Below are 129,824 nucleotides of genomic sequence, written 5' to 3'. Positions count from 1 at the left end.
CCACAGCGCTTGCTGCGCCAGGGAGGTTGCCAAATTCTGAGAATAGCAACCTCGCACCAGAAAGCGCAACATTGGAAGACCCTCCACACGGTGGATAGACGATATCAATCGAGTTACAAGGAGCCACTGGATCAGTCAGGCGGTGCAAGGCTGTGGCATGTGGTTCCTAGATTTCTTTTAGAGTTCCTAGATACCTATGTCGAGTAGTGGACGTCTATCGGTTAATAATGATGATAATGAAGTAGGTTTAGACTTTAGAGGCATGCGCTTGACTGCAAGTACACTAAATTTTAATTAGTATCATTCAACTTAATCTGGACCTTACCAGAATGTGGCTACTCGCTGTTCTTTTGAAGGTACCACCACTTTTGGTACACCACCTACAATATAAAGACTCAAATCGGAACGGCATTTCATTCTTCGTCTAGAAGCTTAAAGATTATGCTTGCCCTTATGAATCACTAGTTGACTTGATGCGAGATATATGGTTGTATGAGAATGTTTTCTGGATCTAAATCAATAAAAAACAATCTGTTCAGCAGTTTTTGAGATTATCGCTTTTTTTGAACGAGTCAACCATAATACCAGGTGATTGAAATGGGATTTACGTTTAAATTTTAACTATTGACAAAAATTAACATTACAGAAATATCAACTGAACGGCCAAAACAACATAGTTCCAGAAGTAAAAAATCCCTTGGGAAAGGGCACAAAAAGAAACACTCTAAATTAAAAAAGTGTCTTATTAAACTACTAAAAAAGAAGAAGAGGAAAAGCAAGCACATACATACTATGATGAAGAAGTATCTAGTTCCTCTAGTAATAGGTTTGATAGCAGCCAAGAGTATATTAATACCGGTCGCTTTCAAGACACTAGCACTCATTTCAGTTAAAGGTATGCCTCATGTGCCTTTACACATAACGAGTTTAACCGTCTATGTTGTAAGAAATAGTAGTTTAAATGTGTGTGATTCATTCACTTATAAATAAATGATAATTTCACGTGCAGTCAATGCCTCAACAGCGGTGAAAAATAGAATTTAGGAACTTAACCAGAAGAAATATGGAAAATTTCGTCTTATCTTAATCAAATTTAGTACTATTATAAATTGTTAATACTCTGTTTACGCGTTCATTTTACAACACTTTGAATTTAAAACTCACATTTCTATTTACAAACACTTACTGTTTTCTTTTGGTTCAAATTAATTTCTTACTAATGTTTCTCTTCTTTTTCAGCTCTTATATTTTTAAGTATACTCAAATTATTCAAATAATCATCAAGTTTGATAATGGGATTATTTTCAAATATGACGACGTCAGTATTATCTCAAGATCAAAACCATATCACCTATTACGGATATCAAAATTAAAACTGGAAATTATTCATATCCCAGCAATGAATAAAGATCATGAGAAGAATGAAGGAAATTTTGTTGATTAATTATAAATGTGATATATAGTGCAAATAAAAAAAAATATGATGACTTACTATCATGTTACTTATTATGTGTGTGTCTAAAAAACTGGTCGGAAAAAGCATTGTCAAGAGGCATAGTATTCTCTGCTAACTTATCTTTGACTTTGTCCGACATTGTGTAGATCCCGCCAACTACTTTGATAATTAATTAAAATTCTTTCCATTTCATCCATCCACACTAGTATCCTTATCCATACTAGTATTATAAATGAAAAGTTAGTACATAGCACTATCCGATATCATATGCTACCCATGCAGTCGTTTGTAGGCATCTTTGTAGGTAATATATTATGTAATCTTTCATCAAGAACAGCGCATAGGTAGCATATGCAAAAACGGAGGATTTAAAATTCTTTCCATTTCATCCATCCACACTAGCATCCCTATCCATACTAGTATTATAAATGGAAAGTGTGTCTGTCAGTCTTGCGGTCTGTTACCTTTTCATGGCCCATCCGCTTAACTAATTTTGATCAAAGGTACAGCGACATCTTGCATCCTGGAGAGTCTTTAGCTACGCCCATTCAAAAATCAGGTCGATCCATTGCTCCATTGTAAGTTGCGACGTGATTGAAGGACAAACCAATAAACCAACAAACAAACACACTATCGCATTTAAAATATGGGTAGTGATGGGTACTAATGGAATCCTACTTATATAAGCATATTTATCTAAGGTTTCATATATACGCTGTCCGGTATAAATAGAAAGTAAGGCATCGGCAGGTTCATTGTCACGACCTTGAATGTTGCTTCATCGTCATAGCGACAGGCTCAGTTCACATTAAACATATAATAACCGGTCAGGTGCGAGTCGGACTGGCAAATTGTAAAAGGTTCGCCAACAAATAAAAACCGGCCAAGTGCGAGTCAGACTCGCGCATTGTGGGTTCCGTACTCGGGTATTTTTTCCGACATTTTGCACAATACTCGTAAATCAAAAACTACATATTATTCGTAAAAATAAATTTCTTTCATATGATACCCCACTTGGTATAGTTATCTTACTTTGAAAATTGAATCACGTTTTAATTTTTTTCTGTGATGTCCTACCTAATCACAAATTCAAGGTTTTCGGATTTATTCCTTTACTTGTGCTATTAGACCTACCTACCTGCCTTTCATGATTCTAGGTCTGCCAAATTTCATGATCCTAGGTCAGCGGGAAGTACCCTATAGGTTTTCTTGACAGACATGACGGACGGACGGACAGACAGACAGACAAAAAGGGTTCCGTTTTTCCTTGTTTACGGAACCCTAAAAATGTTTATCTATCCATCTTTGTTGTTATAGCCGGTTGAAACATTCACATTGAAATTTCAATTTTCACTTTCTGTAAAAATTTCAAACAGAAGAATGTATGTGCACGGACGGACAGCGGAGGCTGTAATAGGGTCCCGTACTGCATACTACACATACATACATACATACATACATACTAAATACTGCATACTGCATACATTATAAGTATATTTTTCAAATATTACCTGAAAAGTATTTTTGAAAAACTCCTTGTCGTCATATTGTTGCGCCATGTAATCGTCGCTTAACATTATTGGAGAAAGTTTGTTTGTCCTTGGCCTATCTACGCAACAAAAGACAAGTAGTAGTTTAGTTTGGGAATATTTCTGATGCTACTTTCTCTATATTACAATAAACTATATGATGCCCGCGGCTTCAACCGTGTTTCAACAATGTAGTTTTAAAATTACAGGGGCTCAAAGATTTGTATGTGAATTTTTAAGACCGCGTAACTTTGAAACCGAATATTTTAACGGAAATCTGGAAAACCCCAGGCATAGATATTAGTTCCTGGAACGTTTCTACAAAATTCCATTGAGTATGATTGGTTAGTATTCCAATGAGAGACGAACTACGTTTGTATGGAGCGAGTGACGGAGAGACCCCTCTTTCCGGAATAAAAATAGCCTATGTCGGTCCCCGGGATGATTGACATGATTTTTGTTTTACTTCCATCATTATCGTCATCATAATCAACGCATCACCGCGACCGGCCCACTACTGACCAGGATCTCGTCTTAGAAGAGAAGAGGTTAGCAATAGTCCACACGCTGGCCTAGTGCGGATTGGTAGACTTAAGAATAAGAATAAGAAGTGTTTATTTGCTAGAATATGGTATAATATACAAGTACATTGGTCTTAAATATTATGTGGAACCGCATATTCTGCCAAGCATGGCGTGCAAAATTAACACACACACCTTTGCGAATATTATGAAAAACTATCAGGCATGCAGGTTTGCTCACAATGTTTTCTTTCACTGTCCGAAAAGATAGAGGTGCGTGCCCGGGATCGAACAGTTAGGCCACCGTTTTAACCACTAGGCTATCACTCCTATTGGATAGAAAAATTGTATTCATTTCATAACAATACAAAACAGAAACTTGAACAAGATAGAGTTGAAAGCAAAAACCCAACTGCGATCGTCTTAATAAACGCTGAAATATTATGGTAAAATTGTTTTTCTGTCGCTTGGTATATTTTAATGTTGTAGTACATTTATATTTATAAACTTACAATTTTCTCCTCTTTCATTTGAAACCCCACTCGATACAATAGCAAAAAAAATTTTGGAGACCCCACATTTTTCATGTAACATCCGTTAGGTCAATTTTTTCGTATAAAATGTAGCCTATGTCACCCAGACATAGGCTATATTTTATATGACTCATTCATCAAAATCGGCCCAGTAGTTTAGGCGCTACGGTGGAACACACAGAATCTGAACATACACACATCCATACATACACACCTTCCTTTAGGCTTCGCCGCAGTCGAGTAAAACGTACAAGAATGTAGTATGTAATAGCGTGAAATGTTATGAAAGATATACTGATTCTGTTTTGCATTGACAATAATCGAAGGAGCACGCAAAGTTCAGTCTACACTTAATGTATACTTAATGTATATACAGTTAAGGTTCAAAATATAAAATATCAAACGCAATATAAGATTGTTAGAGCTGCAGTTGTCACGCCTTGCATTGTAGTCATTGTACGATGCTCGTACGCATCTCATGTATGAATGAACGTTTAACCTCTATACTGCGATTGCACAGTTTTGATATTCAAAATCATTTAAGGATATAATTTTGCTCATCCTACCTACCAACTGCAAATTATTTTAGCTTACAGTTAAAAATCCTTAGTGGCATATTGATATTTTTTCCAATTATTTGATAATAATACCTAATAAATAAATAAATATACTTACTTTTATAAATAATCAATTATTAATAATCATTAATTTACGAATGAGTATACTTACGCCGTCTACCGATCTGTACTTAGCCAGCGTTGTGGACTATGCCTTAAGTCGTTCTCAATCTGGAAGGAGAGCCCGGTTCAGCAGTGGACCGACGATGGATGTTGATGATACTTAAGCTAGTAAAATTATTCTACGAATTATCAAATCTATAAAAAATCTGGTAATTGAGAATTTTAGAACAGTTGATTTGAAGTAAAGTTGGCAATAACTGTTCAAATATAATTCATAATTTGTTTTTAGTCATCTTAAAACCATTTCTTGCATCATGAGAAATGCAAGTTTCACTGAAATAAAATATTTCAACTTTTACCGTACACTATTATGAAAATATCAAAAACTTAATTTCCTAAAACCAATTAAAAGTTTTTAATCAATATAATTTATAACTTTGCTCATTTATATTATTTTATTGGAATCACCTACAGAATTACACATAATCATATGATGATTTACACTATATACCTAAGTCACAGGCGCTAAATACATATAATAATACTCTATTTATATCATTTACCACCTCAATACATAAATCCTTGAGCCTCACAAATCATCTCCAACCGTCAAGTATCAAGACGTTTTATAGCACTCATCTTCAGACGTTACAAAATACCACCTATATAAAAGCGTTCTATCCCGAACGCATCTTACTTGATCCCAAACCACCGATCTGAAAGGATCTAATTTTAAATTTCGAACTATCTTTTTTTTCGAAAATGAAAGTGCTTTGTGCGTTCCTGGTTATCGCGGTGGTGGTTTGCATAGCAGCCGCTGGACCTCTCGATGATAACAAAATCGAGATCTTCTCTGGGGTTGCTATTGAAAAGTGAGTCTGTTTTCTTTCTAAGTTATAAGTCGGTTCATTTTTCTCAGACATATCTAAGGTAGGTAATTGCGAATATTATTATGATTAGTTTACAAGTGTAAATTAAAAATTTATAACACCCCCGACGATCCAAAGTATTTGAGTTTTCCAAAACATCATTTTCAAATAAATAATTATGTATTTAGGCAACGTCCATCTTGACAGCTTGACATTTGTCTATTGACATAATATTATGAACCTAACGGTTATCTAACCTTCTTTTCTACAAGAAAACTAGAAAAGAGCTGATAACTCTTAAACGGCTGAACCGATTTTTTTAGATTATAGCTAAGAACACTCTCGATCAAGCCACATTTCAAACAAAAAAAACTAAATTAAAATTGGTTCATTCGTTTAGGCGCTACAATGCCACAGACAGATACACAGATACACAGATACACACGTCAAACTTATAACACCCCTCTTTTTGGGTCGGGGGTTAAAAATGTTTCAGAGGTAATAGGTGTATTAATTTATTACTGTATTCTATGTATTAATACTGTATGTATTATCTGTATCAAAATGAGTTAAAGATTTACCCACCTTAGTCTTTACTTTTGGTATACTATTACTAACAATAATTACTTCTTTAATTATTATAATAATAACTACTTACAAAGCTAACCATGTAATACCTTATGTTTTTTTAGATTAAAACGTTTTTCAGTACAAATACTGATAATTCTAGCTCTACTAATCTCTACTTCTAACAAAAAAAAAAACTAAATTAAAATCGGTTCATTAGTTTAGGCGCTACGATGCCACAGACAGATACACACATACAGTTAATAAGCTATTATACACTAAAGAGATTATTTTCTGCTTGACCTATCAACCTCTTGCTTGAAACACTGGCACTAAACTAGATTGATGGAGCTCTCGGTTTGATCCTCAATACCTGGGGGTGACGTGAAATCAAAGATTTAATATCAATATAATATTTTTTTATTGAAAATATTACAATAAAACTTAAAGCTAGCCTTATCTAATGACTATACAAATCATGCCCGCGTGGTGCCAAGAATAATGGCTGCATTTTCCGCATTGTCCGCGCTGGACAGCCAGGCTGATCCGTTGCGCAAAAAATGAGCCAGCCCTTCTGTCACCCGATGAGGCTATTAAACGCGGTGAAATGTCTCGTAAATTTTGGCCCATGACCCCAGGGTCTCCACGGCAAACGGAACAAAAATGTAACTCTCGATAAGAGAGGCATACTCGCGCCGCTGGCCGTTTTCAGCCATTTCTGCTGCGGCTCCCGGTCTTGATGCTGTCTCCCTGATATGACAAAGTGTCAACGCACGTTGCGTACCACATCAGCACCCGTCCCCGTTTCCAGGGAACCAGCGTCAATCCATCAGGTCTCTTGCCATCCCAACCAGCTTTATGGGTGCAGGAACGTCTATGGTAGCAAGAGCCCTTTTGATCGTATCGTTAAGAGAGCCATGCCTAAAAAGCCTACCAGCGCTCCTTTGGTATATAATATTTAACAAGTGTAAATTAAAAATTTATAACACCCCCGACAAGTGAAGGTTACAGTAACTAGAAAAAAGCTGATAACTTTCAAACGGCTGAACCAATTTTCTTGGATGATAGCTAAGAACACTCTCGATCAAGCCACCTTTCAAACAAAAAAAAACTAAATTAAAATCGGTTCATTCGTTTAGGCGCTACGATGCCACAGACAGATACACAGATACACAGATACACACGTCAAACTTATTACACCCCTCTTTTTGGGTCGGGGGTTAAAAATATGGCCGGCAACACATCGGCGGTTCCTCTGTTACAGCAAGTGTTCATGGGTGGCGGTAATCACTTAACATCAGGTGACCAGTTCAATAGCTATCGTGCATTGTGACACTGGGACTAGAAACTTGACATTTTGTATGTGGCTTTGCTCTATAAGGTAACCCATAGTAAGACACCTACGGGACATGTAAGACTTTCATGCTCTGACGCGTTTTGGAGAAAACTACACAACAATGGTCCCGTCACACTGGATTGCTCTAAAGGGTGACAGTAATTGTACTTAGAGCATTCCTACAAACATGCCTTTGTGCTGTGGAATTCCACTGACATTATCCATACTTAATATTATAAATGCGAAAGTGTGTCCGTCTGTATGTATCTATGCTACCTTTTCACGGCCCAACAGTTTAACCGATTCTGACGAAATTCGGTACAGGGTTAGCTTACATCCCGGGGACGGATATAGGTTTCATACCGGAAAGTTCCCACGGGATTCCCAAAAACCCATCCGCTTAACCGATTTGTATAAAAATTTAGTACCGAGGTAGCTTGTGTCTCTGTAATTGACATAGGCAACTTTTTATCTCTGGTCTGGTATAACTGGTCAATCCTCTACTTGTCAGTGAAAATCCTGTCAAAATCGGTTTAGCCGTTCCGAAGATAAGCTCGTTCAAACAGACAGGCAGACAGACAGACAGACAGGTGTGATTCAGTTATGGTATCGTTCAAATATCCATATGAGCTTAATATGAGGTAGTTATTTCGAAATTTCAGACGGACACTCCAATTTTATTTATTAGTATACATTTTAAAAAGAAAAGTCATGGTTCTCCATTTGAAAAATATGTTTCGTTACAATATTTACCGAGGTTTTTTTTTATTTTTTGTTACAGAGATGCGTCAGGGGAAGAAAAACTAAAAGTGAACTTTGAACCTGGCGAACTGAAAGAAGCTGCAAGGACGTTTGAAGAAGGTAACTAATTCTTGTTCTAGTGCCATCTGTTATCGGAAGTTGGTAATCAATTTTGTTCACCGCTGCCCTAGACAGTGACCTTATACTCATATTGGACCACTGGCGAAGTTTGATTTAGGGGGTAATCTCTGGAATTACTGAACCGATTTTGAAAATTCTTTCACCAGTAGAAAGCTACATTATTCTTCAGTAACAGAGGCTATTTTATTTTCAAAAATTTAAGTGACCCTTACAAAAATTGTAATAAGCTACCAGTGTAAAGCCGGGCGCGTCGCTAGTATTATATAAAACACAAAAAATGTTTTTGTTTCCGTCATAGACTTTGAAACCATCCAATCGAGGTGCCCTAAACCGGTTTCATTAGAAAGGCAATAATGCGAAGATGGTTTTAGAGGTTTTTCGAGTTTTTTTAGCGTAGTAGCACAGTAGTGATATTAGTGATTATTATGAGAATACAATAATTTCGAATTTTCAAGCCACTAACGTGTGGTAGCCACGCGAGATGCATTGAACGTAGAATGAAAGCGCATAAAGTTCGATGTCCTCTTACATTGCGTTGCATCATACATGACACTGTTATCACTGCTGTTACGTAGCGCGCAATGGGTCAAGGCTACCCACGTGTTTCGAGTTATTATAGTTCTTTCTTTTAGCACTCTTTGCCTTGAAAATTAACTATGGTGCGGCTATGATTATTATTTTATCTTTTACTAGGGGATGCCCGCGGCTTCGCGCGCGTGGATTTCGATTTATTTAAACCCTGTAGGAACTTTATGATTTTCCGGGATAAAAAGTAGCCTATGTCCTGGATGTATCCCAAGTCTGAAATATTAAAATTGGTTTAGCGGTTGGGCTGTGATAACGTAGCAGACAGACAGATAGACACACTTTCGCATTTATAATATTAAGTATGGATTTTGATTTCCAACAGATTACATCCAAATATAAAAATCAAAAGGTGACTTGATTAACTGACCGACTGAACTTTTAACGCACAGCTCAAATTAACATAGAGCAATTTGGCCAGCAGATAGATATCATGACATCCGCTAAGTTTGAAAAATCACATAACGTATAGAACGGTATAACTAACTTCTCACCGTGGATAAAGTAGATACAGACTGAGATCAGAGTGAACTAAAATGATACAATTACAACTGTCATTAACCCATTACGTGAGATAAGTAAGACAAAACGAAACAATGCAACAAATTAGATAATTAATTAGAATCGTTTCACATGTTGCGTGGTGAAAAAGAAACTATAAATAATTATTCTAAATATGATATCTTTGGTGACTATGTTCGATTAATTCATACACGAATACAATTGTATATTACTTGGAAATTGTAGTTACTTATTTGGTTTTAGAAAGCAGAATCGTTCAATTACACGACATATTACAAATGTCAGCTATTTTGTATAGATGACTGATTTCTGGCCATGATAAATTCATTGAGGCGCGTTTAGCCGTAAAACATTAGGTATTTAATTATATTTAGGGTCTTCCTTTAAAATGTAAGCTGTCAGGAATTTGAGAAAACGCCGCCACATAATTTTGACTAGGTACCTACTTATTGACTTTAGAGTTTTAGAGGTCATGACAAAATTAAAATTCTCATAAATAATCTAATTATGACTATCAAAATGGAAACAAAAAAAAAATCGTATAGTTTTCAGAATGCCTTTCCCACCTAAAAGAACCATCAACAAACTCGGCGGTTACTCTTTATTTATTACTAAGATATTCTAGTGTGATAGAATTGTGCCTGTATCTGTGTTTAAGATTTCAGGAGGTTCACTCTTTGGCCATGAGTTCCATTTACAAGACCACATCACTACTGTAAAAATTGTTAAAAGATACTAGATAGTCTGTCAAATTTCAGCACGGGGTAAAATCAAGAAATACGCACCGCTCCTTGCTGGTATCGGAGTGAAGGTGGTGGCAGTGGTCGGTCTGCTGTTCGGTGCTCTCACACTCCTGGTCACCAAGGCTCTGGTGGTGGCCAAGCTCGCATTCCTCGCGGCAACCGCTTTGGGAGTGCACAAGTACTTCAGTGGAGAAGGTTTCAACAGTATAAGCAAGGTATGATAATCATCATCATCATCAGTTTGCATCCACTGCTGGACATAGGTATTTCCGAGAACGGGCCACTATCTCATACTCTCTCTGCCTTCCTCATCCAGCATCTGACCGTCATCTTCTAGAAATCGTCCCACTATATTAACAAGGTGAAGGTTTCAACAGCAAGGTGTGATGTGAATGCTCATCATCATCATCATTTTGCATCTACTGCTGGACATAAGTCTATTCGAGAACAGACCGCAGTAGATATGTATGTAGGTTTGCATTTATGTGTGTTCCACCGTAGCGCCTAAACTACTGGGTCGATTTTGATGAATGAGGTGTCAATCGATTCGTTTATGCTCCAGGTGATGTAGCCTACATTTTATACGAAAAAAAATTGATCCAAAAAATGGGGTCTCTAAACATTTTTTTTTTGCTATTGAGTGATATTAAATGAAACAGGAAAAAATTCTGGGTTCATAGCACAATATTAAGATACGCTGAGCGACAGAATATCCATTTTACTATATTTATCGCTATCTATCGACAGTTCGCGGGTAGTAGTCGGGTGTTAGGGCTGTTTAATTTTATCTTGTATTTTGACAAAATGTAAAGAGATAGACTTGCTACTTTTTGAGTTCCCACGGGATTTTTGCCAACCTAAATTAACTATTGTAGTATAAACTTATTGTAGTATTAACATCGTGAGGAAACCTGCATGCCTGAGAGTTTTCCATGTTCAAAGGTGTGTGAAGTCTGCCAATCCGCATTGGGCCAGCGTGGCAGACTATGACCTAAACCCTTCACATTCTGAGAGGAGACCCGTACTCAGTAGTGGGGCGGAAATGGGTTGATCATAATGATAAACCTATGTTTTCTTTTCGCCAGAATTCCGCATTCCCAACGGCACCCCAGCAGTGGACATCCCCGTCCGCACAAGCAGCTTCCTACCCCTACGCGAGATCAGTAAATGCACAGGATGCGAACGATCTAGCCTATAAAGCACAAATACCTTCGTAAATGCTAGTGTCAGTGTTTTTAGGTTACTCTAACATGTAGGCGAATTGAACCGACTTCAAAGCTACAGAAGGAACGTGGCTTGCGAAATGTCTTTCGGACGTCCGAACGCTCAAGGTTACATTTGCAACTTACGTCCGAAAGTTTGCACAGTTCATTGTACTATGTATTATCCAGATACTAATAAATAAATAAAAGTTAATTCAGCTCAACAAAATCACAAAAAAAATACAATTCATACAATTTATCAACTAAACATAAAACTAGAAAATACTAAGTTCAATATTGTGTCTGTGAGCTATACAGCCGCGTCCATCAGCCGCGTACGTCAGCCGCGTCCTATTTGTTTCCGACTTCGATGACTGTGCCTATCAGCCGCGGCTTACGGACGCGTCCCATAATTCTGTGAATATTTTAACTCACTACCTATTACGGTTTATGAGTTACAGCCCGCAGATAAACAGACGGGCAGATGGACGGACAGACAGACGGATGGACAGATGGACGGATAGCGGTTGCTTAGTAATAGGGTTCCGTAGGCAAGCGTTGGGAACCTTACAAAATGATGAATATCAACTTGGGCGCTTCTGATTTTCCTCTGGCAGAAGCTTTAATTTATATTTTTAAAGAAAATCGCAATAATCCTAAAGAGACAAAATATAAAAAAGTCGAACTCATTATCTTGCACAAAATATAAAGATAATTTTGAATGTAGTCAAATTTTGAAGTCGGTTTTATTTTAACAATTTTAAGCGAGGTTTGTGCAGAACAACTATGAGATTTTTGTAGTGTGTAGAATTAGAAGTTTTGATGTAGGCCATAATAAAATTACGATAACTGTCGATTTTGAAACGAGCAATGCTTGATAATGTGAATACTTTTATTTTACAAGCATTAAGCGAAAATAATGCAAGAAACATACTTTGGTCGGTGTGAAAATGGCACAAGAATTTCCAGTGATCTTTGATACTAGATATTTTTAATATATTCGTAGTTTAATATATCAAAAATATCTATAATTTAGATTTAGTATAATATTATTTATAAAATAATATTAAGTGCATTTTAAGCTTTAATTCTTTTTAATTAAGTAAAAAGAAAGCTGAATTTTATGGTGCAAATATTAATAAATAAAAATCACGTTTTCCTTAACTTATACACTAGTGTTTTTTTAATAATCATTCTGTTGCTTTTGTATATAAATTAATTATTTATTTAACATCAAAAGGTGTTTTAACGACGACAATATATTTTGTTTTTATTCTTAAGAAAATATAATATTAAAAGGGCAATTTGGAAATAACAGGGTATAAATAAGGAAAAATGAGTAAACTAAATGAGAGTTTATTTTTTAAGGAATTTTTTAGAGGATTTTTAAGAAATTGTTCTTAATTGTTAGGTTCCTTTGTTCAATAATATTTCGGGTATTAGGTTTTTCAAGACGATTTCGTATGTATTTTTAACGATTTAAAAAAATGGAGGAGGTTCTCGATATGATTTTTAAAGTAATATATTTTGTAAATGGTGCATGCTTTTTGATGTTTTTTTTAGCTTTATATCTAGATTCTAAGATTTATTTGACTTTTTACTCTTAACACTTACGGGTTTATTCGTGTCATTTTATAAACCATTGTGAGGTTATTTATTAAATGAAGAAAAAAGACTGTATTTCTAGTTTAAGAATAACAGTAAAGAAATTTAAGCGAAAAAATGTGTTTTTTATTTTGCAAAATCCGTAGCAATTTGATATTTATTCAAAAACTAGAGGATGCCCGCGACTTCATCCGCGTGGATTTAGATTTTTATAGATCCCGTGGGAACTGTTTGATTTTCCGGGATATATGTATAGTTGCCTATTTCGATTACAGGGACGCAAGATACTTTCCATAAGCTAACCCTGTATCAAATTTTGTCAGAATCGGTTACACTGTTGGGCCGTGAAAAGGTAGCAGACAGACAGACAGACAGACAGATAGATAGACAGATAGACAGACATACAGACACACTTTATAATATTTTATGGATTGCATTATTATAATATTAGTATGGATTATTTTCTTCCAAAACGGAAAAGCTCGATATTTGGAAGTGCGCGATTGTTAATAGTAATAAAGTTTTAAAAATAATCACATTTACAAACAAAATTAAGATAAACAAGCATGCAAACAAGGCTAAGCATGGCGACGAGCTATTGGAAATATCTTCCATTCGTATTGAAAATTTTCAGTAACGCCATCTATTGGCAACTTTTCTTAAACCAAGTTTCAATGAGTAGCTGTTCGGGTTAGTACTAAGTACATACTACTTAGTGTTCGGGGAGGTTTTCCATAATAAATAGTCTATGCTTAGTTGATAGTAAAGTAATACACGCACAAAAATATTGGTTATCGACTGAACTATTAACATCATTTTATTATTTTTTAAACACCTTAATACCTACTAAGTCTTTAACTTAACCAGTTTACTGGAAAGCTTCGAGTACGTAAAAAAATAAATTAAGGGCGACATAATTATTTGATAAATATCATAGTAATATCATATACTTAATAATATTTTTTATGATCCAGAGGAGTGGAAATTATGCATGTTCATTTGACTTTTCAATTTTTTCGTCTACCATTAAACCTAGTTACCCTCACTTTTATTAAAAGTTCTTGAATCTTGAGATTTTTCTCTTCATAAAAGTCTATCATGAACAAGAAAATCTTATTCCTGCACAGGATAACATAGGGTATGTTAATATTATTAATATTATACCTACTAAACTGACAACGACATAAATAAAATCTTATTATTGATACCACAATCTCTATAGTATGTACATATCTACCTATGAATTTACCTGCTTTCATATTAATTCATTTAAAATATTTAAATTTTTCAATACCTATCTGTGATAATAAAATTAAAGATGTACCGTACCTAGTTAAAGTATGAAAATAGCTGTTATTTCCCTTTTTTTTATAATATTACTATTAATATGATAATAAATAATTAACAGATAGAGACTACTTAAATTAGGTATTCTCATCCCTCTCATTTATTAATATAAATCAAATAAGTTAAGTTCTAATAATAAGATTGAATATCTAAAATAGAATAATGTAAGAAATGGGGAATAATATAAGAGATAGATACATAGAAATAATATTATTAACATCAATTAATATTGATATCAATTAAAATAATTTCATCCTGAAAAACATGTCATGATAGTTCTGTAACAATTTAGAAACTAAGCACCATTGACGCACAAACCCACTTTTATACTGGTTTTCAATGTAATGTATTTTGTAGTAAAAAGGAGCGGCACGCCATCTTCACTCACACATTCTTACTTTGTATGGATACGATCGTGTATGTATACGCCTTTCACTTACCCACACTACTGGAAAGTAAGTTAGCACAATAAAACTGTAGAGCTTCCTTATCCTACATAAATTTTTCATAATAGTTAGTAAGCAATACACATTTAAGATTCTAATAAGAACTAAACAAGTGCCTAGACATTATATTTTGTGTAAATATGCCTTAAAGAAATAATAATAGTATTAAAATATCAATTATCTCGATCATAATGATACGCAATTTTTGTATTATCAAAAGATTCAATCTGAATACGATTAACTCACATCTTTCAAATTATATCTTATACTAGCTGACGCCCGCGACTTCGTCCACGTGGATTTAGGTTTTTCGAAATCCCGTGGGAACTCTTTGGTTTTCCGGGATAAAAAGTAGCCTATGTGCTAATCCAGGATATTATCTATCTCCATTCTGAATTTCAGCCAAATCCGTCCAGTAGTTTTCGCGTGAAGGAGTAACAAACATACACACACACACACACACACACACACACACATACAAACTTTCGCCTTTATAATATTAGTGTGATTTAAAAAAAAGTAGTAGGTAAATAATTAAGAATCTCTATTACATTATTATACAAATTCAAGAATTAATAAACAAAAAGTTTACAATGGTGCCTTTTTTGAATTTGAGTTCGAGTAGTAACTGAACCCAGATATAGCAAGCCTAGGCTTGTAAATACTTATAATATTTGTATTTTATGGAAAAACATACCGATAAAATCTAAAATAGCTCTACCTACGTCATGACGTGGAGCTGTAAAAAGCCATTTTTAACCCCCGACCCAAAAAGAGGGGTGTTATAAGTTAAGATCTGTATATCTGTGTATCTGTCTGTGACATCGTAGCTCCTAAACTAATGAACCGATTTTAATTTGGTTTTTTGTTTGAAAGGTGGCTTGATCGAGAGCTATAATCCAAGAAAATCGGTTCAGCCGTTTGAAAGTTATCAGCTCTTTCCTAGTTACTGTAACCTTTACTTGGCGGGGGTGTTATAAATTTTTAATTTACACTTGTTAACTAATAAAGATTTGAAACCCACATAACTGAAAATTTTTAATTTCCACATATTATCATAGCAGATTTAACTGTACTAACGAGCTAATATTAACAATTTTTTGGATTTTTCACGAACATAATATGTTGAATACCTCCACAAACATATTTTTTTCCTTTAAAAATCTACTCGTTTTAAATAAGCATCTATTTAATACCATTTCAATTTATAACTATTCGACTCCACAGTTTTTCTAAGCCGCATTCCAAAGCCACCAACTTTCTCTACCACTACACTCACAAAGTCTCTGTGTGAGTGACACTTTCACTCCTTAGCATTTTATAGTTTTATTTTACCACTTACTATGTATTTTTATTACTTGTTTTTGTTGTATGATTTTACTACCTTCTATTTGTGTTCCAAAATCAAATATTATTATGTACATACTTAAAAGTCTTAAGAGGGGTCTTTCCGTCAGTCGCTTCATACAAACGTTGTCCCAATTTCATTTGAATATTAAGCAACCAAAGTCCATTAAATTTTACAGACATATTCTAAAAACTAATATCTATGCCTGTGGTTTTCCAGATTTCTGTTAAAATATTCGGTTTCAAAGTTACGCGGTGTTAAAAATTCACATACAAATCTTTGAGCCCCTGTAGTTAAATCTAAAACACCACAGGCACAGATATTAGTTTCTAGAATATGTCTGCAAAATTTCATCGATTTTGGTTGCTTAATATTCAAATGAAATTGGAACTACGATTGTATTGAGTAAGTGACGGAGAGAACCCTGTTAAAACTTCTTATCTGTAATTTTAGAAATCAAGTTCTTAAACGGAAAATACAAGAATTATGAAATACCTCTCATTGTTATTATTCATTTTAACTTTAGAAAACTTAAATCCATGGTGCTATCTTAATTTTGAATTTTGCCAGTTTAAGTTAATATAATAGGATCTAGAAACCTTCGTCTTTTAATATTTATCCTAATAACCTATTTTTCTAACCAAACAAAACATTAAAGTAATAACTATTTTTATTTTAGGCTTCTAAATGATGTTGTATGAGTTCTGGAACTTTACCAGCTAAACTCGACTGCTCCATATACCGATAAAAAGATCCCTAATAATATCTAATAAAAATCCTAATAAAAAAGAAAAACAATCAGTTGTCCTGAAAAATTAAGAGTTTTTCACCAAAGTCAGCAAATCCATAGCTGTTTTTTTTATCGGTAAATTTTTAATGCACTGCATGTTGCTTTTTCATGCATAGGCATGCGATTGAGTGCAATAATGCCCAGTGGAAGAAATTATGAAGTATTAGGCCCGGTATCCACCAAAATGGAAATGCACTGAAATGTGGTTTAACACACCAACCAGATTATTTCATAGATAGCGTTAAAAATGCTTGCTATGCTATACACTTTTAGGCCCATCACCACTTGGGTGGACAACGGACCTAAGTTGAAACATTACCTTAGACGTACAAAAAGTACCCTCCACATTCAAGTAAGGTCGAACTTGAGGAGGTATCACTATACGTAACTTCTTCTTCTTCTTCTTCTTCTCTCTGGGCTGGTTTCCGCACTTAAACGTTTCCGTCTGTTGTGCGTGCGTTGCCCCTCCCCGCCGAAGTCTTCACTCCAGCCATCCAAGCTCGCTCCAGAAGCCAAGTAGACCGCCCAGGTTGCCGAGGACTTCATGGAGTGAGGTTGGGGAACCCAAATGGCGTTCTCGTTGTTCTGCCACGACCATGCACTCCAGGAGCACGTGTGTCGGCGTCTCATCGACCTCCATGCAGGCCCTGCACAGAGGACTGTCGGTAACACCTATAACGAAAAGGTGTTTGTTTAGTGGGCTATGCCCTGTTATGAGTCCCACCACCTTCCTAAGTTTACCTTTGTCCAGGCGGAGTAGTTTGTTAGTTTGTCGTATATCTATGTTAGGGAAAGCCTCTTTGGCTTGCCTGCAGTCAGTTGCGTTTGCCCATAATTGGGAATGCTCCTTAAGTGTTAGTTCATGCAACCAAGTTTTATACTCACTGAAGGGTATGGGTACAATAGGCTGAGGCCCTGTCACCTTCAGCGTCGTGGCCTTGCGTGCTAATGCGTCCGCTGCCTCGTTTCCCTGGTCCCCATCATGTCCTTTGACCCACCGTAGGGTGATATCATTCGACATGGCGAGTGTTTCCAGAGCCTTATGGCAGTCTTGTATGAGTTCGGAGGTTGTCCAGAATTTAGCCAAAGCTTTGAGAACAGCTTGGCTATCTGAGTTAATGTTAATCTTAAAGTTTTTTACCTGTCGATTTGCCATTGCTATGGCTGCGGTTGTAATGCCTACACACTCTGCTTGGAAGACAGAGTTGTCCTTACCGAGTGCGTGACTTATTTTCATGTTTAGTTCTTGGCAGTAGGCCCCTGCTCCTGTGCCAGTTTTTGTTTTGGATCCATCGGTGTACACTTCTATTGCATCCCGTGTTGACTTCGTATCTATGTTTATCTCTGGATATATTTTGTATGGTTTGTCCAGTATGTGTTGTTTCCTGGTTCTGTCACATTTCCACTCCAGGCGTGGTTCTTTGGTTATGCTTTGCACTAGAATTTTAGTGTGCCTTGTGTTCTGTTCTTTCCATAGACCTGAGGTTTTCAGTCTCAAGGCTGCGAGCGTTGCTTCTTCTCTGATTTGTAAGTGTAGGGGCGGGATCCCCAGTATGATTTCAAGTGCTGTTGTTGGTGTGGTACTCATGCAGCCTGTAATGGCGAGGCATGCTTGTCGTTGAAATTTCTGTAGTTCTTGCTGGGCGGTCGTAAGAAGAGTTCTCGGCCACCATATCAAAGCGGCGTATGTTAATGAGCTTCTTACTACCGCTAGGTATAACCACTTTATTATCTTTGGTTTAAGCCCCCATTTTTTCCCCAGCATGCGTTTACATTGGTTTAGTATCGTAAGCGATTTATTAATTTTATCTTCTGTATGCCTTTTCCAGCTGAGCTTGCTGTCCAGAGTCACACCAAGGTATTTTACCTCAGTTGACAGTTTGAGGCTTGTGTTGAACAGAGTTGGTGGTTTGGTTAGCTCTATTTTCCTTTTGTTGGTAAACAGAATCATCTCTGTTTTCTTTGGATTTACGGTGAGTTCATTTTCATTGCACCATCTTTCGATTACGCGCAATGCCCGTTGCATGACTTCATATAATGTGTTCTCTAGTTTTCCACTGATTAAGATGGTGAGATCATCAGCATAACCAATGGTGTAAAATCCGCTTGTGTTTAGTTTGTTTATCAAGTCGTCAACTACTAGGTTCCACAAGATTGGTGATAGGACACCTCCTTGAGGGCAGCCTCTCGCTACTATGCCTTTTGTGACTCCGTTGATATCTAGTTGTATGATTCTTAGTTCTAATAATGCTTTTATCCAGCTGCGTATAGTTCTTGGCGCCCCGTATCGTCCCAAGGCCCTGTCTATGCTATTAAAGGTTGTCTTGTCGAAAGCTCCTTCAATATCAATGAAGACACCCAGTGTTGATAGTTTGTTTTCTAGATCATGTTCAATTTTGCCAACAACGGAATGCAGAGCGGTTTCCGTTGACTTGCCAGTGCTGTAAGCATGTTGGTGTGAGTGTAGGGGTACATGTCTTAGGGTTCCATCCCTGAGATACCGATCAACCAGTCTCTCTAGTGTTTTTAGTAGAAATGATGTAAGGCTGATAGGCCTGAAGGACTTTGGTAAAGTGTAGTCACTCTTTCCAGGTTTTGGTAGAAAGACTACCTTTACTTCTCTCCAGGCTGTTGGGATATATTTGTATGCTATACAGGCCTTATATATTATTTCCAGCCATGGTGTCAGTTGAAGTTTTCCCCATTGTAAAAGTGCAGGGAAAATTTTGTCGGTCCCCCCTGATTTAAAAGGGTGAAAGGTGTCAATAGCCCAGCTGATTCTATCTCGCGTGACTGTGTTGTTAGCAAGATCCCAATCCTCATCTGTGGGATGGTGTCCTAGGTTGTGTTCCCAGTCTGCTGAGTCTACTATTCTACAGCCAGGGAAATGCGTTTCAATGAGCGTTTCGCTTATTTCTTTGTCATCCTTCGTGTATGTTCCGTCAGCTTTCCTCAGCGAGCCGAGTGTGCGGGTGTTGTCGTCTGCTAGAATCTTACGTATGCGGGCTGCAGTGTCGTTCGACTCTATGCTTGTACAAAACTTTTGCCACGCGGTTTTGTCTTTTTCTCTGACGCGTTTGTTGTATTTGTATTGGGCTTCCTTGTAGTTGTCCCAATCTTGTTCTTGTCTGGTGTTTTTTGCTCTGTTGAAAAGATGTCTGAGGTTTTTCCTCATTCTTTCCAGATCTGGGCCCCACCAGCTGTTTTTTGGCAGTCGATTTGTGTTGATTTTCTTCAGAGGACAAGCTTGTTCATAACTTGTCTTAATGCACTCCGTTAGTTTGTTTACGTTTTGTTCGATGTTGTCGATATCGTCGATGTCGTTAGGTTTGTTTGTACCTATCTGATGCGTTAGCAAGGTTTTGTATTTTAGTCTGTTAGTTTTCCTTGGATTTCTCTTTGGTGCGTGTTGGGTTATCATCAGATCTAGCTCATAGCATATCCGCCTGTGGTCGGAGAGCGAAGGCTCGTCGCTGACATGCCAGTTCGTTACTTGGTCTGCAGCTCTGGTTGACGCTAAGGTTAGATCGATTATGGTTTGGTACCTACTCGACACGAAAGTCGGTTCAGTGCCCTTGTTAGTAATTGTTAGGTTGGTTGTTAGTAGAAAGTCCATGAGATTCTCACCTCTTTTGTTGTTGGCTGTGCATCCCCACAGGTTGTGATGTGCGTTGCTATCGACAGAGATAATTAGATCTATGTCGTTGTCCTCACAATGTGTTGTGAGGTCCACCAGTTCTTTTGTTGGTATTCGGTCTTCTATGGGCATGTAGAGTGAGACTAGGACCACTGGTCTTGGTGGTAGTCCCACGCCCTGTTGTATTCCATTTTTTATTTTTACTGCTGTCAGATCTCTGGAACAGTATTGTGTTAGTAGTGACGCTGTAATGCAGCGCGGAATGTAAATGCATGTTCTTGGTGCTTCGTCATTGCAATGTGAAAAGATCTTACCATTGCAGCTTCCGAAACCGCATATGGTTTTACCCCTGACCCACGGCTCCTGGATCAGTGCGATGGTCTCGGGTTCAACCTCCAGCTGCCTTCGTAGCGTGGCCGTGGCGAGATGTTTGTGCTGGAGGTTGGTCTGGATGATTTTTATTTTGTCGCCCTCTGCGCCGGTGGTTGTTCGGCGGGGGCTGTTGCGTCTGGAGCGTTGTGTGTCGCCTTCCTCTCCCGTGATTTCGTATTGATCCGGGAGTCCGCCAGCACTTCCTCGATATTGTCTAGGACAGCACTCACGGAAGGCTCAGGTGTCACTGGGAGCTGGCCGGTTGGTCCATCCACATCCATGTCCCGATCCGCATCAGGCTCCTCTCGAGTTTCAGGCGCTGAGTCATGCCCGGGCGGTACATCACTCAGTCCTTCACTCGTGAAGAACCTGATGTAGATGGAGCCCGTGGAATAGGCGACCTTCCTGCCGCGCGCCAGAATCGTTGGCAGCTCTACATTGGGGATTCCTAATATTAGGAACACCCCAGGAGGGCTGCTGGTTGTTCTACGGTAGCTGAACAGGGTCCACTGTGACACTCCGTACCATGGGTTTTGGTGAGATAGGACCTGGTGTAGCTGGCCTATCTCCCCGTCGTAGTCAGGGACATAAAGTCCCGACCTAACCCTGACTGGGATTTCGGTCTGTTTTATCACAGTGAGCCCTGTTCCGCTCCTGGGTGATGTTAGTTTTGGCACCACGTTTATGAGCCAGTTACAGGCTTGGTCATCGTGGCACCACATTTTTAGTACACCCTCGCTGAGGAAGGCCTTACCCTCAAACGCCGGGGCGTATCGGGTTTGGCCTGGTGCCAGAGGCTCGATACAGGCCGCGAAAATCGCCTTCTGTATCTGGGCCTGAATGGCATTCGCCTCATCTTGGGTGAGGTCAACTCTGGGGGTGGTGGTTACAGCGACGCTCAGATGCGATTGGGCTGCTGTGGCATAGGAGCCCTTCGCATCTCGGGTGTGTCTGTCGTCAGTCCGTGCGCGTTTGTGTTCCCCCCTGGGTGAAATCGTGTCGTCAAGTCTGTCTCTTTTCTTGTTCGTCTGACTCGATGACGTCCCGGGGTCCTGTCTGTCTTTTGTCTGTCCCCTGTTCCGCTTCCTAAAGCGCGGGCGTGCCCTCGCTTTAGGTGGGTTCAAGGTCTTTGTTGCGTCTGTTTTATCTGTTGGTTTGTTGGATGTTGTTTTTGTTGTTGTTGTAGTTGGGGGTCGAGCGGTGTTGGAACCGCCAGGGCCCGTTGCGCCCCGCGCCTGGATTGGGTTCCCGTCGGGGTCAGTGTGACCACCATCGTTCCCCCTGTCCTCGACTGCGGTTTGCCCAGCCCCGACAGTGGTGGTGCTCGACTTCCCCGAGGCATTAGGGTTGCGATCGGGGGCCGATACCTGCCCGCTCGCCTGTTCGCCTGCGGAACAGCCAGGGGTTGCGCCAGTGTCCGCAGAAGGCCGGCCGCCACTTAGTGGGGGTCGTCCCTCGCTTCCACCTTTGCTTCCTCCGGCCAAGTGGCTGGCGTCCGCGCTTGGGCAGTCGGGTTCCTTTCGCTTCCCGCCTCCGTTTTCCCTACCGTCCGTCGGTCTGTTTTTCAATTTGTCCGTCTGTTCGTCTGCCTGTGTGTCCGTTTGTTTTCGTGTCCGTCTGTCTGTCCTGTTCCCCTTGTTTTTCCGTCTTTGCTTGGGGGCCACAAGCGTCCATGTGCTTGCGCTGGCAGGCACAGGGATCGCTTCGGCAAGGGAGGACATGTCCATGTTAGTAGCCGAGGTCGTTGTTTTCATCATTGTCGAACCGATGGTTTGCGGGTCTTTGCCCCCTCCTGATACGGTGGGGCAGCCTGGGCCCTGGGCGCCGTCGGTAGACGTCGCCTGGGTGCCAGGGTGGGATTTGGGCACTGAGCCGCTACCCACCAGGAGACCGAAATTAGTTTTAAGATCCGCCATTTGTTTTTTAAAAGTTTGTGTGTTATCTGAGTAGTGTTTGTGTGTGTCTCTGTGTGTAAGTGAGTGTGGAGTGTGCGGGAGTTTAGGATTAATTGAGGGACTTTTATGATAGGACATTTGGTTTAGGAGTAGGCTGGGGGAACACGGGAAAGGGTTACTTGGACACTGCTCGGTGTTGGGAGTGGTACCGTAGCAGTCCTTCTTGTCCAGGGTCCTGGAGGACGCCGGCGATCCGCAACCCCGCCGACCCGCCCGGTTGCATGAAGGGTGCCTCGTATAGCCGAACCAGCGAATGTCTAGGAGCCGCCTGGTATAGGCTACAACCCAGATCATTCGCTAGTTCAGCCACGCCGGGTATACGTAACTTGTGCAAGGTAAGTTTGGATTTTAACTTTATTTAAGAACTGAATTAAATACAGAATTTTTTTTTTAAATCAGTTCAATCTTGGAATTTCGGCAGGTAGAGTACTGCTTTGGCTTGGCGATCAAATCAATTTATGGTTTTTGGTTCTATTTGTTCTTCAATCACGCCGGTAATGGAGCGATGGAGTATTTTTATCACACTTATAATATTATAAAGGCGAAAGTTTGTATCTGTGTGTGTGTGTGTGTGTGTGTGTGTGTGTGTGTGTGTGTGTGTATGTTTGTTACTCCTTCACGCAAAAACTACTGGATGGATTTGGCTGAAATTCGGAATGGAGATAGATAATATCCTGGATTAGCACATAGGCTACTTTTTATCCCGGAAAACCAAAGAGTTCCCACGGGATTTCGAAAAACCACCACGCGGACGAAGTCGCGGGCGTCAGCTAGTATGGATATAGAAGACCTTTAAAGTAATATAGGCTACGTTTTATCCCGGAAAATCAAAGAGTTCCGACAGGATTCTAAAGATCTCACTCCACGCGTAGTAATAAAAAAAAAAGATAATGGATTGATGATGTATAATATCGTAGCTTATTCAAGTTACTGTTACTGACTCATATGGAAATCGTACATAAGTTAAGTCTAATCCAAATTCGATTTAAGCACAAAAAATGGAAACTTCTTTACCACCTGTCCAGTTTCCTTCATTTACACAACCATAAATCTTAAGTATAATCTCGTGTAATAGAAAATCGCCTCTATTTCCCATTTCATATAGATGAAAATCTCTTGAGGTGTCTATGGTGTTTATGTTATTTTAAACATAGATTATGTTGTGCTGCTATGTTTGATCATTGAGAAAGCGAAGAGAAAGGGGCCCAAATTCCAAGGCGGTGAAAGAAATTTTTTTCCAACTTAATGGGCACAGGTGTTTTCGTTTTGATTGAGTAAATAGTATAAAGTCGTCGGTTTCTAATACTTAACTGTTTTATCTTATGTGTAAATAAGCACTTACTTTAACTATTAATCATGTCTAACATACCTACATCCAAGAAGTAAATATAGACGTATGGAATTTTCATTCTGAATTTTCATTTCACGATAGCAATTTTCATCATCGTTTTTTTGAATATTCCTTTGTTTTTTTTTCTTCGAATGACCGAGTCGTCATTTTTTAATAGCTGTTTTATCAGTGTCAATAAGTATATAGGTACTTACTTTAGATATTTATTATGTGTTATGTACATCTAAAATGTAGATATAGACGTATTTATGGAATAAATGAATGAATGAAACTCAATAAAATGTAATGAGTAAATGTAATACATTTAACGACGTCAATTTTTATTGTTGTTTTTTTGGAAATCCTATTGATTTTTCTCATCGAAAATACGATATTCAGACTAACCTACGAAATAATTATTATATACGCAAGTCGCAAATGCAGAAGTTAATTTTCAGCTTCATCTTTCATCTACAATTATTATCTGATTTATCTACTAATTTCTAGGTGTATTATAGTGTTCATATTAACAGGTATTTAAATACAGTAGGTACCTACTAACTATATGATACCTGTACTTTCATTCATGTAGATTTAAATATTCTTAAATCCAATGGGAACTCTGTGATTTTCCGGCCTAAAAAGAAAATAGTCTGTGTCCTTCTCTGGAATGCAAGCTGTCTTTGTTCACATCTGTATCAAATGTGAAAAGAAAATAGACACAGACAGATAGATATACTATAATATTAATGATAATATTATAGTATAGATATGGATTGTGTTGTCAAATTACAGATAAGTAGGTACCTAAAACTTTAATGAAACCTTCAAAAAAGACCGAGCAAACTATATCAAGGTAGATACCTACTCTTACATTCAAAAAAAGCGAGTCCCAAACAAGTGAAACCCGATTGCATAACACTTGTGAATGTAGGCAGGCATTTCGTCAATGATTTCGCAACCAAGCGGATGTCCGAGTGAAAGTTGTCGAAAGCGGTGAAAGTGTGAGACGCACGGCCTTGCGGATGCAGAGGCAGTTCGATTCTATAATGATTTGCTCGTCGGACGAGGCGGTGCCACGTTGTATTGAATGTAATATATCTTTTTTCTTTGGCCAAGAAAGATATTCTACGCTCTTCTGCCCGGCTAGCATGGGCAGTAGATAAAAATTATATCCCCGATTATATCCACTGATTTCTATGACATCAGTGGATATAATCGGGAGATATAATTTTTATCTACTGCCCATGCTAGCCGGGCAGGTTGCAAGAAGGATACAAAAGACGAGAAGTTTGAATCAATGATTTGCTCATTCTGCAGGGTGTTTGGTAATTAGTATATAATGACGACACGTACCCATGCTACTTTGATCTGATAAATACAATGCTGAAGTATAGTGACGAAATAAAATTATAAAAAATTCCATACAATATTTTTTTTAATGTCAAAGTTTTCATGACCCTAACCTGCCCTAACTCACTGAGACTCGTTGGCCATCTTCAAATAGGCGGGGTAAAAAAATATGTCAAAGTTTTCATACATTGACATATTTTTTTTTAAATTTTTATGGAAATTTCATAATTTTATTTCGTCATTATACTTCAGCATTATATTTATCAGACCAAAGTAGCATGGGTACGTGTCGTCATTATATACTTTACCAAACATCCCATATAATGATTTATGATTTTTTCTTTGGGTAAAGAAAATATCGTACGCACTTCTACCTGGCTTCTAGCTGCGAGAAAAGCTTGTTCAATGTGACCTTTCTATTCTTAACATTAACAAAAATTGAAGCCTTAAGAGGGCTCTCTGCGTCACTCGTTTCATACAATAGTAGTTCCAATTTCATTTGAATACTAAGCAACCAAAGTCCATGTAATTTTGCAGACATATTCTAGAAACTAATATCTATGTCTGTGGTTTTCCAGATTTCTGTTAAAATATTCGGTTTCAAAGTTACGCGGTCTTAAAAATTTTCATACAAATCTTTGAGCCCCTGTAATTTTAAAACTACATATTTTTAGAAAAATCTAAAACACCACAGACACAGATATTAGTTTCTAGAATATGTCTGCAAAATTTCATGGACTTTGGTTGCTTAATATTCAAATGAAATTGGAACTACGATTGTATGAAACGAGGGACGGAGAGAGCCCTGTTAAGTACTGCATATTTTCTATACATGAGTTAAGTCTCAATATAACATAGAAGTTTATGTAAAACGAATCCTACGATATATGATAAGAAAGCAAACCATAGCATAGAATAGAAAGTTTTTTATTCAAATAAACTTTTATAAGTAGGTATATTTGGATCATGGATCATCTACCACTGGTTTTCATAACTTTTTTATCATCAGGTAGCCGCATTGCTTTGTTTTCTTTTTTCTTCTATTCTTCTTTCTTTCTGTTCCTTTTCGCGATTAAGCATTAGGTTTCTGGAATATCCTGTCTAAGTATATTATATCCTAGAAAAAATATCACTAGGCGCGTATATATTTACAGTAGCGGTAAAAATGTAATTTTGTACTAATTACTGTCAGAATAATGTAGTTTTTACCGTCCTAAACAAAAATGCTTAAAAATAACAGCAACAGTCAGCGCTACACAGTTACACAGTATAAGGTAAATTCAGTATAGTGAGTAAAGAAGGGATTTTATTCACGTTTACACTAATAGTTAAAGTGTGTGCCTACGACCCATGCAACTGGAACAAAATATCGATAATTCAAAATCATCTTTTAAATCGTGGTGCATATTATATCTCCCCGTTATATACATTATAATATGTATTTCGGACACCATAAGTACATATTATAACACTAAAAGCGACGATGCGTAAGTTATGTAATACCTACTGATTTTAAACAGCCGTGAACATTTTTCAGATGTAAAAACGTAAAAGACACAGCATCGCTGTAACATTGCATCACCTTCGAGTGAAAGTCGGTCCTTGCACCCGGACCAAGACCAAAATCTCTCGTATTCAAACGATACGAGAAGCTGTATTGACCGCCTAAATGTTGTATAACATTCTTCTTTGTATCACTACATCAATTCATAACCTATATTAAAAATGCAAAAGTGTGTTGATTTTTTGGTTTGTCCTTCAATCACGGAGCAACGGACCAACGTGATTTTTTGCATGAGTATAGTTAAAGACCTGAAGAATGGTGATGGCGACGATACTTGTGTTATATTGATCTGTATATCAATCACTCCATCATAACCTGTTAACCAATTCTGTTTGCTAGCCTTTCATAGCCCATCTGTTTTCCCGTTTTTGATATTTAAAAATTGGGTACAGACACATGAAAAGGTACAGGGATAACTTGCGTTCCGGGAAAGGACATTTTGTCTTAAACAAAGTGATTCTATAAGGCTCCCGTTTTTCTTTTTGAGGTCTGGAACCCTAGAAATCAAAGACATCCCATGGGATTTTTAAAATCTAAACCTCCCGAATAGAAAGCCAACGTCTTTAACCACTTTAATTGCTTGTATAGTATAGAATATTATTGTAAATTGAACAATTGAAAAGAGCAACCGCCGAGTTTCTTGCTGGTTCTTCTCGGTAGGAACGGCATTCCGAACCAGTGGTAAATTATTTGACGATTCAAAAGCACTTGTAAAAGTGATTTCTTGATTTCTTGATCAAGCCACCTTTCAAACAAAAAAAACTAAATTAAAATTGGTTCATTAGTTTAGGCGCTACGTTGCCACAGACAGATACACAGATACACACGTCAAACTTATAACACCCCTCTTTTTGGGTCTGGGGTTAAAAATAAGAAAGTCGCATGTGGCATATGGTTAATATTAGCACTAAGTAGTCGATATCGTGTAAGCATTCAAGTAAGTACCACTTCCGCGAGAGTTGCTTCGAGCTGAGTCCGGGTTCAAACACCTACTCTCACCGGCCTGAGATATTGTACCGACATCGGATGTGATGTCATTGCACTTGATATTATTACGTTTTTAGGCTCCGTAGGTACCTCAAAAGGAAAACCGACCCTCGTATGATCACTTTGTTGTCTGCATGTCAATAGCAAAACCTTTTTTAACCCCCGACCCAAAAAGAGGGGTGTACCTGTGTATCTGTCTGTGGCATCGTAGCTCCTAAACTAATGAACCGATTTTAATTTAGTTTTTTCGTTTGAATGGTGGCTTGATCGAAAGTGTTCTTAGCTATAATCCAAGAAAATCGGTTCAGTCGTTTGAAAGTTATCAGCTCTTTTCTAGTTACTGTAACCTTCACTTGTCGGGGGTGTTATAAATTTTTTATTTACACTTGTTAAGGTATCTGTATCTCCTGAGAAAAAAGAAACCTTTATAGGATCACTAATTCGTTGTCTGTCTGTCTGTCAAGACAATCAAAACCCATAGGGTAGTTCCTATTGACCTACGAGTAGAATCATGAAATTTGGCAGATAGCAATGTTTTACTTTTACTACAAGTGAAGGAAAAAATCCGAAAACTCTGATTTTGTGGTTGCATCACAAAAACAATTAAAAAGTGTCATTTACTTATCAACTTATTATACGATAGTACGGAACTTATCTTAACGTAGAAGAAATTATTCAAGGAAATATTTATTATTTATGGTTTTTTATCACTCTCCAGGTCTTTACCTACTCATATTTCCATGCAAAAAAACCACGTCGATTTGTTGCTCTGTTCGCATCCGACGTGATTGGAGGACAAATCAACAAACCAACAAACAAACACACTTTCTTATTTAAAATATGGATAGTGATATATAACAAGTATAAATTAAAAATTTATAACACCCCCGACAAGTGAAGGTTACAGTAATTAGAAAATAGCTGATAATTTTCAAACGGCTAAACCGATTTTTCTTGGATTATAGCTAAGAACACTCTCGATCAAGCCACCTTTTAAACAAAAAAAAACTACATTAAAATCGGTACATTACTTTAGGAGCTACGATGCCACAGACAGATACACAGATACACAGATACACACGTCAAACTTATAACACCCCTCTTTTTGGGTCGGGGGTTAAAAAGAAACTAGATAACTGACATAATATCAAACTACTGAGTGTAGAAACTTAAGATTTTTGCAATTTTCTCTAAGGCGTAGACTTCCATTTAGAAAGAATTTACCTACAGAACTTCTGCACGAATAAAGTCAGGGGGATCAGCAAGTTAAGTACAATATAAACATACGTACATTGTACGTATATACGTAGCTTCAAGTTACTCAATATTTATTAAACTCTTACATTGTAACGTAAGTACATAATATCGTACGTGATGTATGAAAAAACTTACAACGAAGTTAAACTTAACATTCAAGCAAACATTAGTAATGAACTTCAAAACGGAAGTCAAGAACGCACTTTCACGGCAAAACACAAATACCTTTCTATAAAAACACACACCCGTATTTCCATAGCCATACGACTCAAAATACAAGCTTTAACTTAACCCGTAAGTATGAGAAAATAAGGTTGAAAATGCTATGGCTTTTTGTCCCGATTTTCCTATGTTGGTTATGTATTTATGTATTTAGGGTGTACATTGGAATGTAAAGCCTACTGACATGGTTCGTTCGTATTGTATGAGAATATGATATCGTGCGAGAATTTTCTTTATGCATTTAGTCATAATAACGTTGTTTTTTTAACCCCCCGACCCAAAAAGGGGAGTGTTATAAGTTTGACGTGCGTATCTGTGTCATCGTAGCTCTTAAAGGAATGAACCGATTTTAATTTAGTTTTTTTTTGTTTGAAAGGTGGCTAGATTGAGAGTGTTCTTAGCTATAATCGAAGAAAATCGGTTCAGCCATTTGAAAGTTATCAGCTCTTTTCTAGTTTTCTTGACAGGTAGTCTCTTTCACATCGTTTCGTCGGCAAAAAAGGAAATTTTTATTTTTCGTAGGCATATTAGATTAGATAATATGAAATTTATCATCATTGCACTTTACTATGAATTTGTGATGAGAAGGAATAAATGATGAGATATAAATACTTAACTCAAAACGCGACAATTTCAAAATTGTATTAATAATAATCAAAAACATATTTAAAAATTCAGTAAATAAACCTCAAACAATTAATTTTTTATTATTTAAAATATTAAACCTGTTATACAACTGCCTGCATAAAGTCTGGTACATTAGACATCAACGCGCGTTCATTTATTTTTAGACAATAAAACTTGAATAAGTTAAAATGCATTTATTTCATTCATGAAAAAGAAGAAAAAAACGATTCTTTTCATAAATAAAAACCTCAAACTCGCTGAAAAAAAAAATTGCCACTTAAATCTACCATGTTTGCGGAAATCTTAAGAAAGTACTAGATTTTATTGTGATATACCTAACTAGTTACAAAATGATTTTCGAATTTTTCTTTTACATGTTGTGTTATAAGACATTGCTTCTTGCCTTTCATGATTCTAGGTCAACAGAAAGTATCTACCTGGGTATCGATTCCCTTAGGAATGTCAAAATTTGCAGCATAAACGGCCTTATCTTTTGATTGCGTTGACTTAGGAGTTTGATTTTTTCACAGCTTCAAGGGTTTTTTATAAGTTTTTAACATTATAGTGCTTAGTTTCACGAGAAACTAAAACTGTTGCTGGATAAAGAAGGCTGAGAACTGGGTGTGGTGGCACTCGTTAGAAAAGACCTATGTTTGACAAATATCTGTGTAGATACCCCTTTGTCCGGTAGGAGGCTACGGCCGTGGGTAGATACCACCCTACTGGCAAAGCCATGCCGCCAAGAGATTTAGCGTTCCAGTACGATGCCGGTGTAAACCGATAAAGGGTATAGTTATAATACAAATCTGCACCACATCGCTTCCAAGTAGCCTACTACCATCTTAGACTGCATCATCACTTACCACTAAATGAGATCGCAGTCAAGCACTAACTTATAATCGAACTAGCTTAATATGCTCGCGAATTTGCGTGGACTATGCAAGTTTCAACCCCTTATTTTACCACCTTAGGGGTTGAATTTTCGAAAATCCGTTCTTAGCGGATGTCTAAAGATATAATAGCTGTCTGCTTGCGAAATTTCAGCTCGATCCGTCCAAGTGGTTTGAGCTGTGCCTTGATGGATCAGTTAGTCAGTCAGTCATCTTTTTATTTTGTATAACTTAAATAAAAAAGGTACCTACGTTAACAAAATCATGTACCACCTAGTTAATAGAGTTAGGTAACAAATACCAAGTCGCGAATAAAAACTAGTATTCAATAATAAACACCGACAAGTCGAATTTTCGGTCAGTTACATAGTACTCTATACAGGTGCTCACTTTCACAGCTTTCATTTTTACCAAGACATTTTACTTTACACAAACATGCAATTTCAACCTTATTAATTTGGACTTAGGGTTAATTTTCAAATGAGTAAAATGTATGTCAGTATTTGAGCATTTCATTTCTATTATGTAAGAGAAGTAAGAGTACTTTTGTAATAATTATATTATAAGTACAGGTCTTTAAACACTTAGTGTAAGAAAGTTTTTTTTTTTGGAAAAATATTGATAGGCAATTGATCGATTATGTGAAAAGGCATCTTCGAGGCAAACATGGTTGCACTGGTAATATTGTAACAGGTGTACAGAGTTAAACTGGAATCAGATACATATGATAAGTATTATGATTTTTAAGTACTTTTATGGAGCCTGGGAATTTAAAGAATTCTCACGGAATTTAAAAAAAAAACGTAAATTCACTCGGACCAAGTGGTGAGGATCAACAAGTAATCCTTATCCAAACTCGATACTAATCCATATCAAAGTAAAAATAAAATAACAGTAACAACAGAAAACTAAAATGATGGAAAAAATAAACTAATATTATTGTAAATGCAAAACAGGAACATTTTCTCCAGGAAAATCAAAGAGTTCGCGAGAAAGATTTTTAAAACCTAAATACAACCTAAATATGCAATTATCCAAGATTCAATCCTCTTCTTCTAAAATATAAGATTTAAAAAAATTGTACAACCACCAAAGCTACGCAGCAAGAAAATTTTAAGTAAATAAAAATTAAAAGGATACAAATTATACAATCCATAATAAAAACACCAATATAAAAGCTTACAAGTGTAAATTAAAAATTTATAACACCCCCGACAATCCAAAGTATTTGAGTTTTCCAAAACATCATTTTGAAATAAATAATTATGTATTTAGGCAACGTCCATCTTGACAGCTTGACATTTGTCTATTGACATAATATTATGAACCTAACGGTTATCCAACCTCCTTTTCTACAAGAAAACTAGAAAAGAGCTGATAACTCTTAAACGGCTGAACCAATTTTTTTAGATTATAGCTAAGAACACTCTCGATCAAGCCACCTTTCAAACAAAAAAAACTAAATTAAAATCGGTTCATTCGTTTAGGCGCTACGATGCCACAGACAGATACACAGATACACAGATACACAGATACACAGATACACAGATACACAGATACACAGATACACACGTCAAACTTATAACACCCCTCTTTTTGGGTCGGGGGTTAATAAAAGTAGTAAAAAAACTACGTTTTCTTTACTTTTTTACAACTCAATCGGTTTCATCTTTTCATTCAAGTCTTGCAATTATTTTTTTCGTTTTGTTAAAAACGAGACTACTAACGCCATCTAGTGATGCAGTACCAATAAAGTAAAACTCATCCCGCTCAACGCCATCTGTTGACGGCATATAAAAACATCACGACAAATGGTACAAAACAACAACAGCTAACAAAATGAAATCGACGCTCGTCGCTAGAGTGTGCTGTTTTTTTTTTCTTTTTCTCGAAAGTGTGAAAAGAATAATTACTTAGATCAGAGAACTAAATCAAATCGACCAGTCATCTTCAATTTTCTTTCACTGGAAACAATGATTTTTATTATTTTTTTTAAAAGTTACGTACCGTCGTTACATTTAGTTACTACAAAAGAAAGAATGTTGTAGTAAGTATTGAGTTTTGAACATGCTTTTTATCTTTGAGTAACACGTAAAAAAAGTGGTCACGTACGAGTCGGAATTGCACACGAAGGGTTCCGTCATCCTTACCATCGTACAAGAAATATTTCTTTTTTCATGGCGGCCATTTTGAAATTTTTACTATTTATTGTTATATTAGCAACAATAGAAATAGATACTTACACATTCTGTAAAATTTCAAATCTCTACCTATTAAGGTGCCCACGCACTCGAACTGCACTGCAGCGGAACTGCGCGTCGCGGCTGGAGAGAATATCGTGCGGGGCGCTGACGCGACGCGCAGTTCCGCTGCAGTGCAGTTCAAGTGCGTGGGCACCTTTAAGATTCATGAGATGCAGTCCACTGATAGACGGACAGCGGAAGCTTAGTACCAAAATATAGGGTCCAATTGGCATCTTTCGGGTACGGAACCCTAAAAATATGATCGTTGTACTCAAATCTGTAGCTACTTCGATTGTTATGGAGACCAGTCGTGCATTAAACCCCACTTACCGAAAATAAGTAGGTATTTTTCTCTGTGGTCGAAATAATGCCATTTACTTTTACATGGCTGAAAAAACTAACTAGACGTTGCGCTCGACTTCGTCTGCGTGGATTTGGGTTGTTGTTAGGGATTTTCGCGTATATTTGGACGAGGTATATTTACTGCTTCCCTGGTAGGAGATCTTGGAGTATCCAATCCAATCCAATCCATTAGCCTGTATGCGTCCACTGCTGGACATAGGCCTTTTTAAGAGCGTGCCACCAAACACTGTCTCCGCCTTCCTCATCCACCCGCTCCCCGCCACCTTCTCCTTGGCATTACCAGGATAATTACATAATCCCTACTAATATTATAAATGCGAAAGTGTGTCTGTCTGTCTGTCTGTCTGCTACGTTTTCACGGCCCAACCGCTGGACCGATTTTAATGAAATTTGGTACAGACTTGGAATACATCCCGGGGAAGGACATAGGCTACTTTGTATCCCGGAAAATCAAAGAGTTCCTACGGGATTTAAAAATCGAAATTCACGCGGGCGAAGCCGCGGGCATCCCCTAGTATTTTAATAAAACGCTGAGGACTTTTACACACGTTCTTTTTAATCCAATTCAAACAGAGAGAGAGAGATACATTATTGTGTGAGCGAGAATGATACATTATTGACAGATTCGATTACAATACTATAGAGATTCGATTTTTAAAAATTCTTTTAAAAATCTCAATTCAATTCCACGCGTACAATGTCGCGGGCATCATTTACTATTCTTATAAGCCTTTTAAAAGCCGATTCACACGCGCGGACGTACAAGTGACACTTGCTTGTGACGCGCGTGAATCCGTAGACATAACTGCACGCCTTATGTCTACGCGAACGTTCACGCCTCGCAAGCGGTATGCCATGTCTCATACAGTTCCATACATTACAACGCAATGCTACGCGCTACGTCTACGCTTACGCGACGCATACGCGTCCTGTGTGGCCGGCGACATAACGTAATAGCAAAAGCTAGCCGTCTAGGAACTAGTCTGCATCAATTTTAATTTCTTTTAATTGAATTTTACACACGCGATAGACCGATCGATAGCAGAGCTCCAGATAGCAGATTAGGTTAGTGTGAAATTGATTTTATATCACTGACCTAGCATTCAAGCATGCTGGACTTGCGATTGCCAACCTGTTTTTGAAGCATACATTATTATTAAGTTAGACTAATGTAAGTACATAGTTTATATTAGTAAAGTATTATAATATATTAGAGTACCTAAGTATTACCTATAGATAAGCTGTCAAGGGCACGGGTAATCCTTTATGTACGCAAACTCACTAACAAACTGCTGTGCAGTTTGGCGAGTTGTAAATTATAAGTATCTAGCTGATACCCGCGACTTCGTTCGCGTGGTTGTAGATTTTTTTTAATTCCCGTGGGAAATCTTTGATTTTCCGGGATAAAAAGTAGCCTATGTGCTAATCCAGAGTATAATCTATCACCATTCTAAATTTCAGCCTAATCCGTCCAGTAGTTTTTGCGTGAAGGAGTAACACACATACACACACACACACACATACAAACTTTCTCCTTTATAGTATTAGTGTGATTCATGTTAGTGCATTATAGGTATAATTGATAATAAATAAATATTAAAAAAGTAACTTGATTTTCGCCATTTTGGCACTAATAGCATCAGTGAGCATCATATTGTGAGCGCACTCGAAACTAAATTTTATTAATGAGACATCTAGATAGGTATGTATTAACTACGAAGACTATTTGACGATGTCAATTGTTTGCAATTGCAAAAGCTCGATACATCGCTTCGAATCGCCACAAAATATAACTGTCATTTTGTATGGCTCATCTTTTCCAGCGTACTTGTATTATGTCCATATCAGCGTTTGATATAATCATATCAAATCAATTTTTACACAAACGTAACTCATCTAAATTACGTTTCCGGATGAGGCATCACGTACCTAATGTAAACCTTTGCATATTACGTCGACTTTACGCATGTGAATCGCAATCGAAGTACGACTCGGCATGTAAAGGTTGAAGCGAAAGAGTCTATAGTGATAAGGCCGCCTTTGCACCCAAGCTAACTTGTTGTAAATAATTCAAAATACAATTCAGTCTGTAAAGATTGAAGCTAAAATAGCTCTAGGGATGAAGCCGCCTTTGCACCCATGCACTATTGTTGTTCTCCCAAAAAATACGATTCAGCCTGTAAAGCTTGAAGCTAAAGAGCCTTTAGTGTTAAGGCCGCCTTTGCACCCATGCACTATTGTTGTTCTTCCAAAAAATACGATTCAGCCTGTAAAGGTTGAAGCTAAAGAGCCTTTAGTGATAAGGCTGCCTTTGCACCCATGCACTATTATTGTTCTTCCAAAAATTACGATTCAGCCTGTAAAGGTTGAAGCTAAAGAGCCTTTAGTGATAAGGCCGCCTATGCACCCAAGCAAACTTGTTGTTCTTCCAAAAAATACGATTCAGCCTGTAAAGGTTGAAGCTAAAGAGCCTTTAGTGATAAGGCCGCCTTTGCAACCATGCACTATTGTTGTTCTTCCAAAAAATACGATTCAGCCTGTAAAGGTTGAAGCTAAAGATCCTTTAGTGATAAAGCCGCCTTTGCAACCATGCACTATTGTTGTTCTTCCAAATACGATTCAGCCTGTAAAGGTTGAAGCTAAAGAGTCTTTCGTGATAAGGCCGCCTTTGCACCCATGCACTATTGTTGGTCGTCCAAAAAATACGATTCAGCCTGTAAAGGTTGAAGCTAAAGAGCTTTAGTTATAAGGCTGCCTTTGCACTCTAGCGCAATAATTGTATTGCTTCTTGTTTCTTCGTCTATGTAGGTTTCTGTTTTTGTTGCACTAAAGCTTTACACTGCTAATGTTATTGCTACTCTGCTATTCAAAATGAGAAAGGTTCAGGTCTTAGACCTCCACGCTGACGCGGATTGGTAAGACTTCACACACCTTTGAGAACATTATGGAAAACTGTCTGGAGCCAGAGTATGCCGAGTTCTACTTTCTTCACAATATTTTTCTTCACCCTTAAAGGAAAGCACCCGAAAAGTTTGAGCTCCCGGAATCGAACCCCGGCCCCCTGAAAAGTCGAGCGCCGAAATCTCTATCACCGCATGGTCTATTTAGCAATGTTTAATTAAAGAATATTTGCTGTAATGAATTAATGGGCGCACCGAAATTCTATACTAATAAATAAAATTGGAGTGTCTGTCTGTAATTTCGAAATAACTACCTCATATTAAGCTCATATGGTTATTTGAACGATACCATAACTGAATCACACGTTTTTAAAATTTTTGTCTGTCTGTCCGTCTGTCTGTCTGTCTGTCTGTCTGTCTGTTTGAAAAGGCTAATCTTTGGAACGGCTGAACCGATTTTGACGGGACTTTCACAGGCAAGTAGAGGATTGACCAGGGCGTAAAATAGGCTACTTTTTTAACCGACTTTTAAAAAGGGAGTTGTGTTTTTCTATCTATGTACACCGAAATCTCCGAGATTTCTGAACCGATTTGCGTCATTTCTTTTTTAATCGATAGAGGAACTTTGCGACATTGTTTCATAAAAAATTTGGAGTTCAACTCCTCAATCCTGATGCTGCAGGGGATCTGACCAATCCACGCAGGCGAAGCTGCGGGCATCAGCTAGTTCTAAAAATAAAAAACATGATAATTCTATGATAAAAATGTGTGATTTCCACTTGCCAGGAGAAGTTGCCACGATAATAAGTGTTTGGCAATGCATGACTTGATTTCCAATACTATTCCGAAGAAAATATAAAAAAATAGGCTTTATACAGTGGCGTAAGATTTTTTACACCTTTATTTCCTGTTATATCCCAAAGCCACCATTATCCAAACTTCATAGTCGCTGATCGTTTCTGTGTTGGGGACAATACGCAGAGAAACTTTCAGCTTTTATAAAATGAAGATGGTCTGGCACGCGCTGGCTCTTAATCCATTAATCTCCAAGTCTTTAACTATCCCTTTGAATTGTCAAATGCTATTCCAGCCAGCAGTGGTTGCATTCGGAATGCCCTTCCTACCGGAAAGAGTCAGCCAAAGTCAAAGTCAAAATCAAATTGTGTACTATTGTATACTTTCTGACTTTCAAACAATGATGTAGTGGTGATAATTAGTAATTAACTTAAAACTTAAGCTACGAGGGTTCCAAACGCGCCCAAGTCTGAGAAGAGCCCAAAACCAATTTAGCCGGGTATTCTTTTTTATCACCACCTTACAAAGTACTCTCTGCTTATAATATAGAGTTTAATGACCATTAAGTATTTAACCTTCTCGATTACAACTTCTATGAGTTGCGCTAGACATGTTTTACCTTCCGTCGCGCCTCGCTTCCGTTTTGCCATGTTTGTGTTTTAGGCTCCTAAGTATTTAACGTCACGTCGGTAAAAAGTACTTACAAGTATCCACGGCCCCGCCTTCCCATTCTTTTAATAGCAAATGAACTACAATTTCGCTTATCAAAATTGTCACATCATATAATTTGGATCCAGAAAGCGAGTCGCTTCCATGTCGCGTCTTTCTAATAGACACGTCAACCGTAACTCAGTATTTTTACCGACTTCGAAGAAAAAGCTAAGGACATAAGTTAAGAGTGCCCTCCATGGGCGCTTTAAGTTGAACGTGAAATATATGCTTTTGCAATCAACATTATTGCAAGCGGAACATACTTCTCAAAAGCGAGATGCTTTATGTGTGAAAAACGCGAATCAACATTTTGTATTAAGTTATTTTTCGCAAATTACTTAATTAATATTTTTTAACTAGCTGATGCCCGCGACTTCGTTCGCGTGAATTTAGGTTTTTCTTGACAGACACGACGGACGGACGGATAGACAGACAGACAGACAGACAGACAACAAAGTGATCCTATAAGGGTTCCGTTTTTCCTTTTGAGGTACGGTTATCGTTAAAGCTAGTTATATGTATAGAATTACATAATTAAACGCGCATCGGGTGGTTATTCTAAGGCTGAAATCTATAAAGCGCACTTTGACTTTGCTCTGACTTAAGATTGAGTTAAAACGAGACAGATTTATGTGAGAGATATAGCTCTGTCTCGTTTTAACTCTGTCTTAAGTCTAAGCAAAGGCAGAGCGCGCTCTATAGATCTCACTCTAAGAGCCCGCATAACTTCAAAAAGTTTGAAAGTGCATTACCGAGAGCGAACTTCAGACACTCCGAATAGGAAACGGATGGGAGACGGTCTTATCTACTAGGCTATCACTGCTAAAATGCATATTTTTTTTTTAATAAAAATAGCAAGCAAACGAGCAGGCGGGTCACCTGATGTTAAGTGATTACCGCTTTTGCAGTACCAGAGGAACCTCCAATGCGTTGCCGGCCTTTCAGACATTTGTTGTTCCGCCCCATAACCCCATGTTGTAATCTAATGGAAATACATAGTTGCAGCTAAAATACCATAAATCCTACCTAATGAGAACAATTGCGATTGAAGTAGGTAATTCTATAAGCTCAACTTTCAGTCTTATCGCTAAATTGTCATGAAAAAAATATCTACATGCGGTTTATTACTGAAGTAATAATTGTTTACATAATTTAAGTAGATTATACAATAAGTCAACCGATAAAAAAAACCAATCTGTTCACAATAAAAAACTTTCCGAATAGAACTTACTTTCGATAAGTAAATAAAATATTCTAACAAATAGACTTACTTTATACTACACTCAGGAAAAAGGACTAAAATAAGCGCTGAAAATATCCTGAAATCAAAAAGCAACTCTATTAATCGTATTCTTTAAGTCTATTTTAGAATGACGACAATAATATCATGGTCAGCAAAGTTTAATGCCCGTTGAAAAGTAATCAGTGTTGAAGACTTTATCACACGATAATATTAAAAGAAGGTAAGAAAGCACTTTTGAGCCCTAGAACTCAATTTTCTTTCTTATAATAATCATCACACTAATATTATAAAGGAGAAAGTTTGTATGTGTGTGTGTGTGTGTATGTTTGTAACTCCTTTACGCAAAAACTACTGGACGGATTGGGCTGAAATTTAGAATGGCAATAGATTATACCCTGGATTAGCACATAGGCTACTTTTTATCCCGGAAAATCAAAGAGTTCCCACGGGAATTTTAAAAAACCTACATCCACGCGGACGAAGGCGCGGGTATCAGCTAGTTTATAATATTAATTTTACCATAAAAGTCATAAATCAGAGGCTGTACAGTAATTTTTAATTTACTTAATTGAAGCTCAGTTAGAAAACGAATCAAAATTACAAGCAAAATTTTTCGTTTCAGAAAGGTTTGAAAATTAAAAGTATATCTGTTGCATCTCTACCAATTGCCTCTACTGACTGCCTACGATAATAAACCGAAGCACTATTCGGAAAATGTAAAACAAGCTTTAAATCAAAGCCCTGAAAGCACAAATTCGATTTACTTATCATGAAACTTTTTGCAATCAGCGTTCTATGAAAATATAATGGACGCGGCATAGTCGGTACTAATCATTAAACTATGTGAGACATATAAAAGCAGAACGAAATACAATTCTTATCAAAGTAAAACAGCAATCGTTTGTATACGGACGCGTTCGCAAAAAATATGTCATATTTTTTTTTAATTTTCGCGATAAATGCTGTATCAGCATTGTCTTTGCCGAATCCTGAAAATGTGGAATTGAATGATGTCGAACCTTCGATCGAGTCGACGGCGCGAGCTATGGGCAAGGAGTGTCCGAACGGGATTTTCAGTGCAACATGTTTGAAAATTGAAGCTATATCTATGCTTGAAAAGCTTAGTTCGAAGGACGAATTGCGCCTTTTGCCTGGGATAAGTGTTGTGAAAGAGGTCAAAGAAAATGGAAGTAAAGCTGAGGAATTTGCAGCTGAATTGGCCAGGGCGATGCCGTCTAAACCTGATGAACGGTTGGATAAATATCTGTTGTATAGACTGGGGAGTTACTTGGATAATCACTCAGTGAAGCTGAGACTCTTGGATGATGGAGCGACCGAGGAAGCTAGGGCACTTATTGGGGAGGCTCGAGGCAAAGGGGGTGGCCTCGGCGGTGGCAAGAAGGGTGGCATGGGTGGTTTGATTGCAGCAGCTCTTATGATGAAGGGTACGTTGGTTTTTTTTTAAATGATCATAAACTTATGGTTAGCTTTAAATCTAACGACTTTTGATCGACCAATTTTTTTACTTAAAATGTCTTGGTATTTTTGTCAAGAAATAAAGAAATTTTTAGTACAAGTCGTACAAAATACCACACAATAATATTATAATTGAGCGTCAATTAATCTTACAATGCCGTGTTAAGCTATACAAAGTCTCCGATAACCATGTCGGAGGGTTGCCAGCAAAACATACATTAAAAAAAAAAAAACTTACTTTTCGATCTCAATTAGCCACAATTAAGTTTTCGATTTCAATTAGTCTGTGCGCGCTTCATGCTGAAACTACGGAACGGACGGATTTAATTATTACTACCCGCGACTTCGTTCGCGTGGATGTAGGTTTTTAAAAATCCCGTGGGAACTCTTTGATTTTCTGGGATAAAAAGTAGCCTATGTGCTAATCCAGGGTATTGTCTATCTTCATTCTAAATTTCAGCCCAATCCGTCCCGTAGTTTTTGCGTGAAGGTGTAACAAACATACACACACACACACACACACACACACATACAAACTTTCGCCTTTATAATATTAGTGTGATAATATAAGTTAGCTGAATGACGCCCGCAACTTGGTTCGCGTGGATTTAGTTTTTAAAAATTCCGTAGGAACTCGTGATTTTCTGGGACAAAAAGTAGCTTATGTATTAATCCAGAGTATAGTCTATCTACATTCCGAATTTCAGCCAAATCTGTTTAGTAGTTTTTCCGTGACAGTATCAAACATACATCCATCCATACGTACAAACTTTCGCGTTTACAGTATTAGTAGGATAACTTATTTTTATACTCAGGCTCAATTTACCTATAGGATAGTTTTTATCTCGAAAAGCAAAAGGAATCCTTGGGAATAGGGAATCATATTACCTATTTATCGATGTTACTTTAAACTGTGGTTCTCTTACGGATCTCCTCATTAACTCTGTTAAATATTGACCGATTCTTACAATTTTTTTTTTACAAAGGTTGTATTATCAGGTAAATGTGATGTAAATTCAGTGACGATTTGATGAATAGATTCGGATCTAGATGACAGAACTTCTCAACGAGTAACAGCAAATCGATATCGATCGATCGAATATAATATTATATTGTATTGTACTCGTAATATAGCATATTATGCATATTTATGTGTGGAATAAAACCAACCCAGGCGAAACCGGGGTGTGTCAATTAGTGGGTAAATAATAGTGAACAGCGGTGTCATCTAGTATTTAGTGATCACTGCCGCCCATGGACATTTTCAGCACAAAATGAGCCGCCAATGCGTTGCAGGCTTTTCAGGAATTTGCTGATCCATCCCTTGAATAACCCCATGTAGAAATCTAGTGGGAACTGTTCCCACTAGATTATTAAGTAATTATTCAATTACTGAATTATTATGTACTAACGTGGAAGACCGCCGAAGGGATTCGGTTCCACAATTTGCATGTTCGTGGCAAACATTGAAGTACGCCACTCACCCAGGTGGTGGAATAAAAAGGAGGGTGAAATAAGGTTTAACCACACCTCCCCCGTTGTTATGAGAATATTCCTGTCAGAGAACTATGCATAAGTACGTTAAACAACGACGAAGGCTGCTCACTTCTTGTACATCTATGACGAGACTATACAGGTTGTTTGGTAATTACGTGTCGTCATTATACACTAATTACCAAACATCCTGTATACAGGTATCCGAGACGTAGTCGCTAACTATGGGCCTCATAAGAAAGCTCAGAGCTATGCTTGAAGTTTCTCTACGTGATCAAATCAGAAATGAGGAGATCCGTAGGAGAACCAAAGTAACCGACATAGCTCACCGGGTTGCGAAGCTGGAGTGGTAATGAGCTAGTGCAAATAGTTCGAAAAACCGGCCAAGTGCGAGTCAGGCTCTCGCACCGAGGGTTCCGTTCTCGGGTATTTTTCCGACATTTTACAAGATAAATCACGGCCCAACAGTTTAACCGATTCTGACGTTTAGTACAGAGTTAGCTTATATCCCGGGGACGGACATAGGTTACTTTTTAAGTTTTAAAGAACCAAACAGTTTCCACGGGATCTTCAAAAATCCAAATCCACGCGGACGAAATCGCGGGCATCCTCTAGTAAATTATAATGATGATTATCTATGCAAAGGAAAGAGGCGTGATATTAATTCACCATGGTATATTCACTGTCAATGGAAAACAGTAAAGCACCATGCCATTAAGAAGTGTCATTTTTGCCATTATTATTTCTATGCTCTGTTTCTGCCCTATCTAATGATCTTGTTTGATGTTATGGATGTAAACTTAAAAGCTGTTTTCGTGATATCGAAATAGGGTCCAATTTGGAATAACTGAAAACGTTTCCAGCGTTTTAATAAGTGATGGTGAAGATAGTACGGTTTTATGAGATTCTAATAAAAGTTAAGACTATGTTCTCTTTTAGTTTGTGAGAAAAAAACACGAGAAGAAAACAGTGAGATCTGTTATCTATATATTTATGTTATCTGCCAAAGCCACCATGATCCGAAATTGATAGTTGCTTATCGTTCCTCCATGTGTTGGAGATAATACGCAGAGAAACTTTCAGCTTTTATAAAATAGCGAAGGTTTGGCCCTTGCAAGCTCTTACGCCAGAAGACTTGCCTCTATCTTTTCGGAGTGATGTGCGTTTTAAGCAATTAAAGATCACTCGCTTTAACGGTGAAGGAAAACATCGTGAGTAAACCTGCATGCCTGAGAGTTAGTTCTTCACAATGTTTTAAAGGTGAAGCCTATCAATTCGTAGTTGGCCAGCGTGGTAGACCATGGCCAAAACTCCTTCTCATTCTAGAAGTAGACTGGTGCTTAATAAGCCGGCGATGGGTTGATCTGATGATGGTGAATTTTCGTTCTTCTCTCTGGGCTGGTTTCCGCACTTAAACGTCTCCGTCTGTTGTGCGTGCGTTGCCTCTCTCCGCCGAAGTCTTCACTCCAGCCATCCAAGCTCGCTCCAGAAGCCGAGTAGACCGCCCAGGTTGCCGAGGGCTTCATGAAGTGAGGTTGGGGATCCCAGATGGCGTTCTCGTTGTTCTGCCACGCTCGTGCACTCCAGAAGCTCGTGCGTCGGTGTTTCATCGACCTGCATGCAGGCCCTGCACAGAGGACTGTCGGTAACACCTATAACGAAAACGTGTTTGTTTAGTGGGCTATGCCCTGTTATGAGTCCCACCACCTTCCTAAGTTTACCTTTGTTCAGGCAGAGTAGTTTGTTAGTTTGTCGATGATCATGAATATGATAGACTAGTATATAGATTTCTAAATAATTATATCAATGATGAGCATAATGTTATTACGCTAATCTGAAGCTTTCACTGCGACTGCAATCATTTCACATATCGAGAGTAATATGTTTAGATCATTCCATATAATGTGTTTATAATTCAGTTACATTAGAACTAGATATTTTTATTACTTTGTCATCATTAAGATTATTACTAGATGATTCCCGCGACTACGTATGTGTGATAGGTTTTTAAAATCTTGCGGGAACTCTTTGATTTTTCGGGATAAAAAGTAGCCTATGCCGGTCTACAGGATTAAGGGTACAAGCTATCTCTGTATCGAATAGATGATGCCAACGATTTTGTCCGCGTGGATTTAGGTTTTTAAGAATCCCCTAGGACTTCCATTCATTCCATCAGCCTATATGCGTCCACTGCTGGACATAGGCCTTTCCAAGAGCGCGCCACCAAACACAGCAAACACAGTCCTTCGCCTGCCTCATGCACCCACCCCCCGCCATCTTCTTCAGGTAATCAGTCCAGCGACTCGGACAGGACTTCACTAGGGTAGAAATTCTGAAAATCCTTTCTTAAGGAGGTATACCGAATATGTTTCCAAATAGCCTCGATAGCTCAACGGTTGAGGAGCGGACTGAATTCCGAAAGGTCGGCGGTTCAAACCCCACCCGTTGCACTATTGTCGTTCCCAAAGGGGAGTATTTAAAAAAAAGAATATTTGCCATACTACTCATGACTAATATTCTTTAAAAAAAAGTATTTTAAGTTCCTAGCTGTTTGAGCTGAACCTACATTTATATTAGTCAATCTAAAATTAAATAAAATTACATTAAATGGATTGAAAATTTATGAATCAAAAAATGAACACTTTTTACACTTTTACATGCGAAATAAATTATTTATGGTTTTTTATGACTAATTCGTGCGTCAATTATTTTCAGGAACCCTGATGTCCATGGGTCTTGGAGCCCTCGCGTTGCTAGCAGGGAAGGCGTTGATGACAGCTCTCATGTCTCTTCTCCTCTCTGCGATCATCGGCCTGAAGTCTCTGACCAGTGGTGGCAAATCCACAACCTACGAGATCGTTTCCAAGCCTGTCTACAGTCACTCCCACTCACACTCAACAGCACATGAAGATGTTGGGGGGTATGGACATTCGGGATATGGAAGGAATTTGAAGATCAGGAGACGTTAGATATAATAAGTTGAACAGGTCATAGCGCATTATTGGCATATTGGTGATAATTCGGTTTCACACATTCCCTAAACTAAATTGGCAGGTGGAAAAGTAGGTAATGCTGTTCTTTTTCACATGAAACATTGTGAAAAGAATACCTACCGCTATTCTTAAATTTGCCAATTTAGTTTAAAGTTTGTGTACAAACTAATTAGTTGATTTTTACGACAGAAGGTTGTTTGGGTGAGATGTTTATATTATATTTTCAAAGAAAATCTATATTGAGGCCGTTTAGTAATCTTCTTTTTCAATTCTTTATCCATTCTTCTCAACTTTGCTTCCTATTGCGTCTTTATTTTAGCAACTTAATTGCTTGAATTACAGAAATCGTGTTTAAGATAGTTTCTGCTCAGTTTGAGTGATATTTTTATATATTTTCGAAGAATATCTATCTGTTTTTCTTCATTATTTTTTGGCTTTGCCTGTTCGATATCAAAAGCCTTCGCTGCTTTGCTTCCTAAGATATTTTATATTTCTATCATTTTGTTTCGTATTGTATATCTGCATTTATTCCTTTGTCTAAAAGACTGCGTCCCAGCATCCCAATTAATGTTTAATTTAAGGACCCTGATTTTTATGTTGTCATTCAATTAAATGGCATTTTGAGCTTCCATCTTCATTTCCTATCTACTGTATTTTCTCGAGTAGTGTCTCAATGCTTATGATCTTCGCTCCAAATATTTCTTGTTACTGACTTTGTTGTTTTATCAACAGTAACTTTTTCTTAAGTAGCTTCTTCTGCTATTTTGGGGCTATGCACGCCCTGTATAACTTTGACCGTCTCCGATCCATTGTGATCATTCCACTTCATATTTCCTCGTCAAAACCTTTGGCTGCCAGATACAGCGGCAGTTAAAAGGGGTCTCTCCGTCACTCGTTTCATACAATCGTAGTTCCAATTTCATTTGAATATTAAGCAACCAAAGTCCATGAAATTTTGCAGACATATTTTAGAAACTAATATCTATGTTTGTGGTTTTCCAGATTTGTGGTTAAAGAATTTTCTGTTAAAATATTCAATTTCAAAGTTACGCGGTCTTAAAAATTTACATACAAATCTTTGAGCCGCTGTATTTTTAAAACTACATATTTTTAGAAAAATCTAAAACACCACAGACACAGATATGTATTTGTTTCTAGAATATGTTTGCAAAATTTCATGGACTTTGGTTGCTTAATATTCAAATGAAATTGGAACTACGATTGTATGAAGCGAGTGACGGAGAGAGCCCTGTTAAAGTGAGTCTTCAATGAGTGATTTCTTAAATTACTATTCCTATTTTTCTATTAGTATCTAATATCTATTAATGTATTATTTACATTTATTATATCATCCATACAATGTTTCTGCTAGCGCTCAATAAAATGACTTATGGATGAATGGATACTATGAAAAATACTATAATGCATTTCATGAATATGTACAAAAGATTAATAATAATTAATCATTAATCTATAAAGTTGTGAATTTAATTTATAAAGTTGTGAATGGGTGAACGAATGATTAATTTATTTTATTTATTGACAATACAAGGTAATTTAAACACAGTTTTTTTGTTTTGCTTTAGTTATTTAACTAGTTAATTTTTTATGATTTGCGTATTATTTCATTTTTGGATTTGTTTGACTCTTTTGTTAGATTTTAATCTTTTTTCATTTTATAATGCATTTTATTTTTGTGTACTTATGATAATAAAAAATATGTAGAAACAGTATTAAATATGTGATAAATATAAACATATTAAATTATAATATTATATTATTTTTGTAATACTTTTATAAGACTGGTTTTATTATATTTAGTTATAATATATACCTATATTTGTATTTTTATATTTAATTAGGGTTATCTAATTATGTTTACTGTATGTAGCTACATTACTATTTATTCCATATATTTGTAAATTTATTTATTTAATCTATCGACATATATTTACAACAATATTTATAATAAGTATATACTTTTAACTATAAAATTTTATACAAGTACATATTAATAGTATATTTAATATTTTAGCTAAGCCAAAGTTCATTGATAAATATACCTATGTATTTATATAACATGTAATTATTTTGCATTTTTATGTACTGTATATTTTAATAAATTACCTTTTTATATTAGGTTAAAATGTCGCAAATTTTACCCTCTCCTTTTAATTTTTTTTTCGATATGCTATGATTTTGTTTGTTATTAATTTTTTGTTTTATTTTGCTGGCTTAATTTTATTTTTTTGTGAAAATTTTTGCACTGTACTAATAAATGAATATAATTTAAAAAGTGTATCTGTCATTTACCTCTCTTTCTTAAACTGCATAAATTTTTATACCATAACTAGGTTATACCTGCCGCTTCGTCCGTGTGGACTACACATATTTCAAATCCCTATTTTACGCTTTAAAGGGTTGAATTTTTAACACCCGACCCAAAAAGAGGGGTGTTATAAGTTTGACGTGTGTATCTGTGTATCTGTCTGTGGCATCGTAGCTCCTAAACTAATGAACCGATTTTAATTTAGTTTTCTTTGTTTGAAAGATGGCTTGATCGAGAGTGTTCTTAGATATAATTCAAGAAAATCGGTTCAGCCGTTTGAAAGTTATCAGCTCTTTTCTTATAAATTTTTAATTTACACTTGTCGAAAATAAGTCTGAGAAAAATCAAAATAGTAAGGTACGCTCTATTGACCTTAGCCTAATAAATCTAGCCAACAAGTCGACCTAAAAATAATTTAATTGATTAATTAATTAACTTAAAAAGGTGAAAAAATATGCCTACTCTCTCTAATAAAGCTGTATAGTACCTAAGCATATTTTTCCCCTACTCCTCCTGAGTCGGAGATTCGATCTCGAAGAATTATGCTACTTACTTCAAATTTTTCAGTGTTACAACACAAATGTAATAATAAAATATCACTTTCTTTAACGTTGACACCTGCATGCCTAAGAGTTCTCCATAATTTTCTCAAAGGTGTATGAAGTCTGCCAATCCGACTTGGCCAGTGCAGCGTGGCGGACTGTGCTCTGAATCTGAAACCTTCGCATTCTGAGAGAAATTTGGAATGGAGATAGATAATATCCTGGATTAGCACATAGGCTACTTTTTATCCCGGAAAATCAAAGAGTTCCCACGGGATTGCGAAAAACCTAAATCCACGCGGGCGAAGTCGCGGGCATCGGATAGTAAGCTAAATAAAAAAGCTTTTCTTCATTATAACATGCTCTCTTTACACAAATAAACCATAATATTTGCTATAGACGGCATCACGACCCGATTTCTTTTCTTTTTTTCCTTTCCCTCTAATGCACCGAGAAAGTACGGTTCTTTTTTCATTTTTTAAGATCGGCCTGTTTACTATTTATCAGCTAAATCCATCAATATTACTTTTACTGGCTTTTCACATAATCTCTAGCGGAGTAGTGATCACGGATTATACGGAAGGAAAGGCATTCCGAACCAGGCAGTGGTAGATGCATTTTTTTATTCATTATAGGCAAGCGCTTGACCATAATCACACCTGATGGAAAGTGATGATGTGGCCTAACACGGGACGCGTTTACCTAGAAGATGCCTACCTACTGTGTTTCCTACTAATTACAATCTTCTTGAAACAAGAATCTTTGAAACAATAGTGTTTGTTTCAAAGATACCCAGATTGTAATTGCTAGGAAATACAGTTCGTGGACGGGCCAAACCTTAGCCATGCGAGCATTTGACGATTTAATAGTACCTACCTACTTGTAAAAGTTTAATGGAATAAAAAATATTTTGATTTTGGATGCTCACTTAGGGCCAGCGCAAACACACGAAAATATGGAGTGGAGATAAGTATTTTTAACCCCCGACCCAAAAAGAGGGGTGTTATAAGTTTGACGTGTGTATCTGTGTATATCTTGTGTATGTCTGTGGAATCGTAGCTCCTAAACTAATGAACCGATTCACCGACCGAAAAAATTCTAAGTCTCTGGTTTGAAAGGTGGCTTGATCGAGAGTGTTCTTAGCTATAATCCAAGAAAATCGGTTCAGCCCTTTGAAAGTTACCAGCTCTTTTCTAGTTACTGTAACCTTCACTTGTCGGCGGTGTTATAAAATTTTAATTTACACTTGTTAAGGTGTCTACTTACCCCAATTCAACTTCATGTACTATTAAGTATGTATTTAGGTACTTAGGTACCTCTAATTTTTCGGAGTTACCTATGTTCTAGGTAGTGCCCTTGTATTAACGATGAAGGAAAAATCGTGAGGAAACCTGCATGCAAGGGTTTTCCATAATGTTCTCAGCGTAGACTACGGCCACACCTGAAAGAGGACTCGTATTCAGTAGTGAGCCAGCGCGGCGGCGATGGATCGATGGTGATGATCATCTCGAAGTAATGGCAACTCGTTTATAAAATCATTTTCCAGACGAGTTTAATCCATTCAGGATCGGACAGATATATTTATGCTAAAAATCTACTAAAAATAGTGTTTTTGTTCTTTTCATAGTGTTTGTTCACTGCAGTATTAGTATTGTTTTTAGACAGGCTAAACAACTTATTTATCATCATTATTGCATAAGTAGAAGTTTAAGCTAGAATAATATTACTTATTAGCCCATAGGCTAGACAGTAGTAGCAATAAAGCTGCCATTAAATAATCGAGCTTTATGGTAAGGAAAAAAAACCAATATTACTAGATTTTCAAAGAAAATAATGATGTAATCCCAAAATCGCTTTCTATAACATCAAAAATGACCGAAATGCTCAGAAAATTATTTCCTCTGCTAATACTGAAAGGCTTTACTATGGCTTCAAAGCATAATAGTATCTTTGTGCTCCAATCCAATCCAATGATAAAAATTATTCACGGAAATTTTCGACTTTTCCATTAAGTGTTCCACACACTGACCTTAAGTAGGTACGCTGGACTTCCGATTGAAAACCTGTTTATGAAGCCACTTGATTTTCTCCATTCAAGCGCTAAATGGAGGTCTAGACATCTTTCGACATAGTGTCAAGATGGAAACTATTGTACACAATGTCAATTTGAATTCCCGGTACGTTCGGTGGCCAGCGCGGCTTAGAATCAACACAAAAAATAACACTTATTATGTACTAGCTGACGCCCGCGACTTCGTCCGCGTGGATTTAGGTTTTTCGAAATCCCGTGGGAACTCTTTGGTTTTCCGGGATAAAAAGTAGCCAATGTGCTAATCCAGGATATTATCTATCTCCATTCCAAACAGCCAAATCCGTCCAGTGGTTTTTGCGTGAAGGAGTAACAAACATACACACACACACATACACACAAACTTTCGCCTTTATAATATTAGGGTGGTTAGGGTGATGGGATAACCTCTTCCAGTGTACTTGTATAATGTCCATTTCAGCGGCTCCACGGCAGTCGATTCGCCGGTTGAAGTTGAAAGTAGTGATTTCTATCGAACACAATACTTCGTTCGAACTTATTCCTTTTATCTTTTCAAGCTCTGTTGCTTACTTTTTATAACTATTAAAGTTGAAGGTATAAAACGAATTCCGATTGTATCAGGTCTACCAGTAGGTTGGTGTCGACCAACGAAATGATTTAGTTTTAGTTACAAATGAAAAAGCTTGGTAGAGTGTGGTGAAAAGTGATACAATGTTCAAAGGAAATGTTGCGGTGATTTTCATAGCAGTGATTGTATGTGCCCGACCCTTGTACGCTGAAGAAATTGAAACGAATAGGATAGATGAAGAACAAACTAATGCATCCAAAACTGAAAGGAGTGGACGATCGTTGCATAAAGAATGCAATAACGGTCTAAGTCCAAAATGTTTGAAAATCCACGTACTCTCTTTTCTAGAGGACCTAAGTTCTCGCGATGAACTCAATTTACTACCTGGACTTAGCATAGTAAAAGAAAATCAGATTAACGTTACAAGTCCAGAAGAAATGGCCGTGGAATTAGCACGCCAGTTCCCTGGAAAACCTGAAGAGAAGTTGAACAGATTTCTCTTATATCGATTGCAAAACTATTTGGATGGACATTCATTGAGGTATAGACTATTGGATACTGAGACATCGAAGAAAGCTTTGAATATGGCTAAAGGTGATAAGGAGTTTGATAAGGAGTCTACGGGGAGGAAGAAAGATGGCGGATTTGGTGGTGGAAAAGGTGGCGGAGGTGCCTTACTTGCAGCTGCTTTGATGATGAAAGGTAATAATAGTTGTTTTTTATTTATTTTTAGAAAATGGGTTGGGAATATTTTTACCAATATCAGATAAAATCAGTAAATTAGACAATGGGTACTATGTTTCATTGAAAAGAAAAACCTTTATGTGTTACATTATTATTTCAATAAATACAATGGTGTAATATTCATTAATTTAACATAATAAGAACAAGATTGTAGCTAAATATTAACCTAAAACGATAAAAATGTATGCCTACGACAAATCATATTGTCAATAGCATCTCAATATTCTCAGTCTTGAGCTCCGCAAAAATTCAAAACTTCATGAAAGCACGGAACCACTTTAGGGTCACTTGCTGCATCTTATTCCACATAGCTAAAAGTTGAGATCTTTTCCATAAAAAAAAAACCATAATGGTAAAAAAAAATCAAATAATAATGCGGTGGTCTTTTAGATCCTTTAATTTATCATTCTACCTTTTATGCAATGCAATGAAAGAGTCAAGTTACCTGAATTAGGCATCTTTAAAATGTTCTTAAAATAATTTATTAAACTTCTTTCCAGGTACATTAGCTGCCGCTGCATTAGGAGCCCTAGCACTCCTAGCTGGGAAGGCACTGATGACTGCACTGATGTCACTTCTGCTCTCTGCAATAGTGGGCCTCAAGGGAAGCGGAGGCCACAAATCTACCACGTACGAAATCATCACAAAACCTGAATATTCACATCAACATTCTCACAGCCATGAAGAACACCATGAGCATGAGCATGACCATGGACACCATGGCGGCTACAGACGAGCGTATGACACTAACTACAACAATAACTATAACAGTTACATGCCTTACGATACTACAAATAATTATAAGTTAGATTGATTTAGGTTATCCCATAGAATAGAATAGAACAGATTTTTGTTCAAATAGACTTTTGAATCGTCAAATAATTTACCACTGGTTCGGAATGCCGTTCCTACCGAGAAGAACTAGCAAGAAAGTCGGTGGTTTCATCACAATTTACTATCCATTTTTCATAATCCCATCAGAATCTATCATTAGAGCCTCGATAGCTCAACGGTTGAAGAGCGGACTGAATTCCGAAAGGTCGGCGGTTCAAACCCCACCCGTTGCACTATTGTCGTACCCACTCCTGGCACAAGCTTTACGCTTAATTGAAGGGGAAAAGGGGAGTATTAGTCATGATTAGCATGGCTAATATTCTTTAAAAAAAACTAGTTTACTTACCTTCTGAATTCTCAACGATATTATAAAGAGAAACTATAGGCAAAAAATAAATTTCTAGACCCAGTGGTCTGAGTTAATGACGTTAGTAATTTTCTCCTTCATACAAACTCGAATGTGTGGATGCAACGTTGAGAGTTCCTATGATCAGCTTACTTATCAAACATATTGTATGTGTTGGTAGTCGAAACTTGGCTATATGACAAGATGTATATATACCTATAGTTTTTTTTATAAACCACTCGTTAATTTAAGGTACAAATTCAATGTCACATTAACTATTATCTAGTAAGATTTACAATTAGGTTTATTTATGTGTTGTATGACTTAATTAATTTATTAATCTTGCCATTTTCTTTGTTGATGTTAATTATTTATTGCAGTTAAAATGTGGCGTGTTAAAGTTTTGAGTTTCATGTAATGGGCATTTAGCTTAGTAATTGTTATTTATGTTTTTGTTAATTGTTATTTCCTTATTTTCATTTCTTCTTCGTTTTACTCGTATAATTTTCCTTTTTCATTTTCCCACCGTTTTTTTTTTTCACTTTTACTTCTAATATTTCTATGAGCACGTTAATCCTATTAAGTACTTACTTGAACACTGTATTATTACTTCTTTATTTAATTTATTGAGAAATCGATCTTTTTCGAACGCAGTATAACTGTGATACAAAAGTATATTTTTCTGCTTCAAAATGTTATGTCCATAAGATAGGTACATAAAGATATTTACATTATAATTCTAATTGTTATATTATCTTGAGTTAATTTTCCTATATAAAACCAAATATTTATATTTAAATCGATTGTATCTAAAATATTATATTAATATTTATGTATGGTTGTTTAATTTATAAATACTTTTCTACATAAGTTCAACTTTTATTTACTTATTATTCTTAGGATAGATATTATAAAAATATACATTATTTCTTTAGTAGTTTTATTATTAAAGCTGATTGAAAATGACCTTTAAGAGGGGTCTCTCCGTCACTCGCTCCATACAAACGTAGTTCATCTCTCATTGGAATACTAACCAATCATACTCAATGGAATTTTGTAGAAACGTTCCGGAATATCTATGCCTATGGTTTTCCAGATTTCCGTTAAAATATTCGGTTTCAAAGTTACGCGGTATTAAAAATTGACATACAAATCTTTGAGCCCCTGTAATTTTCAAACGACATATTTTTAGAAAAATCTAAAACACCACAGCCACAGATATTAGTTTCTAAAATATGTCTGCAAAATATCATGGACTTTGGTTGCTTAATATTCAAATGAAATGGGAACTACGATTGTATGGAGTAAGTGACGGAGAGAGCCCTGTTAATATTCAAATGAAATTGGGACTACGATTGTATGGAGTAAGTGACGGAGAGAGCCCTGTTAAATCTCTACCTTCAATGTAAGAAGATAATTTCATTCAAGATCCGCATTTGCGGTCAAAAACTCTTTCCAGCGATTGTACAGACCTACTCGTAACTTTTTTTTGCACCAAGAGTTTTCTATAGAATAAGTGAAATTAACATTTCTTAACAATGGCGCAACAAAATTTTCTAAACGACTATCAGCTCATTTTGTTATTCTATCCAAATTATTAGCATCATGTCGAGGGAATTACTTATTAAAGCCTCAGAAACTTTTTGTTTCAAAAAAGTAACAAGAAAACTAGAAAAAAGCTGATAACTTTTAAACGGTTGAACCGATTTTCTTGGATTATAGCTAAGAACACTCTCGATTAAGCCACCTTTCAAACAAAAAAAAACTAAATTAAAATCGGTTCATAAGTTTAGGAGCTACGATGCCAAAGACAGACACAGATACACACGTCAAACTTATAACACCCCTGTATTTTGGGTCGGGGGTTAAAAAAACATTCTTCAATTACCATAATATAATCTTTTCCTAGATTTTAGAACGTGAAAATTAGCTTGTTATTTGTAGATTAGTGTAAACTATTATCGCTATAAGTCACTATACTCTTTAGCACTAACAAAGCTTTCTTTACGACACCACCCTTTGAAACCGCAAAACCATTATTTACTTACTTGTAACAACAAAATTACATGTTTTCACCTAAACACCATAGATATTCGACCTAAAATCCCATAAACATAAATAAAATAAATAACGTTAACCTAGAACTACGTATTTCATTTCAATCCAATCCTTTACCAGAAATGGATATAAGTAAAATATTCCTGATTCTTTTGAATTTCACGTTTATAAATGGTTTTGTTATCAAAGATAATAACGACAATTTTCAATATAGTGAAGAAGTAATTAGTGATAATGTACCTGATATTAAAAACGTAGAAAGTGATAATCCATCGAATGTATTCAACGGTGTTTACACTGAATGTTTTTTCCATCTATCATACACTTGTTTACAAAAAAAGACGTTGCTCTATCTGAAAGAGTTAAACAGACTCAATGAAATATCAGTGATAGGAGATTATGTAAAGTTTGGTAAGTTCACAATAATTAAGATACATCTAATTCAAGTTCCATTTAAGTTATTAAAACAACAATGATAAGGAATTGTTTACATGCAAATTTCAATATACACGTCTAACGGACTGATACAGAGAAAGAAGATGCTCCTGAGTACCTACCTGAGATTAGATGTAGTTTTCATGTAGTTTTTGGAGAGATGTTAAGTGTATAAAAATGTTTCAGTATTTCGTCATAAGATATAACATAAGCTACTGTTTATAATTAAAATTAAATCACTAAGCCTCATTTAAAAGAAAATACGATACTTTAAGCAAAAAGAGGTTCAACTCTCCCGGACTTCCCCTACCTAAGATTAGATGATCATGTAGTTTTTGGAGAGCTGTTAAGTGTACAAAAATGTTTCAGTATTTCGTCATAAGATATAACATAAGCTACTGTTTATAATTATAATTAAATCACTAAGCCTCATTTAAAAGAAAATACGATACTTTAAGCAAAAAGCGGTTCAACTCTCCCGGACTACTACTACCTAAGATTAGATGATCATGTAGTTTTTGGAGAGCTGTTAAGTGTAAAAAAATGTTTCAGTATTTCGTCATAAGATGAGATGAAAGGTTCAATTCAGGGTAAAAAAATTGTTTTGTGATGTTTTAGTGAAATTGAATACTAGTGAAATTTTAAATGAAGCCGATGGTGGAGATCCTTCCCTTGCCGTGGGGCAAAATTCTGAGGAACTAGCATACATGATAGACAAGGCTGTTGATAAGTTTTTTGATAACCACCTCATAAGGTTCAGCGCTTTGGGTAAAGACGTCTTAGTACCCAATAAAGGTAAGTATAACAAGTGTAAATTAAAAATTTATAACATCCCCGACAAGTGAAGGTTACAGTAACTAGAAAAGAGCTGATAAATTTCAAACGGCTAAACCGATTTTCTTGGATTATAGCTAAAAACACTCTTGATCAAGCCACCTTTCAAAAAAAAAACTAAATTAAAATCGGTTCATTAGTTTAGAAGCTACGACGCCACAGACAGATACACAGATACACACGTCAAACTTATTGGGTCGGGGGTTAAAAATAAGTGTAGAACAGTTTGTTAGTTAACTATACAATAAATAATAATACGACAGTCATAAAAGAGTCTATAGATAGGTTAAATAATTTAAAACAATTATTAATGAAGTGATTAGGCTTGAGCTATTGATATTAACACAGCATTGGAATTAAATTGGAGTTATAACTGTATATGATATGAATTTGGTGTGTTTCTAAACTGGAAAACTGGCTGCATATCCGAGCTAATTAGACTAGAATATTTAAATATCAAATTAAAAAAACAAAACACCCTTTGAAAAGTACAGATGAAGTGAAAAATCAATGCTCTTTTATATAACAAGTGTAAATTAAAAATTTATAACACCCCCGACAAGTGAAGGTTACGGTAACTAGAAAAGAGCTGATAACTTTCAAACGGCTGAACCGATTTTCTTGGATTATAGCTAAGAACACTTTCGATCAAGTCACCTTTCAAACAAAAAAAATTAATTAAAATCAGTTCATTAGTTGAGGAGCTACGATGCCACAGACAGATACACAGATACACACGTCAAACTTACAACACCCCTCTTTTTGGGTCGGGGTTAAAAACTAGTTCACCGAATAATGATTTTATTTCAGTAGAAGAATTTGTGGGTAGAAAGAAACGTAAGGGTGGAGGTGGCGGTGGGCATGGAGGTGGAGATGACGGAGGGAAGAAGAAGATGATGATGATGGCTATGATGTGTATGAAGATGAAATTGATGATGGTAATTTTGGATGTATTTGATCATAGATCTATCTTCTTCACCCTAGTATACCCCCGATAATTGGTTAATTATTTATTCTAAGATTAAACTAATAAACTAGTTTTTATATGGAACTACAACCTCCGTGGATAAATGTATGTAGAGAGTTCTTTTTATTCCTTTTCACCGACTTAATACTAGGTATCTCATGAGTTAGATTTCGCTATATACACACTTAGTGAGTTTCTAATTTATCTCTTAATTCTACATTTAACTTTACAGATGTTAGAGTGATAAGTTTAATGAGTAGGTAAACAGGTATTGAACACTCATGCATTCGACTGATACCTACATCTACCTTCGAATTTAGGTTTTTAAATCGAAACCCGCGGGAAACCATCGAATTTTAGGCATAAAAAGAAGCCTATGTTACTTTCCACCTTTCAACTATCTCTATGTACAAGTCGATTAGTTGCTACTTGCTTAGTTATGGCGTGAAGGAAAGACAAAAAAACACTTTGGCATTTATAATATTTAGTATAGATTGTCATTAACAGGGCTCTCTCCGTCACTCGCTTCATACAATCGTAGTTCCAATTTCATTTGAATATTAAGCAACCGAAGTCCATGAAATTTTGCAGACATTCTATAAACTAGTATCTGTGTCTGTGGTGTTTTAGATTTTTCTAAAAATATGTAGTTTTAAAATTACAGGGGCTCAAAGATTTGTATGAATTTTTTTAAGACCACGTAACTTTGAAACCGAATATTTTAACAGAAATCTGGAAAACCACAGACATAGATATTAGTTTCTAGAATATGTCTGCAAAATTTCATGGACTTTGGTTGCTTAATATTCAAATGAAATTGGAACTACGTTTGTATGAAGCGAGTGACGGAGAGACCCCTCTTAATTTTAATGGTAATTTTGAAGATGGTGCCAGCAATGATGGGGATGATGGGAATGATGTCCTTCAAAGGAATGATGTTTAGCATGATGTCGTTCATGATATCAAAGGTAAGATAAAGATCTATTACAGAAACACTAATTTCAACACATATTTCGTGAGCTCACTTACTGAATAAAAACAACTAGCAAAACCTTGACAAGGTGGATGATATTATTAATACATCAAGTAATTATTCTTAGTAAATTAGTAATTAATTAAGTCGTTGAGTAATTTCAGACTAATTGTTTGGATACTTATACACAGTTAAAAATAGAATAAATAACTAGCAAGTATACTTTGTACTTAACTATCGGAAACTTTGCACATATAAATCTAATTTTTCCATTCACAGCTGATGCTTTTAATGAAAATTTTGGAAAAGAAGGGCGGAGGCGCCGGGGGTGGAGGCGGTGATGGGGTATGATGTTGAAATTAATAATATTATTAAATAACCATTTTATGAACCAAACCAAAGAAATAATAATGTTACAGAATCATGTAGCAGATAACGCCTTAATTAAGTTCTATAGCAAATAAACGAAACAAAAGTTTAACGACCAGTAGACAAATTCAAAACAAGATTCAATAATATGTATTTATGTTATCCAAGTTTCAATATAGACATGTGTTTTAAAATTTTAAAAATATACAAGCAGATGGTGAAGATATGAAAAAAATTATATTCATAACTAAAACTAAAGCTAAAAGACTTCCGAAAAAGTCCTGGTCTGAGAAAAAAAACCAAAAGAAAAAACTTACGCCTTACAATATTTTATTAACAGGGCTCTCTGCGTCACTCGTTTCATACAATCGTAATTCCAATTTCATTTGAATATTAAGCAACCAAAGTTCATGAAATGCAGACATATTCTAGAAACTAATATCTGTGTCTGTTGTGTTTTAGATTTTTTTTTAAATATGTAAGTAGTTTTAAAATTACAGGGGCTTAAAGATTTGTATGAAATTTTTTAAGACCGCGTAACTTTGAAACCGAATATTTTAACAGAAATCTGGAAAACCACAGACATAGATATAAGTTTCTAGAATATCCCTGCAACATTTCATGGACTTTGGTTGCTTGATATTCAAATGAAATTGGAACTACGATTGTATAAAACGAGTGACGGAGAGAGCCCTCTTAAATAAAACATTTGAACATTTCCATTTTTCTCAAATCTACTGGATCGTTTCTGTGACGGTTTTTCACAGCACAACCATAACTTCAAAACAACTTTTAGACATAACTAATTTTTCACTTTTTATGTTCAGGGATGGGCTGCAGGAGGCGGCGGTGGTGGAGCCTGGATGCCTACAGGTATTATACCAATATAACCCAACACCTAACAGTTCTAAAAGAAACACTATAATAACAGAACCATTCCATCCAGGTCAAGACTACGGCGGCGGCGGCGGCGGCTACGATGCCAACGGTCAATGGCAAAGCAGATCCATCTTAGAATATGCCAAAGACATCCACAACGAGGAAACACCGATAATTTCATACGCCAAACCTATAATTAGATACAATAACGCTGTAAAACCATTATCACTAACCAACAACAATCAAATCACAAAACTTAACTACGAAAGCAAACCGAAATCGCGAAAGAAACGAGGAATTATAGATCTACTGCAAAACGCATATCTATATTGGACTAATAAAGTATTAGGTATTGGAACCAAAAGACCTAACTATCCGAAATATAAAGTTGTTAACGGAATCAAATATGTTTACTATCCAATACGGAATGTAAAAGTAAAATCACCGAAAGAGCTCCAACCTAATATGGTTAAAGAGAATGAGGTTAAAGCGGTGATTGTTGATGATTTTAATAAAGGAGAAATCGTGGAGGGACCCGTGCAGAGTAGGATGATCAGAAAGAAGATTCGTAAGGTTAAAGATAACATGAATGAAACAGTTGATGTGGTTGAGGATAACCCATGGCAGTGACTATATTATTTAGTGAAGTTTTATGTGTTGGAAAATATAATTGAACCTGACTTTAAATCGTTTATTTTTCTGTAACTAAGTATACAAATTACGAGGATTTTGTTATGATTAAAGTTATGCGGGTTTATTTCACAGAGACAATTAACTTTTTTGTAGATTATCCAAAAGTTACTTGTTAAAAGTGTTACGGTGTCATCAATGTCAAATAAGTTTATAGACCTTCGTTATTTAATGCATGATGTGATTTGTAATACGATTCCGAAGAAAATATAAAATAACAAGTGTAATTTAAAAATTTATAACACCCCCGACGATCCAAAGTATTTGAGTTTTCCAAAACATCATTTTCAAATAAATAAATATGTAGTTAGGCAACGTCCATCTTGACAGCTTGACATTTGTCTATTGACATAATATTATGAACCTAACGGTTATCTAACCTTCTTTTCTAGAAGAAAACTAGAAAAAAGCTGATAACTCTTAAACGGCTGAACCAATTTTTTTAGATTATAGCTAAGAACACTCTCGATCAAGCCACCTTTCAAACAAAAAAAACTAAATTAAAATCGGTTCATTCGTTTAGGCGCTACGATGCCACAGACAGATACACAGATACACAGACACACAGATACACACGTCAAACTTATAACACCCCTCTTTTTGGGTCGGGGGTTAAAAATAGACTTTAAACTTTGACGAAAGATTTTGTACGTCTTTGTTACCAGTGATCTGCCAAAGCCGCCGCGATCCAAGCTTCATATTCAATTTAATTCAATCAATTCAATTCAATGATTCAATTTAATTCGATGATCGTTCCTTCCTGTGTTAGGGACGATGCGCATAGAAACTTTCAGCGTTTATAAAATATAACGAAGGTCTGGCACACGCTGGCTTTCTCTATTATCTTGCTTAGAATATAAGTTATTTATTATAGTTATGTAATCAGTAGTAGCTTTAAATAGGAAATAAATAAATTATAAGTACAAAACATTTTTAATTTCCCTACATCAATGCATGTCTGTCTTTTTGAAAGCGCTAATCTCCAAAGTGCTAATTATGTAGATTTGCCTCTTCATTCCTCATACGCATAGCTAAGGTTTGGAATATTCTTCCGCGATCTGTGTTTCCTACCAATTACAATCCGGGTATCTTTAAAACAAGAGTGAATAGGCACCTTCTAGGTAAACGCATCCCATCTTAGACCACATCATCACTTTCCATCAGGTGTGATTGTGGTCAAGCGCTTACCTATAGTGAATAAAAAAAAAATGTTTTTTATTTTTTTTCTATGATTGCATATTGTATAAGTATAATATAGGATAGGTAGAAAATGATTTTTGTTTGAAATAATAGTCGTTGTTTAGTTTTGTTCAATGGTTATACCTAGTAGTAGGATTTTAGTTCCGAGTACGCTCACATGACGTTCACTGCTCCTGTCAACGCCAAAATGACGATAATCAAGTTGCTTAACAGAGCTCTCTCCGTCACTCGTTTCATACAATCGTAGTTCCAATTTCATTTGAATATTAAGCAACCAAAGTCCATGAAATTTTGCAGACATATTCTAGAAACTAATATCTGTGCCTGTGGTGTTTTAGATTTTACTAAAAATATGTAGTTTTAAAATTACAGGGGCTCAAAGTTTTGTATGTGAATTTTTAAGACCGCGTAACTTTGAAACCGAATATTTTAAAAAGAATCTGGCAAACCACAGGCATAGATATTAGTTTCTAGAATATGTCTGCAAAATTTCATGGACTTTAGTTGCTCGATATTCAAATGAAATTGGAACTACGTTTGTATGGAGCGAGTGACGGAGAGACCCCTCTTAAAAATCAGGTCGGCACATTGATTTTGGAAGAGCCTTTGGTTATTCTAGGGGTCGGCAATTATTAGCAAGTCTGCTTATATTAAGTAGAGTTCAGTGAAAAAAGTATCTGTATAATTCATTGCTCCGTCAAACATAAATAGACTGCATTTCGAGATGTGGTCTTTTTTATCTTTTGGTACCAACCTATCAAAAGGCTTTTACATTGCTGTGAGCCTGTACGTACGATTATGTAGCAATTTTAGTCACCTACTCAGTGATATACTCTTCCTCCAATATCAATGATCTGAACAAATTGAAAATTGCAAGCTCCGTCAGAGTTTGGTTTGGCTAATTGGCTGTGTAACTCCAGAAAGACACCAACTTGGTTAACTTAACTTGTAATCGATGTCATTCGTCAATCGTCCCCAACATTTTCTACTGACTGAAATATTATAAAATGCATAATCTTGAACGACGCGATGATCGATATTAGTCAAATATACGTTCCACTCAATGAAAGCATAGCAGCTATACACGGTTTACTGGGGGGACGGCGCGTACGCAGTCCCCACTACCAAAAATTACGCGTCCGAGTTATCCACATTAGGGATAATCACAGAGGTCAACCCAGCCGCAGTGCAATGGAAGGGCCTCGCTCTGGGGGAACCGCCTTCTTGATCACGGTGTCCCCTACGCCAGGTAAGTATGCTTTCGTAACTTGATCTAAAGGTAATAATTAACCGTGCGAGAATCTGCAAACCGCGATATCTTTTTACATTAGGAACGAAAAGTGACACCTAGCGGTAAACTACTAAACTAACATGTTAAAGTCGAGGGCAAGTGGCTCGCTAATTAGACGAATGCTTGAAAAGTATTACGTTTACTTTTCGTGGTAGTTTATTGAAGCTACGATAGATGGCAGCATAGACACATAAGCTAAGCTGATTCAATAGAATTCCATTCATTCTCCAACATTGCAAAATTGTGAGTATTGTGACAAATTAGGACAAGTCATCTTCTTTGGTAGAAAAATGATTTTTTTAAATTAGGTATTTAATGCTAATTTGCCATAAAGTCAGTGGATTCAGGCGTCGAGACTATGTATCCACATCATTGACCTACCATGGGGAAGCTTGGTAACTCTATGGACCAGCTGTGATCACATAGGTTTTACAGCTACAGAAGATTGACGGTTACAGATTTTAATTTTGATTTCTTCTAGATGTAGAATTGATGCCATTGATGAATGGCCTTTAGACTTCACACTTTACTTCAAAATTTTAAACCACCTTACTATAATGTCACCCGTCCTTACATTGAACTTAATTGATGTTATGCGCATGGATACTTAGGTACCTAACTACTTGGTTGGTCGGGTTATGTATTCTTACATATTATTTTGTTGTTGGTACTTAGTTAGTACTTAGTTTTGTGCAATAAGAAGATTGATAGTACATAAAATGTCAGCATTTACGATGACCGCGTGAGCGCACCTTCTCCCCTTGTCACTAGCCGGTTACATCACGAACATAAGTTAAACTATGATTAAGTAAATCTTTACTACAGATTTCACTGGAAGAAATGTTTAGAGACCAAAATCATTTAATCTTTATACCATCCTCGATATAATTACCTATCTTTATCATGGTATGCCCTCCTCGAAATTAAACCAATTAAGTACCATTGGTACTGATTCTGATGGCAACTAAATTTTAGAGGACTATAATTCATCCTTTTCTGACCAATAAGAAGAAAGTAACAGACAAACTTAATTTAATTTAACTGTTAAACCTGGAGTATTCAGATGACAGACGTCGGTACAATTTCAAACAAGTTAAAATTGAAAACTAAAACCCGACTACGATCGTCTTGATAAACGCTGAATTAATATTATCGGTGGTAAAATTGTTCTTCTGTCACTTGGTATATTTTAATGTTGTAATAGGTGGTACGTATACATATAATCATGAACTCAGAATTTTCTCCTCTTTCATTTGACATCCCACTCGATACAATAGAAAAAAAAATATTTTTTGTAGACCTCCACTTTTTTTTGATGTAACATCCTTTAGGCCAATTTTTTCGGATAAAATATAGCCTATGTCACCCGGACCCTTACAAAAAATCAACTGAAACCTCATTCATCAAAATCGATCTAATAGTTTTGATGCTACGGTGGAACACAGAGAATCTGGATACAAACATGCATACATTACAAACATACATAGACTGCTAAAATCATAACCCTTCCTTTTCAATGTCTAAAATATCAATAGATTAATCTCTAAAATAACAATAGTTTAATCTCTAGTTAAGTACAACAGTTTACCGTGATGGTGGCAGCAGCCCTCCATTTGCGGTCAAAGACCCAGATCTTCACCTTGCTCTTGAGCATGGTTTGGCAAACCGCTGCATTAGTGATGTGCCGACCAGAATTTTCAATGTCGATAAAATGTGTAATGTTAATATCGAAAAAGTGGCTGTACTCTGCGGTAAGTGCTCACAGAACCGTGCAGTCACTGTCAGAAAATTATCAGACTCGAAACGTGTATTTATGTCAATTCGTTATATTTTGTAAAATACTAGCTTTGTCGTTTATTTAATAATACTGCCCATGATTTCAACCACGAGGATTGGGGTTTTATTGTATTTATTTAAAAACTTTTATTTTCCCAGGATCTATAGGACTGGATACAAGCTATCGTTGAGATAAATTTCGTCAAAATCGGTTAAGCGCACGTTAAGAGCCATAAAAAGTTAACAGACAGGCAGAAACTTTCGATATTATAAGGATAGACTATCATTATACAATATTAACGTGGTGCAATAATTTATAGCTATTAGTAATAACTAATAGTTGCACTATTAAAATAAAAGAATTATTACCGAACACAATAATATTATTGTAAATCGTTAATTGATATCCCATCTCGTCTATTGTGACTTATCCATATATTCAAATATAATAATAACATAACCAAAAATAATCCACTAGGTGTGATAGAGATTTACTTTTGCTAGAGTTGTCAATGCTTCAAACGTAACTTAGCTATTATGAACCATCACCAAAAAATTAACAATCACCCACAAAGGTAGTAAGAGGGAACTGTAGAGTGTAGATGAATGTTCATAACCCAAAGTCTGCTAAAACAAAGTTATCACTTACAGCTGTACCTTGCAGGAAATAATGTACATCGACCTTTAGAAAGAGATAGCGTTTAGTAGAGCGTTGTCTCTGTCGTCGAGACCGAGAAAACGTCACATAGGTGTGAGTGACAGAGACAACACTCTACGAAGCCGAAATCTTGATCTAGACAATATTTCCTGCCGGCTACTGTATTAACTGTGGTAGACTAGTAGCTGTGATAGCCTAGTGGTTAAAACGTCCGCCTCCTAATCGGAGGTCGGGGATTCGATTTCCGGGCACGCACCACTAACTTCTCAGTTATGTGCGTTTTAAGCAATTAAATATCACTCGCTTTAACGGTGAAGGAAAACATCGTGAGGAAACCTGCATGCCTGCGAGTTCTCCATGTTTACAAAGGTGTGAAGTCTGCCAATCCGCATTGGGCCAGCGTGGCAGATTATGGCCTAAATCCTTCTCATTCTGAGAGGAGACCCGTACTCAGTAGTGGGGCGGAAATGGGTTGATCATGTACTGTATCAATATCGATACGTCGACTTTTTCACACCTCTACTCGATCTCAATGGTGCGAAGTCCCTCTCTCTATCTAAAGACAAACTAGTATCTCGCCGGTGTCCGTGTAAACCGCATGTAGCTACTACTGACCTGTTTACTGAACGACTTGTTTTTTTTTAATCTGTGCTCAAGTGACATTTGTGGAATTCGCGCCATTTTATTGAGGTAAGCGCCTTAGGTTTTTGTTTTGTTCTATTTTGAAATGAAAGTTGTTTTTTTAATTATTCATCTACCTACTTGCATTTTGTTGTTTTGTTTGGTAGTGATAGTGAAAGTTATTTTAATGTTACTCTAATACGATAAATCAATGATTTAATAATGAAAGTGGTTCGTGATAGCAGCTTTTATCGATATTTTTGAAATATCTACCTACCTACTTACTTATTTTTTTAAACTGACTACTAGTTTTAGTTCTATGGTTTTAGGGTCTTTCGAGCTTTTACAATAATTATCTTCATAAGGTTACCTAAGGTAGGTAGACACTAGTATAATCTTATATGTAGGTATATAAATAAAAATTAATGTTTGTCTGTCTATTCGTTATATGTGCTTTCGCGCCTGGTTCATCCGATTGAGTTGAAACTTTGTACATTGTTGTTGGCATTTGCGTGTAGGTTTTTGATATAGTACCATCAACGTACAATAGATGAAGCGCGAAACGCATTGCAACGCCCGGCATAGTTCGCGACAGGTGGAGATGGCAATCGGGGTATGAGGTGAGGGGACGCCCCGCACACCCGCGTTATGCCACACCGGGCTAGCGTGGGGCTGTGTGCAGCCCCCCCCCCCCCTCTCCATTGCCATCTCGACCTGTCGCGTACTATAGGTACATGCCGGGCATATGCTAGCCGGTAAAATATAATGGGGTAGGTATGTTACAAATACATACCTACCCCATTATATTACGAAGCTGCTTTGAATTGGTTGTAGGTACTTCAGTCTTGAAGCCTGAATAGAGCAACGGTTAGGAAGTGAAATAACTTTTAAAAGGTCATAGGTTGACCTGCTCAAAGCACCAGCTTTGAAAGCTTAGCTGAAGGTTACAGGGAACACTAGCCAAGTCCATGTCTAACGCCTAGGTAGGAGGTACGGTCGATCTACCTATTCTTTTTTTTAACTTAACCATTCCAAATTTTTTAACTACCCACAGAAATTGAAAGCAAAGAATTAAAATTGAAATGATTTCATGTAATAACTGGCTAGAAAGTAGATCCATCTATTAAGTATATTATCTTCATACCAACAATACATATAAATGCAAAAGCGTGTTTGTCTATCTGTCTGTATGCTAGATTTTCAGGGCCCATCCGCTTAACCGATTTTTATGAAATTCGGAGGACAGAGTCAGCTTAGCTACATCCCGGGACGGTCATAGATAGGTAACTTTCTATCCCGGAAAATCAAAGAGTTCCTACAGGAATTAGAAACAGCTTGCATGCTGGCGACGTGCATCTATCCTGGGAAATCAAAGAGTTCCTACGGGAACTTTAGAGGTCCATCAGTCTATTTTAAAGAAGGGTAAGTATCTACATTATAGGTTACTTGTAGTTGTATCCCAGCTAGACGGATATTAACAACTTGTTATCCCAGACTATCATAGAGTTCCCACGGGATTTTATGAAAACCTAAATCCACGCGAGCGAAGTCGCGTTCATCATCTAGTCACACTAATATTATAAAGGCGAAAATTTGTATGTATGTGTGTGTGTATGTTTGTTACTCCTTCACGCAAAAACTACTGGACGGATTTGGCAGAAATTTGGAATGGAGATAGATAATATCCTGGATTACCACATAAGCTACTTTTTATCCCGGAAAATCAAAGAGTTCCCACGGGATTTCGAAAAACCTAAATCCACGCGGGCGAAGTCGCGGGCATCGGCTAGTCAAGTATAAATAAAAGAGAATGCAGGAAAGGCATTGTCTATTTACCTACTCTATGGCATAGATCAATATAGAGCGATCAGAACAAACGTTAAAAGAAAAATGTGTGAATCTTTTTTTTTTTTGATGCGTGACTCTTCCGCTATATAAAGTCGATCTCTACACTCTATACGTGTGAAATTACTTTCTGAAATGAAATTTATGCCGATCGCACACCTACCGCGCGTCGAATTCCTTTTATAGGTACGCAAACGCATACTGATGGATTTTGAGTAGATCCGTGAGGCTAAGCGTATGCTAACACAGGATATACCTACTTAGCAGATTTTGTAATGCATGAACTGAACGTATTGAGAGCATGCATACGCTATGGTGCAGGCATGTGGGAAAATAAAGTGTTCCAACGGGTCACTTTATACTTATAATAGTAAAGACTGTAAGGACGAACCGCGTTTCTGAACGTTTCAATATTGTGGTATTTTTGATAGAAAGAAAAAAGTGTAAATACGCCAACCATAGACCACAGTTCGTCACGTTCAAATTTCAACTTTGCACGCTAGCGACCATAGTTACCACTTTCCACGCAGACTTCAAAGAGCAAAGGAATCCTTTCCGAGCGAGTGAGATGAAAAATTATTTTACCACTTGCTTTAACATTGTGAGAAAACCTGTATGCCTGAGGGTTCTCCAATGCAGTTATTGTTCTCAAAATATATGTGTGAAGTCTGCCACTCCGCACTTGGCCAGCGAACTATGGTCAAACCTTTCTAATTGTGAGAGGGGATCCGTACTCAGTAGTGAGCCGCGCGGCGTAATGAGTAGGAAAATGGCCAACGCCCACTAAGTTTTTGTTTTTGTTTTGTTTGTTTTAACAGAGAGAGTCTTATACTAACTCCTCTCCGTAAATAGAGTATAGATGTGCGTTCATCTTTAATGAAACGTTAGCTGAATAGATGTAAACAAACATTTGACCAAATCTTAGTCTTCATAGGTGTACCCAGACAGATGTATTCATAAAGTTTTCTTTTTTGTCCAAGCACAACCAAAACATCGCGGCATCGTGAGAAAGTATCATTCTCAGAACAAGTTTTAACCGAATAACTTTTAAAAGTGAAAGAGTAAATCATTCTCATCTATCTGAGTGTAAAATGAAGGAAATCCGGTACTCTAATTTCATTGCCAACCATTAAGTATATTGAACAAACAAGTCTTCGAACCAGTGACTTAGAATATTGAAGTCATTGCTTCCGCCCTAGTACCTACAGTCAAAGTTATATTGACAGCTGCTCTAATAAGCCAGTTATTGGAAGGAATAAAGAATACAACGTACCTACCTAATACGAGGGTGGGTCAATAAGTCCTTAGAATAAAGCATTAGAACAGGTTTTCTTTTGAAATTTTTTATTTATTTTTCAACATAATCTCCTTGGAGCTCAATACACTTTAACAGACGTTTCTCTAATTTCTTCAATCCATCAGAAAAATAAGATTTTGGAAGATCCTCAAAATAAGCATTTGTTTGATCAATAACTTCTTTGTTCGAAAAGAAACGTTGTCCAGCGAGCCATTTTTTCAAGTTTGGGAACAGGAAAAAGTCACTGGGGGCTAAATCTGGCGAATACGGTGGGTGATCGACCAATTCGAACTTTAATTCTTCGATTTTAGCCATTGATTTTACACATGTGTGAACGCGTGCGTTGTCCTGATGAAAGAGAATTTTTTTACGGGCCAAATGAGGCCGTTTTTCTCTTATTATGACCTTCAGCTGGTCCAATAAAGGTGCATAATACTCCCCTGTTATTGTTTTTCCTTTTTCCAAATAGTCAACAAAAATAATTCCACGTGCATCCCAAAAAACAGTAGCCATAACCTTACCAGCTGATTTCACTGTTTTCGCCTTCTTTGGACACGGTTCACCACTAACAATCCACTGCTTTGACTGCTCTTTTGTCTCGGGAGTGTAGTAGTGTATCCATGTTTCATCTACACGAACGAACCTACGAAAAAACTCATCGGGATTGCGTTTCAGGAGTGCCAAAACAGCTTCAGAGGCAATCACTCTATTCCGTTTATTTTCGATTGTGAGCAAACGCGGCACCCATCTTGCGGAGATCTTTTTCATACATAATTTTTCATGTAAAATTGAAACAACGCTACCTTTTGAAATCCTAGTAACCTCAACTATTTCACTCAACTTTAATCTTCGGTCAGCCAACACCATATCATGGATTTTATTAATCATTTCTGGCGTAGTCACCTCTAAAGGGCGTCCAGAGCGTGGTTCGTCTTTTGTTGATGTACGACCACGTTTAAATTCATTTAACCAGTTGTAAACAGTTGCAAATGAAGGAGCAGATGTGCCATGAACTAAATCTAACTCATCTTTTATTTCTTTAGCAGTTAAGCCTTTTATATAGTAATGTTTAATCACAGCTCTAAACTCATTTTTTTCCGTTTTTGAAAATGAACGATTTTTTTTTTTCAATACACGAGTAAACACACAACAACTCAACCTATCGATCTGAAACTATACAGCATACCTAGTCGATAGTGCCGCAACATAAAACCGGGCCGTCGAAGTAGTAGTGGCACCCCCTCTAGGTTTTTCTAAGGACTTGTTGACCCACCCTCGTAACTCAAAATTTAAAATTCCCCTAGACACAAAAACCTCTATAAGAAAATATAAGAAAACTAGAAAAGAGCTGATAATTTTTAAACGGCTGAACCGATTTTCTTAGATTATAGCTAAGAACACTCTCGATCAGGCCACCTTTCAAACAAAAAAATAATAAATTAAAATCGGTTCATTAGTTTGGGAGCTACGATGCCACAGACAGATACACAGATACACACGTCAAACTTATAACACCCCTCTTTTTGGGTCGGGGGTTAAAAAAAGAAACCGTCACTTTCGTCATCAATCTGACTTGAGAACAATTTTTTCCCCTTCAGAACGTCATCAGCTGATAGACATTTGTTTTAAATTAAGATACAAGTTAGCCCTTGACTGCAATCTCACCTGGTGCTAAGTGATGATGCAGGCTAAAATGGTAGCGGGCTAACCTGAAAGAGGTGTGTCAGTTTTTATTAAACCCCAAACCCTTTGATTTCTACACGACATACGCCATACAGAAAACTGTGGCCAAAGCCATAAATTATGTGGTTAATGGAAGTAATAAAGAATTTGACTCAGAAAGTGAAATACGTTCTGAAAATTCCAAATAAGGTCCGCTATGCAATACCCCAACAAAAACAATAAATGTCAAAAAGATGTACTTACCTACATTCTTATTTCTTACCCATGTCAAGTTCATAAATTTAAAGGGCATGATTTACCAACTTTCTCTTGAACCGGACTATAACGTATGACGATGACGCAAAGGACGCCAAGGACCGCCTTTTTGATACAAAACGCGGTCGCCAGTGCGTTGACACTGTTAGAAAGTGATTCTAGTTTTGCCAATCGTCTGCGATTTTCCTAGACTGGGCTTAGAAGTGACAAGCTGGAAGGCCTATGTCTAGCAGTAGATGTCCAAGGTCTTGTCAACGTATGACGAATATGGCGTATGATGTAAAGGATACAAAACTGGTTAGCGGTGCATTGACACCATAAGTTGACACTGATAGGAAATCGGCTAGTTTTTTTTTTAAAGATGTTAGCCATGCTAATCATGACTAATAATCCCCTTTCCTCTCAAATTAAGCGTAAAGCTTGTGCCAGGAGTGGGTACGACAATAGTGCAACGGGTGGGGTTTGAACCGCCGCTTTCGGAACTCAGTCCGCTCCTCAACCGTTGAGCTATCGAGGCTCAAACAATTGCCAATCGTCGACGATTTTCCGGGACATTACTTTTTTGGTGGAGATAGGTATGTACGCCCTGGTTACCAACGCTTCCCAGCCGGTACAAATATTAAGTCGGACTCTTGCCGACTAAAATCCCACGGTGTTCCACGTGGTAGCTGGGCTGCAGAACCATTCAATCATGCTCAAACTGAGAGCCTATCTGTGCTTTCCATCAGGCATTATTACCGTCAATCACAAGTCTATCTTGGCCAGATAGGTACATTAAATTTTTTCGGCAAGATTCTCATTAGAGCCAAGTGGCCCAGAACTTTAAAGACCGGCAACGCATCGGCGGTACCTCCGGTCCTGCTAATGTTCATGGGCGGCGGTAATCACTTAACATCAGGTTAAGTGATTACCGCCGATTACAGGAATTCTCGTATGCTCGCTATTTTTATTAAAAAAAAAAAAATTGGAACCGAGACCGTTTGTAATACCAGGTAGTTCAGTTTTACAATATTTGCCCATTTGGAAAGCTAAACATAAACGAAGATTTATTGATAATTTATTATTATTATGTTAAGTATCTAAGCCATAGACTATACATATATACTGACCCATGTCACTTCTAATCACGCAATACTGTAGAGTACATTGGCTCGTAATACCTAGTAAGTGTTGTAATAGTATAGGTACACCTAAGTACTTACCTATTGGTACAAGTAAAAGATTTAATAACGGTCAGCTTCAGTGGTTTTAACTTTCTACCAGAAGAGTAAATTCTTTGATGATTTTCCTCGTCAAGCCAATATACCCACATATCTACTTCGTCTAACACACGCACTTTACATTCCTAAGGCGCATGCGCGATATACATTAGTGAAATGGGAAATGTCGTATGACTTTATGAACGGAACCGCCCATTCGACATTCTAATCACACTAAATTATGTTATTCGATTTCTCAAATTAACGACCCTAATAATATTATGTAGTACTAGCTGACGCCCGCGACTTCGTCCGCGTGGATTTAGGTTTTTCGAAATACCATGGGAACTCTTTAGTTTTCCGGGATAAAAAGTAGCCTATGTGCTAATCCAGGATATTATCTATCTCCATTCCGAATTTCAGCCAAATCCGTCCAGTAGTTTTTGCGCGAAGGAGTAACAAACATACACACACACACACACACACACACACACACACACACACACACACACACACTTTCGCCTTTATAATATTAGTGTGATTTAGATCAATGCCCTAATGTAGTTTTGAGTAGTAGCAAGTGAATTAGAGTGAGGGAACTCTCGGTTTGATCCTGAATCGACGATTGTCAAAGAGCCTCGATAGCTCAACGGTTAAGGAGCGGACTGAATTCCGAAAGGTCGGCGGTTCAAACCCCACCCGTTGCACTATTGTTGTACCCACTCCTGGCACAAGCTTTACGCTTAGTTGGAGGGGAAGGGGGAGAATATTAGCCATGCTAATCATGACTAATATTCTTTATAAAAAAATATTAAAAAAATATTGGTGCTGAAACGTGGACACTGACAAACGGCCTTGTCCACAAATTCAAAGTTGCTCAGCGAGCTATGGAGAGGGCTATGTTAGGAGTTTCCTTGAGGGATAAGATCCGAAATGAGGAGATCCGCAGGAGAACCAAGGTCACTGACATAGCCCAAACTATTAGCAAGCTGAAGTGGCAGTGGGCAGGCCATGCTTGTCGTAGAGGCGATGGCCGTTGGAGCCGGAAAGTCCTTGAGTGGAGACCGCGTTTAAGCAAACGTAGTGTGGGACGCCCTCCAGCACGATGGACCGATGATATTAAGCGGCTGGCGGGAAGTGGCTGGATGAGGAAGGCTGAGGACCGGGTGTGGTGGCGCTCTTTAGGGAAGGCCTATGTCCAGCAGTGGACGTCCACAGGCTGATGATGATGATGATGATGATGATTAAAAAAATATTAGGCTATGGTGACGTAAAATCAAAGAAAAATAGGGCTACTTTAGGGCTACCTGCGTCAAATGTTTGACGTGTGCATTTGACGCCTGCCGGTGACGTCGAAGCTTCGACGTTTTGTTGGAAGTTGTCTAACTGGCGTGAACTGTGGCAAGTAGTAGATACTAACTTTCGCGTGTTACTAACTACTAAAACAAATGTCGGGCTGCCCTTAGCGTCGCGGGTACTGGAAAATACATACCTACCTACATTGTGAGCATAGGTTTGCGTGCAGTAAGAGAAAACTACCTTTCCGAAGTTAATTTGGGATTGGATATTATCTTATGTAAAAAAAAGTACCTAGATACGTTACATAAGCGTCTAAAGTGCCCATGACTAAATAATAATTAAAACTACGGCATTGGGTCACATTTCTTAACCGCGCGCAATCTCTTCTACTCTCATCTCCATCTTGTGCGTTTTTAACCCCCGACCCAAAAAGAGGGGTGTTATAAGTTTGACGTGTGTATCTGTCTGTGGCATTGTAGCTACTAAACTATTGAACCGATTTTAATTTAGTTTTTTTGTTTGAAAGGTGGCTTGATCGATAGTGTTCTTAGCTATAATCTAAGAAAATCGGTTTAGCCGTTTGAAAGTTATCAGCTCTTTTCTAGTTACTGTAACCTTCACTTGTCGGGGGTGTTATAAATTTTTAATTTACACTTGTGTATCTTCAGTTTCACTGATCAGCGAGCACGCATTTTATACGCCATATAATAAAATTAACGTTACATAGGTACTTGACAGTTGAAAAATCAGCCCTAACGGCGCGTTCACACGCAATTAGTTGAATTACACTAGCTTTACCTAAAAATCGCGTGCGACACGAAACTATTTTGGTGGGATTATGAAATCATTGCATGCATTATAAAATTGGAAGTTAACACGTGTAACTTGAGATACAAAATTTTTCAAGTCAAAAATAGGTACTTGAAAGTGTTCAGTTTAAGGAATTAGTCAAAATGAGAGTTTTACGTGAGTTACTCACAAATTAGTCGGTACTCTGACTGATTTCTTAAACTGGACACTTTCAAGTAAAGATTTTTGTATAAACCTGTGGAAATGATACTGCCATTGTCGCAATTAAAATACCATAAGCCTACGTTGTCGTATTAGTTTACAAATTGCGAAAAACCAAATTAAATTTGAATTTCGCGGGCAGACCCGTCTAGTGCACCTTAATCTAAGCAAAGTCAAAGTCAAAATCATTTATTCAAAGTAGGTACAATTGTACTCCTTTTGATGGTCAAAATTATTTACGATATAGTGGTGTCATTTATAACTTAAAACTAAAGCTACGAGGGTTCCAAGAAGCTAATAAAATTTTATGTCACTAATTTCGTACAGCTTATGCAAAGTACCATACGAAAGATCTCCAATTTGAGTAGACAGCAGCGTTCAACTAAAAACAAGTCGATATTGACTGAACATTAATGTCTAATAGATATGTATGTATTTGCTTTACTCTCATTCAGACTCTTCCAAAGATTTCTACACGTCTCTGTATATATCTTAACAAAACAACACCTTAATCTTTTTGCAGCTTTCGACCTTGGCATAGAAAGTTGACCATTAACGCAGTATAGCTATCATACAGTTCAGAAAAGAATACACTGGCAGTTGTGGTATGGAGCTGCAAATGACCTAAGTCTCGATAAAGCGAACACGCGGGTCTTTTCATTTCGTTTCATTTCTCGAATTCATATAATTTCAGTTCTATATGATGTTGTTTCATGGGGTGGTTTCCCCGGTTTGGCAATCATAATGACTCCAGCAACTTTCAATTGCACAGTTCAATCTCAGTTCCACATGCTGTTATTCGTTATTTTATTTTATTGCGCTTGACGCCAATCATGCGGTCTAGGTCAAGAGTGAAAAGGCATTTTCTAGGTAAACGCGTCCCAACTTAGGCCACATCATCACTTTTCATCAAGCGTAATTGTGGTCAAGATTGTGTAATGACTTAAAAAAACTGTTTTCAAAGTACCTAACTTAACCGTGGCAGTCGCGGAGATATTTGCTCGTATCCGAACTGTATGATAACTGAACTATGCCATCGTGTTTTAAATGCACTCAAGGCCTGACCGATGGAAGCTCGAAGCTTGCTCGTAAATCAAAAGTTATGACTATGTTACTTTTACTTCACTTATAGCATTAACAAAATGACGGACATGTTATTAGTACTTAGCTTTCATTAAGCTATAGCCTTTTTTAAGCTATAGTATAATAATTATAGGTAAATAAAAATTGATTGCCGCATATTTGAAAGATTATCATCACTTGAGAACGGCTTGATCGATTTGGTTGATTTTTAACCCCCGACCCAAAAAGAGGGGTGTTATAAGGTTGACGTGTGTATCTGTGTATCTGTGTGTCTGTGTATCTGTGTATCTGTGTATCTGTGTATCTGTGTATCTGTCTGTGGCATCGTAGCACCTAAACGAATGAACCGATTTTAATTTAGTTTTTTTTTTTGTTTGAAAGGTGGCTTGATCGAGAGTGTTCTTAGCTATAGGTAATCTAAAAAAATCGGTTCAGCCGTTTAAGAGTTATCAGCTCTTTTCTAGTTTTCTTGTAGAATAGAAGGTTAGATAACCGTTAGGTTCATAATATTATGTCAATAGACAAATGTCAAGCTGTCAAGATGGACGTTGCCTAAATACATAATTATTATTTATTTATTTGAAAATGATGTTTTGGAAAACTCAAATACTTTGGATCGTCGGGGGTGTTATAAATTTTTAATTTACACTTGTTATTTCTGCGTTTGTCAAAACAAGGTTTTTTCAAAGTTTTTTTTTTAGAAAATCTGTCGGAAAAGACGAAAAGGATGGTAATTTTCCCCTTTAAAGAGGTTCCCTTTATAATGCAGTAAAGGAAAGTTAGAAGACCGGATTTATTAAAATTTCTATTCTCATTATTTCGAATTTTGGATGATTGCATCAAAGATAGGTACCAGAAAATTCAAAATCTACAAAACTTCGCGAGAGTGCAATTTTGGAACCTGCCTGCTATTCTCGAAGAAAGCCTACCTACTTTACTTACATTTAGGAAAACAAAGCCACATTATTCAACATAAGTTTTGTTTACAGTGAAACCTACTGATCTTGGCTTAGTATGTTAATTAGTTATTCAATTTCATTATGAATATTAATGGATCTCTATTCAACTGCCAGTCTTTAGGGAATATTATTATTTTCATATCCGTCTTATTTGAATGCTCGGCGTTAGAAATTCTTCCCTTTTCAAGCATAGGTCTTCTTCATTCAAACTATTATCCTTTACAACCATAGCTCTGCTTCATTCAAACTATTATTTTATAGCTTATTCCCGCGACTACGTCTACGTGGACTACACAAATTTCAAACCCTTATTTTACCCCCTTCATCATGATCAACCCATTTCCGGTCCACTACTGAGTACGGGTCTCCTCTCAAAAGAGAAGGGTTAGGCCATAGTCTGCCACGCTGGCCCTATGCGGATTGGCAGACTTCACACACCTTTGAGAACATGGAGAACTCTCAGACATGGAGGTTTCCTCACGATGTTTTCCTTCACCAAGCAAAGCACCTTCATAAAGCAAGTGATATTTAATTGCTTAAAACGCACATAACTAAAAAGTTAGTGGTGCGTGCCAGGGATGGAACCCCCGACCAGGCGACCTCCGATTAGGAGGCGGACGTTCTAACCACTAGGCTATCACAGCTTTTTACCTCCTTAGGGGTTCCATTTTCAAAAATTCTTTCTTTGCGGTTGTCTGCATCATAATACCTAGCTATCTACATGCCGGTCCGCCCAGTAGTTTGAGCTGTGTGTTGATCAGTCAGCTTTTCCTTTTACATATTATTATGTAGAAAAGATGACTGACTGACTGATCTATCAACGCACAATTAAAAGTCAGGCAGTTAGTCAAAAGTCGCACGAAATTCCAAGGTACAATCACTAGCACCAAGACGATAATTTGACGATGAAGTTCATCGCTTTGGGCGGCAAAAACGCTTTTAATTTCACTTCACAACCGTGCGGGTTCGAACCCAGACCACTTTCACTTGAACAAACTGTAATTTGATGGTGAACGAGTTGTTTGGCCGGACTTAAGCTAAATATGATCATTATCTACTGCCAAGTGCCAATGTGCTTATAGAAACTAAAGGTTTGTCCACGCTATATAAAAATCTATCCTAATATTATAAGCGCCCAGACAAATGGACAAGACTTAAGGGTGTTAAGAATCTATGTAAATAGCTATAAGAGTCGATACAAGATATTGACACAAGTGTAAATTAAAAATTTATAACACCCCCGACAAGTGAAGTTTACCCAAAAAGAGGGGTGTTATAAGTTTTACATGTGTAGGTATCTGTGTATCTGTTTGTGGCATCGTAGCTCCTAAACGAATGAACCGATTTTAATTTTGTTTGTTTTGTTTGAAAGGATGGCTTGATCGAGAGTGTTCGTAGCTATAATCGAAGAAAATCGGTTCAGCCGTTTGAAAGTTATCGGTCTTTTCTAGTTTTCTTATAGAGGTTTTTGTGTCGGGGGTTTTCAATTTTCGAGTTATAGATAATTATAGCTAATATGTTGATACTAAGTAAAAAATTTGTAAAGTTTAAAAAAAATTAACAAAGTTTCAAATTATCGTTTTAAATTTTTTAAATTTTCCATCTCAAATGATATAATCTCATTTACAATTAGGTGTAATTTTTCATAATAACATTAATTACTTTAAGTATGCACCTATAGTTAAATGAAAGTTGAAGAAGATTTAATGACGTCATTATGCCAACTAGAAAATATAATATGCAAAGAGGTAAAAGTCGCATCTGGGAAAACGCGTTTATTTTACTGTTATTTCTGGTTTTTAGGGTTCCGTACCCGATGAGTGTCAAGGGGATTATCTATTACTAAGACTCCGATATCCGTCCGTATGTTCGTCCGTCCGTCCGTCAGTTTGTCTGTCAGCGAGCCTGTATCTCGTGATTTTGTTTCACACGTATAGCAAACGAGAAATAAAAATATACTTACTTCTTTACAAATAAACTTTTACAAGTGCTTTTGAATCGTCAAGAGAATCTACCACTACTGCATTGCATTGATTCGCAAATCGGAATGACTTTGATATCAGCATGGCTTTTTGAATCAGCAAGAAACTCGGCGGTTGCTCTTTTCAAATACCTATTTAGTTCACATTTATATTATGCGATGTATCTACTTAGAACAACAAGGCTATGTATTCTTATTTTCTTATTTTGTTTTTCCTTGTTAAACCTGAGACCTAATAAAGACTATTTATTTAAGCTTAGGTACTAACACTTATTTGAAACTTATGTGAAAAAGTGACTTAAGTGAAAAAGTGTCTATCTGACTAGCGAAAGAGTGTCTGTTTGACTGTCTGTTACCTTTTCCCGATGGAGTTCCCACGACATTTTAAAAAATCCCTAAATCAACATTTAGTTTAAAATTGAACAAATGGTTTAGAATAATTAAAAGATATATTAAGTAATTCTTCTTCTTTAACTCATAAATAAATCAAAAAAAAGAAAATGGATTCACTTCGCCATGATATAATAAACAATTATATTATGTAGGTACGTAGATATGACAGACATGCGATATTAATTATTATTATATTCGTATTTTGTGAAACTGTGCGTGTCTATAAGGTATCTACTGAGTCACTTTCTCCCTTGAGAATATTTACTATACTTTTACTGGATTATTTCCAATATTTTATAAGCATAAACTTCATTAATATTGTTTCTTTATAATATTCATAAAAAACTAAATCCACGGGCATCATATCATACGGAAATGTTTGATTTTCTGCAATCAAAAGGCCTTACATCCACGCACAAAAGATCACGCCGATCCGTTGCTTGCTCCGTTGCAATAAACAAACATCTTTCGCATCTAACTTTATATATACTGACAACTAAAATTGAACTGTCTGTCTGTATTTTCAGAATATCTAACCTATATTAAGCTCATATGGTTATTTAAACTGTACCGTAGTCCGTGTGAACTGTACCTGAATCACAGGTTTTTAAATCCTATCGATCTGTTTGAACGGGCTAATCTTTGAAATGGCTGAACCTATTTTGCTGAGACTTTCACAGACAAGTAGAGGATTAACCAAGGAGTAACCTTTAACCCACTTTCAAAAAAGAAATAGTGTTTTTCTACCTATGTACCTACTCCGAAATTCCTGAACCGATTAGTGCATTTCTTTTAATCGATAGAGAGAAACTTTGCAAAATCAAAGAGTTCCCAAGGAATTTTTTTTAAACCCTAAATCATCTCGTTCATAATATGGGTAGTGACTAGCGACCCACCCCAAATATTTCTTTCATACAAACCTTGCCCTGAAATAACGAACAAAAAAATCAGCCAAATCGATCGATCCGTTCGCAAGGATCTATACATACAATTATTGATTTATGTGAATCAATAATATTATAGAATATGGATTACAGCAATGTAGCAAAGTATGTAATGCAGCATGTAAAGTTATAACATCGTATAGTATTTCAAACATGATTCAACGGTTTCGCCACATCACTTTCGCTCATTTGCTCTCCAAGTATGCAGCTTACTATAATCATAAACAGAAACTGTGATAAGTAACGTTATTCTTAATTAGTTTAATGTTTCACTAACAAAGTACAGTCAAAGGCCGTAAGTCGTTTAGCACTTAATGATCACATTCACATCATTGCGCACGCGCTAGGTGTGGGAATTGCTACTCGAATTCTAAGGCCGACCGTACACTGAGGCAACAAATTAGTGTAAATACAAAAAAGCCGGTCAAGTGCGAGTTGGTCTTTATAGAAAGAAAACAGAAAAAGTGTTTATTTAGTGCCACGGGAAGTACAGAGAAAATAATGATAATCCATACTAAATTATAAATGCGAAAGTGTTTCTGTCTGTCTGCTACCTTTTCACGGCCCAACAGTTAAACCGATTCTGACGAAATTGGGTACAGGGTTAGTTTATATCCCGGAGACGGATATAGGCTACTTTTTATCCCGGAAAATCAAAGAGTTCCCACGGGATCTTTAAAAACCTAAATCCACGCGGACGAAGTCGCGGCCGTCCTCTAGTATAATAATAATGGCTCGAGTTAAGATGCGTGGTGTGGGGTACCAAAATGGACTCCACTCAGCATTTGCTGCACCCGTGTCGGGAACGCAGGCACAGCGCTGGTCTTCCGTGGTTCCCGAAGTTTCGGACAGTGTAAAAGATAAGATAGAATTTTACTTAATAAGTACAAGGAATGTGGTTAATAGATAGGGTTAGCATAATAATTTAATAATAAAGTAGGTAAAAATAGACTAAAATAAAGAAGATAGGGGTTGAACCCTAAAAGGACTCTGTGCCGCTCCACTTAACTCTGCAGGTGAGCGTCGCGCCTAAGAGTAAATTGAATTGAAATGGCATAGGTACTATTAATGTAAATTGAACTAAACGAGTGTTCCTAATAGCACATAAGTTTAGAAAGTACTTACTTGCCTATTTTTTTCTTTTGTTCTCACAAAAACATAATTAGCGATTACCATCTGGTACAGTGAATAAAGTTCTAAAGTAAAGTGGCGTGACGTTGCAATTAATAACTATATTTAATAACTATTTCAACTTTAAACCAAGTTTTTGTGACTCTCAATTACTTAAAATTCACAAAAACTTATTTTAAATGAAATCCTATTAATTTAGCAACAAACGAATGTAAGGTCAATTTTATACTTATAAAGTTAGTCACCCACCCAGTTGCATACCTACCGAGTACTGAGTATGACTGATTGATCTATCAAGCACAACTCAAACTACTCAACGGATCGGGCTGAAATTCGGTACGCTGATAGCCATTTCATTTATGACGTAGACATCTAGTAAGAAAGGATTTTTCAAAATGAAACTCCTAAGGGTGTAAATTAGGGGTTTGAAATTTGTGTAGACCACGCGGACGAAGTCATGGGAATGAGCTAGTAATAAATTACTAAGCACCGCTGCTATGCCACACTATTGTCGAAGGACATCCGAGACGTGTGAGTTTTTTTTTAATAGCGAGCAAACTAGCAGTCATGAACATTTGCAACACCTGGGGAACCACCAATGCATTGCCGGTCTTTCAGGAATTTTTTAATCCTTGAATAACCCCATGTTGAAATCTAGTGAGAACACCACTGAAGGAACCTAAGTTGGTCCTACAGCAGTTTGCTTTATGGAGAACTCTCGGCAAGCAGGTTTCTTCACGATATTTTCATTCAACCTTAGCAACCATAAAAATCTATGTTTAACCTAATTTTAATAACATAATCATTAATTTAATATGTTAATCATTGACATTAATCCGTTTATTAGCAAAGGTGATTAAACGAGAGAAAGTTGTAGGTTCTTACCAAAGGTTATCAAATAACTGATTAATGATAAGAACTCATAATCCCCTTTTCATTTTTAAAATATTAACTGTACTTAATCCAAAAATAATGTATATTTAATTACGTGAATAATTAGCCTACCTTAGAATAATGTACGTTGAAGAAAAACGTTAGCTATATCATACGTAGATACTATAGAAAGCGAGTTACTGGCTGACTGACTAACTGATATGTTAACGCACACCCTAAACCGATGAGGGTAAAATGAAAATTCTACTCCCAAGGGGATTAAAGGGGATGAAAGTTTGTATGAAAGTAAGCCATTTTTTAAGTTTTTTTAATTATGCTCTATTTTTTTCCTCCGACATGATGATCTAGGACTTTGGATAGCTGACATGGCTTGATTATTTTTACCCCCGACCCAAAAAGAGGGGTGTTATAAGTTTGACGTGTGTATCTGTGTATCTGTGTGTCTGTGTATCTGTGTATCTGTGTATCTGTGTATCTGTGTATCTGTGTATCTGTCTGTGGCATCGTAGCGCCTAAACGAATGAACCGATTTTAATTTAGTTTTTTTTGTTTGAAAGGTGGCTTGATCGAGAGTGTTCTTAGCTATAATCTAAAAAAATTGGTTCAGCCGTTTAAGAGTTATCAGCTCTTTTCTAGTTTTCTTGTAAAAAAGAAGGTTAGATAACCGTTAGGTTCATAATATTATGTCAATAGACAAATGTCAAGCTGTCAAGATGGACGTTGCCTAAATACATAATTATTTATTTGAAAATGATGTTTTGGAAAACTCAAATACTTTGGATCGTCGGGGGTGTTATAAATTTTTAATTTACACTTGTATAGAATTTCATTCATTTTATAATGCGTAATTCATTTTATAATACTTACTTTGGGTCTTTCAAATTTAATTGAAGGTACACGTCTCCGCTCCCCACTGCTTTGATGGACAGGTCACTTTAGGAATAGAGAGTATCCGGGTATGCCTATGTGATTTTCAACGGTACATTAAATCGAAAGTAGTCTGTCCCCAAATAAACAACGTCACACATTGATGATAATAAGCAACCATTGATTACGGGGTTCTCTCCAATTTCGTTTTTCTTTTTAGGCGTACTTACGTAAAAGTGGAAGGTTTCGTAATCAAGTAAATAATGTAATGATAGGTGTGTACCTACACATATTGTTTATTTAGATCATAAAATAGATTTGCGCATGTCAGATATTCGTATTAGGTATTTAGGTATTAGATCTATACGCGGAGATCTTTAATTAAACGTAGACAGGTAGGGTAGGTGGACCGGATTCCGTTCAATTATTATTGGAGTTGCAAAGTTTGACAGGGTGATAATTGATAAATACCTAAGTTGTAAACTTTTATAGTCTGTCTAAAACAATACTATAACTGCAGTGAAGAAACATTATGAAAGAACAAAAACGCTATTTTTAGTTGATTTTTAGCATATACATAATTTGACTTTGCTCAGAATTGTTGAACAGATAAAACGAGACAGATGAAATAATTCTGACTCTCACATTTTGCCTTGTTTTAGCTCTAGCAAAGTCAAAGTATGTATGCCTAAGGCTTCTATGAAGCAAACTTTGACATTGTTCATTATGTATGTCAGATAATATAATTAATAGTTTGAATAAGGTCGAAATAGGTACGCTTTATATAAGTAGGTATAAGTAGTTACTGTACCTACAACTTTTGACTTGTGAATTATTCGGGAGTTAAAAATAAACGTATAAATCTTATAGCAGCTCGATTTGCGACACCTCTCAACCCAAAAAGACAAGACAAATTGTTAGACGGACTTTTGGCGATAAAACATAGACAGATAGAAAATATTGGAATAACTGACTAGCATATTAAATTAGAAGAATTAGCGATGTCAAGATTCAAGACGCGTTAATCTTTTCGGTCAACTATTCGCTTTCTCAGTGAAAGTCTGTAAACTCTACGTCACATCACTAACCAAGATTTTGACAAAAAGACTGACCGCTACTAACATTAGTACGCTGGACTTGCGATTGCCGATCTGGTTTTGAAGCAACTTGATTATCACCATTTTGGCGCTGATAGCAGCAGTGAGCGTCATTGAGCGTACTCGGAACTAAATGATAGTAATGTGACATCTGTCAACATAGTATCAACACGAAGACTGACACAGTGTCAATTTTAGTTCCCGGTTCACTTGTTGGGGCGCTCCTTCGAATCGGCAAAAAAAAAACTATCACTCTTTTTTTTTAAATAATGATACAAGTTAGCCCTTTGACTGCGATCTCACCAGATGGTAAGTCAAGTCATGCAGTCTAAGATGGAAGCGGGCTAACTTTGAAAGGATATGGCAGTTCCTCTAAAGGCTTTATATATCTATCACGCTCATCACCTGAGTGTCTGGTGCACTTCGATCGCGTGTTGTGCCAGGTTTTTTTTTCACGCATATGCAAACTGTGGAATCAACTTCCTTCTGCGGTGTTCCCATTATTCAAGGGGCGGACCAACAAATTCCTGAAAGGTCGACAATGCATTGGTGGTTCCTCTGGTACTGCAAATGTTAATGGGCGGCGGTAATCACTTAACATCAAGTGACCCACCTGCTCGTTTGCCCGCTGTTTCTATTAAAAAAATTAAAAATCTGTTTCTACACGGCATATACGGTGTATTCCGGCACGGCGTACCGGAATGCTATCACTAGACTGCACGAGTCACGACATTGCCGCGCGGTAGGGTGGTAACTAAACCTGCACCAGACCAGACTAGAAAATATAAATTTCCAAATTGCCACTGCCAGGAATAGAACCCGGGACCTCCCACTTATAAGACCACAGAGAAGTCGTCAAAGTTAACGTTTTCCAGTAAATATACTCAGGTACTTACGAGTATTCCATTTTAGTGCAACAAGCGATAAGCACGTGCATTACTGGAAACCTCATTTTCCATTGTCACATCGTCGAGTCGTGACATAATTATGACCTTTTATTTTTGGTTGCCCGTTTTGTATGTAAGGCTGGCCACACACAAAGAGTGCACTGAGAGTTTTCATCTGCTTTTTTCTTTCAATAACGTTTTTATTCAAAAGGGAAAAATCTTTTTTTGCCGATTAGGTGCTGAATCCAGAAAGAATAGTTTGCCTTTTTGAAATTAAATTGTTTTAGGAAAGAGAAAATCAGAACTTCAGTAAAAGTCTTTCAGTGTGAATGATTTATTAAATAAAATGCAGATACAATAGGTTGACATAATCCATACCAATATTATAAGTGCGAAAGTTTGTCTGTCTGCTTCGTTTTCGCGGCACATCCGTTTAACTTATTTTTGACGGGCACAGATAGCTTGTATTCCGGAGACGGATATAGGTAACTTTTTATCCCAGACAATCAAAGAATTCCCACAGGATTTTCAAAAACCTAAATCCACGGGGACGAGGTGGCATATTATGTCTTTCCCCAGGATGCAAGCTATATCTATCTGTGCCAAATTTCGTTGGCCTAAAATAGCTAGCACACAGACAGACACACTTTCACATTTACAATATTATTAATATGTATGTCTTGTAAGCGAAAATAGACTTTGTAGTTTTATGATGTGCAAACGGCATTCAACTTAATAGAGAAAGAAAGGAGATCATTCTAGCTCCATACATTTTTGGGCCTTTTCTGAAAGTGCCGGCCAACGAAAAAAAATGGTACGGATCGTTAGAACTAGCCATTTGGAGTAATAGTTAATATGGCAGAAAAGTTGTAGGATTGTTCCGAACCAAGTTATACAAGGTCGAAGATTCGTCATTTTCATACATTTTATTGATTTCTAAAAGTGCTGGGAAACATAAAATAATGTTAGATATTGCTAGAACTAATGATTTGAAGCAATTGTCACTATGACGCGAAGGCTGTGGGGCCATTATATGTCGTGTTATACAAGTTATACAAAAAATGAATATACTTTGTATAATTAATTGTAACTGATTTTATGATTTTGTTACTGTTCTGATTGTTTTATACGAATTTGAATACACGTACAATAATTTTGACTCCCATGAAGTGAGTGCTGGATCAGCTGCAATGTGGACAAAATTCGTTTATACATACCTGGATTGTATGCGGCCTTGTAATACTAGGTGATCTCATCCAGCCATCTCCCAAACTTCTGCCACTGGGAATTGTGAATTGAATTTCATCACAAATGTGATGAATGCACCATTTGGTTATACGTACTGGTCACCATAGTAACTACGGGCTTGCTTCAGTCGATAGCTGCCCAAAGCAACCTGCGTCAATTCTTCTGGAACGTGAATCTAGGAAAGCCATTGAACGGAGGAGGTTGGCTTCCATAGCCTGGAAATGAGCTCTTCTTCTATCATAATTACATATTGTTTGTGATAACAAGTTCTGCTGAACTGTTTTGCTCATTGACCGTTCATGGATTACGTCAAGAAAATCACGTGCATGCACGTTGTTGTCTATCAGAACATGATAGCCGTTCAGCAATGCTGACAAAACCCTGAAATAATCGATGATGTTACTTAATGTCCGGTTACAAATCCTGAATAACCCTGAGTAAACAAAAATCTCTTCCAAAGCGGTCTCTAATCATTTACATTATCCAGCAGCAAATGGTAAAAAGTCTAGATTTATTGGCTTGGTCAGTAGTTAGCTGGGTTTTATACTGATGTTTTGTTACTGGCATTTGTGCCACATAACCGCACACCTCAAGAAAGAAAGATTACCTCAAGATTGTTTATGGTATCTCTAAAACCATGGACTAAGATAAAAATCCAGTAAAAATCTTCTATATCATTTAAGGTATCATTTAAAATCTGGGCATTGGAAGTTGCTGCAGCGTGTAGATTATTGTTCCATCGCAACAAATATAAAGGCTTTTAGTGGTTTCGGAACTTGTGGTTAGGGTATGATTTTCACTGAAAAAAGTAAATAGTGCTTTTCTGAAGATATATGTACATGCCTGTATCTGTCTGTACATGCCCTTTATAGATAGCCTTTCTTTCTTGAGGCATGCAGTTATGTGACACAAATGCTAGAAACAAAACATTTAAATGAAATCCAGCTAATTACTGACCAAATCAATAAATCTAAGCTTGTTACCATTTGCCGCTGGATGGTGGAAGTAATGAACAATTGTTTTAAAATGAACAAATGTTTGCTCAGGATTGATCAGAGTGACCGGGCATTAAGTAACGTGATCGATTATTTCAGGATCGCGGTAACATCCCTAAACAGCTATCATCATGTGTGTTATGCTGATAGACAATAACGTGTACTACAGACGTGATTTCCTTGCCAAAATCCATGAACTGGTCAATGAGCAAAACAGTTCAGCAGAACTTGTTATCACAAACATTATGTAATTATAATAGAAGAAGATCTCATTTCCAGGCTATGGAAACCGACATCCTCCGTTCAATGACTTTCCTAAATTCACGTTCCAGAAGAATTGACGCAGGTTGCTTTGGGCAGCTATCGACTGAAGCAAGCCCGTAGTTACTATGGTGAACAGTACGTATAACCAAATGGTGCATTCATCACAGAGCTCGCCGGAGATATCCCAATTCCCAGTGGCAGAAGTTTGGGAGATGGCTGGATGAGATCAACTAGTATTACAAGGCCGCATACAATCTAGGTATGCATAAACGAATTTTATCCACATTGCAGCTGATCCAGCACTTCGTGGGAGTCAAAATTATTGTACGTGTATTCAAATTCGTATGAAACAATCAGAACAGTAACAAAATCATAAAATCAGTTACAATTAATTATAAAGTATATTCATTTTTTGTATGACTTGTATAACACGACATATAATGGCCCCACAGCCTTGGCGTCATAATGACAATTGCTTCAAATCATTAGTTCTAGCAATATCTAACATTATTTTATGTTTCCCAGCACTTTTAGAAATCAATAAAATGTATGAAAATGACGAATCTTCGACCTTGTATAACTTGGTTCGGAACAATCCTACAACTTTTCTGCCATATTAACTATTACTCCAAATGGCTAGTTCTAACGATCCGTACCATTTTTTTTCGTTGGCCGGCACTTTCAGAAAAGGCCCAAAAATAATGATCTCCTTTCATAGTCGATGTTACAACCAAATTACCACTTACGTATGTGTGGCCAGCCTTATACGACATTTTCATGTATTGCACGACCTGCGCCTACGCCCATCTTTTCCCATGTTTTGAGTTGAATACAAATTGGTTGCTTTATTGAGAAAGTTTATTTTTTATATGTTTTGGTAATGTTATTTTTTTCGATTGCCATCTCGATGTCCAAAATTATAAAACCCACGAATTGTATTGCAATTTTTAATACGTGAGTTATTTTTTTACTTGAATAAGTTAGGTATCTATATACAGGGTGTTTGGTAATTAGTATATAATGACGACACGTACCCATGCTACTTTGTTCTGATAAACACAATGCTGAAATATAATGACGAAATAAAAGTATATAAATTTCGATACATTTAAAAAAAAAATATGTCAAAGCTTTTATGGCCCTAATGTGCCCTAACTCACTGAGATCGTTGGCCTCGGCCTATCTAAAAATGGCCCACGATCTCAGTGAGTTAGGGCACATTAGGGCCATGAAAACTCGGTCATAAAAAAAAATATTTGTATGGAAATTTTTATAATTTTAGTTCGTCATTTTACTTCAGCATTGTATTTATCAGATCAAAGTAGCATGGGTATGTGTCGTCATTATACAAATTAGAATTACCAAACACCCTGTATAAGTTACTTTTTTTTTAAATTTATAGACTAGCGCTTGCGGGGCTATAATTACATTACTTACCGTATTGTTACGGTAAGTAACGTGATTATAACAGAATCGATACACAGCAATAATGAGATCAATTCAAAACAATAGTAGAGAAACACAGAACGATACCTAGTTGCCTAGTCCGGGAAAAGGCTATTAAAGATTCAAAAAACCGGCAAAGTGCGAGTCAGACTCGCGCACTGAGGGTTCCGTACTCGGGTATTTTTTCTGACATTTTGCACGATCACTCAAAAACTATTATGCATAAAAATAAATAAAAATCTGTTTTAGGATGTACAGGTAGAGCTCTTTCATATGATACTTCACTTGGTATAGAACTATCTTACTTTGAAAATTGAAACATATTTTAATTTTTTTTTAAATGATGTGACCACAAATTCGCGGTTTTCAGATTTTTTTTTACCGACTTCCAAAAAAGGAGGAGGTTCTCAATTCGTCGGAATCTTTTTTTTTTTCGCAAACAGCTGCACTACTCCGCTCTAATCCACTAGCCAAGAACTGTGTAAATCAATTGCACCGGAATCTGAAGCGTCCAAATCCGTTCCGCTTTCCTACGCGTGCCGACTCCGGCATAGAGAGGCAGCAAATGAAAGCGAATTGATAATTTTATTCTATTAGCGTTTAGCATACACCGAATTTCGGTATAAGTAACGTACGCTCGTTACAATGGGCGCAACATTGGCGTCTCTAAGCTGAAAGAGTAGGTATATTTTGCATTTTTTTGAGTTCCGTACCTCAAACGGAACCCTTATAGGATCACTTTGCTGTCTGTCTGTATGTCTGCCTGTCTATCTGTCTGTCTGTCTGTCGTATCTGTCAAGAAAACCTATAGGGTCCTTCCCAATTGACCTAGAATCATGAAATTTGGTAGGTAGGTAGGTGTTATAGTTCAAGTAAAGGGAAAAATCCGAAAATTGTGAATTTATGGTTACATCATAAAAAAGAATTAAAATGTGTTCATGATCAAATGTATTTTCAATTTTCAAAATAAGATAACTATATCAAGTGGGGTATCATATGAAAGGGCTTTACCAGTACATTCTAAAACAGATTTTCATTTATTTTTATGCATAATAGTTTTTGATTTATCGTACAAAATGTCAGAAAAAATACCCGAGTACGGAACCCTCGGCGCACGAGTCTGACTCGCATTTGGCCGGTTTTTTAGGAAGGGACGGAAAATGAATTAATTAAAACCTCTAAATACTCTCAAAACACTATGCTCAAGAATGGCACCTAAAATTACGAGATTTGACAGTTTCAGAGTTCCCACGGGATTTTCATAAAACCTAAATCCGCATGGACGAAGTTGCGAGTCATCTAGTATAAAATAATGTACTTTAAGTAGATACCGTCCGTTAGTAGAATGAACATAAATTAAGTACATATATTTAGTTTTTTCTAACGAGTGAGATCGTTAATTAATTTGCTAGAATGTGGACATTCTAATACATCTTCTCCTCCGACAGTAAACTATCGGTGAAAATAGAACATTTAAACGCAAACGTGTTTATTTATTCGTTGACGCTCTTAGCACTTGGTGGTAAGTGATGAATGTAGTTTAAGATGGAAGGTGGATAATCTAGAAGGGTCTTGCTGTTTTATTAGTACCCTTACCTTCAACCCAATAGACTTTTCATCATGCCTTCGAAAACCAAAAATTGTCTTTAGGGGATAGCGAGAACTAAATTCTACTTTGCTTTTATGGGAGTTTGAATTTTCGCTCTTCTGATTGATCTGCGTTAGTGCTTTAGTAGGTATATGTTTTTTTTATAGGTAGTGATGAAAAACAGTGTGTGTCACCTTAGGGTCAAATATTTTGTTCTCGGGAATTCCTCGCTACGCTCGGGATTCAAAATAAAGCCCTCGAGGAACCTAAAATCACTTTGGCCCCTTGTAACATAAATAACTATTGTCGAGCGATAGGGATGCAATCCAACCGTACAAAAGTTCAAAACCAAGTCAAAAGACAACCTACAAAGGAAAGGCCCTACAAAAATGGATAGAGAAAACTAGGTACCTTATGGTCCCCAAAATTCACAACTTTCGATAAGTGAAAGTGATAAACTGTAGGTAAGAAATATTTCTCGAATACAACGGAAGCTATTATTTAATGATTAGATACAATATGTGGCGTAGTTTTACTTTTACACCTACCAAAACACGAGCAAGAGTGATTGACCGACTCTAAAGCCAGTAAAGGAAGCAACTTCAGAAGCATAAGTGTGTTGATCGGTCATACTAGTCAAACTTGTTATCGTTAAGCATATATGAACTAAACCAACCAAACTACTGCTAATAGAACCAGCCAAGTGCGAGTAGAACTCGTGCAACGAGGGTTCCGTACTCGGGTTTTCTTTTAGACATTTTGCACGAAATGAATGAAAAAACTATTGTACATAAAAATAAATAAAAATCTGTTTTAGAATGTACATGTAAAGCCCTTTCATATGATACCCCACTTGGTATAGTTATCTTACTTTGAAAATTGAAACACATTTTAATTTTTTTTTTAAATGATGTAACCACAAATTACGGTTTTTGGATTTATTCCTTAACTTGTGCGATAAGACCTACTTACCTGCCAAATTTCATGAGTCTAGGTCAACGGGAAGTACCCTATAGGTTTTTTTGACAGACACGACGGACGGACGGACAGACAGACAGACAACAAAGTGATCTTATAAGGGTTCCGTTTTTCTTTTTGGAGTACGGAACCCTAAAAACCCTCCCATATAAGTTTATCAGTCAACAATTTATCACAAACCAAACCACGGTACGCAAGAGCCATCAATAGAGGTTACTTCAGTGCTAGCTTCTGTTGCGACAGACACACATTACATTAGTTTTCTAGAATATGTCTGCAAAATTTCATGGACTTTGGTTGCTTAATATTCAAATGAAAATGAAACTACGATTGTATGAAACGAGTGACGGAGAGAGCCCTCTTAAGAAACAGAGTTTTGTTAATCACGGGTCGACATAAAAAGACGGAGCATAATATGACACGTTAGTTAACTTAAAAAGATACACAGAAAAAGCTTGTTATGTTGTTCAGTGAATAAATTTGATATTAAAATTTGGAAGAACGTAATGATAATGGTATACGTTTTCTCTTTTCAGATGATACGTCAACAATTTGCCATCAAAACTTGATTCGTCCGACAAGGAAGACAAAATAACTGACGCATTTTCAACAAAAAAAATAATAAGGCACAGTAGAAAATGGGATTCACAGATGCATGCCCAAGTAGGCACAGTAATGAACTGAGTTTGTAAAAAGTAATTTAGATGGGACAAAACTTTTGCTCGTCTTAGTAATGATTTGACGATGGCAAGGAGACATCGAAATGCTTGGGCCCACGGTGCAGACAGCTTTAGAATTCAATCAATGATAGCTCAAATATTTACTCTAGTGTTAATAACTAATGTTATAGTCACTCAATGTAGTCACAATGAAACGGACGAAGTGAATAGAATAAAAAGCAATATACCCAAGAAAATAAAAATACTAGAAGCGTTTATGAGCAAAGGATTTTTCAGTGATGTGTACCAAAACGGAACTTTTAGGACTGGTAACAATTTGTGGGATAACATTCTAAATAAGTGCACATTAAAACCGTCAGTGAGTTGTTTGCAAAAGAACTTCTATTCGTATTTAGATGATAGTTTAGATTTCAATGGTGATATAAGTGTCGCGGGCGGTGTTTCATTCAAAAAAAACAATGTGGATATGAAGAAGTATAGTAAAGAAGCTAATATTATCTACCTCACTGGCAGTAGGGATAAAGAGGAACATGCGAGAACGTTTGAAGAAGAAAATGAAATTAGAGACGATGAAGAGCCTGGTAAGTTAATAATTTGAATCTCTTTTTTTATAAGTTCCGTAGCCAAATGGCAAAAAACGGAACCCTTATGGATCCGTCATGTCTGTCTGTCCGTCACTTTTTTCCGAAACTATATAAACTATACTGTTGAAACTTGGTAAGTAGATGTATTCTGTGAACCGCATAAAGATTTTCACACAAAAATAGAAAAAAATCTATAAATTTTGGGGGTTCCCATACTTAGCACTGAAACTCAAATTTTTTTTTTCATCAAACATGTGTGGTGTATTATTTATTTATCCTAAAACCTATCTATCTGCCAGATTTCATGATTCTAGCTCAACGGGAAGTACCCTATGGATTTTCTTGACAGACAGACAGACGGACAACAAAGTGATCCTATAAGGTTTCCGTTTTTCCTTTTGAGGGACGGAACCCTAGCTGGCCATTTGAGCGATGTCATTTTGTTCGTGATCTGTCATCTCTACCTTCTAATAATTCTACTCGTATATCAATAGTAAAGTCAGAGCAAAGTCAAAGACGCTGAACAGATCTCCCTTTGCAAGTAAAGCTGACGACTTCGTCTGTGTTGGTGTTAGCTGGCGGGCGTGCTCTGCTTTTTTGGAGAGTTTTTTTTTTTGTTAAAACTGACTGGAAAGTGCTTTAAGGGGGTGCCGTGCGTATGTCGGCGAGCGCCGGCACAGACGGGTCCATACTTGTATAGTTTAACTAACTTGTTACGAATAACTACAAACTTGACATTGGCTAATCTTTGTAAAGCCAGACGAGAGAGGAAAAAAAATGAAGTAAAGCTGATGCTAGGTGCATGTATTGACTGTTGAGCTATTGAGACTTCAAGTATAACCGGTGACTGATCTACTTTAAGGGAAAAGTAGTTCTAATCTCATGAATCACATCGACCTCGAAAACCAGGAAAATATTTTTCTAATATAACTCGACATACTCAGTTATTGATAAAGTTTGCAACCCGCAACCATTATTAACAGGGCTCTCTCCTTCACTCGCTTCATACAATCGTAGTTCCAATTTCATTTGAATATTAAGCAACCAAAGTCCATGAAATTTTGCAGACATATTCTAGAAACTAATATCTATAATTATTACTTCTTTTTTTGGGCAATCGTGTAAGCAGTAGAATTTGCAACACAGTTTTGAAATCCAAAGTCCAAAGAATTTGCGGTAAAGACCTCAAAACGGACGTGGATTTCTACCTTACTTCACGGATGTGACACATTACGGAATGCGCCATTGTTTATGCAAATATCTACGCTCGCTTTCCTCGTATTCCTTATGCTAAACTCTGTATGTTATTGCTATCACCTATTGTATGTTAGTAGGTAAATTACCAACGCCTAAGTTAGGTAGTTTCGTTGGCAGTAGGTACGTTTTCGAAACATCTATATTATTATCTCTATACTTTGTAGAGTCAAATATTTACGCCATTTCTTTACATTTCTTTAGTTAGTTAGTCCACTAATTATTGTGATTTCACCTGGTGGTAAGTGATGAAACAGTCTAATGACCGACGTTCTGTCAGTCTATCAGTAAAGTCTTATCTGTGAAATACGTCGATGTTACTTTTTTTTTGCCTTGTTCATTCACATACTAGCTGATGCCCGCAGAGCTGGGAACTGTTTGATTTTCCGGGATAAAAGTTGCCTATGTCAATTACATGGACGCAAGCTACATTGGCACCTTTCATACAAATTGGTCAAGACGATGGGTCTTTAGGAATCCCGTGGGAACTCCTTGATTTTCCGGGATAAAGAGCGGCCTATGTCCGACCCCGGGATATAAGCTAACCCTTTACCAAACGTCAGAATCGGTGAAACTGTTGGGCCGTGAAAAGGTAGCAGACAGACAGACAGACACACTTTCGCATTTATAATATTAAGTATGGATTAGTATGGATTTATATTTTCTAAAAATAATTTAAGATAAGTAAGGAGGTACTTAATTATACCTACCTACAGAAATTAAAAGCATTTTACTCATGGTGTATGCCTAATAGAATTTTAAGTTGCGTAAAGAAATATAATCTCTCTGCTTTTATATTACGATTTCAAATTGGTTACAGTTTTGTAATCGTGACATTACGTTACGGCAACAGCATCTCTCCCATTAAAGTTATTCAATTGTAAGTCTTATACATAAGGTAATAAGAGCTTTTATTCAATATTACTTAATACCTACTTACTTTCACCACATTTTTATAGTGATTAATTATATTTTCCTAAATTTTAATCTTGATAGGGTTTAATAGCCGAAACCAGTTTTCCGAAACTATCCTCTATACCTATAGGTAGTACCTATATGTTCTAGAAATCTATACTAATACTAAACAACATAACATAGACAACTTTTTATGCCGGAAAATCAAAGAGTTCCTACGGAATTTTTAAAAACCTAAATCCACCGTATGCAGTCGCGGGCATCATCTGTGTAGTACAAGTTCGCGTTTTTCAGATTTTTCCCGTACCTTTTTTTTTTTTTAATAAAAGAATATTCCATCCATCCATCCATCCATCAGCCTGTAAGCGTCCACTGCTGGACATAGGCCTTTCCAAGAGCACGCCACCAAACACGGTCCTCCGCCTTCCTCATCCACCCGCTCCCCGCCACCTTCTTCATTTCATCGGTCCAGCGGGCTGGAGGTCGTCCCACACTGCGCTTGCCGGTCGCGGTCTCCACTCCAGAACACGTCTGCCCCAACGGCCGTCGGTTCTGCGACAGACATGGCCTGCCCATTGCCACTTCAGCTTGCTAATCCTTTGAGCTATGTCGGTCGCTTTTGTTCTCCTGCGAATTTCCTCGTTGCGGATTTTATCCCTGAGAGAGAAAAGAATAATAGCCATGTTAAATGACTAATATTCCCCTTTCCTCTCCAACTAAGCGTCAGGCTTGTGCTAGGAGTAGGTAGGTACGACAATAGTGCAACGGGCGCGGTTTGAACCTTTGACCTTTCGGTTTTCAGTCCACTCCTTTACCGGTTGAGCTATTGAGGCTCTAAGTCTGAGTACTTGTGCTATAAAACCTACAGATCTACCTACCTGCCAAATTTCATGATTCTAGGTTTACGGAAAGTAAACCTAGAATCATGAAATTTGGTATAGGTTTCTTGACAGACACGACGGACGGACGGACGGACGGACGGACAGACAGACAGATAGACAGGCAGACAGACAACAAAGTGATCCTATAAGGGTTCCGTTTTTCCTTTTGAGGTACAGAACCCTAAAAAACATTACTGTCGTATGCTACGTATGTACCTACGCAAGTGTTTTGGTATGCTCTATAAACCTTCAAGAATGCAGCTTAGTTCTGTTTGTTAAAACTATGCTAGATGAACACCTAGCCCTGATTTGTCCGCTGTAGTTTTTGCTATACTAACAAGTTATGTTTATAAGGTTGGCCGCACATTGGTGCTAATTTAGTTCCACACAAATCTCTAAACTAAAACTCATCTTAAAGTCTTAAAGTGCCATCTTTTTGTTCATAGAATACTAGAGGATGCCTGCGGCTTCGCCCGCCTGGATTTCGGTTTTTTAAATCCCGCAGGAACTCTTTGATTTTCCGGGATAAAAAGTCTATGTCCTTCCCCGGGATGTAGCCCATGTCTGTACCAAATTTCATCAAGATCGGTTCAGCGGTTGGGCCGTGAAAACGTAGCAGACAGACAGTCAGACAGACAGACAGACAGACAGACAGACACACTTTCGCATTTATAATATTAGTATGGATTGTGAAAAAGGGTTGCCTTTTTTAACCCCCGACCCAAAAAGAGGGGTGTTATAAGTTTGACGTGTGTATCTGTGTATCTGTGTGTCTGTGTATCTGTGTATCTGTGTATCTGTGTATCTGTCTGTGGCATCGTAGCGCCTAAACGAATGAACCGATTTTAATTTAGTTTTTTTTGTTTGAAAGGTGGCTTGATCGAGAGTGTTCTTAGCTATAATCTAAAAAAATCGGTTCAGCCGTTTAAGAGTTATCAGCTCTTTTCTAGTTTTCTTGTATAAAAGAAGGTTAGATAACCGTTAGGTTCATAATATTATGTCAATAGACAAATGTCAAGCTGTCTTAGATGGACGTTGCCTAAATACATAATTATTTATTTGAAAATGATGTTTTGGAAAACTCAAATACTTTGGATCGTCGGGGGTGTTATAAATTTTTAATTTACACTTGTTACAATATTCGATGAACAAAAATGGCACTTTTGGACCTTTGGTTATTTGGACCTGTCAATTTAGCTTCGGAAGCGCGTTCTCCAGCGTCCTCCATACAAATATAATTTGGTCCCTATTTGAATCAACCAATCAAACTCAAGATGTGTTCCGGAAGCTCGAAAGAAGAAATTATCATAGCCTAAAATGCGGCCGGAGTCTAAACATATATCATAATATTATGTAACTATAATCTTATGTCAAAAAAAAAACATTATGTACCTACACTTTCACTCACCCCCGAGGTGAGGTGTAGTAGTTTAAGAATATATTGTTAGCCTGTAAGTATTACACTAATATTATAAAGGCGAAAGTATGTGTGTATGTGTGAGTGTGTGTGTGTGTGTGTATGTTTGTTACTCCTTCACGCAAAAACTACTAGACTGATTTGGCTGAAATTTGGAATGGAGATAGATAATATCCTGGATTAGCACATAGGCTACTTTTTATCCCGGTAAATCAAAGAGTTCCCACGGGATTTCAAAAAACCCAAATCCACGCGGGCGAAGTCGCGGGCATCGGCTAGTTAGTAATAAACGGAATTCGAGTAAGACATACCGTGTTTGTATTCTACCTCAATCCCCACACGGCAATAAAAAAATAGTAAAAACGACATAGGTAGGCTACTTTTATCCTGGAAAATCAATGAATTCCCACGGGATCTCTCGGACATCATTAGACTGTAGTAGTGTGTAGAATTCGATTTATCATTTTAATGCAGTTAAGGAATGTGGTAAATAGACCTACGTCCTACATTCGTAATGGAAATCTCTCTTTCATTGAGCGGCATTAATTCAGTCAATAGCTACCTAGGCACTATCAGCAGAAAAAGTAAAGTGTGAGAACAATCAATCTTACTGTAACAGACATGCTTCCGCAACAATTCCGCCATTAACAGTGCAATTAACGATAGAAAATCCATTCAACAACAGTATCTATAGAAATTCGCTGCTTCCCAATATTTTCTCGCTCTCTGAGCCTTACCGTATCGCTGAGGGTTATGAGTTATGGACTCACATAATGGTAGGAGTGTTATCACACTAATCACACTAATATTATACCTAGTAGAAGTTTGGGTGTGTGTGTGTGTGTGTGTGTGTGTGTGTGTGTGTGTGTGTGTGTGTGTGTGTGTGTGTATGTTTGTTACTCCTTCACGCAAAAGCTACTGATCGGATTTGGCTGAAATTTGGAATGGAGATAGATTATACCTTAGATTCGCACATAGGCATTTTATCCCGGAAAATCAAAGAGTTCCCACGAATTTTTTCTTTTTAAACTACATCCACGCGAACGAAGTCGCGGGCATTAGCTAGTCGGGATAATAACGTGTCTCCTAAATTCTTTCGCATACTAGTCGACTCCTATTTCGACTCTCTGGATGTTAGGGTTCCATACCCGGAGGGTGTTAACGGGTTTGGGTATGGTGTTAAAGGGTATAAAGCTTAGTGATATCACTAAGCTTTCACTGTCCGTCCGTCTGTCCGTCCATGTTTCTATCAGCGTACTGTACCTATCTCATGAACTTGTAATAGGTACCTACCTATTAGGTACAAAATTAAAATTATCCCAGAGTCCAGGTACATGTCTATTGCCGCTTTAACAAAAAATTACAAAAATATAAAAAAACCGGCCAAGTGCGAATCAGACCTGCACACCGGGGGTTCCGTACTCGGGATTTTTTTCCGACATTTTGCACGATAAATCAAAAACTATTATTAAAAATGAATAAAAATCTGTTTTAGAATATTGCTTGGGCTTTAAGGCCTATACCTACCTGTCGCGGATGGACGGACGGACAGACAGACAGACACGAGATACGGAACCCTATAAACGAACATTTAAGAAAGAGTACCAAAATTTTTCCAAGGCAAGACAGTTGGCCTTGTCCACAACTTCAAAGTCGCTCAGCGAGCTATGGAAGCGGGCTATGTTGGGGATCTCTCTGAGGGACAAAATCCGTAAAGAAGAAATCCGTAGGAGAACCAGAGCGACCGACATAGCTCAGCGAATTAGCCAGCTGAAGTGGCAGTGAGCAGGTCACGTCTGCCGCAGAACTGACCGCTGGGGCAGACGTGTTTTGGAGTGGAGACCGAGTATCAGCAAGCGCAGTGTGGGACGACCTCCGACCCGCTGGACTGTAAGAGAATAGCGTGAAGTGGGTGGATGAGGAAGGCGGACGATCGTGTGTGGTGGCGCGCTCTTGGGAAGGCCTATGTCCAGCAGTGGACACAAACAGGCTGATTGATTGATTGAAAGTTTTTAGTAACTACCACTAACACCTTCTTTCTTTTTCATTCAAAATAATAAAAAAAAAATAACGTGTGGGAACAATTTCATTGCGGTGTAATAGGCGCCATTCGCTTCCGCATTGTTTCCACAGTTATTAGTGATAGAAAATCTATACTTAGTAGGTAAAATTAACAATATAGAAATTCAGTTTCCCGGTATTGTTTAGACAGCCATCACCATATTCATTGTATCTATCGCGTGTTTATAATATCAATAATGTTATGGTGAAAATATCAATGAGAATAACATTGTAACATGATTTTTGAATGGTATGCATTCATATAATATTTTCTAAACTTTCTTATTAACAATAATAGTGTATAAATCCGTCACTTTCCAGAAACACCCTTCGAAGAAGTCACGGATGCTCTCTACAGCAAGGGGATGAAGTTTCTGATGACGCATGACATGACACTGACGCTACCAGAGATGCTGTTCGATGGTGCGACCCTCAGGGTGTCTCCCAGAGCGTTGACAAAGAACGGTGCATTGGTGCATATTGATTTGGAGCCAAAGGAAAATGAAGTAGGAGAAGGGAGGATATTTTTTCACAAAATTAGTGAGTACCTATCTTATTACTAAGTGACTAACTTGGGGATGCTTACGATGTTGTCCGATTTTTTGATTACCAGAGATAAAAACATTTTTTTTGAATTCCAGTAAGCCCTTGACTGTAATCTTACCTGGTGGAAAGTATTGATGTAGTCTAAGATGGAAGCGAGCTAACCTGGGCGAGCTATGGCAGTTTTCATTTAACCCATACTCCTATGGTTTCTATTTTCTACACGATATCGTACCGGAACGCTAAATCGCTTGGCGGCACGCACGACTTTGCCGGTAGGTGGTAACTAGCCACGGGCGATGCCTCCCACCAGACCAGACCAGAGAAATTATAAAATTATAAACCCCTGCCAAGAATCGAACCCAGGACTTCCCACTAATAAGACACTAATGAGATTGACATCTCATTCATCAAAATCGGCTCAGTAGTTTAGGTGCTAGGTGGAACGCACATAAATACAAACCTACATAGATATATAGACTGCTAAAATCATTAGCCTTCCTTTTGGCTTTGCCGTCGTCGGGTAAAAAGTGGCTTCCACGCTGACGGTAGTAGCATCCATCCATTGTCACGATTGAAATTAACATAAAATTCACTATGTTTTCAGAGAAGTACATAAAAAAGAAGTTGGTAATGGCAGCGATCGCAATCATATTAGTGGTCAAACTGATAGCACTGAAATTAATATTCGTTCTGCCAATCATACTTGGGGTGACCACAGCCAAGAAGATGTTCCTGAAGATTCTGCTCTTCCTCTTCCCTGCCTTGAGCCATATATTCAAGCTGTGCTCGTGGTACCACCAGAACTATCACACCACGAAGTATCATCACCATCACCATTTAATCACGCACCATCATAAGGTATGTTTTATTAACCCCCCGACCCAAAAAGAGGGGTGTTATAAGTTTGACGTGTGTATCTGTCTGTGGCATCGTGGCTCCTAAACTAATGGACCGAATTTAACTTAGTTTCTTCTTTTTTGAAAGGTGACTTGATCGAGAGCTTAGTCTAAGAAAATCGGTTCAGCCGTTTGAAAGTTAATCAGCTCTTTTCTAGTTACTGTAACCTTCACTTGTCGGGGGTGTTATAAATTTTTAATTTACACTTGTCAATCTTATACCATGTTTTTTGGAGCAAAGCTTCTTATAGAACTTTTGAGATGGGGACCTAATCCCAAAAAAGATTGGCTGGGCGGTGCGTTTAATATAAACAGTTTTTTTTTATTAACCCCCGACCCAAAAAGAGGGGTGTTATAAGTTTGACGTGTGTATCTGTGTATCTGTGTGTCTGTGTATCTGTGTATCTGTGTATCTGTGTATCTGTGTATCTGTGTATCTGTGTATCTGTGTATCTGTCTGTGGCATCGTAGCGCCTAAACGAATGAACCGATTTTAATTTAGTTTTTTTTGTTTGAAAGGTGGCTTGATCGAGAGTGTTCTTAGCTATAATCTAAAAAAATTGGTTCAGCCGTTTAAGAGTTATCAGCTCTTTTCTAGTTTTCTTGTAGAAAAGAAGGTTATATAACCGTTAGGTTCTTAATATTATGTCAATAGACAAATGTCAAGCTGTCAAGATGGACGTTGCCTAAATACATTATTATTTATTTGAAAATGATGTTTTGGAAAACTCAAATACTTTGGATCGTCGGGGGTGCTATAAATTTTTAATTTACACTTGTTAATGTGTGTCTGTGTAGGTGTACTCTATTTTTTTCCTCCGACATGATTTAGGATTTTGTGTGTTGTGATGTTTTTAACTCCCGACCAAAAAAGAGGGGTGTTATAAGTTTGACGTGTGTATCTGTGTATCTGTCTGTGGCATCGTAGCTCCTAAACTAATGAACCGATTTTAATTTAGTTCTTTTTTTTGTTTGAAAGGTGGTTTGATCGAGAGTGTTCTTAGCTATAATCCAAGAAAATCGGTTCAACCGTTTGAAAGTTACTGTAACCTTCGCTTGTCGGGGGTGTTATAAATTTTTAATTTACAGTTGCCTTGCTCTGTTGGACCAGACTGAACAGCTGTGTTTTATAGAATTTCATTCATTTTATAATGTGTAATTCATCTATACTAATAAATAAAATTGGAGTGTCTGTCTGTAATTTCGAAATAACTACCTCATATTAAGCTCATATGGTTATTTGAACGATACCAACACTGAATCACACGTTTTTAAAATTTTTGTCTGTCTGTCTGTCTGTCTGTCTGTCTGTCTGTTTGAAAAGGCTAATCTTCGGAACGGCTGGACCGATTTTGACGGGGTTTTCACAGACAAGTAGAGAATTGACCAGGGAGTAACATAGGCTACTTTTTCAACCGACTTTCAAAAAGGGAGTTCTGTTTTTCTACCTATGTACACCGAAATCTCCGAGATTTCTGAACCGATTTGCGTCATTTCTTTTTTAATCGATAGAGGAACTTCGCGACATTGTTTCATAAAAAATTTGGATTCCAACTCCTCAATTCTGATGCTGCAGGGGATCTGAACAATCCACGCGGGCGAAGCTGCGGGCATCAGCTAGTTTTATAATATAAATAATAAGTACTTTCTTTAATCGAAGGTACACGTCTCCGCTCCCCACTGCTTTGATGGACAGGTCACTTTAGGAATAGAGAGTATCCGGGTATACCTATGTGATTTTCAACGGTACATTAAATCGAAAGTAGTCTGTCCCCAAAAAAACAACGTCACACATTGATGATAATAAGCCACCATTGATTACGGGGTTCTTTCCAATTTCGTTTTTCTTTTTAGGCGTACTTACGTAAAAGTGGAAGGTTTCGTAATCAAGCAAATAATGTAATGATAGGTGTGTACATATATTGTTTAGGTCATAAAATAGATTTGAACATGTCCGATTTTCGTATTAGGGGTAGGTGGACCGGATTCCGTCCAATTATGTAGTGGAGTTGCAAAGTTTGACAGGGTGATGATTGATAAATACCTAAGTTGTAAACTTTTATAGTCTGTCTAAAACTATTACTGCAGTCTATTACTGCAGTGAACAAACATTATGAATGAACAGAAACGCTATTTTTAGTTGATTTTTAGCATATACCTAATTTGACTATGCTCAGAATTGTTGAACAGTTAAAACGAGACAGATTAAATAATTCTGACTCTCACATTTTACCTTGTTTTAGCTCTAGCAAAGTCAAAGTATGTATGCCTAAGGCTTCTATGAAGCAAACTTTGACTTTGTTCATTATGTCAGATGTAAACCTCCTAACTGGCAAAGTTTGAATAAGGTCCAAATAGGTACGCTTTATATAAGTAGGTATAAGTTGTTACTGTACCTTCAAATTTTGACTTGTGAATTATTCAGAAGATAAAAATAAACTTATAAATCTTATAGCAGCTCGATTTGCGACACCTCTCAACCCAACAAGACAAGAAAAATTGTTAGACGGACTTTTGGCGATAAAACATAGACAGACAGATAGAAAATATTGGAATAACTGACTAGCATATTAAATTAGAAGAATTAGCGATGTCAAGATTCAAGACGCGTTAATCTTTTCGGTCAACTATTCGCTTTCTCAGTGAAAGTCTGTAAACTCTACGTCACATCACTAACCAAGATTTCGACAAAAATCGGCCAAGTACGAGCGATTTTACACGATAAATCAAAAATTATTATCCAGAAAATTAAATAAAACTCTCGTTTAGAATGTACAGGTAAAGCCTTTCATATTATAATAGGTACCTACCCCACTTGGTAATCTTACTTTGAAAGCTGAAAATACTATTTATTTGTTCATGGCCACATTTTAATTATTTTTGTGTTGTTAACCACAAATTCACGGTTTTCGGATGTTTCCCCTTATGTGTGCTATACCTGCCAAACAAACAGACAGACAAACAACGAAGTGATCCGATAAGGGTTCCTTTTTTAACCCCCGAACCAAAAAGAGGGGTGTTATAAGTTTGACGTGTGTATCTGTGTATTTATGTATCTGTCTGTGGCACCGTAGCTCCTAAACTAATGAACCGTTTTTAATTTAGTTTTTTTTTGTTTGAAAGGTAGCCTATGTCCGTCCCCGGGACATAAGCTAACCTGTACCAAATTTCGTCAGAATCGGTTACACTGTTGGGCCGTGAAAAGGTGGCAGACAGATAGACAGACAGACACACTTGCATATTTATAATATTAGTATGGATATGGATAAATAGCACACCTTTTTCAGCATACATGTAGTAGGTACTATGTCCATTTTAGTGCAAAAAGCGAATAAGCACTTGCATTGCTCTACCTCATTTCCATTGTCATGATAATATCTTGTGAGTCGTGACGTACCTAATTATGGCCTTTTTTTTTCTTCTCGTCTGGCTTTACAAAGATTAGCCAATGTCAAGTTTGTAGTTATTTGTAACAAGTTAGTTAAACTATACAAGTATGGACCCCGTATGTGCCGGCGCTCGCCGACATACGCACGGCACCACCTTAGAGCGCTTTCCAGTCAGTTTTAACAAAAAAAAAACACTCCAAAAAGGCAGAGCACGACCGCCAGCTAACACCAACACAGACGAAGTCCCTTTTATTTTTGGTCGTCCGCTTTGTATGTAAGGCTGGCCACACACACGTCAATGAATTGAAAAGTGAACTGAGAGAAATAATTGTCATCTGTTTTTTCTTCAATAACGTTTTTATTCAAAAAGGGGAACTTTTCCTTCAGCGATCAGGTGCTGAATCAGAAAACTACGAATTCCTTACGAAATCGGAAAAGGAAAAGTTCTCCCTTTTGAAATCAAATTGTTTTAAGAAGGAAACAATCAGAACTTTAAGAAATTTCTTTCTGTGTGAATGATTTATTCAGTAAAATGCGGATACACTAGGTTGACATACCTAATTCATATTAATATTATAAATGCCAACGTCTGTCTGTCTGCTACTTTGTCACTGTATATCTGTTTAACTGATTTTGACGGAATTTAGTACAGCTTGTATCTCGGAGACGGATATAGATAGCTTTTATCCCGGACAATGAAAGAGTTCCAAACAGTATCCAAGGGGACAAAATAGGAAAATGTCCTTCCCCGGGATGCAAGCTATATCTTGTGCCAAATTTCGTCGGTATTGAATTGCTAGCACACAGACAGACACACTTTCACATTTATAATATTATTAGTATGTGTGTCTTGTAAGCGAAAATAGACTTTGTAGGTAGTTTTATGATGTGCAAACGGCATTCAACTTAATAGGGAAAGGAATTTCATAGTCGATGTTACAACCAAATTACCACTTACGTATGTGTCGCCAGCCTTATACGACATTTTCATGTATTGCACGACCTGCGCCTACGCCCATCTTTTCCCATGTTTTGAGTTGAATACAAATTGGTTGCTTTATTGAGAAAGTTTATTTTGTATATGTTTTGGTAATATTATCTTTTTCGATTGCCATCTCGATATCCAAAAATATAAAACCCACGAATTGTATTGCAATTTGTAATACGTGAGTTATTTATTTACTTGAATAAGTTAGGTATCTTTATATAAGTTACTTTTTAACCCCCGACCCAAAAAGAGGGGTGTTATAAGTTTGACGTGTGTATCTGTGTATCTGTGTATCTGTCTGTGGCATCGGAGCGCCTAAAGCCCTAAACGAATGAACCGATTTTAATAAACTTTTTTTTGTTTGAAAGGTGGCTTGATCGAGAGTGTTCTTAGCTATAATCCAAAAAAAATGGTTCAGCCGTTTAAGAGTTATCAGCTCTTTTCTAGTTTACTTGTAGAAAAACAGGTAATATAACCGTTAGGTTCATAATATTATGTCAATTGACAAATGTCAAGCTGTCAAGATGGACGTTGCCTAGATACATAATTATTTATTTGAAAATGATGTTTTGGAAAACTCAGATACTTTGGATCGTAGGCGCGGAATAGTCCAAGAAAATCGCTTCAGCCGTTTGAAAGTTATCAGCTCTTTTCTAGTTACTGTAACCTTCACTTGTCGGGGGTGTTATAAATTTTTAATTTACACTTGTATTTATATAAACTTTTACAAGTTGCTTTAGAATCTTCAAGTGAATCTACTACTGGTTCGAAATGCCCTTTCTACCAAGAAGTGCCAGCAAGAAACTCGGCGATTACTCTTTTCAAAAATTCAAATATATAAAAAAACCCTCGCTTATGACCTGTTAATAGCGCAAGAAGTACTGAATAGCTTCGCTTCTGCCAGCTGCCCCAGAACATCTTTTCATTCATTTTATTGTGAAGCTCTGTTCATACGTTTCGCAAAAATTGTTCCAGGTACCACACGGCCACCATCCCCATGTTTATGGTCCTCCACCACACGGCAGTATAGTGGTCAAGCAACACGCAGAAGGCCCACCACCGTCGTTTGACCACTACCCTCAAGATTGGGAGCTCTCTGGACCAGGTCTTGGAAGCGAGTAAGTTTTTTTAACAAAATAGCGAGCAACCGAGCAGGCGGGTCACCTGACGTTAAGTGATTACCGTCGCCTATGAACATTTGCAGCACTAGAGGAACCGCTAATGCATTGCCGGCCTTTCAGGAATTTGTTGATCCGCCCTCGAATAAACCCATTAAGTTTTGCTTTTAGTTATTTCTTACTTCCTTAATCTACTCATATGCTTGGAGTTTCTCTACATGATCCAATCAGTTGAAGAGATCCTTGGAGACTGTAAACGACACAGCTCAATGAGTTGTGGAGTTGAAGTGGCAATGGGCAGCTAGTTCAAAAAACCGAAAGAGGTTGTGGTTCCAAAGTGCCAGAATGACGATTTCGCACCAGACAAACGCTTGTAGATCACCACTATGGACAGATGAGATCAAATGAGTCGCTGGAAACCACTGGATTCAGGCAGCGTAAGACTTTGGCGTGTGGAAGTTGCTACAAAAACATGCACGCGTAAGCGCGCATTTTATGTGATGTGAATGTGCAGATGCCGTTGGGAAATGGATATGAAAAAACAGACATAATACACGAGAGAGAGAAAGCATTTGCCCTCTTTATCCGTGTCTAACTTGCCCCACTAGTATTTGGGTAATGGCTCCCAACAGAACGGAAATTAAAGAAATTACCAGTTGTTTACATGGGCCATTCCATGGACACAATTGATCATTTCTTAAAATGGAATGACCGTGAAGAGAGAGTGTTTGCCCTCGGATTCATACTCGTGTTGCAGGTTTTAGAAAACCGATTGCAGTTTCCCTAATTCTATTAAAAGTTGGATAGAATCATACGCTACTTTGCGCAGAGGACACAGAAGGAACAATAAGTATGATTTGCTATAATTCACCAAATCAGACAAATCTGTATGGTGCAACGTGGATATCCACCGTCCGCCCTCCCACTGCTAAACATCCATTAAGCAAGTGGTGTATCTTCCTTGCATGGTGGCTTGCTTTTCCTATAAAACATGATATGCATATTATTAGTAACTAGCTGATGCCCGCGACTTCCTTCGCGTGGATCTAGGTTTTTTAAAAATCCCATAAGAACTCATTAATTTTTCGGGATAATAAGTAGCCTATGTGTTAGTCCAGAATATAATCTATCTCCACTCTAAACAGCCAAATCCGTCCAGTAGTTTTTGCATGAAAGAGTAACATACGCACATACACACATACATCATACACACAAACTTTCACCTTTATAATATTAAGTGTGATAATACGTATATGAGGATATGTAGATGAGGAAGGCGGAGGATCGCGCTCTTGGGAAGGCCTATGTCCAGCAGTGGACGCAAACAGGCTGATTGATTGATTGATTGAATATGTATATACTTTCAGGTATCTCTCGGATATCCACCGCAACGCAATAGCCGGCTTCAAACCCCATGAAAATGACGTGAATGACATCAACTCATGGGGACTCGGCCTTCCACCAGGTACAGTGATTTTATGATTCAAATTAGAAAATATCGAACCATGAAAATTGATTTTCATGATTTGATAGATTGATTGATTTAAACGCATAAAACAAAAGTGGACAGGTAGAATTGTCTTTTTGATCGTGAGCATTGTAATTTTCGGGATTTATTGTGCTGTTTGTTCTCTTAGGTATTCACCTACCAACACATAATTTATGTATTACGTTTTTCATCGGCGCGCTCTGCCTTGGTATTATATTGTTTGTAATCCCAAAATATTATCCAAAATACCAACAAGAACATACCAAATTTTTAGAAGACATTTCACCGCGTTTACTAGCCTCATCGGGTGACAGACGGGCTGGCTCATTTTTTTGCGCAACGGATCAGCCCGGCTGTCCAACGCGGAAATGCAGCCAGTATTCTTGGCACCTTCCCACGCGGGCATGATTTGTATAGTAATTAGATAAGGTTAGCTTTAAGTTTTATTGTAATATATTTTCATTGAAATAAAAAGTTGTGATGAAAAAATTTTAGACTTCTTACCACCAATAATCCGAATCTTATAAGAATATAGTGATGACATAGGTATCATGTTATTTTTCAGGACCATCTTTGAATGTTGGTGAATACGCAAGTGGAAACACCTTAGTTCCTAACACAGTGCCGGGACCCAACCTCAATGCCGGACAAAAAGTCATTATGACCGGCAATACGGGGCGGTAAGTTATTATAGACATTTTATGTAACAACTGGTCATAATTTTTACCTAACCTAACATTGTGCCTGATTAAGCCGTAATGCCGGACAAAAAGTCATTATGACCGGCAATACGGGGCGGTAAGTTATTATAGACATTTTATGTAACAACTGGTCATAATTTTTACCTAACCTAACATTGTGCCTGATCAATGCCGGACAAAAAGTCATCATGACCGGCAATAAGTACGGGGAAGTAAGTTATTATAGACATTTTATGTAACAACTGGTCATAATTTTTACCTAACCTAACATTGTGCCTGATCAATGCCGGACAAAAAGTCATCATGACCGGCAATAAGTACGGGGAAGTAAGTTATTATAGACATTTTATGTAACAACTGGTCATAATTTTTACCTAACCTAACATTGTGCCTGATCAATGCCGGACAAAAAGTCATCATGACCGGCAATAAGTACGGGGAAGTAAGTTATTATAGACATTTTATGTAACAACTGGTCATAATTTTTACCTAACCTAACATTGTGCCTGATCAATGCCGGACAAAAAGTCATCATGACCGGCAATAAGTACGGGGAAGTAAGTTATTAGCCATTTATTTTTAAAAACTGCTCATAGTCTTAGCATAATTTAACACGGTGCCTGATCAAGTTTTTATAAAAACTGCTTGTATACTATAGAGTTTAAAAAATATTTTTTTGTGATTCCAGACCCGTGGGTCCACCAAATCCTTATTACCGACATAAAAAAACAGGAGCTCGAGATCCAGCAACGTCAGAAAAGGAAGCTTTGGTACTTACCTTTTCCAATTCTCATATAATTTTTATTTAAAATATTACCTACACCTAAATAAGTATCAAAAAAATTTAGGAACCAGCATTGAACCTACATCTCCCATCCATTCGAGCACGCTTAATACATCGCAGCTCATTTATACTAGCCTTTTTGTTAATGTAAATTAAAAAAAATACCTGATCCAGCCGGAAATTAAACTGGGACCTCCAACATAATATACAATCACAGTGCATGTACCACATGGAAAAAAAATCTTAAAACCCTAATAAATTCCAGATAAGGGCAGCGACTTTAGCAGCCAGAGCTCCTCCGTCGCCAGTGAGGGATGAGCTTCTGCGGGTATCTGCTGCCAAGCTTTCCGAAAACAACCGGGTGAAGATGGAGACCGAACTGGTCAAACAACAGCAGGAGATCCTGGCGCAAGAGGACCCGGTAAGTTGACGTCAGATAAAAACAGCTATTTTAGCCACCAGAGCTCTTCCGTTACCAGTTAGGGATGAACTGCAGCGGGTGTTCATGGCCAAGCTCTCCAAAAGCAACTGAGTAAAGTTGGAGCCAGGTTTGTCAAACAACAGCAGGAGATCCTGGCGCAAGAGGACCCGGTAAGTTGACGTCATATAAAATCGGCTACTTTAGCCACCAGAGCACCTCCGTTACCAGTGAGGGATGAACTATAGCGGTGTTCACGGCCAAGCTCTCCAAGAACAACTAAGTAAAGGTGGAGCCAAGCTGGTTAAACAACGGCGAGAGATCCTGGGGCAACAGGACCAGGTAAGTTGATATCTGATAGAAGCTACTCTAGCAGCCAAAACACCTCCTTAGTCGATGACGAACTATTGCGACAATTCACGACCAAGTTTTCAAAAGCAATTGAATTGAGTGAGATCCTCTCAAGCCTATCCATTTCTGAAACTTTTCAGTGTGGAGATCTTATATATTTAAAAGTATGTTTGCATCTTGAAACATTTTGTTATTCTACGTTTGGCTTCAGGGTTGCTTTCCATGACTTTCCCGTCTTTGGCAACGTTTAGCAGTAATATCAGCATGTTCCTTCGAAAGAACACTGTTTTGGAGACCTCTTCCAGGCTACATTTTTTTTTTGTGAATTACTTAGTGATTTAGTCTTCCACTATTCACATTAAAGACTTCACGAACACTCTTTTCACTCCTTGTAATTCCTACAGCACTTGACACTAGAAATTTACTGAGCAACATTTTTCGCAGGATTCAATAGCCGCGGAGAAGTTCTACGGCTCTCTGCTGGAGAGAGTGGACGCCATCCTCGGCTCCATTGGCGCTAAGGACGCGGGCTGCAAGGAGCGAGCCGTGTGCGCCTTGTATCGGGACCCCTTCAAGCATGCGCCGTATAGCAATCTGGTCTCCAATGAGCTTAGCAAGTCAGTATATAATTAGATAAATATGGGATTAAATTGAATGGGTGATTTTTATGGTGATCTTAGGGGTAGCTTTGGTTAATTTGATTGGTCCGTTACACTCATCCAGTTTACAGACGTGTACTTTGTAGGTAGATGCACATAACAACGTGGCAACCGCGCTAAGTTCCTCAAGGCTCAATGACAGTAGAAAATTTCTGTCTCTTTGCCCAGGAAAGTCAACGCAGAACATTTTTTTTATTAATTTATAGACTTGCGCTTAGCTGCAATCAGACCCGCTGGCAAGTGATGATGCAGCCTAAAATGGAGCACGCTTGCCTATAACATGCCTATTCACTCTTGACTTGATGGTACCTACCCATACTAAAATTGGAGAGGAAAACTAATGCCGGAAGGGCGTTCCATATCCGCACGAGTTATTTTGTCACCGCAAATACTCCACTAACATCATAACGAGTAGAAACGAATCCACAGATAGGATGTAGGTGCGTGGACATTAAGGGGCATGAGACCGGCTTGCCCGCGAAATTCTTTAATTTGGTTTTTCGCAATTTGTAAACTGACAACTTGACAACGTAGGCTTATGGCATTCTGATTCCGACAGTGGCAGTATCATCCTCACAGGTTTATATAAAAATCTTTACTTGAAAAGGTCCAGTTTAAGAAATTTATTAAAGTATCGACTAATTTGTTAGAATAGTCGATACTCTAATTAATTTCAAAAATTCATTCACTTTTCCAACTTAGCACAAGCCTAAATAAGACAGTAACCTATTACAATCTGCTTCCAGAGATTCCAACGAGCTGGTGCCGCCGGCTGACAGTGCGATGGCGCTTCGCTACTTCCGCTACGTTCAGGCCGCGCGGGACGGCCAGGAGTCCAAGGACTGCACCCTCCTTTACCCCACGTGTAACGTTGACTACAGTAAAAAATAAGAGTGCGTTTAATGAGCCTTGATAGCCCAACGGTTGAGGAGCGGACTGAATTCCGAAAGGTCGGCGGTTCAAACCCCACCCGTTGCACTATTGTCGTACACGCTCCTGGCACAAGCTTTACGCTTAATTGGAGGGGAAAGGGGAGTATTAGTCATGATTAGCATGGCTAATATTCTTTTTTTTAAATGTCGTTGTCTTCGCCTTAACCGATACAATATGTCAACCAAACATAAGCCTTTGCAAGATGGGCTATAGATTACGATCTCGTAGACTGCGCGCTTCTTTACCCCACTTGTAACGTTGATAACAGTAAAAATAAGAAGGGGTTTTATCGTTATGTCATTGTCGTTGTCGTCGTCTCATTCGATAACCATCAAATAAATATAAGCCTTTGCAAGGAGTGCCACAGTTTACGATCTTGTGGACTCAGCACTTCTTTACCCCACTTCTAACATTGATTATAGTAAAAAATAAGAAGAGGTTTCATTGCTCTGTCATTATCGTTGTCGTCGTCTCATACGATAACCATCAAATAAATAGAAGCCTTTGCAAGGAGTGTCACAGAATACGATTTCATGGACTGCGCACTCCTTTACCCCACTTGTAACGTCGCGTTAACTATACAAAATAAAGCAGGGTTTCCCACGCGTTTCACTTAAACGTCATCGTCTCAAGTTGAGACCCTCAACTGACAACTGATGCTGAACCGCAAGTTGGAGTTGGAATCGAGTCTGTGTAGTGTGCGAAGACCCTAATACTAACATAATAGACACATTATTCGCTAACATAGTGGACACCACAGAATTCAGAATATGGAATAGAAGTGTTAAACGGAGTATGATATTTTCGCCGCGCACAGTAAAACATTTTCTTCTTATTTCTTTTGCCCTTACCCCATTTTATTTGAGGTCAGGCGTCCTTGTACGTAAGTGCCAAGATTTTCTATCCTGGATTGTCATTGGCGAGACGTTAAAAGCTTTAAAATCCCTCTCGACATTGTACTAACATGCACCTGTACTATAGTGAAACATTAGTGCGTGTCATTGTAAAAACAGATGTATTCACATAGCGTTACAGTTAATTATACGAGTAGTTGTTTTGCATGATAATGTTCTTTTGAATTATTTTTATTACTAAATAAGCCGCTCAAAATCGGCGACACTGTCCTAGTAGCTGACACTATATTTCTATTATATCATTTAGAATTCTGTGGTGCACATTTAGATTTTATTTAAAGGTTAGTTGCATTGCATTTAAAGTAGAGATAAATTTCTCAACGCCAATATAAAGTTAATATTTATTCTTAAACTAAGTAGAAAAATAGATATAAGTATTTATTTTATTTATTAATTTAATTATAAGAAACATTAGTTACAGTTGGCTGAAACTGAATCGTGAAGGTATCAATTCCTTTTTTTTTTTTTCTTAATTCCTCTTTTTCTTAATTGTTATTTTAAACTGACCAGTTGCTGCGGTGTTAACTTATGACTTTTATGGTAAAAGAAAAGCTCAGCCGCAAAAACAATTTTGCTTCCATCTAACTTGACCTTCGGTTGACCTTGAATCTGTTAGATTTAAATTTTTGTTTAATTTTTTTGTTTTAAAACCGAAAAAGTTTAATACCTATTATGTTCAGTGTCCATGGAAGTAGAAAGTAATAATTTTTATATGTACCTTCAACTTAAAAATAATTACTAAGACTCTTTTGAACTCATTTATTTATTACCTACCTGTAATAATAATAATCCAAATAATAATTTTTATTATCATAACAGCCATCAAGGACTTTGTCTGTGGTGGCGTTTGTTGGCGCGCGTGTTGTGACTTTTTGGAGTGTTTTTTTGTTAGAAGTGGCCGGTTTTTGTGTCCCGCTGGTGTTTATTGGTGGTGGAACTGACCGAGGAACTGACTGAGAAGCGCTCTAAAGGGGCGCCGCGTGTATGTCGGCGGGCGCCGGCACAGACGAAGTCCATACTTATACATATAGTTTTCCTAACTACACACTTGACATTGGCTAATCAGTGTAAAGCCAGAGAGAGAAGAAAAAAAAAAAAAACAGCCATCAAAGTCATTAGGACATTAATGTAGTATATGTATGTAACTATTAGATAATTTCTTACAATTTAAGTAGGCTGATAAGTATTTATTAATTAATTTATAATAATAAAAAATATAATTACGTATTGTTTTGTTAAAGGACAAATAAAATTATTGTTTTCATTTAATTGTTATTTTATTTACTTTATAGACTTTTAAAGAAAAGTATACTGGCTACTTCTTAATAAGCATTATGTATTCACACAGTGTTAGCATGCCCCTTAAATCCTATACCTACAGGATGTTATGAGAACGCTGGCAACAACGAAGACAGGTGAAAGTACTGATGATTGTTGATAAGGTAATTACCACAAAAAAAACACGAAAAAATTAAAAAACCTGTATTTATTTAAAGTTCACAAATAAACATCTCTCTGACACTAGAGGTCAATGAACGTTGCGTAGATAGGTGCCGTGGGGAACAATGCCGCGTCGTAGGCGGGACATCGATCCTGAGTTTTGCACGCGATACATACAGGTCGACGAGGCCATCGTATTTCCACGTGGGACCCACATCGCGTCGGTTCTGTGGAGAGCAGCACTATTCTCAATGCCGACCCTTACCCAATCCTCCGGGATACATACGAACCACCCCCACTCCGTCTGTAATTGACATACTTACAAAAACGTTTAAAGTCCCATAGACAATAGACGACCATTCATCATAATATCATATTATTATCATGAAACCAAGACAGATGAAAGACACACTTACGTATTTATAATGCCCAATAGTAGATCCATACTAATATTATAAATGCGAAAGTGTGTCTGTCTGTCTGTCTGTCTGCTATCTTTTAACGGCCCAACAGTTTAATCGATTCTGACGAAAGGTACAGAGTTAGTTAATCTAGTACAGGTTAGGAATATCCCGGAGACGGACATAGGCTACTTTTTATCCCGGAAAATCAAACAGTTCTCGCGGGATTCCTAAAGACCCATCCGCGTAACCGATTTGTATGAAATTTGGTACCGAGTTAGCTTGCGTTCCTGTAATTGAGCTGGGCAACTTTTTATCCCGGAAAATCAAACAGTTCCCACGGGATCTTTAAAATCCTAAATCCATGTGGACGTAGTCGCGGGCATCCTCTAGTATGGAATAAGTAGATAACACTTCTGTAAAATAAATGAAATTATTTTATCGATAGTTTTTCAGCACTAACTTGGAGTGAGTATTTATAAACATTTTCAGTAACAAAGCTATCGCTCACTGAACCTACATACCTACGAGTACGTGATTCTAAACACGCAATAGTGATTCCCTTGCGATAGGATGAAAAGCGATCCATTAATCGTTGCAATAATTTCACTAATATTGGTAAGAAAAGAACAACTAGAAGAAATACTAGATAAGTAGAAGAAATAGATTCCTTAGATTACAACATGGGGTTATTCAAGGGGCGGACCAGCAAATTCCTGAAAGGCCGGCAACGTATCGGCGGTTCCTCCAATGCTGTCATGGGCGGCGGAAATCACTTAACATCAGGTAGCCCATCTGCTCGTTTGCTCGCTATTTTTTATTTTAAAAAAAACCACTGTGACCTTTCACCTTAGCGACTCATTTTATAATAGTTGTAAGAATTATGTAAATACAATAAATAAATAAATGAATTTATATAGGTAACGACAGAATTCTTTATTTGAATATAAAACAAACGAATTCAGAATAGGTAGCAACCCTCCTCCCCTTGCTTCAGAGAGCATGAAGCCTATCCCGTGCCTGATATCTCTCCGGTCATGTCGAATTGCCATCGCCCCATCGGAAGGATTAGAGAGTGCACCTATGTTTATACACACTTTTTCACTATAGGTAAATATATTATGTAGATTGTTCTAACAAGTGTAAATTAAAAATTTATAACACCCCCGACAAGTGAAGGTTACAGTAACTAGAAAAGAGCTGATAACTTTCAAACGGCTGAACCGATTTTCTTGGAGCTAGATTTCTTAGATTTCTTCTAGCTAAGAACACTCTCGATCAAGCCACCTTTCAAACAAAAAAAACTCAATTAAAATGGGCTCATTAGTTTAGGAGCTACGATGCCACAGACAGGTACACAGATACACACGTCAAACTTATAACACACCTCTTTTTGGCTTTTAAAAATATATTATTTGTTTACAGATGTTAATACCGGAAACAGCTACAGCTGATCACAGATCAAAAAGAAGTAACGTAGAGAACTTCAACGTGTTGCTAAGTATTTACAAAATGAATCCTTTAAAGCATTCCAATGTATTCAAAACGTTCTCTAATCATATACTTTTACCGGGTCCGGATGAACGTCGCTCTGCCTTGAATTTCAATATAAATGAAAGTCATGAAAGTAGAGAGAAAAACAGTACGAATACCAAATCGAAAAACGAAGCACTCATCAATCATGCAACACACAAACCAAACGACCGCCCCTTATGTATAAAGGAAGGGACGCCGGAAAAGTTCGAGCCGGGACACTTTCTCAGCAAATTAGTTTCTATCAATGAAATCGATTTAGATTTGAAAGAAAATGATGATAGTGATATTTTTAATGATGGTTTGGTACAAAGTAACATTACACAGTCCAAGCAATTCAGTAATGACGTAAACAAATTAGAAAATAATCCTAACAGAAAGGATGTAGAGAAAATTGCTGAAATAAATGAGAGTTCAAAAGTTTTGAGCAATGTAACTGATAATGTGGCTTACGTTGATGAAACTATAGTATTAAAATAAAGTTATAATGTTTGCTGGTTTATTTAGGTCTATTTGGAGGTCATACCAATTAAAATTAGTCAATTCAAGATTTATCTTTCTCCCCTAGACTTTATTAAATTGTTTCGTAATAGATAAAATTCTTATAATTTTTCACTTACCTATACGATTTAACCGAATCAACGAGTAGAAAAAACGTCAGCTTGGCATGTACCTAAGTTTTTTGCTGATAAAAATATATAGATTTGAGGCAAGTTAGTTGAATTTCGTTCCTTAAAGTGGTAATAGTAAAATTTATCTGTACTTCTTGCTTATGAAGTAATAAGTATGCAATGTAGCTGAACAACATGGTATAAATTCTTTAAGTATCTCGTAAAACCGTATAACGTGTCGTTGAATTGTTAAGTGTCCATTTAAAAAATCTGGTCACACGTCTTGAAAGCTCTGTCTTATCAATAATTTATACAAGTCTCTATCTGTGTGGTTTCACTTTCCAGCAAAACCTTTTCCAAAAATTTTGTGATCACGGAAGCTGGAAATAGGGTTTTTATATGAATAAGCAAAAGATTCGCTGATATTAGATAATTATTAGGTAATTTTATCGTGGCTCTTGAAAATTCCCGGACAAACACAGTTGCCGAATTTAAAGGATACCTACCCATTTAGCCTATGAATAAACTCACATTTTCAAAACTGTCTCCACAACTTGCATTTTCGTAGAAGGAATGAACTGGTTTAAAGGTTCGTAGAAATACCCCTCGCGCTTAGTTGGCAAGGATAACTTTTGTTACTGTGGCGTTTAGGTTTGGTAATAAAACACTCCTCTGTTTAAATTGACTCTTAAATAATAAAGGTTTATTTACATTAGCAATAAATAATTTAAATAAATAAATTAATCAATGGTCCGTCCTATTAAATAAATTGATCAAGCTAGATTTGTCCAGAGTAGGCGATTTCGTGTGCATCTTCGTAGGACCTCGCCTGGTACGGTCCGTGGGCGTCCCAGGCTGGAGCGTGGTGGTCTACATGGTGCTCTACGTGGTGCTGTGGGTAGTGGATGACTTCATAGTTTACTACTTTGGGTTTCGTGAACTTGAAGATCACCATGGCACCTGCAAATTGAGAACATATTATAACTGTGCAGTTCGAGGCAGTTTTGGCAAGTAGTAAGTATTTGAGAGTGATAGAGTTTTGAAGCTTGTAAACAGAGTCAATGTGGTAGCAAGGTCAAACGTTGCCGTATTATTTGAGATCTTCATTCGTGTTTTACCAATTATTTTGGCGTTTTTTTTAAAATAAAGAATATTAGCCATGCTAATCATGACTAATACTCCCCTTTCCCCTCCAATCAAGCGTAAAGCTTGTGCCAGGAGTGGGTATGACAATAATGCAACGGGTTGGGTTTGAACCGCCGACCTCTCGGGATTCAGTCCGCTCCTCAACCATTCAGCTATCGAGGCTTAGATTCTTCTTCTAAAGACTTATTTATTAGGTTCCAAGATAATATTTTGTTCAAAAATTGCTAGTTAATTTGATGATAATAATTTACCAGATAGAACAAGAGAGATGAGGCCAAGTGTCAAAGCTTTCCATGTCTTCATTGCAATGAGGGCTAGCGCAAGAGGCACCAATACGGAAGCCTTGAACTTCAAACCGAGAAGGAATGGAAGCAGCACCTTCTTGATGAATCCGTGTTCTGGAAAAATTAAGATTATTAGAAACGCATCCAAAGTTAGAGCACAAATTCTTGACAGTTAAAAAACGCACTGCTCTTAATTCTCAAAGGCTTGGGGAGCTTAATCTTCTTCTTCCTTCCCTCGAAAGTCTGTACTTCTTCTTCGCCATCCAAAGGCATATCCAATTCAGACGGGAGGTCGGTAAGGAGCGACCTCGGCACATACTCCGAAGCAGCACTGCTGGCAATTTCTTCAGGTACTTTCACTCGCACTGAATGAGTCTGGAGGAATCTATCCACAGAGTCGATGATCGCGTAAGCAGGGTCCTTCGCCATCCTGGGGTCAACAGCTTCATCCTCAATCGTCGCTTGCCTGACGATCGACAGATCATCCGTGATCTTGATCTCTTCATCGTTCGCCACACGAGAAATCCATTCGAGCGTTCTGGGTTTCACACACTCCACGGAATATTGACTCAAACATTCATTGTAAATGTTCCTCACTAGTCTGGATGCCGAGTATTGGCCACTGGCGTAAGCCGTCACCGACAATATCACTACTAATTTAAACATATTGCACTTTTTGTCTGTCACTGTCCGACGGCAGGGTCGTCCGACTGCCGTCCGTTATGCGGTCACAATGTATGTTAGGGAAGTCCAGGACTGAGTTTATATACGAGCATTAATACGTGACGTGGTGTCTCAATGTGCAGTGGTGCTAACATTGGCGATACATGTGCGATACGCTGGTACATTCTAATTGGGAAGCAACACTGTATTGGAAATCTATCACTCTGTTTTAGCGCCTTCTAATTAAATAAGGGAGTGACAAATTATGCGTAGTTATCACTTTATTAAACTTTAATTCGTTTTTAGGGTTCCATACCTCACAAGGAAAAACGGAACTCTCATAGGATCACTTTGTTGTCTGTCTTTCTGTCTGTCCGTCCATCCGTCCGTCCGTTGTGTCTGTCAAGAAAATCTATAGGGTACTTCCCGTTGACCTAGAATTATGAAAGGCAGGTAGTTCGATTTTATAAACAAATAAAGGAGTACGGAACCCTCAGTGCGCGAGTCTGACTCACACTTGACCTGAATGAAAGTCGTGCGGGAAATTTCTTCCCCCTTCTTAAGACCGATTCAATGAAGTTCCAGGTCTATTATAGCTTTGAAGTAAAGGTTAGCATTATGACAATAGGTGTGGGCTTATAAGCTCATTACATCTAAGTAATTTATAGGATTAACCATCCTCGTGATTGTGAGGTTACTTCTTCAGAAACCATTGGACGGTTGGTGCGTGGCCACCACAAGCAAACATCGTGAGGTAAGCCTGTATGTCTGAGAGTTCTCCATAATCTTCTCAAAGATGTTTGAAGTCTACCAAATCGCACTTGGCCAGCGTGTAAACTATGTAATAGATTCAGTGGTGTGCAGGTCATAGAGGCATGAAAGCACTGCTTACTTTAGGAGAACTAGCTCAACGTTCATTCTTCATTAATCCGCCAGTAAATAGGTACCTACCTAAATAATGCTTACCCTGGCTTCAAACCTTGTAAACGCCATTGAATAGATTATGACCAATCCCTTCTCATTCTGAGAGAAGACCCCCTGCCTGCGATAGGGTGATGGTCACAAGAATGTATATCTGGTCCACCCTCTTGTATGGTTGTGAAACTTGGGTTCTCAAAAAGGCAGCAACCATCTGCAAGCTTTAGAAATGTGGATTTACAGGAAAATGCTCAAGATAACCTGGAACAGCTTTACATCGAACACCAAGGTACTGGAATCGGTCCAGAAAGAGAGAGATCTCATGTCCACCATCATTTGAAGCAAGCTCGCTTTCTTTGGATATTTACATTTGGACAATTCTCATCCCCAAGATTAGTGTTGGATGGGAGAATCGCAGGCAAAAGAGCTCAAGGTCGCCTAGACGCAAATGGTTGGACGATATTAGGGGTGGAGAGGGCTTAGTTACCCGAAGTTGAAAGAGGCGGCTTTAAATAGAGAAGCTTTTCGGATGATGATCGCCAAACTTCGTTTCGAAGAAGGCAGGCGATGATGATGATGATCTAGGCCATAGCTACCAATTAATAGCCCAATCAGCTGTTGGTCTAAATCATTTCTATACCATAAGCCCGTTGTTTATAAATCAAATCACGGAGTCTGGCATCCGTCTTGCGTGGACATCTTTCACTTGGGCGTATGATCTGAATGATTAATTTTTAAGAAATGTGCCCTGTATTACGTAAGGAATGCGAACGCAACGCCTCAGCTGGATATCACTTTCTTTTATAATGCTGTAGATACGGGAGCCGTGTGTTTGTAGGCTCGACCGTAACAATTACCGGGCGGGTCCTTCGAGAGGTTGTCATATTCGGGGCCCAGCCGACTTCATCCGCGTGGATTCATGTTTTAAAAAATCCCGTGGGACTCTGCTTTCCGGGATAAAAAGTTGCCTATGTCAATTTCCGGGACGCATGTCACCTCTGCCAAAATTCATATACATCGGTTAAACGGATGGGTCATTGAGAATCCCGTGGGAACTCTTCGATTTTCCGGGATAAAAGAGCCTATCTCCATCCCCGGGATGTAAGCTAACTCTATACTCATCAAAATTGGTTAAACTGTTGGGCTGTGAATGTTAGCAGATAGACAGACAGCCCGACAGACAGATAGACAGACACTTTCGCATTTATAATATTAGTATGGAGTATGGATAGTCTTCTGGAATTAAAACTTTGTCAACATGATTCAAGCTTTATAGTGAGTGATTGAAGATGCCTATGGGTCTATTAGGTAGTAAGATCATTCTGAGTTGCTTTCCAACTTAGGTATTGGTTTTAATTTTTGAATTTGGAAATTAACGCCAAGCGGGTAAGTTCTTATTCAAGACCCTACCTTTAACTATTTCGCAATAACTACGTCATTTCACTCCAAAATTTTGGTCATTCTGCACATGAGAGTTTCCGTGCTTACTACGAATAAGCAATCGGTCTAGGCAAGGTTACTTAGTATGCTGTGGACTCTCTATTTATGTTATACAAATAGCTTTTTAACTGACAATGTTTTTTTTGTCTCTAATTTAGTTAGCCCTTGACTAAGATCTCATTCGCCTTCCTATTTAAAAAAAAACGGTCAAGTGCGAGTCGGACTCGCATACAAAGGGTTCCGTACTTGCGCACAAGATATTTTAATATTTTTATGTGCAACACTGCAAGTTAATGACGACAGCGCCCATCTACATGTGATTTAGAAAATCCATTTTTTTCGTCTTTATTCCCTTAGTCTTGCTATAAGACCTACCTAAGGAACGGGAAGTACCTACCTTAGGTTTTCTTGACAGACACGACAGACGGACAGACAGACAGACAACAAGTGATCCTATACTGGTTCCTTTCAAGGTACTTCCGTACCCTAAAAAACCGGTCAAATGCGAGCCGGGCCTCGCACTTTTATGGTTCCGTACATAATTATGAACATCATATCTTGGGTGTACCTATATGAAAATAATAATATAAGAAATATTTCCGTGCTTCATCGCTATATAAACCGTGAAAATATGTAATAACTAGCCACAGCCGAAGCCGCCCACCAAACAAGACAAGTCTATTCTGTATGTCGGTGGATAAACATGATTAGAAATTATAGGGATAGGTAAGTTATTGGACTATTAGCTATTGGAGCATACTACACTGTGATTAGAACTATGGTTAGGGTCTAGGAGTTCGTAGACAGCAAGCTATTTAGGCCGATTTCGCTTCAATCGTTAGTTGAATATTAAATTGTTGGATACGGATATACATTACGTACCTACATCAATTAAGCTGGCAATTTTAGGTGTAAATAATTATTACATTATGGCTTTCCATTCTATGACGTTTTCCAACCACTTAACTATTGTAATACATATTATGCGATTTGTAAAGTAGCTGAAGAAAGGCAAATAATGCAGAGGGGTGGACATAATAGTGGCTCAGCGTTTATGGTATTTACTCTCATCTCAACGGGCGATGGAGAGATCTATACTTGTAGTTTCTCTACATTATCAATATAACTACCACATATTTTACGCAAAACTTTTAGTGACATCCTAAAAACTGCCGCTTCTATATCAATGTTACCCGGTCTACTATAGTTTTTATCATTTTTAATTATTCAAACATTACAGGTTTCCGAACGGTATGCACTCATAGACAATTTGAAATTTAATGTTACCACTTTTAGACATTTTGCCTTATTTAAGGGAGAAACAACTATTATTAAATATGACTTAAGACTATTTTTATGTAGGAATTTAGGGTAATTTGGGGTAAATCAGGTAGTAATTCTATAATACTTAATAATAATAATACCTTCCCAATGAAAACTGAAAATTTGTTATTTTCAGTTAGTTAGTTTAGAGTATTGATTTTACTATAATAATAAATTTGAAAGAGACTATGAGAATAAATTTGACATAATAAATTTGAAAATGGAATAAACTGATAAGTAACCAATTAAGTACCTACTAAACACGTTCTTCATCACAACATTTAAGATTAAGGATAGTGCAACAATATCAAAGGTATGAAATGATTATGTTAAATAATTTGTTTAAATAATAATTATGAGTGAGAATGGAAATTTATCTACATCCTATAACAGGTTATTTCAAAAAATAAGGGCTTATCCTTCAGAAACTAGGGCAAAACCAAAATCGTAGGTGGAAACACTGTAAATAATATTATCTGTCACTGTCATCACAGATGACTGTCATTTCACTATACGTCACAAGGGCAATTTGTATAGAGAGAAATTACGAGAAACTGCACGGAAATTGCACTGTTTCTTGTACAATTTTCATCATTTTGCACGCGATTCCCTTATAAATATATGATTATGTGCCCCTAAAGTGTATCACAGACTTCGGGAGTGACAAATTGATGTTTGTTAGTGTTTTTGTGAGTGTGAAAGTGTAGAGTTGACAATGGCCAATAATCGTATCCCGTCGGGGCCCAACACTCCAGGAAGCCAGCAAACCCCTACACAACAGGGTATAAAGATATTCATACAGCGGGATTACTCCGAAGGAACTGCTGTCAAGTTTCAAACAAGATTTCCTCCTGAGCTGGAAGATAGGGTTGGTGAAAGTTTCCTTTTGTTTATCAACACGCCCTGTGATCTTCGTACTATCTATATTACCTACGTACTTAAGTATATATAGCGGGAGAAACTGACTGACTGACATGTCAATTATACAGCTCACACCGCTGTGTCTAGAAACTTGAGTGAAACTTTTTAGAGAGATAGTAGATATTTTTGAGTATTCTATGTGCACAAAATATTGCATAGGTTCAAAATGTTGAATTCTCATAATATTGAATTTGCAAAATGTTGCAATGTTGTTGTGTGTGTGAAAGGTGGCTTGATCAAAAGCTGTTTGTTGTGTTTGAAAGTTATCAGCTCTTTTCTAGTTACTGTAACCTTCACTTGTCTTATTGAATTCAATATTTTGAACCTGAAGGATTTCTTCAGGTAAGTAAGAGATGTACAATTTCTACTTACAGATAGACAGACAAACATTTGAGTTCACAATGGAGAGGTTGAACGAGCACTTTGAGATGGCGGAGACAGCAGACTGCAGCACATACTGTGAGGGGTGCCTGGCTTGCCTCACTGCTTACTTTATTTACATTTGCACCGAGACACACTATGAGAAGGTATGATATTTTGACTCATTATTATAGCTTTAGCTTTCAAAGTTAAATTATACATACTGCCTTGTATGTCTTGGCTTGTGGAAATAGGCCTTTTAGAGCCCACTACAGTTTAAAAAGGTTTAAGAATTTTATTAATTAATTATTACACTACTAAGGGCTGATTTGATTTGATGATTTTCAATCATTAAATAACTTTTATCTAAGGAATAAATTTGACAGATTTCCTTTAGAAAAAATGTCAAGTCTCAAATTTATTCCTCAATCCCTATCGTCCCTAAATATATTTTAAAACGTAAAACACCATTATAGAATACTATTGACTTCATTCAAATCAAATTCAAATAAAGTATTATTGTTAGGTGTTTGTAGAGTATCAAGTAATCCTAATAGTTGACGTCATATTGGACAGCTTAACTAAACCAATAAATTAGTATAATATACTAATTTACATGCTATCCTACCACTATTTAAGTACTTTGTAAATGTTTACAATAAGTAATCAAATAAAAAATATATTAAATGTCCAATCTTCTTGAAACATATAGAATGAGAAAAATGTAATGGTTTTGTTTTCCATTTTTCAGCACCTCCGGAAGATATCAAAATTCATAGCAACACAGAACGAAAGGGTGTACAACCCTCGAGGCATCCACATAACGGATCCCATACTACGCGGTCTACGAGTGATTGAGATAACGATAATAGATGTGCCCAACTGCCAGAGTCCGACGGGTAACTCCACAAATTCCCAGTTAAGGCACACTTGACCACCACACGAAAACAGGGAGTTCTTCATGTAACAATTAAGATATTGGTTTTAATATATTCGGTGCTTCATTACTTCACAATAAGGACATATAGAAATAACTTATTATCTGCCACCAATCAGGAAAGTTAACTGATTGGTGGAGAATGGGAGGATTGATCAGGTTTGATGCAAAAAAAAGTAAAAATAGTTTCAAATCGATCGGACCATAGTGTTAACTTTTTGTAAGATGTAGTAACTTTTTTAAGGTTTCTGTATCTCCAGGGAAACCCTTAAATTGACACCTTATGAGACTGTTTCATTGTCTGAAACCTCTGTCTGTCTGTCTGTCTGTCATGTCTGAGAGGACCCATCATGGGAATGACAACCTATAGGGTACTTCTGGCAGGTAGCAATGTCTTGTAGCACAAGTAAAGGCGAAAATCTGAAAACTGTGAATTCGTGGTTACATCACAAAAGAAACCGGTAAAGTGTGAGGTGAACTCACACATGAATGGTTCCGTATAAGATACACTGGAAGTTAAAGAAGGACTGCGCCATTTGTATGTTACTTTATAAGTTAATTTTTTTTTGTGATGTAACCACAAATTCACGATTTTCGAATTTTTTCCTTTACTTGAGTTACAAGACCTAACTACTTGCCTTTCATGATTCTAGGTCAATGGAAGTACCCTATAGGTTTTCTTGACAGACACGATGGATAGACAGACATAGACAAACAGACAACAAAATGATCCTATAAGGGTTTGTGTTTTTCCTTTGAGATATGGAATTCTAAAAAATAAGGTTTCTTGAAAGATAGTATGGAATACTTCATGTGTGAGTCTGACTCGAATTTAATCAGTTTTTTTAATCTTTTGGTACATTGTGAACATGTAGGAAAAGGTTACGACACGCAAACTATGGCATCTTTTCATGATAACAATTTTCAACAATCAATGATAAAAATATTTTATCAGAGTGAATTTTTGAGTGTTGATTGTTGATATAAACTTGAAATGTATCTATTGAAAATTCTTTATACTGTCTATTATGTTCAATGTCTCCAATTGGGAACATTATTCATAGAGTGAAGTAACCACAATATAATTTGTAAGGATGCTCGCGCACTGTATCCAATCTGTATCAGAGCAGTCATAGAGGTAAGCATCATCTTTTTTTTTTGTTTTTTTTTTTTTTTTTTAATTATATAGACTAGCGCTTGGCTGCAATCAGACCTGCTAGTAAGTGATGATGCAGCCTAAGATGGAGCGCGCTTGCCTAGAAGTTGCCTATTCACTCTTGACTTGAAGGTACCCATATTATAGGTGGAAGGGAAAACTGATGCCGGAAGGGTGTTCCATATCCTAGCGGTATATTAGGAAAGAGGAAGCAAATCGTTTCGTACGTGTTCGAGGAATTTCGACTACGTACGGATGCAGACCTTGACGATGCCTGGCAGTACGATGGTAGAAAGGTGAAGGAGAAACCAGGTCAAAGAGTTCATCTGTCGAAACGGATGAGTTTTTTAGATATGAATTATTGGAATCGGTCTCAAATGCAGTGCGTAAAGAGCCCAATCGCTTTAGAATATCAAGCAAACCCTGGTCAAGAAGTATAGTATTGAATCGTTAATAAAGTTATTTCTGTATGTTAGTTCATCTGTAAAATGATCATTCCGAAAGTTTGTGAATGTATGCTTCTATGTTGGTGTTATTGTGTATGTATGATTGTTGGGATTAGGTATAAATTGTATATAGCATTATTAAGGATGATTTATACTAGACTGCGGGACTCAAGCCCGGTCTAGCATAAATCATCCTTTATTCATATGGTTTTGAGTACTAACCAGTTATTCACATTATAGTACACAACTTACTAAACAAAAATATTTATAGACATAAAGGCAATGCCTACTCTCTGGAAATTAAATGATTAAGTAAATAATTGGATTTATTAAATAGTGTTCTGTTTAATAAATTGAACTCTAAAATTTCATTTTATTTTTAGATGGCCGATTTTTCAAAAAAAAAAACTAAAAGCTTGTACTTGAAGTAGTTTCAACTAGACGGTAGAGTTTGAAAATAGTACTATCTATCAGATTTCAGGATACCATTGGTTCTGTTGACCAAATACCGAAAAGCATGTCAAATACATGATTTTTGAAGTTTACTCTATGAAAAAAATTACTTAATATAAAACGAGGGATTCTCTTTAAGATACTTTTCTGTATTTTTGTTATATGGTCAAAAAATGTGTTAAATGTAAAATACCTGGTTAACACTCATTGCACTATTAAAATGTATGTGAACGCATAACCTACACTTCTTGTGACATAAGCACCTGATAATATTTATTAAAACCAATTATTGCGTATTTTTAAGTAATTTATATAATATTATATTATTAATTAATTATATTATTATAAACTAGTAACCCGCCCCGACTTCACACGGGTGCAATATAAATTATCGCAAATTAACACAAAATAATATTAAACTAAACATGTAAATCATCCTCTTGAATGACTTAATCTATTGGTGAAAACCGCATTAAAATATGTTGCGTAGTTCAAAAGTTCTAAGCGTATATACAGAGAGCGGGAAGCAAGTTTATTTTTAACCCCCGACCCAAAAAGAGGGGTGCTGTAAGTTTGACGTGTGTATCTGTGTATCTGTCTGTGGCATCGTAGCTATCGTAAACTAATGAACTGATTTTAATTTAGTTTTTTTTTGTTTGAAAGGTGGCTTGATCGAGAGTGTTCTTAGCTATAATCTAATAAAATCGGTTGAGCCGTTTGAAAGTTATCAGCTCTTTTCTAGTTACTGTAACCTGCACTTGTCGGGGGTGTTATTTTTTAATTTACACTTGTATACTATGTAGAGCTCGAGACACATTACTGGGATAGACATAGGAGACGGAAATGTCCCATGTGTAGTTCTAGATATCCCATATAAGTTCATTGCACATTCGTTCGCGCCGTACGCAACGAATAACCGCAACGTATGACGGTGCGGATAACTTAGAACGACTGAACAGGCAACGCATGGTGAAAAACATATTCATCGTTATCGTAATTGACAGCAAATTCTGCCATTTGATTGGTTGGATGGTTCATGATCGAACTAATATTATAATTATTATTAAGTTAGTTAATTTTAGAATTAACTTATATTTTAATAAAATATCTAGATAGATTTTATATATTACGCGAGTATAACATTCGTGTATCATTTATAATGAAAAATGAGGTTCAAAAGTTCAAAAAAAAATTTACTGTTTGAGTAAGTACCACGTACATAACACAAAGAGATAATTTTAACAAAACTAATTTGACGTTTACTTTATGCAATATACTAATTTACGTCCCCTCACGAGGAATCTGTAAAAACTAATGGCCTCGATTAAAATATGTATATTTAATTGCACTTCCAGAAATTGTTACTTAGGTATGTAATATAAAATTTGTTGTAAAAAAACTATAATTTACTTTAAGTAATTTAGTTGTAATTTAGTTCGTAAGTTTTGTCTAATTTAACTAAATTAAAGAAAATCTATTATTTTATGACCGCTTTGGTTCGCATTTATATAATAATTATACGATAATTATGTACATTTATATATTTATGCTTCTGTTTGTATAAATAGATTATTGAATAATATTTTCCGAATTAAATATTGATTTGAATATTAAATATTTGGTTTTATTTTTACCATATTATCATGTAGGTAGGTATAATATATTTTTATATTAAATATATAGTTTAGTATGAACTAGACGATGCCCGCGACTTCGTCCGCGTGTATTTAGGTTTTCCCGTGGAAACTGTTTAATTTTCCGGGATAAAAAGTTGCCTATGTCAATTACAGGGACGCAACCTCGCTACCCATACAAATTGGCTAAGCGGATGGGTCTTTATTAATCCCGTGGAAACTCTTTGATTTTCCGGAATAAAAAGAAGCCTGTATCCGTCCCCGGGATATGAGCTAACTCTGTACCAAACATCACACAGACAGACACACTTTCGCATTTACATAGTTTGGATTAAAATATATCACGAATCATTTGCCCAAAAACGATAGTAGAGCTTTTGATGAAAAGCAGATTAGGGATTATTGTCAGCGGAAGACAGAAGTTCCTTTTTTTTAACCGACTTCAAAAATAAATAATAAATAAATTTATTTATTGACTTCAAAAAAGGAGGTTTTCAATTCGTCGGAATCTTTTTTTTTTAATATTTTTATATACCTACGTTATGCGTTGCAGTTCCCAGTGAACCATTTTTGACCTCCGCGGTCAATAGTCTCTCGTTTGCGAAGCCCGTTTTTTTTCTATTCAGATACAAGGTAGCCCTTGACTGCAATCTCACCTGATAGTAAGTGATGATGCAATCTAAGATGTTAGCGAGCTAACCTGGACGAGGTATGTTAGTTTTCATTAGACACATACCCCTTTGTTTTCTACACGGCATCGTACTGCAACGCTAAATCGCTTGGCGGCACAGCTTTGCCGGTAGGGTGGTAACTAACAACGGCCGAAGCCACCCACCAAACTAGACCAGAAATTTAGAAATTATATACAGTAGACCCCCGGTAATCCGGCACCCCCTGTAATCCGACATGTATATTATTGAATTTACTGACATACATGGTGAAGTATGATTTGTACTTCAGAGTATGTATAACATATAGAATCTTATCATTGGATCTGTAATTTGTCGGATCACAAGGTACTCTTTTGTAAAAAATTCCGGACTATAGGGGGCTTAAGCAGTACTCTATAATCCGACAAATTCGATAATTCGACAATGTCCGATTACCGGGGGTCCACTGTAATTCCAAATCCATGCCGGGAATTAAAAAAAAAGTGAACTCGCGACTTCCCACTAATAAGACCACTACGCCAGGGACCCCGTTGTAAACAAACCGGCCGTCTGCGCTAACCCTAAAGCTACAATTTCATAGGTTTAGATTACCGTTATTATAATAATTTTGATATAGGTCTGACATAAACCTATCTCCCAAACAACAGTAGGTAGGTAGGTATCAGTTGGCTCGTATTTGAAATTTGATCCCGCGTAATTCCTGGAGGGTAGTCGTAAACAGCACTTTACGGCGTCTAATTACAGCGTTATTACTTTGACGTAGGCGGCAAGGGCTGCTTTTGTACGCGGGAGTAGTACAAGGCAAGAAAGAAAGAATGAAAGTGATTCAGGTACCTATAGTTCGTGACAGGTCGACGTGGCAATCGAGGTGGAAGGCACACACCCGTACGATTCCCGTGCTAACCCAGTACGGTATAGGGCGGGCTGTGCGGGGCACTCCCCTGCCTCATACCTCTATTGCCATGTCAACGTGTCGTGAACTACAGATAGGCGTTTATCTTTAAGGTAGGTATGAAAGGTTTCTGAACAGGACTTATAATATTACTTTGATGAAGGCTGCAAGCGCAAGGGCCTGCTATTGTACTCGGTAATGCTACAAGGCAAGAAAAAAAGAATGAAAATGATGAAGTTTACCTACGGTAGAGCGCGTTTGCATAGAAGATGCCTATTCATTTATACCTTAAAGATATTAAATTAGGATAAAGTGACAGAAAACATGGAAGCCGGGAGGGCATTCAACAACTTAGTGGTTCGTATCAGAAACGTTGAGTAAAAGCTACACGCTTTCGCTTATAACTTAACTCCGTGTCAAGTTATAATAAACCCTGTCGGTAACTAAGTTAAGTGCCATCATAATTAGACCCACCTCGCCTCATGCAACTGTCACGGAAACCGACAACGTATTGGAGGTCGAGTTAAACTGGTTAGTTAAAGTTAGGCAGTAAAGTAAGCAATACCTTTTAATAACAGGTTGTTGATTGATAAACGAATTGGCACTTGTAATATACTAGCCTCATCACCGGCCCACTACTGAGAACGAGTGTCCTCTTAGAGTGGGGTTTTCCAATTTGGCCAAGTGAGGATTGGATGCAAACTTCACTTTTTGAGAACGAACTCTCAGGTATGCC

The 129,824-nt window shown here is 37.2% G+C and overlaps 10 protein-coding genes, 2 long non-coding RNA genes and 1 other non-coding gene across 14 annotated transcripts; 9 read left to right on the top strand and 4 right to left on the bottom strand.

The window, feature by feature from the left end:
• Positions 1 to 5,438: 5,438 nt before the first annotated feature.
• On the top strand, positions 5,439 to 11,615 carry LOC123877575. The gene is made up of 4 exons (XM_045924392.1): positions 5,439 to 5,591; positions 8,273 to 8,352; positions 10,239 to 10,438; positions 11,309 to 11,615. The coding sequence occupies exons 1-4, from the start codon at positions 5,482 to 5,484 to the stop codon at positions 11,438 to 11,440; spliced, it is 522 nt and encodes a 173-aa protein (XP_045780348.1). The 5' UTR covers positions 5,439 to 5,481; the 3' UTR covers positions 11,441 to 11,615.
• Positions 11,616 to 20,207: 8,592 nt separating this feature from the next.
• On the bottom strand, positions 20,208 to 23,235 carry LOC123877544. The gene is made up of 2 exons (XM_045924353.1): positions 20,913 to 23,235; positions 20,208 to 20,815 (listed from the first exon to the last, which is right to left on the bottom strand). The coding sequence occupies exon 1, from the start codon at positions 23,217 to 23,219 to the stop codon at positions 21,057 to 21,059; it is 2,163 nt and encodes a 720-aa protein (XP_045780309.1). The 5' UTR covers positions 23,220 to 23,235; the 3' UTR covers positions 20,208 to 20,815; positions 20,913 to 21,056.
• Positions 23,236 to 35,880: 12,645 nt separating this feature from the next.
• LOC123877517 (36.4 kDa proline-rich protein-like) lies at positions 35,881 to 36,504 on the top strand. Its single transcript, XM_045924320.1, has one exon. It carries the CDS (start codon positions 35,881 to 35,883, stop codon positions 36,502 to 36,504), a length of 624 nt encoding a protein of 207 aa, XP_045780276.1.
• A 3,811-nt stretch (positions 36,505 to 40,315) lies between these two features.
• On the top strand, positions 40,316 to 45,437 carry LOC123877564. Its single transcript, XM_045924381.1, has 2 exons — positions 40,316 to 40,855; positions 45,096 to 45,437. The coding sequence occupies exons 1-2, from the start codon at positions 40,339 to 40,341 to the stop codon at positions 45,347 to 45,349; spliced, it is 771 nt and encodes a 256-aa protein (XP_045780337.1). The 5' UTR covers positions 40,316 to 40,338; the 3' UTR covers positions 45,350 to 45,437.
• Positions 45,438 to 51,005: 5,568 nt separating this feature from the next.
• LOC123877516 lies at positions 51,006 to 52,420 on the top strand. The gene is made up of 2 exons (XM_045924318.1): positions 51,006 to 51,564; positions 52,107 to 52,420. Exons 1-2 carry the CDS (start codon positions 51,006 to 51,008, stop codon positions 52,418 to 52,420), a joined length of 873 nt encoding a protein of 290 aa, XP_045780274.1.
• A 4,533-nt stretch (positions 52,421 to 56,953) lies between these two features.
• On the top strand, positions 56,954 to 58,362 carry LOC123877595. Its single transcript, XR_006798626.1, has 3 exons — positions 56,954 to 57,051; positions 57,965 to 58,048; positions 58,333 to 58,362. It is a non-coding gene; the product is annotated as an uncharacterized LOC123877595 (long non-coding RNA).
• Positions 58,363 to 59,240: 878 nt separating this feature from the next.
• Positions 59,241 to 60,002, top strand: LOC123877515 (the record flags this gene model as incomplete). Its single annotated transcript, XM_045924317.1, has 2 exons — positions 59,241 to 59,295; positions 59,369 to 60,002. Coding segments are annotated over 2 exons (618 nt in total), but the record flags the coding sequence as incomplete, so codon positions are not given.
• Positions 60,003 to 62,286: 2,284 nt separating this feature from the next.
• Positions 62,287 to 62,448, bottom strand: LOC123877919. The gene has a single exon (XR_006798703.1). It is a non-coding gene; the product is annotated as a U1 spliceosomal RNA (small nuclear RNA).
• A 3,044-nt stretch (positions 62,449 to 65,492) lies between these two features.
• Positions 65,493 to 112,674, top strand: LOC123877548. 2 transcript variants are annotated; one of them, XM_045924360.1, is made up of 11 exons: positions 65,493 to 65,606; positions 91,418 to 92,142; positions 98,995 to 99,213; positions 99,938 to 100,077; positions 105,468 to 105,610; positions 106,978 to 107,075; positions 107,665 to 107,779; positions 108,489 to 108,570; positions 108,850 to 109,005; positions 109,798 to 109,970; positions 110,759 to 112,674. In XM_045924360.1, exons 2-11 carry the CDS (start codon positions 91,626 to 91,628, stop codon positions 110,901 to 110,903), a joined length of 1,788 nt encoding a protein of 595 aa, XP_045780316.1. In that variant the 5' UTR covers positions 65,493 to 65,606; positions 91,418 to 91,625; the 3' UTR covers positions 110,904 to 112,674. The 2 variants fall into 2 exon arrangements, with proteins under 2 accessions (XP_045780316.1, XP_045780315.1); XM_045924359.1 differs by having other exon boundaries at positions 99,824 to 100,077.
• Positions 112,675 to 114,231: 1,557 nt separating this feature from the next.
• Positions 114,232 to 115,828, top strand: LOC123877535. Its single transcript, XM_045924338.1, has 2 exons — positions 114,232 to 114,318; positions 115,126 to 115,828. The coding sequence occupies exons 1-2, from the start codon at positions 114,274 to 114,276 to the stop codon at positions 115,711 to 115,713; spliced, it is 633 nt and encodes a 210-aa protein (XP_045780294.1). The 5' UTR covers positions 114,232 to 114,273; the 3' UTR covers positions 115,714 to 115,828.
• A 728-nt stretch (positions 115,829 to 116,556) lies between these two features.
• On the bottom strand, positions 116,557 to 118,043 carry LOC123877536. The gene is made up of 3 exons (XM_045924339.1): positions 117,460 to 118,043; positions 117,242 to 117,388; positions 116,557 to 116,804 (listed from the first exon to the last, which is right to left on the bottom strand). Exons 1-3 carry the CDS (start codon positions 117,938 to 117,940, stop codon positions 116,623 to 116,625), a joined length of 810 nt encoding a protein of 269 aa, XP_045780295.1. The 5' UTR covers positions 117,941 to 118,043; the 3' UTR covers positions 116,557 to 116,622.
• A 4,087-nt stretch (positions 118,044 to 122,130) lies between these two features.
• On the top strand, positions 122,131 to 124,981 carry LOC123877698 (golgin subfamily A member 7). The gene is made up of 3 exons (XM_045924544.1): positions 122,131 to 122,486; positions 122,914 to 123,066; positions 123,651 to 124,981. Exons 1-3 carry the CDS (start codon positions 122,334 to 122,336, stop codon positions 123,831 to 123,833), a joined length of 489 nt encoding a protein of 162 aa, XP_045780500.1. The 5' UTR covers positions 122,131 to 122,333; the 3' UTR covers positions 123,834 to 124,981.
• Positions 124,982 to 125,345: 364 nt separating this feature from the next.
• LOC123877699 lies at positions 125,346 to 127,481 on the bottom strand. Its single transcript, XR_006798654.1, has 2 exons — positions 126,688 to 127,481; positions 125,346 to 126,240 (listed from the first exon to the last, which is right to left on the bottom strand). It is a non-coding gene; the product is annotated as an uncharacterized LOC123877699 (long non-coding RNA).
• Between the last annotated feature and the right edge of the window lie 2,343 nt (positions 127,482 to 129,824).

This window comes from Maniola jurtina, chromosome 24, assembly GCF_905333055.1.
Source record: "Maniola jurtina chromosome 24, ilManJurt1.1, whole genome shotgun sequence".
Lineage (NCBI taxonomy): Eukaryota > Metazoa > Arthropoda > Insecta > Lepidoptera > Nymphalidae > Maniola > Maniola jurtina.
Note: the sequence above shows the minus strand (reverse complement) of the source record. Positions and strands in the feature narration are given on the sequence as shown.

What these genes read in the sequence shown, in the direction of transcription:
- LOC123877575 (XM_045924392.1), top strand. Translation starts at nt 5,482, where the DNA reads ATGAAAGTGCTTTGTGCGTTCCTGGTTATCGCGGTGGTGGTTTGCATA. An exon ending in TGCAAGGACGTTTGAAGAAG is followed by an intron (nt 8,353 to 10,238) that starts GTAACTAATTCT and finishes GTCAAATTTCAG; the next exon opens with CACGGGGTAAAATCAAGAAA. An exon ending in GTTTCAACAGTATAAGCAAG is followed by an intron (nt 10,439 to 11,308) that starts GTATGATAATCA and finishes TCTTTTCGCCAG; the next exon opens with AATTCCGCATTCCCAACGGC.
- LOC123877564 (XM_045924381.1), top strand. Translation starts at nt 40,339, where the DNA reads ATGTCATATTTTTTTTTAATTTTCGCGATAAATGCTGTATCAGCATTG. An exon ending in AGCAGCTCTTATGATGAAGG is followed by an intron (nt 40,856 to 45,095) that starts GTACGTTGGTTT and finishes AATTATTTTCAG; the next exon opens with GAACCCTGATGTCCATGGGT.
- LOC123877517 (XM_045924320.1), top strand. Translation starts at nt 35,881, where the DNA reads ATGAAGCCGCCTTTGCACCCATGCACTATTGTTGTTCTCCCAAAAAAT.
- LOC123877544 (XM_045924353.1), bottom strand. Translation starts at nt 23,219, where the DNA reads ATGATCTGGGTTGTAGCCTATACCAGGCGGCTCCTAGACATTCGCTGG.
- LOC123877535 (XM_045924338.1), top strand. Translation starts at nt 114,274, where the DNA reads ATGAAAAGCGATCCATTAATCGTTGCAATAATTTCACTAATATTG. An exon ending in CAATAATTTCACTAATATTG is followed by an intron (nt 114,319 to 115,125) that starts GTAAGAAAAGAA and finishes ATTTGTTTACAG; the next exon opens with ATGTTAATACCGGAAACAGC.
- LOC123877698 (XM_045924544.1), top strand. Translation starts at nt 122,334, where the DNA reads ATGGCCAATAATCGTATCCCGTCGGGGCCCAACACTCCAGGAAGCCAG. An exon ending in CTCCTGAGCTGGAAGATAGG is followed by an intron (nt 122,487 to 122,913) that starts GTTGGTGAAAGT and finishes TTCTACTTACAG; the next exon opens with ATAGACAGACAAACATTTGA. An exon ending in CCGAGACACACTATGAGAAG is followed by an intron (nt 123,067 to 123,650) that starts GTATGATATTTT and finishes TCCATTTTTCAG; the next exon opens with CACCTCCGGAAGATATCAAA.
- LOC123877536 (XM_045924339.1), bottom strand. Translation starts at nt 117,940, where the DNA reads ATGTTTAAATTAGTAGTGATATTGTCGGTGACGGCTTACGCCAGTGGC. An exon ending in GCCTTTGAGAATTAAGAGCA is followed by an intron (nt 117,389 to 117,459) that starts GTGCGTTTTTTA and finishes TAATTTTTCCAG; the next exon opens with AACACGGATTCATCAAGAAG. An exon ending in CATCTCTCTTGTTCTATCTG is followed by an intron (nt 116,805 to 117,241) that starts GTAAATTATTAT and finishes CTCAATTTGCAG; the next exon opens with GTGCCATGGTGATCTTCAAG.
- LOC123877516 (XM_045924318.1), top strand. Translation starts at nt 51,006, where the DNA reads ATGTTCAAAGGAAATGTTGCGGTGATTTTCATAGCAGTGATTGTATGT. An exon ending in AGCTGCTTTGATGATGAAAG is followed by an intron (nt 51,565 to 52,106) that starts GTAATAATAGTT and finishes ACTTCTTTCCAG; the next exon opens with GTACATTAGCTGCCGCTGCA.
- LOC123877548 (XM_045924359.1), top strand. Translation starts at nt 91,626, where the DNA reads ATGGCAAGGAGACATCGAAATGCTTGGGCCCACGGTGCAGACAGCTTT. An exon ending in TAGAGACGATGAAGAGCCTG is followed by an intron (nt 92,143 to 98,994) that starts GTAAGTTAATAA and finishes GTCACTTTCCAG; the next exon opens with AAACACCCTTCGAAGAAGTC. An exon ending in ATGACCGGCAATACGGGGCG is followed by an intron (nt 107,780 to 108,488) that starts GTAAGTTATTAT and finishes TTGTGATTCCAG; the next exon opens with ACCCGTGGGTCCACCAAATC.